The 140,873-nt window shown below is 40.7% G+C and overlaps 15 protein-coding genes and 1 long non-coding RNA gene across 18 annotated transcripts; 8 read left to right on the top strand and 8 right to left on the bottom strand.

The window, feature by feature from the left end:
• Positions 1–3,840: 3,840 nt before the first annotated feature.
• Positions 3,841–6,259, bottom strand: LOC133743739 (beta-hexosaminidase 2). The gene is made up of 2 exons (XM_062171769.1): positions 5,367–6,259; positions 3,841–5,192 (listed from the first exon to the last, which is right to left on the bottom strand). The coding sequence occupies exons 1-2, from the start codon at positions 6,148–6,150 to the stop codon at positions 4,237–4,239; spliced, it is 1,740 nt and encodes a 579-aa protein (XP_062027753.1). The 5' UTR covers positions 6,151–6,259; the 3' UTR covers positions 3,841–4,236.
• Positions 6,260–6,381: 122 nt separating this feature from the next.
• On the top strand, positions 6,382–8,302 carry LOC133743740 (uncharacterized). The gene is made up of 2 exons (XR_009863236.1): positions 6,382–6,613; positions 7,187–8,302. It is a non-coding gene; the product is annotated as an uncharacterized LOC133743740 (long non-coding RNA).
• An 11,510-nt stretch (positions 8,303–19,812) lies between these two features.
• Positions 19,813–20,786, top strand: LOC133743240 (uncharacterized). The gene has a single exon (XM_062171104.1). The coding sequence runs from the start codon at positions 19,978–19,980 to the stop codon at positions 20,560–20,562; it is 585 nt and encodes a 194-aa protein (XP_062027088.1). The 5' UTR covers positions 19,813–19,977; the 3' UTR covers positions 20,563–20,786.
• Positions 20,787–21,107: 321 nt separating this feature from the next.
• On the bottom strand, positions 21,108–27,100 carry LOC133743239 (uncharacterized). Its single transcript, XM_062171103.1, has 22 exons — positions 26,759–27,100; positions 26,490–26,569; positions 26,320–26,406; positions 26,159–26,209; positions 25,955–26,072; positions 25,806–25,862; positions 25,383–25,447; positions 25,129–25,212; positions 24,833–24,883; positions 24,678–24,740; positions 24,528–24,574; positions 24,168–24,234; positions 24,023–24,085; positions 23,466–23,555; positions 23,342–23,380; positions 22,951–23,100; positions 22,793–22,870; positions 22,622–22,707; positions 22,266–22,314; positions 22,091–22,171; positions 21,725–21,818; positions 21,108–21,482 (listed from the first exon to the last, which is right to left on the bottom strand). Exons 1-22 carry the CDS (start codon positions 26,874–26,876, stop codon positions 21,418–21,420), a joined length of 1,683 nt encoding a protein of 560 aa, XP_062027087.1. The 5' UTR covers positions 26,877–27,100; the 3' UTR covers positions 21,108–21,417.
• A 573-nt stretch (positions 27,101–27,673) lies between these two features.
• LOC133745584 (uncharacterized) lies at positions 27,674–29,863 on the top strand. Its single transcript, XM_062173679.1, has 3 exons — positions 27,674–27,986; positions 28,270–28,367; positions 29,006–29,863. Exons 1-3 carry the CDS (start codon positions 27,771–27,773, stop codon positions 29,562–29,564), a joined length of 873 nt encoding a protein of 290 aa, XP_062029663.1. The 5' UTR covers positions 27,674–27,770; the 3' UTR covers positions 29,565–29,863.
• A 215-nt stretch (positions 29,864–30,078) lies between these two features.
• LOC133745582 (uncharacterized) lies at positions 30,079–32,493 on the bottom strand. Of its 2 annotated transcripts, none has more exons than XM_062173678.1 (6): positions 32,367–32,493; positions 32,237–32,276; positions 31,751–31,910; positions 31,514–31,592; positions 30,961–31,213; positions 30,079–30,555 (listed from the first exon to the last, which is right to left on the bottom strand). In XM_062173678.1, the coding sequence occupies exons 1-6, from the start codon at positions 32,479–32,481 to the stop codon at positions 30,300–30,302; spliced, it is 903 nt and encodes a 300-aa protein (XP_062029662.1). In that variant the 5' UTR covers positions 32,482–32,493; the 3' UTR covers positions 30,079–30,299. The 2 variants fall into 2 exon arrangements, with proteins under 2 accessions (XP_062029662.1, XP_062029661.1); XM_062173677.1 differs by having other exon boundaries at positions 30,961–31,222.
• Positions 32,494–48,471: 15,978 nt separating this feature from the next.
• Positions 48,472–48,972, top strand: LOC133742591 (uncharacterized). Its single transcript, XM_062170277.1, has one exon. It carries the CDS (start codon positions 48,472–48,474, stop codon positions 48,970–48,972), a length of 501 nt encoding a protein of 166 aa, XP_062026261.1.
• A 2,260-nt stretch (positions 48,973–51,232) lies between these two features.
• On the bottom strand, positions 51,233–54,653 carry LOC133706886 (transcription factor MYB11-like). The gene is made up of 3 exons (XM_062132433.1): positions 54,158–54,653; positions 53,774–53,903; positions 51,233–52,814 (listed from the first exon to the last, which is right to left on the bottom strand). Exons 1-3 carry the CDS (start codon positions 54,288–54,290, stop codon positions 51,695–51,697), a joined length of 1,383 nt encoding a protein of 460 aa, XP_061988417.1. The 5' UTR covers positions 54,291–54,653; the 3' UTR covers positions 51,233–51,694.
• A 5,806-nt stretch (positions 54,654–60,459) lies between these two features.
• On the top strand, positions 60,460–62,219 carry LOC133706452 (ADP-ribosylation factor-like protein 2). The gene is made up of 5 exons (XM_062131990.1): positions 60,460–60,610; positions 60,706–60,816; positions 60,940–61,102; positions 61,332–61,412; positions 61,744–62,219. The coding sequence occupies exons 1-5, from the start codon at positions 60,546–60,548 to the stop codon at positions 61,879–61,881; spliced, it is 558 nt and encodes a 185-aa protein (XP_061987974.1). The 5' UTR covers positions 60,460–60,545; the 3' UTR covers positions 61,882–62,219.
• A 1,811-nt stretch (positions 62,220–64,030) lies between these two features.
• On the bottom strand, positions 64,031–64,984 carry LOC133745812 (large ribosomal subunit protein uL6m-like). The gene is made up of 2 exons (XM_062173947.1): positions 64,884–64,984; positions 64,031–64,739 (listed from the first exon to the last, which is right to left on the bottom strand). Exon 2 carries the CDS (start codon positions 64,737–64,739, stop codon positions 64,431–64,433), a length of 309 nt encoding a protein of 102 aa, XP_062029931.1. The 5' UTR covers positions 64,884–64,984; the 3' UTR covers positions 64,031–64,430.
• A 225-nt stretch (positions 64,985–65,209) lies between these two features.
• Positions 65,210–68,349, top strand: LOC133746378 (dnaJ protein ERDJ3B). Its single transcript, XM_062174549.1, has 9 exons — positions 65,210–65,695; positions 65,804–65,939; positions 66,197–66,311; positions 66,768–66,884; positions 67,138–67,224; positions 67,480–67,539; positions 67,629–67,706; positions 67,827–67,898; positions 68,000–68,349. The coding sequence occupies exons 1-9, from the start codon at positions 65,470–65,472 to the stop codon at positions 68,156–68,158; spliced, it is 1,050 nt and encodes a 349-aa protein (XP_062030533.1). The 5' UTR covers positions 65,210–65,469; the 3' UTR covers positions 68,159–68,349.
• A 221-nt stretch (positions 68,350–68,570) lies between these two features.
• Positions 68,571–70,492, bottom strand: LOC133745229 (transcription initiation factor TFIID subunit 13-like). 2 transcript variants are annotated; one of them, XM_062173262.1, is made up of 6 exons: positions 70,303–70,492; positions 69,949–70,086; positions 69,787–69,824; positions 69,627–69,686; positions 69,453–69,527; positions 68,571–68,959 (listed from the first exon to the last, which is right to left on the bottom strand). In XM_062173262.1, exons 2-6 carry the CDS (start codon positions 70,055–70,057, stop codon positions 68,816–68,818), a joined length of 426 nt encoding a protein of 141 aa, XP_062029246.1. In that variant the 5' UTR covers positions 70,058–70,086; positions 70,303–70,492; the 3' UTR covers positions 68,571–68,815. The 2 variants fall into 2 exon arrangements, with proteins under 2 accessions (XP_062029246.1, XP_062029245.1); XM_062173261.1 differs by having other exon boundaries at positions 69,949–70,067; positions 70,303–70,491.
• A 13,243-nt stretch (positions 70,493–83,735) lies between these two features.
• LOC133742783 (phospholipase A1 PLIP2, chloroplastic-like) lies at positions 83,736–87,626 on the top strand. Its single transcript, XM_062170462.1, has 5 exons — positions 83,736–84,672; positions 85,297–85,809; positions 86,007–86,066; positions 86,248–86,664; positions 86,788–87,626. The coding sequence occupies exons 1-5, from the start codon at positions 84,076–84,078 to the stop codon at positions 87,364–87,366; spliced, it is 2,166 nt and encodes a 721-aa protein (XP_062026446.1). The 5' UTR covers positions 83,736–84,075; the 3' UTR covers positions 87,367–87,626.
• Positions 87,627–93,776: 6,150 nt separating this feature from the next.
• On the bottom strand, positions 93,777–95,061 carry LOC133743492 (uncharacterized). The gene is made up of 3 exons (XM_062171446.1): positions 94,783–95,061; positions 94,493–94,712; positions 93,777–94,229 (listed from the first exon to the last, which is right to left on the bottom strand). Exons 1-3 carry the CDS (start codon positions 94,986–94,988, stop codon positions 94,014–94,016), a joined length of 642 nt encoding a protein of 213 aa, XP_062027430.1. The 5' UTR covers positions 94,989–95,061; the 3' UTR covers positions 93,777–94,013.
• A 271-nt stretch (positions 95,062–95,332) lies between these two features.
• LOC133745977 (BRCT domain-containing protein At4g02110) lies at positions 95,333–100,934 on the top strand. The gene is made up of 10 exons (XM_062174135.1): positions 95,333–95,513; positions 95,598–95,687; positions 95,773–95,877; positions 96,061–96,162; positions 96,245–96,329; positions 96,537–96,606; positions 96,706–96,750; positions 96,842–99,574; positions 99,697–99,913; positions 100,133–100,934. Exons 1-10 carry the CDS (start codon positions 95,427–95,429, stop codon positions 100,715–100,717), a joined length of 4,119 nt encoding a protein of 1,372 aa, XP_062030119.1. The 5' UTR covers positions 95,333–95,426; the 3' UTR covers positions 100,718–100,934.
• Positions 100,935–110,299: 9,365 nt separating this feature from the next.
• LOC133743675 (uncharacterized) lies at positions 110,300–113,343 on the bottom strand. The gene is made up of 3 exons (XM_062171688.1): positions 113,007–113,343; positions 112,466–112,887; positions 110,300–111,814 (listed from the first exon to the last, which is right to left on the bottom strand). The coding sequence occupies exons 1-3, from the start codon at positions 113,073–113,075 to the stop codon at positions 110,542–110,544; spliced, it is 1,764 nt and encodes a 587-aa protein (XP_062027672.1). The 5' UTR covers positions 113,076–113,343; the 3' UTR covers positions 110,300–110,541.
• Positions 113,344–140,873: the final 27,530 nt, after the last annotated feature.

Here is a 140,873-nt window from a genome sequence, read left to right on the forward strand (position 1 = left end):
CTAAGCCCGTCCGAGGTTCCGGTGGTGTTGCCTATGCCGCACCACTCTCACCTTGGTGGTGACGGCCTGCCAGTCGTTCAGGCGGGGGCCCATGTGGATGGCGGGAAAAAGGGGTCTGCTACCGCCGCACCTCAAAAAGAGAGGGTGCCTGCCAACCGGCGCGGCACACACAAGGAGAAAACAGTGCCGCCAGGGGAGATCGTTACCATTGCAAGGCTGCCGCCGAGGGAAGCGAGGCCCCTGGCTGGGAACACAAGGGTGCTCCAGCGAAGGCGCCGGCAGCCCGACTCCCCCGATGAGGAAGAAGGGGACGACGTGGAGACTACTGGGACCCGCCAGCAAACGGCACGGGCTGTGTGAGGGGAAGTCGGGCTGCGTTACAACGGACTTGGGGTATTGCACGCTCAGCCCCCCAGGTCCTGTCAAGATGACCCCGGCGTATTGCAATTTCAGCCCCCCATGGGGTCAGCCCCCCATGGGGAGCTGGTTCAGCAGTTACCATTTCCGTTCCGGGCTCTGCTTCCATGCCGGGTTCTGGCTGACGCTCGGTGAGTTCAGCAATGAAGTCCGCCACTGCCTGGCCCTTCATGGCGACTCTTGGTTTGTACTCAATGTCGAACTCACTGAGCTCAATGGCCCACTTGCTAAGGCGCCCCGAATGTTCAGGGTTTTGCATTACCTGCCTCAGCGGTTGATTGGTTAACACATGGATTGTGTGGGCCTGAAAGTATTGGCGGAGGCGCCTGGCGGCAACGATGAGCACGAGAGCTAGCTGCTCCAAGGGAGGATATCTTGTTTCTGCTCCGTTCATGCCTCTGTCGGCGTAGAACACTGGGAGCTCATCCTGGCCCTCCCGCCGGACAATGGCGCAGCTTATCGCTGATACCGATACTGCTAGGTATATGAACAATATCTCTCCTTGCACAGGGATAGAGAGGAGTGGGACTGCCGCTAAGTATTCCTTCAGGCCCTGGAACGCCGCCTGACAATCTGGGTTCCAGTTGATGACTTTCTTGTGAGTCGTTTTGAGGAGTTTGAAGAATGGGGCACACCTATCAGTGAGTCTGGAGATGAATCGAGAAAGGGCGGTTAACTTGCCCTGGAGGCACTGGACGTGTACCTTATACTCAGGATCCGCCAGGTCGAGGATGGCTTGTACCTTGTCCGGGTTAGCCTCGATGCCTCGCTCGCTGACGATATAACCTAGAAACTTGCTGGCGGTGACGCCAAAGAAACATTTTTCTGGGTTGAGGCGCATACCATAAGCTAGGAGAATGGTTACTATGATCTTGAGGTTTGCCACATGTCCGCTGACTTTTATGCTCTTGACCAGCATGTCGTCCACGTAGACCTCGATTATCTTTCCGAGATGTTCCGCGAACATGGCGTTCATCAGTCGTTGATAAGTTGCGCCGGCGTTCTTCAGACCGAAAGGCATGACATTGTAGCAGTATAGGCCCTTGTCGGTGGTGAAGGTGGTGCACTCCTGGTCGTCTGGATGCATCTTGATCTGATTATAGCAGGAGAAAGCGTCCATCATACTAAGGAGCTCATGTCCGGCGATTGCATCAACCAGTTGATCAATGCGGGGTAGCGGGAAGCTATCCTTTGGGCATGCCTTGTTGAGATTTTTGAAGTCGACACACATCCACCACTTTCCGCTGGGCTTCTTGACCATAACCAAGTTGGAAATCCACTGGCGGATGAACCCAATGCTCTGGAGCTTGGTAACCTCCTCTCCTATTGCCCGGTACTTTTCTTCATCAAAGGCCCACCGCTTCTGCTTGATGGGATAGAAGGATGGTTTGATGGTCAACTTGTGTGTGATGATTTCAGGGGAGATCCCTGGCATGTCTGCATATGACCATGCAAAGACTGCAGCGTTGTCACGTAGGAATTGAGTGAGTTCCGCCGCTACCTCTGGGTCCAATTGGGCGCCTATGCGGACTGTCCGCTCGGGGTGTTCGTCCGAGATGCAGACAACCTTCAATGACGTTTCTGGGTTGACCGGCTCCTTCTTTACATACTTCTTCTCCTCATCCCTAGGGTCCTCGAAGATATCTGGTGGTGGTGCTTGGTTACCCACCGTCAGGATTTCATGGCGGCGCGTTGACAGCGCTATAGTCGTTGAATAGCACTCTCGTGCCAACTGCTGACTTTCCCTCACACAGCCAGTGCCGTTAGGTGTGGGGAACTCAAAGTCTGGCGGTAGCCAAACCTTCGTTTAACTCGGGTCCGGTGGGCGGACCTCTACTCTGGATTTGGTGATCTTTGCTAGCTGTCAAACGAAAGACAGGGTGTCAGAGGGAGACCGCGTTGGGCGGTCTTCACTTCTCCGATGCCTAAGTCAGTCAATGCATATAGACAGCATAACAATAAATGAGTAGTAAATGCGTAATTAATGAGGAGAGAGGTGAGAACCTTTTATAGGTGAGGAGGAGGCTGATCTTCTCCTTGTTTTCGATGTGGGACTGATGTGCTTCAGTCCCCAGCTTCAAGAGCTTCTGATGCTATCTTGGCACGGCGCGTGGCAGCGCGTTGGCGGTGATCTGGGGGCGATCCGAGGCTCAGGCCGTAGCCCGCCTAGCCGTGTATCTGTATGTTATTCCTTTGGCGGGAATTAGTACCTCTGGCGGTACAATGAGCGTAGCCCATTATAGCTAATTATTCTTGTGAATGTACATGTATGTACATGTATGTACAAGTCCCCCAAGTCCCCAGTCAAGGAGGGCAATCTTGGTTAGGGAGTTGTTCGGCGGTTTGAAGCGTTATCTTCCGCTAGACTTGCAACAGCATAATTAGCGTCAGTGCGTTGTCAACCATGGATTTACTGAGCAAACGCGTATTGCACGAATGTTAATGCTCAAAGTCTGGCGGTAGCCCAAAGTCTGGCGGTAGCCAAACCTTCGTTTAACGCGGGTCCGGTGGGCGGACCTCTACTCTGGATTTGGTGATCTTCGCTAGCTGTCAAACGAAAGACAGGGCATCAGAGGGAGACCGCGTTGGGCGGTCTTCACTTCTCCGATGCCTAAGTCAGTCAATGCATATAGACAGCATAACAATAAATGAGTAGTAAATGCGTAATTAATTAGGAGAGAGGAGAGAACCTTTTATAGGTGGGGAGGAGGCTGATCTTCTCCTTGTTTTCGATGTGGGACTAATGTGCTTCAGTCCCCAGCTTCAGGAACTTCTGATGCTATCTTGGCACGGCGTGTGGCAGCGCGTTGGCGGTGATCTGAGGGCGATCCGAGGCTCAGGCCGTAGCCCGCCTGGCCGTGTATCTGTATGTTATTCCTTTGGCGGGAATTAGTACCTCTGGCGGTACAATGAGCGTAGCCCATTATAGCTAATTATGCTTGTGAATGTACATGTATGTACATTACCCAACCCTAGAAATATATATACTGTTGTCGACATCAGAAAACATCAACGACAAAAAATAAACGGCTGGACTCCTTTGGTTAGTCACCGATGTTTGTCCTCTCTTCTCTGATCTTCTCCTTCTTTCTTTTTTTCTTTCACTAATTTGGCATGATAGTTATTGACCAACTTAGAAGCAAGCTTTTTTTAGAAAGAACGAAGCTAGAATTTTTATAGTTTTCCTTCAAATTTCAAAAGTCGAAAAAGGGTGTACATATTCTTGTCTGGTAATTTGCTTTTCATGATATATGATGTTTTTTCTTTCTCTTTCTGATAGGATGCACTAGATACATTGCGGCGGCGCCGACGAGTTGTCCACCGTCTCATTGTATCAGACTTCCAGGTTGTTGATTTATGGGGTGTGTTTGAAATCATATAGCTGTCTTTTTCCCTTTTCATTTTCTAGGGGTATTTTAGTAATCGAAGTAGTTTAATTCTCATTCCTAAATGTAAGTAAACAACATCAATCGTAATCAGTTTCATTCTTATTCCGATTTCACATGGTAAGTAAACAGCGTAATGGAATTAAATTATTCCCATACCGATTCCTCTCTTCTCCCATTCCAGCTGTCTCCGATTCATGATTTATTCCGATTCCAAGTTAGTAAACGTGCCATAAGAGTATCCCCAATGGGTTATATAGATGACATCTTGGTTTTTTTTTTTTTTTTTTTTTTTCTATCGAAGAATTGTGTTTGCTGAAGGAAGCCTTAAACAGGCTGATTACAATCTGATTGTAGAACGTCCAGAATGCATTCTGGAGCCTTTTCTGTCCAAACTGATGTATAGTGATCATCAAAAGCTATACTAGCTAGCCTATGAGCCCAATGAATTAACAGTGTTGCACATCCCTGGATTCTTAATACACCATAGTGGCTGAATAGGTTCAGCTCTAACACCTCTAGCCACGATTCTACTCCTCCATTCATTGAGGCGATCAGTTGCCTCCGCAAATCTCTTCGTACCCTTATCATCCCGGTTCCCTGACCACAATGACTCTGCCATTGCTGAAGTTCGTGGCCAAATTCGTGCATCCAAAACTGTTGGATCTGCTTGCTCAGACCAAAGCGCCACCTCTCCACCTAAAACCAATTTAGCCTCGTCTTCAGTTAGACCATATGTTATATCATAATTATATATGGTTTGCCATGTTTTGAAAGGCCCGCACCATGACCCTCCATCTTTTGTAGTGACACCTGTTTGTTGATCATATATGCTATCGTTCCCAAGAAAGTCACCGTGACCACAATCTAAGTAGTAAAATTCTGAGGATGACACGATTGTACGATATCCAGAAGACACAATTCGTTTAGTGTTGTTGTGTCCATTGTTCCATGTTTGTAAGATGGTATTCTCTCGGGGAAGAGCTGCTGATTGCACCTTAATGTTATCATCTAGTAACACGTCTTCCCAGTATACAACTGTCTTGTTATGAGATACAATATAAGGGAATGTGGAATTGACAAAAAGCTCAAGTAGCTGACTCAGAGTTCCTCCCCTCGATAAGAATGATTGAATGGTTGGATCCGCTTTCCAACAACCTGGTACGATCTCATCAGCACCCCCGTGGTAAAATGGTTCAGGGAATAATGTCGCCACATCATGGATTACGTTTTTGAGCACTTGATAGGTCTTGGGGTTCAAAGGATTTAGATGACCTGTTCCTGGTTCGGACGCGAGTCGGTCACCCCAATCAACTCCTGCTGGCCACCAGAACATATTTGCACATGATACTATATCGGGATAGGCTGCAGCCCATGATCCTGTATGGCCTGTATGCAAATTTCAAAACAATAATTCAAATTAGTCTCTGCCTATTTGATTTAAATTTTCTCTATGAAAGTGAGAATCCAGTAAGTTTATAGTAACATTTCTTACACGTTCTATTTCATAAAATATTTCACTTTTGAGAACTAATTAACCAGGTGGAAGGATCGAAAACTAACCAGGTGAGTCGATTTCCGGGAGAACCCTGACACCATGCTCCAAACCGAACTCCACAATCTTTGTGACATCAGCGGGAGAGTACTGCATACTGGATCCATAAGACCCCTTGGAGGCCAATTCAGGCTCCGAAGGCACGAGTAGCGGGAAAGAGTGGGAGTCAGTGATGTGCCAATGAAACACATTGAGCTTATTGGCGCTCATGGTCTCGATGGTCCTAAGTAAATCCTCAACTCCGTAGTAGTTCCTAGAGGTGTCGAGCATGAGCCCTCTATGCCCGAACAGTGGGGAGTCCCACACGTACACCCCAACCGCCACGAGCGAGGGATTCCCCCACACCAGCTGCGACAATGTCTCGAGACCCCTCATGGCGCCCCACGCAGTCTGGGCCGTCAGATGGGCGGTTCCCCCGGCGGCGGGGATGGTAAGTGTGTACGACTCGTCCACGCCATGGTGAAGGGGAGCAGTGAGGTCGGCAACCGTGATGGCGAGGGTCAGCAATGGCGGCGCAGAAGTGTTGACGCGGACGGAGGAGGAGGGGTTCACCAGGGGGCGGTGGTGCTCGCTGAGAATAAGATGCAGGTAGCGTTTGGCGGCGGACGACAGGTAGCGATGATCTGGAGATAAGATGTTGAAATTAGGGGAGAGGGGGTTGGCCTGCGGCTCAGGCCACGAGAAGTTTCTCGGCATGGGCCAGACATTGATAGATCCCGATTGGGAAGAACCGGAGATCGGAGAAGCCAATAACAAGCTTAGGATAGAGATGGAGATGATGATGAAGAGCATGTTGTTGACTTGTTGTGTGGCTGTTGGCAGATGGAGACACGGTGAGTTGAGGAAGACGCAAGTGAGGGGTTGGTTAAATAAATACCAAGAGAAACGACTCTGCCGACCGGACACTCCAATCCTTGTTTTGCTAATTTGTTGCCTAATGATTTGGCGTTTTCCTTTTAACTTTGCGCTCCACGGCCGTTCGCTATTGGAAAAATTCGTTACTATTTATTATACCTTGACAGAATTATATTCTATATCCAATGCCGTCGCGGTCAACTTACCGGCCCTATTGTATCCAACAAAATTGTTTGGCGATGAACCAATTTCCACCATTTTGATGCTTCTTCTACCTTGTTTCGAGATAACCAAGAATATGCCTATTGAACTGAACACCTGCTGAAACCCATCGTCCTTGACCACTCTGTTTGTTTGGCATTACTATCGAGTTGAACATCATAGTCACGGATACAAATTGGTAATCCTTCACATGATAGTGGTTGTTTTAATTGCTTGAAATGAATTGATTTGAGAGTAAGAAGCAACTTCTGGATTTTGATTCGCATATATATTGTCATGCAATTTGGATTCTAGTAATGTGACTCCATCTACCTTAGGCACTTGTTTCCAAATCTTTGCAACATGATCAAGTTTCAACATGCTCATTTATAGGTAACATAGCAAGGCTGCCGCAAGTTATAGATTTACTTTTTCAACTGAAATTTCGTTTTACTTCTCCTAATTTATGTAATGTGCAATTTCAGACAGATCTCAGTTTCTTAATTATATAATTTGAGATATTGTTTGTTAGGATTTGGGAATGATTCTGAGCTTTTTTTTCTGATTCTTGGATGACTCTTGAGAAAATGTTATGTCACCTTGGTCTGATAATGAAAGCCGTGGAGTTCTCTTATAAGTTCCAACGAAAAGTAATTCTTATTCTCTTCGAGTTTATTACATTTATGATTCATGTAGTAATATTCCTTGCCTGGCTTTGATATTAGATTGCTTATATTGCTTTGTCTCATCTCATGGTTGATTTGGTTTGTAGTCATCATCAGGAAGGATTTCTTCTGATTTGGAATAGAGCACTTCGGGAACCTGATCCTGGAGATCATGAGGAATTCTATGATTCTGGTTAGTGTTGCTGTCATAAACATATGTATTCATTGCCAATGAAAACAATTTTTTTTTTTCTTTTTTTTTTTTTTGCTGTCATACCCTATTATGCATTATGGAAGAAACTGTTGTGATGTGATTAATGAGTACTTTTCTTTCCCCTGGAGCACACATAACTTGGTTTGAAAATACCATCCATAAAAAAGATGAAAAAAATCATCAAGCACAAAAAAGAAATTCTCTCCCTTTGAGAGAAACCCTACCTCAGCGGCGGCGACCAAAGTGCAAACTTCTCGTCCGGCAGCGGCCTTGGCCTCGCTGATGTCACGTGGTTCTGCTGCCGGACGGGGACTGAATGAGCTATTCCGGTTGTCCTTTGATTGGGTTGCTCAAGTTTTCTGCAGGTGATGGTGGTTTTGAGTTTTCAGGCATGAGATCTATGGGAGGTGGCCGATCTCGTGTTGTTAGAGGCTGGGATTGATGGTGCGATTCGAATTCGTTTGGCGGCGTCGATCGGGGAAGGTGAAATCGAGATGGATTTTGGGATGCAGCTTATGGCGGTGCTGGTTTCGTTGTGTTTCTTGTGGGGGTGTGTTTCGCCGGGTTTTTCAGGCATGGCTAACTGGGGCGATCTCGGGGCGGTGGGAATATGACAGAGCAGGCACTGGGGCAGGGTTGCAGCAGTGGTTTCGTCATACTTCTTGTGGCGGCGTGTGTTGTCGGGTTTTTCTGGCATGGTGAACTGGGGCGGACTCGAGGCGGCGGGAACAGGACGGAGCAGGCAAGGGGACGGGGCTGCGCTGGTGGTTGGGTGGTCTGGCGGTGGTGGCTGGATCTCGGGCCATGACATGCCTGCTGGGCCTTGAGTGAGCCTTCCTCTTGGGCTACTTGGATTGCAGAATTTTGGGCTAAGATTTTTGCCCTTGGCCCATCTTTTAAGTTTTTAGTTAGTCTAATTACAATAATTCCTTGTATTAGGAAGCTAGGCATTTTATGCTCTATGTCTCTCTAGCGTCTCTGGAGTAGTACCGAAAGAGGATATCCGCTATTTCTACGTAGTTGAATGTATAATGAGTGGGACTATATGTATGTACCACCTGTGGGTACTACCACTAGCTTCTTGTCTGTCTATGACAGCGGAAGGGTATGTAACGGCCTATTCTGACTTGTGAGGAATATAAATTTGACTTTCATTCAAAAAAAAAAAAAAAACTTGGTTTGAAAAGGGGCAAAACAATTTATTTTTCATGATGTCTCCTTTAGGCTCTTTTTTTTTTGTTAAATACTGCTTACTCCCTATACTTATAGAGTTTCATCGTTTCAGTCTCTGACCTTCGAATTTCACCTAAAAAGTCCCTGAATTCCCAATTTCCTCCCAATTGGTCCCTGCCGTCAAACATCCGTCAAAAACTCCGTTATCTTCCCCTAAAAAATCTATTATACCCTCATTTACTTAAAATATATATATATATATATATATATATTTCTCTTCCTCTCTTTTTTTTTTTTTTTTCTTTTTACCTCTTCTTCTTCTTCCGGCTCTCTCGCCTCCTTCTGTTCATCTCCTCATCAAGATGGTTCCAATCCACAGACCTTTTAGAGGTGAAATGAAAAAAAGAAATAAAAGAGAGAGAAAAAATAAATTTAAAAAAACAAAGTGAGGGCATAATAGACATTTTCGGCAACTTTAACAGAAAATTTTGACGGTAGGGACCAATTGGGAGGAAATTGAGAGTTCAGGGACTTTTTAGGTGAAATTCGAAGGTCAGAGACTGAAACGATGAAACCCTATAAGTATAGGTAGTAAACAGTATTTAATCCATTTTTTTTTCTTTGGTCCCAATGTCCCATCCTCCCTGTTCTTAGGATTTGGTTCTGAGGAAGTTTGAAACTTCTTCTTGAGAAGTCTTCAATCTACATTCTCAAAATATAATACACGTATGCTTGTGTGGCTGTTTGTATTTATGTTCGCTTTATACTTCTTTTTTATCTTTTTTTTTTAAATATAGGTTCATTGTATTAGATGATCATCCAAATAGTCAGATTCTAACATACACTTAAAGACAGAAAAATGGAGAGGTAATGACCAAACTCCTATCTAAGTAATATAAACTCATTACAAGTCAATTTGAGCCCGCTTTGTAAAGCGAACCTATAAACAAAGAACAACTCCGTGTCTTCTGAGGAAAAATCATCTTCTAGCCTTCCATCCGCCAGGCACGCAATTGTGGTATGAAAAGAAAGCTACTTCCCAGCAAACAAATAGGAGTCAATTCTTCATCCATAAGCCACTTTCTCCAGCCCAACTCGAGATAATTACCAATTCCGTATAACCATGATCCGAATTAAGACTAGCACTTTAGAGACCTTAAAGGCCCAACACCGCCCAAGGAGGTCAAACTCTCGGACCAGGCCCGCAGCAAGCACTAAGTAATAGATGAGGGTGTCAAAGCACCCTCCACCCTAGCCCAATTCAGAAGGGAACCGGGCCTACTCAAATGGGCCCATTGGCGATTGAACCCATCAGACCTAGGCCCAGACCCAGGCAAAATGGCTGGCAGACCGTTCTCGTCCCTGCTGCCAACCTGCAAACACCGCCGTCGTTTTATACTTCTTTGTTTCCTATATAAGTTGCATTAGGGGATTAACCTGCAAACACCGCCGTCGTTTTATACTTCTTTGTTTCCTATATAAGTTGGCATTAGGGGATTATAATCTCTTTTGGCTGATATATTTTCATGAAATAAGTTTTTTCTAATAAATTTCTTTTGTTTCAGGGTTTGTTTTTAGGATTAAATTCTGCTTACTACATTGTACTTTTAAGGGTTCATCAGTTTAGTCTCTACACTTCTAATTTAATCAAAAAAGTCCTTGCACTCTCCAATTTCATCAAATAGATCCAATCAGTCACTATTCCGTCAATTTTCGCTGTTAAAATGTTGACGTGGGACCTTCTCACAGGAAAAATTCCTAAACTACCCATCGCTAGGCAGCCCACCGACGCGTTAGTGTTGTGAATGCAGATGGGTAGTTTGGAAATTTTCCCCAAAAATTGATGGAGTGGTGACGGATTGGATCGATTTGATGAGATTGGAGAGTGCAAGGACTTTTTTTATTAAATTAGAAGTGCATGAACTGAACTGATGAACCATTGAAAGTACATAGTAGTAAGCAGAATTTAGTCCTTGTTTTTAAGATAATTCTTGAAGTCATGCTGAAGATTCCTAATTTAATTAGGATTGTCCACCTTACTATAGTTTTTTATACCTTTTTTTTTTTTTCTTATCAAAAGAGGATCTAAGGATTTTACTCTTACCCTCATGGTGACTCGAACCCATGACCTCGATCTTAGGTAGTGGAGTGAGTGCTCTAACCACTGAGCTAACACCACTTCGTCCTATAGTTATTTTATACTTAAATTTAAGTATAGTTAATTTGATTTTGAGCTCAGAGTTCTTTACTGTTAGGCTTATTACGCTTATTACCAAATATTTACTAGTTACTTGATTCCCAGATATGTAGTCATTAGCGGGAAGGATGTTTTTATGAAGTCCACATACAACTCCATATGTAAAAAAAAAATTATAAAAAAAAAGTGTTCATGTGTGACAGGTGCTGCTTTGGATTTCACCCTGAAATCTGAAGTGGCCCTGCGGGGCCCATCTTAGAAAAAATTCTACCAAAAATTTGGCGGAACTTCCCCTAAAAGTGGACTATCCAAATAAACAAACCTGGAAAAAGAACTTAAATCATCATCACACCGACTACTTTTACATTTCAAGTACATCTCTTAAAAACATAATTAAACAGTTTGATGATCAGAGCAATTCGACGAATATAAAACTGATATATACATGCGTAGGTTAAACAATAAGCTACAACGATGATGAAGCTGGCGGACACTATGTCTCGACGCCTACAAACACTCGACCTCAACTAGTCTGCAGACTGGGCACGAGAAACCGAAAAGCCCAGGGAAAAGTATTTAAAAATCGTTAGAGTGAGTGGAGGAAAATAAGTAATTGTAAATAAAGTAAAACAAATATTTGATGCTTTCCCAAATTTATTCTCTTAAAACTACGCATCCAATAGGATTCGTGGAAATACTTCTAACAAATCTCTGGTATTGAAAACTGAAAATATAATGAATTAATGATATCTCAAAATAAATCGCATAAGGAAATATCTCAAATCATACCGTAAATCTCATCTCAAAATCATTTTACAAATCTCAGAAATCTCAATGATTCAAATCATAAATTAAATCTCATAATAAATAAATGCTCGAAAGTAGTACTGCATGCATAATTTATTTTAAAATCAGATGTCCACTAACTGATTTGCAACTACGACGGTCGTCCAACGATTTCTTCCTCGAACTCGATCTACACGTCGTCCTGAACAAATTGATATTATAAATAACTATTTCTCAAGAATCGAAACTAACTTGACGATAATAATAATCGAAACCCTAAAATGAGAATTCGTCGAAAGCTCGAAATCATATCGGAACGAGCTCAAACTTCATAAGTTACGTCGATTCGATAACTATAACAACCTATCGAAAATTGGGGTCGATTTAACGGTAAGATCTTCCCAAATCGAAACCTGAATTTTTGAAACTCAGAAATTCCGATCATTTTCAAAACGTGGACCAATTGATACAAAGTTCATATCAACATGTCCGTAAAACTACGCTCTACCTAACGAACCAAAACAGAAGGTCTGAAGTGGCCGGACACGCCCCCACGCGCCGCCACCTCTAACCCAAAATTGGGTCACCAAACCTACATCAAAATGTTCCTTACAACATCTTCAACAATTTTCTCAACTACAACATTGATCAATTTCAAGTATACAAGCCGAAATTTACCTCGAAAACCCGAAATCCCTAGTTTTTCTTCCGATCTTTGATTCTCCTTCCTCTGATCGAATTGGAGCTAGTAGCTGGGTGGTTTGAACAATGAAGAAGAGAGTTTCAAGATGTGGGTTGTGGCGCGGCCGGAGGTGGCGGAAAAATCGAGAATTGACTGGAAATTCCAAAACAGGTCGGACAGAATTTTTATTTGCTGCGCCTTCGACCACCAAAATTGTCCTATGCCTCCGCCACAGAGAGGAAGAGGAAGATAAGGCGATTCAGATGAGACTGATTTTACGGCCAAAGGTGGCCGGAATCGGCGCCGGCGAGGCCGAGAAGGTTTGGCACCGATTTGGAGTTTTCTGGGTTCCCTCTCTCTGCGTTTTCATTAAGATGACAAGTTTTGGGTTCTTTATTGTTGTGGTATATTTCGATGACATGAACCTAATTGAAACTCTAACAGAGTTAAGGAAATCGCAGAGTACTGATTACACGCATTTTTATGCATGTAATTCTATCTAAAACACTATAAATAAGTTAATCCTCAAGCTAATTATTATGTAATTAACCTATTTTAATTTATTGTGTAGTGAATAAGCAGAGTTGTGGATTTCGGAAGAAGTTGTGCAAAAAATGGAGCTAATTGGAGTTTCCGAGAAAATGACGAATTATTGACACGGTCAACCATGGTCAATGCAAGCTAGGGAGTGAAACCCGACTAGTCCCTTGACAATATATGTGGATATTCGAAGTTGTGGAAAGTGGGAAAGAAAGAAAAATAGAAAGAAAAAAAAAAAGAACAAGAAAAGAAATGAAGCAGTTAATTAAGTTAGTTAATCAAAATGATTAATTACTTAATTAATCAAAGCAAAGATTGCAGCCTTCTCTTCCAAAACCCACGTGCAGCATAGTGATGGTAATTATACATTTGACCAATTGCACACTTCCATTCATATATTGGCCATTCACATGCTGCCACCTCATCCAATTTTTATCTTCTTTCCCATTCTCTCCTAGCCACCCGAGAAGACCAAGGGCCACAATTAAAACCCTTCATATATTCATCCCAACCCTACGGGAGACAACGCTCTCTTCCTCCTTCTCTAGAACAGTAGCTGCACCACCAAAAAAAAAAGAGCAGCCCAAACTCTCTTTCCTATTCTTCAAATCTCAAAATAAAATAGAAAGAGAAGAGGAAAAATAGGGAGTGAAATCCATTTTTCGTCTTTTCTTTCTATTTTATTTTGAGATTTGAAGGACTACTCACACAAAGCTTCAACGATCCATCAAGGGGCTCAACCTCTATAAGATTTAATATTTGGGTATTTTGTGGGAGTTGTAATTCAATGCTGGTCATGCTAGCTTCCTAGCTATTTGTGACTATCCTTGTCTTCTCCTACACTTCTCTACTCTTTGCTATTTGAATTTTGTAATCTTGATGTCTATGATTATGGGTTGTGAGTAATTTCCTTGTTGGGGGTTAGGGTTGTGTGCCCTAACCCAAATCTTGTGTAAAAGATGTTTAATTTAATGTAATGATGCAATTTTCATATGATGGAGGATGCTTATATCAATTATTGTTGGCTTGAAATGCATGTCTAAGAGCCTAGTCAACTCTAGGGTGTGTATTTTGATCATGTCTAGGACGGAGTTAGAGGCTTGAACCCCACTAATTCCTAAGCTAGAAACCTTCAATTTCGTATTCGAGGGGTTATAAGCATGGTGATTTATACCCGTAGCGTGATTGCATGGGCGGGTCGCTTAGTAGTCTAATTCCTCGATCTCTAGGCCTCTTGATGTGAATTAGAGACCCTTGAACCAGCTCTAATTCATGCCAAGTGAGTTCCTACGACCCTTGAACCAGAGTAGGGATACCATGAAAGGGAATTTTAGTCCTTGAGCCTTGAACCGCCTTGGATACGACTACCGCCAAAGTAGGAAATTTCCATCTACATTAGATTAGCTTCCGACACATGAGATTTGGTGAAGGAGCCTCCCTAGCACGCGACATTCTCATTTTTATTATTTTCATTTCATTTTTATTTTTATTGCTTTACATTTCATTACTTTTGTTTAAGTTAAAACCAACTCCCAAACATTGATCTAATCCATCGACTCATTTGTGTATATCTTGAGGCTACAAGTTAGTGGTTTTGATTAGGCTTTGGTGAAAACTAAAGCCGAGCATTGCTAAGGCTTGATGTCTTAGATTAGCATTTCTATTTATTTTCTTTTTCTTTTTCTTTGTTTGCTAAGTGTCTTTAGTTCCGACTACCCAAGGATTGTGGATTAGCCACTAATCCCAGTGGTACGATAATTTTGGGCTTAATACTTCCCTATCTTGACACGATTCGTACGCTTGCGAGAGTTTATGCATCAAGTCAAGTACTTGAAATCCGAATTCGTGATGAAAGATATTGGGAAAACACGGTTTTACCTCAGAATAGAACTCGAGCACCGTGTCGATGGAATTTTAGTTCATAATTGACCTACACAGAAAAGATGCTCAGGCACTTTAATGAACATAAAACCAAGCCTAGTAACACTCCCATGATTGTTCGAAGTCTTGATCTTGAAAATGATCCATTGCATCCAAAAGAATATGACAAAGATGTGCCAGAGCCCGAAGTGCCCTACCTAAGTGCAATAGGCGCATTATTGTACTTAGCACAATGCACAAAACCGGATATCTCATTCAATGTGAACTTGTTAGTTAGATCTAACTCTGCGCCAACACGTCGCCATTGGAGTGGCATAAAGAACATCTTTCGATGCGTAAGAGGTGCGACAGATATGGGCCTATTTTATCCCTATAGAGAGAAAATAGATTCTGATTGTTACGTTATGGAATCGGAATTCACAAATAGAATCATTGCGGTCGCCGGGCGAAGGACACTTACTGCTAGCAGATTCGTCAGCGCCACTACCAGCAAATATGCCCCCGCCGCTGCTAACATATGTGTCGCCACCACTGCCTCCCTCCATCAAAATCCTAGTGATGTTTTGATAGGTTTTGTTGATGTCGAGTAGCTCTCTGACCCACACAAAGGTCGTTCCCAAACTGGTTATGTATTTACCATATATGGTAAACACCGCAATATCTTGGAGGTCTATTGAACAGACTCTCATCGCTACTTCTTTGAATCATGCATAGATTATTACTCTTCACTAAACAGTTCGTGATGCATATGTCTTAGATCCATAATTACGCATATTCAAAATACATGTGGTTTGAAGTCGACCACAGATGAGCCTATGTGCATATATGAGAATATTGTCGCTTGTATTGAACAAAATGAAGCAATGTTTCATCAAAGGCAACAACACCAAACATATATCACCAAAGTTCTTCTATAATCAGCAACAACAAGTCCTCCTCAATATCGAAGTGAATCAAGTCCGATCTGAGGATAATGTGGCAAATTTATTTACTAAATCATTATCTAAGACCACATTTCGAGAAAAATGTGCATAGTATTAGTCTACGAAAAGTATCCGAGCTCCCTACAATCTAACGAAAATCAGAGGGAGACGTTGCCATCAGGGGGAGATTTGATGCCTATAGGGTATTCTCGAAATGTGAGGCATCTTGTACTCTTTTTCCTCTTCGACCAAGGTTATTTTTGTTGCAAAAGATTTTTGTTACTTAACAAGGTTTGTAACGAGGAAACTTGAAAAACGTCATTGACGAGACATGACATGTCATTGTGGGAATGTTACAGTTAACCTAGTTTTGGGTGTGACTAGTCCAAACAAAAATATGTTTTCTTATGTAATAGGGAGAGTAGATTTAATCATAGATTTCCTATCGCTTTTCAAAATAAAATTACTTGTAATATTATGTAATCTTTATACTCTTACCCCTTTATATAAAGATCTTTATTATCAATGAAGAAACACACAAATCCCTCTCTCAAATACTCTCATTCTACAACAAATATTAGTTTTTGCATCAGAGAGATTAATCATCGGCCTAACTTTTTGGAATGGGCCATTGAAAACCATAAAGCATACACTAAAATTAAGAAACCATTAACAAACTATGAACAAAACGAAGCACCAACCTTTGACACATTCAGGGACTAATTAGATGACTTTAGGCCACAAGGAATTAGCCGTGAGGCACCCAAGGAGACAGGCAATGCAAGTTTTGAGTGAAGAATTAATGCATGGCGTGTTAGTAATATAGATTCACATAATAATTAGAAGGACAATTTTTAGGTTCACCCTTAGGATGAACAAGCATATTCACCCCCGTTGTCGATTAACATATTTTTACTTAATAAATTTATAATCCAACGGTCTATATCCTAAATTATCCTTTAAAAATCATCTCTGTAAAAAATCAATCGAATCGGCGTTTAATTATCTAATTGAATCAAACAAATGGATGGTTCTAACTGTTTGGCTCCAATTTTTCTGCAGCTGGTCAACAGTCTCTTTTCTTGCGCGGGCGTGCCAGCACCGTTCGGGTGCGGTCGTCGGGGGTGTCCCTTGACCTGACTTCTATCAAGCGATTGTAGACGAGGAGAGCACCAACCTCGTCGTGGGATTCTTTCTGCCTCGTGGTGAGGACTTTGCTGAAGTTTCTTCTTGTTAACACAATCGATACTCAATATTGTAGATCGAGCAGAGCGAGCATCACCGAGAAATGTTGAGATCTTGCTAAAGCGTGACTTTAGCTTGGCTGGGTTGCTAGGGCGTTACCCTTGCTTGGCTGGTTCTGTAACCGTTGTGGTCGCGGCACTACCGTCGGCTCCCGAGGAGACTAGGACCGAAGCACGTTGACAGAGGGTTTGGTGGCACTGAAAGTCGGCTTCTGAGAAGACTAGGACTAGGAGTGTGATCACCGGTAAGAGAAAGAGAAGGAGAGGAGTTGCTCTTAGAGAGGTTTGCTCTAGAGAGAACTTAGATCATCTTAGAGATGTTTTGATGTTGTGAATGTGTTTGTTTTTTAGAATGAGAGGAGAAGGTGTTTATATAGGGAAGAAAAAGAAGAGTGAAATGATGAGTGGAAGAAAAATAATGAAAGTGGAGTATGAAAGTGATTTGTAAAATATGGAAAAGATAGAGAAATGATGAAATGAAAGCAAGGCATGAAGGTGCAAAAACATGGAAGTGATGATGATCTATTAAAGAGATTGTTGTAGAAAAATATATCCAAGGAAAAAAAGAAAAGCATCTAGCTTTCTTCATGTGGGTAGGAAACATGAACATGTGAATATTGAGCTGGTTTTAGGTCAGTTTCTGCCCCTTTATTCCTTCAATTATTTCTCCAACAAGCCTTCAGAATGAGCCTTCGACTTCTTCATAAAAAATGTTCCACTATGAGTGTAGATCATCCTGACAAATTTTCAGATTTTTATTCCATGTGGTTGGGCCGAAAATGCTGCTGGACCTCTTACAGGTCCAGTTTTCCAGTTTTGCTTCTGTAGAAAATTGGGCTGATTGTTTGAAGGCCTTCCACTCAAAAAAAGCTCTGGCACTCTTCATAAGAAATGATCATTGGGCTGTCTAGAATGGATCTACAGAGTTTCAGCTCATTTCAAGTTCATTTGGTCAGTCTGCCGCCCCTCCTTCCTTGTTTAGCTCGGTTTCTCCTAGCCGAAGTAGGAAAATGTGCTAAAGTTGACTTTTCATGTTTCCATGCTTCCATGCTTTCATAGTAGGCTTTATTTAGCCTCTAAATATATATTTCGAACTTGTCGACAATATATAGCTTGAGCCACTGACATTGGCTCAATTTCTCCAAGACACGCCTTGTCAGGCCAAAATGCTTATTTTGGGTCCAAACACTAACAACACTTATTACTGCTATAATGACCGTCCATGTATTTCATAGAAATGAATAACTAAAATGTTTTCAATTTGATTGATTTTTTACAGAGCTAATCTTTGTATTACATTATACAACATGAATGGTTGGATTAGAAAATTATAAAGTTATTATGCGTTAATCGCAAGAGATGGTGAACATGCTCATTCACCGTAGGGGTGAACTTAAGAATTGTTCCAATTAGAAATTGATCGATGATTTTTTTTTTTTTCTTACCTTTTTTAATAAGAGGATCAAAATATTTCACTCCTACCCCCATGGTGACTCGAACTCATGATCTCAATCTTAGGTAGTGGGTGCTCTAATCACTGAGCTAACACCACTTCGTCATGTTAGACCTAATGATTAGTAGAGCTGTAAAGGTCCCTGCCAAGACACGTTTAGTTATAAACTTATAATTAGCAGGACTTTCCAGGAAACAACATACTGACCTCTTGATTAATTAACCAGTCTGGCTCACACGACACGTATATGAACAACAGTACTGATCGATCGAGCGAGCTTCGGATTCTCTTCCTTTTGATGTTGAAATTCTACTCGGTAGACGTTTACTTGCGGATAAGATTCTACAAAGTCTTTGGGAAAGGCTGGTAGCTTTATTACTTTTCTGGGAAATAATTGTATGAATTTCTGGTACAGTGAGTGCGGCAACGGGGCTTCCATGCCATGAGCTCAATTTCAGGGAACCTTCCTGGAAGTAGATTTAGCAAGTGCTCTGCATTTGTAATATTTCATATATTGTGTGCCCACGTGGATTGATTGTACATAGTTTATGTTGATGACCATTGACTTGTTCTTTTCAAACTAGCTAGCTTAAACTGGCCTTCATTTCCTTCATTTCATACCTAAAGATATTCAAATAATACAATAAATTAATTTCCAGCTGGTCTCGCTTTTAAGAATAAATAGTTTTCGTTAGTAAATTATTCGGACCTACGTTTGAGTGCTATTCATATGCGAATGCACACCTTAGATCTAGGTAAGTTTAGACGATTATGCGGATTGCAAACCACGAAGATGTTGTATATGGACAGTTCGAACGGCAGTGCTTCATCAATCGAATGGTGCGCCAATTTTGGAAATTAGTCTCCATGCCCACCACCAGGCACCAGGAAATCATCTTAGAGTTGGAACGGACATTTGGATTTATACGTTATTAATTACAAAGTATATAGCTTATACTATAAGTTATCAAATAAAAGTTTATGGAGTTATAGGCTTATAGCAATAGCTCTTAATTTTTCCCGTTCCACCAATCAAGTAAGTTGCGGCAAAGCTAGCAAGCTATTCATTATATATACAACTTAGAGATTTACAGCTAGCCTGCTTCCTTATGGCTTGTGCAAGCAGCTAGCAGGCTACAACTGCAACGACATCACATGGTACTTACCACACTATCTCCATCAGTTTCAATCAATCTCAATTATTTTAAATCAAAATTAATGCTTAATTTGTTTGTTTCTGAGAGTACTGGATTTCAAAGGCTGCAGGCAAAAAGACATTATTCATGTTGCCGCAGCATGTTTTCATACAGAGAGATACACTAGGAATTCTAAACAAAACAAAAACAAGGGGTGTAGATATATGTATTTGGATTTAATTTCAGTAGGGTAATTGGTTGGAAATTAGCAAATGTTTAGTAAGTTCTTTCCAGCCGCGTACAGCCGTGTTCCCAACGAGTAGTACTCACAAGTCACACCATCAGTCACATCATCATTCATCATCGCACCAAACCCTCTCTCTCTCTCTCTCTCGCTCTCTTTCTTTCTTTAATTTCAATGATAAGCAACATCACTTTAACGCGTACAAGTTAGATGATCGACATACTCGATCTCTCTCCAATTAATGTCCATATATAAACAGGCACTTCTGCTGCCTCCTCTCTCCCATCACCACTCGCCACCTGAAAATCTATCTCTCCAAGCTCATACTGAAGCGCATTTGTGTTTCTCTCGATCAGTGAGCTAGCATTCGTCTTATTTATTAACACAAATTCAAACTGAGTTGAAGATCGATCGATTTGGTGAAAATGCTGGCAAAGAAAATTTGTGATGCTGATCGTGTTGGTCAGAGAGCATGGAAGCTGCTGCGTATGGCATTTATATGGGCAAGAAAGGGCGGCGTCTTCAAACACCGCCTCATGATGGAACTGAGGGTCGTCCCCAAGTTCCTTAAGAATCACCTTGGCACAAATGCATCAACAAAGTCAAGACCACAAATCCATTACTTTGAACGCGAGTTCTCCTTCGACAAGACCCCCCTTTTCAATCTCAAAATGCACCGTCCACCCTCCATGCGCTTCAACATTCCTTGCCTTAACCCCCCACTAGTACTGCACGACGATGACGACCATCTCTTTCATTCTGATCATTATGATGAAGGAAGGAAGAGCTTCCTTACAAATTCTGATCATGCTGATGATCTTGATCGTGATGATGATGGTGATGATCTTGACCAGGGGATGACATTGTCAGAAGACTATGGTACAGCTGCTTATTCATGTGCTAATTATGAGGACGAAGCAGTTGACAGAAAGGCAGATGAGTTCATCGCCAAATTCTATCGGCAAATGAAGCTGCAAAGACAAATTTCACACACACAGTACAATGACTGAATGACATGTAAATAGAGGCGCAAACTAAACAACTTTTCGTGCAATATTTTCACTCCATTTTCATCTCTATCGCCCTTCTAGTTTTATTTCTTTAGTACTATGTAGGCATATATCGGCTTTTACGTTTCATTGTATGTTGTAAGAGACACTGCGGCACTTTGTGGATACCGGAGTTCAGAAAACTAGTACCCTTCCAATAAACAGATTCATTGGTCCCCCTTCTATGACTAAGCTTTCACAATGTATTTGTTAATGACACATTATGCAATTTTGGAGCAATTTTCTGTCTTATAGGATTAGGAACATGGGACCAAAATGAATGCCAATACTTTGATCCCATCCATGAGAGGCTAAATTATGTAGGGCTCATGATGGCTTGACTGTTAGCTGTTGTTAAAGAAGAAATCCGCTTGGCTTCATTTGACAACTTGTATATTCCTAGTATATTCATTTGAGTTGTCAAAAGCCTCGAAAAGAAACCTGACAACACATAATCCAGAAACTCAAGCAGAGGAGATTACAGCGTAAAGCGAGAGAAACAACGGTTAAGATCATGCGATTGAAAACAATTATATTAATCCTTCTTGGTAATATTATACTTCGATATACCAACACTATCTCAAGTGAGACAGAGACCGTTCAATACGATAACAGAACTTAATAGCTAACCCTCAAAATGGCACTTTTCAGCAAATTATGTATTTTATGCCAACAGTTCTTGTGAACATCCCTAACTATTCTGAAAGAGGCACAACACAGAAACAGCTCAACCGGAAGGCCAACTGCTCTTCTTGTTCCATGTGGGGCTTCTCACATTCAATATACCTTGAACAGATGCACTGAGACTCAATTCTGTCAACTATTGCTTTGATTCCCACTAAGATACGTTTCCAACTGCCCTGTTGCTGCCAAGATAAGACCTACAATTGCAATGCCAAAGATGTCAACTCAAGTGCAGAGATCCAATGAATTAAGAGAAATTTTCTATTACAAGGAAATTTCTAAGAGATAACGGCATTGTGTATTCCCCATGATGCAAACTCCTCTATATCTTGATTATAGTTCAAATATTAGAGATACAGCTGATGTACATTGTAATTCCCTGATGAATCATTTTTGTTAATAGTGGTAAATGTGAGCATATGACATCTAAGATTGATACCTAGAAAAAGAGCTGAGGGCCTCCTAGGCCTTGATTTAAATTCTGGATGAAATTGCACTCCTATATAGAATGGATGACTTGGAAGCTCTAAAATCTGCAAAGGAGAAAAGTCCAGAACTTCAATATTTAAAACCATTTCAAAGAAAATCAGTAAACTTACCGGTGCACATACTTCTTTTTTCTTTTCTTTTTTTTATAAGAACCAGTGCAGTAAACATCAACCACGTAAATTGCAAGTCTTCAAAGAAAACACTTTCCAGTATATAAAAGAATAAGAATTTGTGCAACTATAAAGAACTAAATTCTGACAAATGCTCAAGTTAAACTAAGCGATGCAGCCAAACATCAGACCAGATTAAAACCCACCTCCATTCTTCTTCCGCTGTCATCCTTCCCTACAAATTTTAGGCCAGCTTCTTCAAGAATTCCAATGACATCTGGGTTTACCTGCATTAGAGTATCAGACCATGTCGACTACATACAATATGCTTGTGACCTTGTGTAACATCATGTTTCCACTCGAACTGAACTTACAACTAACCTCATATCTATGCCGATGCCGTTCATCAACATACTTTGAGTTATGGTAACTAGCAATTGAGAGCAATAAAAAATATTAAGCATGTAAAAGAGTGGATCCTAAGCAGAATACTCTTCAATATACAGAATTCTTAAGAGGTGATCTAGTAAAGGCTGAATGTCATTAAAGACTTCCACAAAAACCAACCAAGAAAGTATCAGACTTCAATAGCATGTGCCATGTGTGCTTCTGGACTGCAAGAGTTGGGAACACATGGCACATGCATTGTTTTGTATAAATGCAACAGGTAATCGAATTTGCAATAACTGTTAGTTTATGTTTTTTCTAAAATTGAACTTAAAGGACCATGAACATACAGTTTTGAAGTAATGCAATCAGGAGTTTGGAAAAGTGTTCTTCTCGATCCTAATCTCATTGTGCTTCCCATATGTGTTCTTGAACCCTACGGACAGATATAAGACAACCGTTACAGTAGTAGCCATATGTATTTCATAAATGAAGAGGACAATATCACCCTAAGTTTGTACCTCAGGCATGAAAATTACAACAGGATTGGGTGTTTGTGCATCAAACTCGGTGCTGTCTGCCCTTTCCAGACCCAAAACCTAAAAGAAGTAGTTAAAGTAGAGCTGATATATGATCTTACGATTAGAAGAAAACATGTTAGAGAAAGAATGTTACTTACAGCTCTAGCAAACTCAATCACAGATATCTGCATCCCCAAACATATCCCCAGATAAGGAACATTGTTTTCTCTGGCATATTTTGCAGCCAAGATCATACCTCGTACACCACGATCTCCAAATCCGCCAGGAACCAAGACACAAGCTGCATTCTGCAAATGAAGAGTAGAGATTCAATGCTAAAACGTCCCATAAAAACCAAAAACCAAAATCTTCTTTGGTAAACTACAACAAATTTGGCAGTTTTTGAGTCCCAGCATCAAAAAAGAAGGGTGGTGGGGTGGGGAGGAATCTCATAACAATTCCTTATTGGTCAACCTTATGTATCATGACATAATAACCCAGACCCTGAACGGGACAGGATAGAGGACCATAATTTAGCATGAAGCATACCCTTAAAGTGTCCCACGCAGCAGCATGTGCTTCTGGTGTCTGTATGAGAAGGGAAAATCTTAAGAAAAGACCAGTTTAAGACAGTGAGCCAAATTCTGCATAAAAGCTGAAGGCAGATCTGTACCAGTTTAGCACTATCATCTTCAAGATCCGAAGCAGCAATCCAGTCAATTTCTGGCTTTAGAGAACATGCAATGCAAGCATGCAAAAGGGCCTGAGAGGAAAATTAGAGTGATAATTGACTAATTGTATTTCAGCACTAGAGGGTCATATTTTTTACAAATTTCAAATCAGCAAGCAAGAAATAAGCTTTCAAAAGGATAGGCAGCTATGAGTCGTTCCGTAACCAATCTGAAAACATTTTTTGTGTTTTGAGATAAAGGGGTCTCTTACTATCTAGCTAAATTGATCATTTTCTAAAACAGCAAATTGCTCTCAGATAGGATACGCAAACAACCCCACATTTTGACATACAAGAATCAATCCAATCACTGGTCCAGCTACTAGCATGTACATGATGATTCATAAAAGAAAATGTAATGTAACAAGCATCTAAAGAGCTGAGCCACAGTGAATCACAACATCACCTAATTCATAAAGTAAGTAAATTGATATATTGATAATTAATAATAAATCCCAGAGTTAAAACCCATCTCCAATGGAAAGGAAAAGAAATCACACCTTCACTACAGACAGATATGAATCTGTGAGGCCAACATACTTTCCCACCATGGCAATCCTCACCTACGAATATCAGAAGATCCTCATGAATCAGGGGGGAAAAATGATAAAATGATCCAGCGAGCATCGCTAATCTAATACTAACAGAATTGGAGAGATTATCATAAGTCTCTGCCATCTTGGTCCAATCTCTCAAATCAGGTGTAGCAATGCTGAAACAGCAAATTGAACACAGTAAGTTAAATCAATCAAGCTTCCTGTGGTCTATATGACAATAAAGTACCAACATCATAAACAGAACCCATCATCATCATCATCAGAGAGAGAGAGAGAGAGCAGTGAACATATGTATCAACCTCAAGAATCCAAGTCAAGCAGAATTCTACATATAAAAATTGCCTTGGTCTCATGACAGTGGACCATTTTCCACAAGCTGATGCTGGCTAGCCCTCCATTATCAAAATTTAAGACTTAGATGTAAATGAATTAAACAATAAATGCTTACCTTGGTAAATTAAGTTGTTGAAGAATCGACCGATGAGCATTTTGGTTCTGACAGCAGTGTGTCATAGAATCTTTAGAATAAATAATTTTAGGTAAAAGCATAAAAGAAGTATTTAGTCCTCGAAGGAGACAGAGTTATTATTGCACTCACCCTAAGTAAGAGAGGGATGTGCCAGATGTTTGGAACATCATGAATATTAAGAATATTACCAGCCTGTAAGAGACCAAAAAAGAAACTAAGACTGAGTGTGGTTCAAAATTTCAGAAATAGAAAATCACAATATAATAACTTGAGCAACAACTTACTGCAACATGACAAAATTGTGAAAGTTTCTGCTTCGTATTTTCCAATAAAGGCTGCAATACAGTCACCAGGAAAACAACGATTCATTTCCACATTTTTTTTTTTTTTTGTGTAGTGGGGGAAGGGGGGATGGAATATAAAAAAGAGGTTGCCACATTATATTTTACAGAGAGAGAGTCGGGTACATCATTATGAGGTTTCCAAGATAACCTCAAATGGGAACTAACGAAAACATTCTCAGGCCTAATACTGATCTCACTTGGTGTGAATGTAGAAATGAGAATGGGGGAATAGGTACCTGCGCGGAGCGACATGCTAATAGATGAGGGGTCAAGCCTAATGCTCTTAGCTCCCGCACACTATGTTGTGTAGGCTTTGTTTTCTGCATGCATACACAAACACACACCCGGAGAAAGAGTCATATTCAACTAAAAACAGGATGAAGCAAATTCTTCTTTAAATATAATTAACTTTGATCTCTAGAACTACAAGCTAATATGGGGAGCTAATGAATGACACATAAGATCCAATAATCAAAGGGAAAAATCTTACTTGCTCTCCTACAACACCCAGTACCGGTATTAGGCTCACATGGATAAGACAGAAGTTTTCTTGCCCTGAAGAAAGAGTAAATGGTCGGAAATAACTGTCGTTTCAGAAATTGACAGTTCATATCAACTCTATACGGAGAATAATAAGTTACTTTCAAGTAGGACATTTTCATCACAGAATAACATCCGTGGACCAGGAAACTGTAACTATACATAATGCTCATTACATATCAGGCCATAATCAAAATTTTTCCTAATCAGATCTTACTGCATTTTAAGTAGAGCAACAATTGGATGATCAATATTTAATCACACAGCACACAAACATAGTGAGCCAAGGGAGGCAAGCATGTACGTGGATGTAGAGATGATCTCATAAACAGAATCAACAAAAACCCTCAAAGAACAGCTTATAAAACCTTACCGACCGAAAAAGACAACTGCCGAAGAGCCTCAATGAATGGCATTGATTCAATGTCCCCTAAGAAGAAAAAGAAAGAAACTTTATCTGCTGCAGATAAAGAGTAAGAATAATGAGTCACCAAATGTATTTATGTTTTCGCTATTGCTTACCCACAGTTCCGCCCAACTCTATAACACAAACATCTGCAGGGCCCTCTTTTCCATCCACAGGAATGAGAGAAACAGATTCAATCCAATTTTTGATGGCATCGGTGATGTGTGGAACTACCTACATCCACTCAAAGACCACAGGAAGCCAGTCATCAGTACTTTTAAGCGTTGAGGATAACAAAAAATATGATTGTCCTTCATCACCTGCACAGTCTTTCCAAGATAATCTCCTCTCCGCTCCTTGTCAAGGACCGACTGATAAGACAAAAAAGAAGAAGAGGAAATTGCAGTTTAGTTTTTTATGACATTTAATAAAACCAACAACAAAAGTAGACATGTGAGGATTCAAAAGATATAGGAGGCACCTGATATATCTTGCCCGTCGTAATGTTGTTGTCCCTAGTAAGAGTCACATCTACGAAGCGTTCGTAGTTACCCAGGTCTAAATCAACCTATGAAGAATAGAGTTTAAGGTCAATTAGTAATGTGTGGACAAATAATAAGAGTATTGCAAAGAGGAATAAGAGTAAAATACCTCTCCACCATCATCAAGAACAAAAACCTCGCCGTGTTCAAAGGGAGACATGGTACCGGCATCCGTATTCAAGTAGGGATCTGCAGATTAATTGTTTTGTTGGCAAATAAAGTAAGGAATAAACTGAAAGCAACAATCTTGAAACCACCCCATTACGAATATGCAGGTGCAAAGCAAGAGTGTTGTTGTTGGATGTCATACAAAATTAACAAACTTTTAATTGAAGAAAAATGGAGATTTTTATGAGTTATGAGAGATGGAAAGAGAACCAATTTTGATGCAGGTGACGCGAAGGCCACAGGCTCTGAGAACGACGCCTATGCTGCTGGCAGTGACGCCTTTGCCGAGGCCACTGACCACACCTCCGGTCACCAAAACGTACTTCATTCTCTTCTCCTCTCCTCTGGAGGCTGGAGCTCTTCTCGTTCGTGTTTTTGTGTTAAGGTGTGAGGGCGGGAACAACAACAAGGACTGGGTGCCCCGGCTGCCTCTGCTCTCAGCTTTTATATGACGGACAGTCACCGTCACGTTCAGAGTCACAGTCGGGTCGCTTTCCTCGCCTTTTCTCGTAAACTCAAACTCTTTGGCGTTTGCTCTACAATTTCATTTTAGTCATTTTTTAAACCAATCAGAGTCATGTGTTGCCATCTGTTACATTTTGTGGGGGGAGGGGGAAGAGGGAGGAGATTACTTAAGTGGATAAGGATAACGACGGTCCAAATAAATAAGATTAATCACCTAAAACTCTACCAAGAATGCATTGATGAATATGAAACTGGTAAGTGTAGGCATGTCCCCAAGCCACCAAGGACAAGGAGGCTCCTCCCTTGATTCATTCCCAGCTACACACTTTTTCAGTTTTAATTGTTTTTTGTGCTGCTTCCATATGCTGCTTTTTTGCAAAGTAGCATGAGTGATTCTTGCGTGGGGCAGCCGCACCGCCACGTGGTGCGGCAGGCCAATCATTCCCCTAGCAGGGGGGTATTTTTGGTATTTCACATTTAAAAATCAGGGACAATTTCGGAACAAAGACAAAAATTCCTGAGCTTTGATTGGGCAGCCGCACCGTACACGTGGTGCGGCTACCCGCACCTAAGAATTGGCCAAGTAGCATACTTTCCGTGAGGACAAAGTTGGGATTTACATGTAAAGCAAAGAGACTTTCTCTTCTTTTGATTTGGCCGAATAGAATGAAAAAAATAATAAAAAAGGTAATTGGGCGAGGGAAACGATGTCGTTCGATTTCTGATAAAGGGAGTCGAGTGCGTTTGATTTGATGAAATGAATGAATCTGGTAGAGCAGGGGAAAGAGTAGTAATGCGTCCAGAACCGAGCTCAGTAGCAGAAGCGAACATTTCAGAATGTTCATCTTCATCATCACCGTCACCATCGACCCCCGCATCTGCATCTGCATCTGCATCCGGAAAGAGAAGCAGAGATCCTGAAGATGAGGTTTACCTCGACAATTTCCACTCTCACAAGCGTTATCTCAGCGAGGTCTTCTCTTCTAATCATTCTTTAATTTAGGGTTTTTTCATTATTACTTTGAGATTGCTTCAAACAATCTTCCTTTCTTCTTCTCTCTCCTCCGTCTTCTGGAATTTGACTGAATCGAACAATCCTATGTCAATTTTCTTTTATAACTAACTCTTGCCTTATTCTCAATTAAACATATCATCTTTAGCTGAGGCATTGCAAACAATCAATGACATTATAGTCTCCACTCCAGTCAGTCACTCTATAGCTGTTTCAATCCCTCACTCAATTGTTTCCTGTGCAGATCATGGCATCTAGTTTGAATGGACTTACTGTTGGAGATCCACTCCCTGACAATCTCATGGAATCTCCTGCAAGGTCTGAAACCATGTTTTATGCAAGGTAGCCTTCTGCATTTTTCCTCCTCACTTCATATCCTAATGATGCCGCTCAGCTTAATTACTTTGACTGTATTAGTTTAAGTTTGCAAGAATGTGATAATATTTCTTAGTATAATGAACTCAATCTTGGCCCTTTGTTCATGTCATCATGTGGTAAACCAGCAGGATAATTTCAGTTTGGGTCATAGTCTCATAGATACGTAGTGCTACACAACTCTTGAGAGACGTCGAGTTCAATTTATAGCTGTCCCTGATGTTGCTTTAAATTAAATCTGCCTACTTTGAAGTTTTCTGGAAATGCAGATAACATAGTAGTAGGCTAGTAGCATGCACGGTCTAGTCCGCACGTTTAGTTTCTTTTTCTCTTCTCAAAATTACTCTATTTGCTTACTAGTATGGATTTGTTGTTGTTGAATTTTTCTAGATAAGTAGACAGCTTGAATCATAGTCAGATAGAAGACATTAGCATCAATGATCTGAGCATCCCTTCAGCTTGTTTTCTTCCTTAAATATTAGATCTGCTAATAGGTGATGGCACTGCTTTTTCCGTTTTGATCTTTTCTAGTAAAGAGAAAACTGTGTTTCCTTTCCTTTATTATGCTCACTTTATTTTTATTTTGCTTAACTTTATGTTTCCAGGGATGATATGCCCTTAGAATACTCACCAATGTCAGAGGACTCAGATGACTCTCGCTTCTGTGAGAACCCCATAAACACGTTCTCCTCACAACATGAGAGCACCCCTTCTAGTCCAGTCTCTCCGTATAGGTACCAAAGACCACTTACTGGGTTTCCTTCAACTTGTTCGACTAGTTCGCATCCTTCACATAGCTGCGCTCTCACTAATTTCAACTGCTCACAGTCCCGTCAACGAGGCTCTGATTCAGAGGGGCGATTCCCATCATCACCTAGTGACATTTGCCACTCAGCTGACTTAAGGAGGGCTGCACTCTTACGGTCAGTGCAGATGAGAACACAACCTGTTGGTCCCCCATCTTTTGAGTTGACATTTGGTTCAGGGCATAGTATTGAAGGCGAGGAGAGGCCATGCTCCTATATGAAATCTTTAGTTGATGAAAGGGATTACCAGATTGGTGAGTGTTCTTCTATGGGTATCTCAGAGCCTGACTTCAAGGCAGAAAAATCATGCAGGATGATGAATATGGATGTCAAGGGGAATCATTCTGCTGCAGATTAAATGCTTCAGTTATTGTTAGGTGAGGTCTTGCGCAACTTGCAGATTCTGGAGTGCCATACAAGCTTTAGGCTTTCTCTTTATTTGCAGATGGTGCTGCTAACTGTGGGGGTGGAAAAGGTAACCATATTTCAGTAAATATGTACCCTTCATTCTGGGGAGTGGGGATAACTCATCCAACTTTTATACTATTATTGTAAATCAGTCATGTAAATTGTTATTTACCAAGTCCTAGAGGTTCCAAATTTGATTTCCTCTCATGTAAATTATTTGATATTGTTAACAGCTTATCTCTCTTCTACCATGCTCTTGAATTTAAATCAATTTTAGTGTATGTCTCCATCGGGAAAGAATCTCATCTTTTTGAGCTAGCTAAATAATTTGCTGGGACATTCAGCAAAATAAACGGTAGAAGAGTGTCAGGATTTGGAAATGTGTTTCAACAATGTGGTTTGCCCTGAGTGCCGCCTCTGTAGATCTCTTTAAAGCAAACAAAAACAAAAAACAAAAAAAGAAGGAAAGAACAAGGTACTTTATCAGACTGTTGAGACATTATGGCTCAGATATCTACAAAATCTAAACTCCATTGAACCTCTTACTACTACAAAACCTCAAGACCCTGCATGTCAATTTGAACAAATCAGAAATCAAAAATCGGCATCCAAAATTTTTTGGTTAACTTTCACAATTCTCGTAGTATCACTATGTGAAACATTAGCAATTGCATGGTTTCCAAGCTCAGTCATCCTTGGAAATACTAGTCCTGCTGCAAGAATGAGCTTCAAGGTGCACCAAGGCATTATGCAGATACTCCAAATCTTCTATGCACACGGTCTTCATGGTAACTTGCCTTCTCACTTCAGCCAACTGACGGCTTACATGTAATCCCACATTAAAGTTACCATTACTTTCCTTGCTCATCACAGCAGGAGTGGAGTCTCTATGATGTAATTTAGCTGACCACTTATGGTCATTCATGACTGTATCATTCAACCTGGCAGCCATACGCATAACAGAAATGAGAACAAAACTTAGAAACTTATTCATGCATTACTTGATAAAAAAATAAATAAAAATGAGAAACAGAAGAATATGATCGACACCAATATCATCTCCACCTCACACTTAACCAGGACTTGATTCAGTGTCAGATCAACAAATTCTTAGGTAAAGTTCTTGCTGCTCTAGGTATCCAATCTAGAATGTCAAACAGAAGTAGTACTTGAAAAAATTGTACAAACCCTCTTCCACCTAAAGTGAATATAATCAGGGTGAAATGAGTTTGGCCACCCACAGTGATTGTCCTACTTTTAGATTAAAGTACCGCATTTAATAGTTATGCAGTGAGAGACAATGCAACAGCAACCATGGAATCAAAAGAATATAAGTAGTTTCATACTTTGCAACTATGCTGTCTATGTCAGCATTGTCCTCAACGCTAAAGAAGGCATCCACTGCATCCTCTTTTGTTCGCACAAGCCCCTCCAAGCAACCATAGGACGTACACATAGAATGTATCGCAGAATCAGTGGTCTCTGAGTTGATGTTGGCAATCCTAATGCTAACTGCCTCTTTGTCAACTAGTGGACTAATTGTAGGACCGAAGCAATTTACAGAAACCTCATCAGACAAAAAAGGTCTCTTGCTTGCTTCTACACTCTCTAAACATGCACATTGAATACTTATTAGACAACAATGGAAAAGGAGGATGGGGAAGTTAAAAGTAGATTGAAATAAACCTCCACTCAAGTATCAATATCACATGGATCTAGCTGCTTTGGTTTGACCCCAAAGAAGCATGTGAGATTTAAGTAAGAACAGAAAGAGCTTCTTTAACCGGGGAAGGTTGATTGCATAATGCATATGTTTATCATTAACAGAGCTGGACTATGTAAAGCGATGAAACATTGCTGCAGTTTTCAAGCCTGGAATGGCGGTTAGATTAGAGTTACCCAGTTTTGAGGAATCATTTTTCAAGCTGGTGCTGCTTTCTAACGGCACTCGAGACGGTTTTCTCCTACGGTTAGCTTTCTGATTGAAATTGAAATTTGTAAGTACGCATGACATGTTAATAATCATGGAAATTCAAGCATACACAGTAACTTCATTGGATGTGTAAAGTTTTAACAAAGCTCGAGCCAAATAAACAAACATCACAGAGTATCCCCGTTGGGACATGTTGAGGATACCTTATTATAAGGCTCAGGTTTCTCCGTCATCAACTTCGGAAGACTAGTTGCAGCTTTAGGCACAGGGGATCCCAATTCTGAGAAGTCATCATCTCCAGAAGACGAAGACAATGCCCTTGTAATGAATGTGTTGATAGAATTATCTATCCAAGCACTACATCTGCCATCCAAAAGAGCAAATTGATTTGTTTCTAAAGCTGATTTAAGAAATTGCCATAGTGAGCAAAAAAATGTGGTGGGATTTGAATTAAGCAATTGTAGACAACACTAGCTAGCTTCATTGTTGACAGCACACATAAACTAAACAGAAGCTTCAGAAATGATTACTGCAAGGTTTCCTTCTAAATAATTAAATACGGAATTTTAACAAAAAGAGAGGACAAGTGTACAAAGCAAAATCCTGAGACAAAGTTGCATATCGCCTACTAGAAACTGGAAAGCACATAAAACTCTGATGGGAGAGTGAGGGTGTAAGAAAGTAAGTACCGAAGCTTTGCCGCTGCCAGTGAAATGAAGCCATGTTTACCTGAAAAGAATCAAAAGCGTTATGCTCAGAGTCTGTTGAATTTTGTAAGGGGCAAAGTAAGTAAGAAAGGTAGAGAGCGAAGATTGTTACCGGTGAAGGCTCGGAGCCGGAGCCTATTAGGGTTCAACATCCCCAAACCGCGCCAAAGTGTCAACGAGGAAATGGGACGCCGTCGATCGATTATAGCAAAATAGTAACGGGCCATGTCATTTGTAAACCAACGGGTCTGCCTAGTACAAACAAACGCGGGCCAGAAAATGTTATTAGCCCATGAAAATATTATTATCTCAAAGGCGTAACAGTACTACTATTTACCAAGTTTAATTCTCTAGCATAGAATAATATAGATATATATGCAGTGTATCCTTACTTCGATAGCAATCCGTTCTCCTATTTATTTGTAATATCTCATTCAATCAATAGACACATCTATTCATTGATACCAAATCTAAGACATTGATAACGTATCACGACTCTTAACATGCAACCCTCATCAACACTAGCCGCCAAAATAAACCCTAGCAACAAACACTTACCTCACCATGGGAGAAGGAAGCATGCCCCCGGACAACGATCAGAAACATACCAAAGGAAATGATGCTTAGGACGGCAGTGATACCACCAATCCCTATTTCATTCATCATTTAGATCTCTCCTAGACATGGTTTTGATACCAGAACCATTATTTGGAGATAATTATGGCACATAGCGCCACTCCATGAGCCTAGCCTTATGCGCAAAAAACAAAACATGATTCATTGATGGCACAATTAAGAAGCCATCAGCCCATCACCAATTACACATCCTAATGAGTATCAACAGTGGAAGAGGTGCAATGATATGATCCTATCATGGATCCTAAACTTACTCAAGCCTGACCTTGCCAACAGTGTCATCTATGCTAAAATCGCACATGATCGAGGTATGAACTGATCTCAACGAACATTTTCCTCAATGTAATGCCCCTCGAATTTTTCAGATCAAGAATGATGTAGCCTTACACACACAAGATCAGTTGCCTTTATCGCTTACTACACAAAATTGAAAGGATTATGAGCTGAATTAGCCTCCTACCACACCATTAAAGAAGCATGCATCTGCTTAGCAAAGAAGTCCTTGGGTGAGAAAGAAGAACGAGAAAACTTGATGCAATTTTTAATGGGCCTAAACGACTCATATGCAGCCACAAGAGAACAAATCCTCATGAATCCTCCCCCAACTGTTAAGAAGGCATAGTCCCTTGTTTTATAAGAAGAAAAACAGCGAGAACTCACCATCACTCAGGGTACTACAGAGAACGTGCCCCATATTAGCTATCAACAACTACAGAGATAGTTCTACTTCAGGCCAAGCCTCACAAAGACCACCCAACAAATTCTCTTAAGGAAATAATCAAAGGGGTTGCAACTACTGTAATTATGAAATTATACAGTTGATAAATGCTACTTTCTCAACGGTTTTCCTCCAAGACTCCAAGTCATAATTAGCATAAAGACAACTAGAGTTTAGATTCCAAGCCCAAACTTGACAGAGCAGAATTGAAGCAATCAATGCAATCCTCAACAGTATCCAAACCACAATTCTTAGGGGGAGGATTGAAACCCCAATATCAATCCTGGAAGCATCAACAACCATCAAACAGAGCCAAACATGCTGCCCACAACGTGCAAAGTCACCATGGCTTATCCAACGAACAAATTCAACCTGTTGCCCCAAGTTTAACATTGGACCAATACACAAAGATCATGGAGACAATTCAGAATGGCGGTACCGCTTAATATCAATCCCGAGCAAATTTTGCAGGTCTGTCTTTTCTGTTTTATTATTATTCTCAATATACATCTGATTTGTCAAAAGCTTGGGTAATCGATAGCGGCGACACAGATCATATAATCAGTTCACAATCTTTCTTATCTCATACCATATGTGCAATTGCCAAATGGTACACGAGTCCACATTGATTCTATTGGTTTCGTTTCCTTTGACAAGAATATTACACTTAAAGACATACTTTGTGTACCCTTTTTTAATATTAATTTGGCATATGTTGCTAAACTAACCAGATCCTTAAATTGTCGTATCCTGTTTTTCCCTGATTTTTGCCTTTTACAAAAGTTGGATTCCGAGAGGATGATTGGATTGGGTGCACGGAATGGTGACCTCTATTATCTTTCCCTAAACATGATCAAATCTCCTCTCCCATTGTCTCTCAATGTCTTCTCTACCCAATATGATCTCTGGCACAAACAGGTTGGCCATCCCTCAGTTGCCCGTCTTCAAGTATTATCTGAATTAGTTCCAAATATTTGTTTTGGTTCTAATAAGCAATGTAAATTTTTCCCTTTGACTAAATAAACAAGGTTGCCATTTCATTTGAGTTGTACCTTTAGTACCGAACTTTTAGAATTAATTCATTATGATATTTGGGGACCTTATAGAATTGCCTCACTCTGGAGCACATTAATTTTTGACAATTGTGGATGATTATACTCATTGCACTTGGGTTCTTTTGATGTGTCACATAAGCTTCTCAAATCATTATTTTCCTTTGTTGCTAATCAATTTAAACCACACTTCAAAACTATTCGTGTTTAGGGCTGTCAATTCCGACACGACCCGATAACACAACTCGAAACCCGCACGAAATAAAGCGGGTTGAACCCGCACGATTAAAAAGCGGGTCGGTCGTGGGTCAACCTGCCATGACCCATTTAATAAATGGGTCGGTCATGGGTCAACCTGCCAACACGAAGTGAACCCGTATAACCCGATTATGCTATATTTCTTCTTGAAATTTTGGACGTTGGGAGTATTTGATCATAGAATTAGACAATTTGAAATATTTTTCTTTATAATTACTGGATTTAATTATTTATGAATATATATAATTATTTATATTCTTCGTCTTGTGGAGTTTCTAGTGAATTTAACCATTTTATACATTTTTTTAGTTAAATGGGTCGCATTGTTAACCATTAAATTGGTCATTTTGTCTAACATGACACGACGTATTTGTTAAATGGGTTAAGCCGTTGGAAACGGGTAACCCGTTTAATAAATAGGTTGGGTTTAGGTTTAAATTTTTGACACGATTATTAAATGGGTTGGGTTTGGGTTTGTATCTTGCGACACGATAAATACATTGACCCGACACGACCCATTGACAGCCCTATTCGTGTTGATAATGGTAGCGAGTTTGCCTTTATGAAAAGTTATTTGGCATAATAAGGTATCATTTATCCGGTAACATTTATCAGCACACTTATGTCTACACCCGCCAAAAAAATGGGGTAGTGGAACGTAATCAAATACATCTTCTTGAAATCACACGTGCACTCCGATTTCATGCTCATCTACCTCTTGATTTTTGGGGAAGTATGTCTTCACTACAGATTACTTAATCAATCGTCTGCCCACACAAGTTTTGTCTGATAAATCCCCTTATGAGTTACTTTTCCACCGTCCTCCCACTAATAATCACTTGTGTGTTTTTGTGAGATCCTGAATTTTAAAGTTGGTCAAATTTTATTTTTGAGCTTGGAAATGGAAATCAGAGGTTGCCACGAGCTCGCAGCATTTTTCGGGTTCCTGAGCTATTTTTAAGGAATTTTTGAAGTTTAATTGGAAGAAAATAGCATGCTGACCTGGCGTGTTCCGATTGGTGGGGCTAATAAGTGGCGTAAGGGGAGAGATCAGCTGATGATGATGTCAGCCATTTTGGCTAGTCACCTGACACATGTCAAGGGGTGAAGGAGGTTTTGTCTTTGAGTGACAAGTGGCACATGGTTTGGTGCTTGTTGACACGTGGCACCAAGTGGACTAATCGTTGGTCGACACGTGTCAATATTTGGCTATAAATAGATGGGACCAGCTGCTTCTTCTTTCTTTCCATACCATTTTCCATCCCCAAGAGTTAGAGACCATCTCTCTCTCCCTCCTCATTTTCTCTCTCTAGTTTTCTCTCTCTAAAACTTCGATGGATCATAACTTTTGACTGTAATTCTGATTCAGGATCCGCGAAAGGCTACGGATTCGTCTTGATTCCCTCTTTCCATCCATGGAGGTTTGAGTTAGATCTAATTGTATTTTCTAGAAGGCTCGGTTTACGATCGGTGTTCTGTGAGGCGATTCGTATTGTCGAGGTGAATGGGTTATGTAATATGTTTCAAATATTCTTAGGCCCCGTTTGGTTGGCCGGAATGTCGAAACAGGAAAAGGATTTATTTACCTTTCCAAACTGATATGGAATGGAATAGGTTTTGGAATTTCCATGTGGGTGTTTGGAACATATTGGAAATTAAATTCTGGAATTAATTTTTCCATTCCTATCGTAGTGTTTGGTAAGTCATAAGAATGAAATAGAAAATTGTAATTTCCAATAACACCCTTTTACTAATTTAAAGTACAAATATAACATCAAAACAAAAAAACCACAGAAATTGCTTACGTCTATCATATTGTATATAGGGGCTTGACCCAATTGTAGATGATTCATGTTATATAAACATAATAGTGTTTCTAATCTTGTAATCAAATGAACGTCAAACTCAAATGATAAAGAACAAAAAAAAATAGGTACAATTATTCCAGATGAACAGATAAAATAGAGAGAAGATCGACCTTTGAACTCACTTTTCACCAGACACAACAACCAATAAGAACTCCTATTCACTGAAACAGGTATTCTATCATTCGTAATCCAATAACAATCCCACAAAATTGATCGAAACATACATAAAACAATAGATAATCATAAATGAAAAACTTGTATCTTGTTTGCTCAGATCTGAAGAAGAAGATAATCATATTCTTGATGTATCATCTTCGTCCTTCAGGAGCAGAAGAAAGGAATTCGAAGAGAATATATTAAAAAATAAAAAAATAACAAAAATAATTCTGTAGAAGATTACCTTTGTTAGTAGAAGACTTCGACAAATTGCTTAAAGAAGACGACGGCAGTTGTAGGAAGAAGAAGGGTTATGCGATATCTTATATGTTGATCCAATAGCGGGAACTATGATCCCGAAAAGAATAATGGCGGGGGAATTTAATTTTTTTAGAGGGGCAATTTATGTAATTTTGCCTTTGACAGGGAGAAATGGAATTAGAATACCACCCCTAACTAGGTAATTCAATTCAGGCTTTATGAGGGAGTCAATTTCCAGACAAATCTCATTTTTTATTTCCTTTCCAATCTCTATTTACAACCAAACAACACATCTTAATGGAAAATGAAATTAATTCTCATTCCATACCATGATTTCCTGCCATCCAAACAGGGCCTTATTTGCTACAAAAATGGTGGAAAAGCATGATTTTATCTATTTGCAAAATATCTCTCTATTTTTCAAGTGAATCATGTCTATTTGCAAAATATGTGGGGTTTATATATAATATGTGTTGGATCCATTGTTTGACTGGTCATGGAAGATGAGAGCTTCTTGATTTATTATACCGAGGTAAGGATGTGTCACATGGTGGTATAGGTCTAGGGAAAGGCATTAGGGTTCCCGTGGGGTACACTAGATTGAAGGATAATCAATAAGAAGGGATGATGCGATGTGATGATTTGGTATGAATTAATGACTATAAGATATACTACTTTCTAGCGTGTGTAAAATGACATGACTTTACTGGCACATTACATGATCTACTCACTGAGTGCGTGGTTTTGCTCACCCACCCATCTCTAATATCTTTTGCAGAGAAGTACTAAGAGTTTATCGAGCCAGAAATGGGTTGGACAAGCCTAAAATGAAGAGCCGAGGAGGAAGAACTTATTTACATTCTGCTTTATAACACTCATACATTGAATTCGGCGTTAGGTGCTTAAACCCCACTGACACCGGGTCCGGGGCGTGCCAGTTTTTGCCTACCTATATTTTGCTAATAATCTCACTCCTTCACATAAATTTGGTCAAAGAGCACATAAATGCATTTTTGTTGGTTAATCTTTTGGGCAGAAACTTATCGTCTGTATAATTTAACCACTCAACAAACATTTTCTAGTCAAGATGCAGTATTTCATGAAGACACATTTCCCTTTCAGCAACAAAATTTTATTCCTTTAAAAGAAAAGGTTCTGCACTACCAGTACAAGATACACCATAACTAGCTTTCCCCACTCAATCTTCAGCCATCACTGTCATCACCAAAGAGGGTTGACAATACCCCTGCAATCATACCCGCAACCCCTCCTGCTATTGTCTCTAGCCCTCAGCAATCCACTGGGATTAAAACTGCCCATTCAACTCCACCGACGGGCTCCACTTCATTTCTAAATTCCCCATCACCACCATGCACCCACTCATCGTTCTGAAATAAAACACCATAGATATATATATATATATATATATGTTCTTAAGGATTTTCATTGCTATCATGCCACCTTTGATTCATCACCTTCTTCAGACACCTCTTCCACACAAGGTAAAGGCACACGTTATTCCCTCCCTAATTTTCTTACTTATCATAAATTGTCTTCTGCTCACCACTATTTTGTAGCCCGTAAATCTCAAAATGAAGAACCTACTTCCTTTTCTTGAGCTGAGACAGATCCTAGATGGCAAGAGGCAATGAACACGAAAATACAAACTCTTGAGCAAAATAATACTTGGACACTAACCCCTTTGCCTGCAAGAAAGAAGAATATTGGCTGCAAATGGGTCTACAAAATCAAATATAGTTCAGATGGTTCCATTAAGCGCTACAAGACACGACTTGTCACTAAAGGATATACACAAAAGGAGGGCTTCGATTATCATGAAACCTTTTTTCTTACAAACAAGTTAGTCACCTTTCAGTGCTTGCTTGCCATTGCAAGTATGCGTCATTGGCCTCTCCACCAACTTGATGTTCAGGATGCCTTTTCATATGGTGATTTGGATGAAGAAACATGCTCCCACTTCTTGGATTTAGTTGACAATGGGAGAATTTGGTGTGATGCCTAAACAAATCATTATATGGCTTAAACCAAGCTTCTAGGAATTGGTTCGAGGGGTTCACCGGCCACTACTCTTCAAGATACCAGTTTTATGCAATCTATGGCAAACTATTCACCAAGTCCACTAATTCTTCCTTTACTGTTATCTTAATCTATATGGATGACATTTTGATATTACAGAAAATGATCCCACAACTGTCCAGTCTCTTAAAGATTTCCTACATCAACGATTTCACATCAAAGATCTTCGCAATCTCAAGTTTTTTTTTTTGGCATAGAAGTGGCAAGTTCCAAGAAATTCAAAGAAAGTATGCCTTAGAGATAATTGATGACTCATGAATTCTTGGAACACATCCAGATGCGGTTCCTATGGAGCTATACTTGAAATTATCTCCCACTAATGGGGAATTGCTATCTTCACATTACAGAAGGTTAGTAGGCGCCTTATTTATTTTACATTGACATGGCCTGATATTGTGTTTCCAGTTCATGTATTGAGTGGTTGCATGCATCAACCACGAAAACCACACATGGAAGCTGCATTTCGTGTCCTACGCTATTTGAAAGGAACTGCTGGACAAAAACTTTTATTTCCGGTAAAAGGCGCTCTTGAGCTAAAAGCATATTGTGATTCAAATTGGCTGGTACAAGAAGGTCAGTCATTGGTTATTGTACATTCCTTAGAAATTTTTTAATCTCTTGAAAAACCAAAAAGCAAGACATAGTTACACTAACAACTACAAAAGTTGCGTATCGATCCATGGCAGAGGCCAGTTATGACTTAGTTTGGCTACAAATTTTTTTGAAAGATCTTGGTATTACCAACTCAAAACCATCAAAGTTGCATTGTGATAATTAATCAGCCTTCTACATTGCAGCAAATCCAGTATTCCATGAGAGAACTAAACATATTGATTTGGATTGCCATGTGGTGCGACAATACATAAAGTCAGGAAAGATTGAAACAGCCTACACAACAGATTGCAGACATTTCTACAAAACCATTAGGTAAGACATCCTTTGAATTTCTTGTTAACAAGTTGGGAGTTTACAATATCCACTCTTCAACTAGAAAGGGAGTATTGAGGCATAAAAGAAAAGGACTCATGCAGTAGTATTTACCAAGTTTAATTCTCTAGCATAGAATAATCTCAAATGGAGATGGGTCAAAGTTCAGGGATTTTCTTGAACTACACAAAAAGAAAGGCTTTGGGACTTGCCAATAATTCTAAAATGTTTACTACTTAGGGTAATGACTTTCCTTGCATTTATTAGCACAAACGGATACAGACATAAACAATAGATTAGAAGCATATATAACAATCTCTGTTTTGAAAACCTAGAGGGTCATGACACGCGCTACATGTGCTTCTCTCCCAAACCCTAGAGCCCTTCTAGGGTACGTTCACTCTAGATTTCATGCTACCGGAGAGGGTTGGTGGTGGCCACCATGGCCAGGCCCCTGCACCACCACACAGATCACCTCTCAAACCCATCTTCAAACATATGGCCTCTTCTTCCTAAAACCATACCTAGTTCCAATGCTTCTGACCCAAAAGATTTACAATCAACCAAAACCAACTTGCTCTGCTATCGCCAAAACTACTCTGAACCTATTGATAGTTGTCTACTCTATGAGCAATCTCTGCATCCTGATATGTCGTGATATGGATCAACACAAAAGGAAGCTTTGCTCTGAGAAGCTGTTTGATGATTTCCAGCTGCGTGCTATACCCAACATGACCCTCACCAACCAGGTACGCTTCTATCATTTCCAATGCAATTTCACTTACTTTAATGTTTGTCTTGGGTGGTTTGGCCTATCTTATTTCCGATTATCAAGTATAACTACAAATCGATTCCTATTCTTATTACTTGTTAGCATTAATTGCCTTAGATGGACAATGATTACTATGCCTCGTTTTGATGGGAAATGTTTGTTTCTCCGATGGCACGCTTGGTTCCTCTTTGGAACTTACCAATTTCCTAAGAGCCTCTTTCCGATTACCCACGCACAAGGAAGTATAAATATTGACCTTCATCACATCCTTCTCATGTCACCTATCCACCCTAAACAATCCTTCCTTTCTCAATATGTTCTTCACCATGCAATGGCTTTTAGTCCAAACGCCTTAGCTCAAGCAAGTCCCTCCAGCCCCAGGAGCCCTGTTGTTTTCAACCCTTTCCCCAGTCCTAACCAAAATGAACCTCCTTTTGTCACTCATATTGGTGGCATAAGGATTGTTGTTGACAGCAATGAAACCACTGTCTTTATTCCCCGACATGTTGTAGCTAGTAAAGAGTACCTTAGCAACTATGTCCTCATTGCCAAAATATTTGGTAAAAGGGTTTCCCCTAGGAAGATAGTTAGGAAGTGTAACCAACACTGGGCCAACCTTCAAGGGACTGTCAAAATGTGCCAACTTATCAATGGTTGGTATTCTCTCGAGTTCCAACATCTCTAAGATGTTGAGTTTGTCCTGGACAACTGTCCATGTTTGTGAAGGGACGCATTTTCCATTTATGGGACTGGTTTCCGGGTTTCAATGCCTGCACCACTACCATCGAAACCCTTATCTTGTGGGTCAAACTTCCAAATCTGCCTCTTCAGTACTGGAGTAAGCAGGCTATTCAACCAATTGTGAAGGTTCTAGGACGCTTCATCAAGCTGGATGAGAAGACTGAACAGAGTGAAAACTTCATCTTTGCTCGTGTGTGCATAAAGATTGATCTTCGTACCCCGCTGAAGAGAGTGTTAGTGGTGCGAGAGGAGGATAAGGGAGATCTTCCCTTTGACCTTGGAAGTTAACCTGCTAAACTCTACTTGTCCTATGAAGCCATTTTTGAGGTGTGTTTTGAGTGTGGTAGCTATAAGCACAAGAATATGAGCTGCCCATTTAGGAAGAAGGATAAGCACTTTGTCCTGGTGGATAAGGAGGATGGTGATGAGGATATAGTTCCAGAGGATATAGAGGTTGACCCAGACATTAGGCAACTCGCTTCGGAGAAAGTGATTATTTACTTTCCCCAGCCGGCAAAGTCAAATTTTGTCATAGATATTCAAGACACCTCTAAGATTGACCCAAACCCTCCCTCTCCGGGCTGGACTAGGGTTCAGAGGAGAAGGCAGACCACCCCACAAGCTACCATGGGGGATTCAACTGAGACTTATAATAGGAAAAGGAAAGTTGTTCAAGTCACTAAACAAGCCCTGGTCAAGCCTGGTATATCTTTTAAGGACATGGCTGTTGGTCAGGGAGTTATCATTGGTAACCTTGTTGGTCAAGGTTCAGGACAACCTGCTAAGAGTGCTTCTTCCAATGAGGAGGAAGTGGTGAGAATTTCCTCTCATGACTCTACCTCTGTTTTATCTTTTTCTTATTTTTCTAAGATTGCAAAACTTCCCACTAACCCTGGTTTTGAGGTTTACTCCCCTAATGACGCTGTGAACTTCTTTTTATCTAATTTTTATTTGCCCACCATGCAGTTTGAAAACTTTAGTGATGCTAAGGCTTCTGATTTTGTCAAAGATGATAGCGAGGATATGAATGAGTTGGTCAAGGTTGTTAATGGAAAGGGCTGTTATGCTGGTTGATAGTGACTAGGTAATGAGTTCAGGATCCAAGAAGCGCACTAGGGACATGACTGAGGACCATAGCATGGCTGATGCTATTGCTGAGGAGGACAGTGCCTCTTCTCCTAAGGCCCCTAAACCATGAAGTTAATGTGTTGGAACTGTAAAGGCAACGCCTGGGCTCGTTTTGTGGCGCAGTGCATTTTTTATACTTCCTTTTATGATCTTGATGTTCTGTGTCTTTTATATACTAGGGCTTCAAGTACTATTCTAAATAAATTAAGGAAGTTATCTTTTGATGATTATATCTTGATCCCTGCTCAAGGCCAATGTGGTGGTATTTTGCTACTTTGGAAAACTAAAATTGTTAAAATAGATTTGTTAACTCTGCATGATCGATTTATACATTGCGATATAATTGATGCTTATCCACAAAAAGATAAATAAACAAATTTTTGGATTGAGCTTAGTAATCTGAAACCAGATACAAATGACCCTTGGTTATTAATGGGTGATTTCAATAATATTGAATCTCTTGAGGAAAAACTTGGTGGAAACCAGTCCATAACTACTTATATGATGAACTTTATTAATTTTCTTAACACCTCAAGAATAACCTCAGTTAATGCTTCTGGAATTCCTTATACTTGGACTATCTGCCATAAGGATGACACTATAATCTAAGAAAGATTGGACAGAGCTTGTGTCAATGTTGCCTTCCTAAATCAATATCCTGATTTATACTTGGAAAATCTTTCGATAATAGGATCAGATCATGGTCCAATTTGTTTAACTCTTAAGGACAGGACAATGAGAAAGCGCAAATCCTTTAAATTTGAGGCTATGTGGTTATCCCATAAGGACTTTAAGCCCTTAGTACACAAAGTTTGGAATCAACAAAAGGAGGCTAATCCTCTATTGAATTTTCTCACTATATGCAATCAGTTCTATTACCAAGTTAAATCTTGGAACAAAAATGTTTTTGGAAACATCTTTAGGAAAAGGGGAGAATTTTTCAAACAGTACCTGAACTAAAGGTCACTGTGAATTAACGTGCCTCACTTTACACTAACTACACTTTAGTATCTGGACTATAAATCCCGACCCACTTTTGGTACATGCCGTTAATAACCCCTTAGGAAAATGGAAATCCTTAATGAACAAAGCAATGATCTCCAACTTCAATTAATGATGTCTCCTTTTTCTTTATCTTTGCAAGAACAACACATCCAGGTTAAGGAGGAACTACTTCAATGCTTTAAAAATGAGGAACTTTTTTGGGCACAGAGGCCAAGAGAAAATTGGCTAAACCTTGGAGACAGAAATACAAAAAAATTTCAAGCTCAGGCCAATGTTAGGAAGTGGTGTGATACCATCTCTCAACTAAAGGACCCTTGTGGACTCTGGATCACTTCAGAACAAGAAATATCTCAATTAATAATACGTGATTTTAAGAATAGATTTCACCGGGATACTACCCCCAGCTCCAACTCCATGAATGATTTTACTAATATTATTGAACCTTGCATTAGCTAGCCAAACTGACAATGACACTCTTTTGCAGTCCACCACAGAAGAGGAAATCTGGGAGGCAGTCAAAACAATTGGACCCTATAAGGCACCTGGCCCTAATAGCTTGCATGCCAGCTTCTACCAAAATTGCTGGGAAGAGGTAAAAAGTATAGTCATTCCCATGATCACTGATTTCTTTCAAAACAACAGGCCCTTGAATCTAATCAATCACACTAATATTCCCCTAATTCCTAAGGTTGACAAACCGGCTATGGTCTCTGATTTTAGACCTATTAGCTTGTGTAATGTTTGTTATAAAATCATTACTAAAATAATAGTCAGGATGTTAAGACCTCTTTTAAACAAGTGTATTTCTCAAAATCGAAAAGCTCTTGGTCGAGCCATTCAGGATAACATCCTAATTGCACATGAACTTTTTTCTGATTTTCAAAAACGAAAAGGTAAGACAGGTACAATGGCTATTAAACTGGATTTGGAAAAAGCTTATGATTTTATCAATTGGAATTATATTGTATGTTGTCTTAAATGTTTTGGTTTTATGGATATTTGGATTAACCAAATTATGAACTGTATCACCACTGTTTCCTTTTCTGTTATTATTAATAGCCATCCTGAAGGTAATTTCACACCAACCAGGGGGATTAGGCAAGGTGATCCCTTGTCCCCTTACATCTTTATCCTTGCTATGGAACCACTTATCAGGCATCTCAACAGATTAGCTAGCAACAGTAAGTTCCAGGTTGGTATTTTGTCCTCCCCTATGGGATTTAGAGTCTCTAACCTCATGTTTGCTGACGACTCTTATTTTTGGCAAAGGAACTACTAAAGTTGCTAGATCTATATTGACAGTCTTGAATAATTTCTCCCAAGCTTCTGGACAGAAAATAAACTTTCACAAATCTTCTGTCTACTTTTCTCCCAATGTTTCTACTTCCCTGAAACATGACATTGTCAATATCCTTGGTATACAACAAAAAGCCACTATTGGCAAATACCTAGACATACACAATGTCATCTTTTGGAAAGACCCTCTTAATGGAAAGGAGCTTTTACTTAAAGTTTCAAATAAACTTGTTGGCTGGAAAAAAGGCACACTTTCAAGGGCTGGAAGATTAACCTTGATCAAGTCCAATCTGGCTGGTATGTCAAACCATGTAATTTCTTGCTTCAAATGCTCCAAAATACTCTTGACAATAAGGCTAGGGATTTTTTCTGGGGCTCCGACACTAAGTCTCCCCCTGTTGCTTGGAATAAAGTTTGCACTCCCAAGAACTTGGGGGGACTTGGTGTAAGCCCAAGTGCCTTATTTAACAATGCAGCAATAGCTAAGCTTGCTTGGAAGATTTTAACACAGGAACAGAATTGGTGGGTACAACTCGTTAGGAAAAAGTACCTTAAAAGTATTTCTGTTCTCCAGGTCAAGAAGAAACAATCAAGTTCTTTTGCTTGTAAAGGAATCCTAGATGCAAGACAACTTATACTTAAAGAAATGTGATTGATAGTTGGCAATTGTAAAGCTATTAATTTCTGGTTTTTTAATTGGGCTTTGGATCACCCTTTGATTGAGCTTATTCCTCCTAATATGCATCATACTATCAACACAAATGAAACAGTTGCAGATTACATTCTTTGATGGCACTTGGAATAGAGGTAAATTACTCACTTCCCTTACTTCTGTGGATGTAAGTTTGGTTAACCAAATTATGGGAATACTAATTCCCGTCACGGAACAGGAAGATGAATTTGTTTGGGGGCCTTCCTCCAATGGTAGCTTCACTATCAAATCTGCCACTTGGCTGCAACTTGAAAATTTGGAAAAACATAGGAGCACAGCCTTACTGAATAAACATACCACCAAAGGCCAAAATCTTTGGTTGGTTGATGCTAAGGGGAAGACTAAAAATTAGAGATTGATTATCACAACTTGGCTATATATATTGATGATAATTATTGCCCACTTTGTGATAGTGATTAGTGACAATGAAACTGCTGACCATTTATTTGGCTATTGTGAATTCTCTTTTGCAGTGTGGAGACTTGCTCAGATTTCCCCTCCACTCGATTGGACTGAAGGTTACCTAAAGGTATTCCAGAAAATGTTCCTTTTCCAACCATATGACAGTTCAGTTTTTGCAAAAGTTATTGTAACTTGCTGGCAGATTTGGATATCAAGGAATGACACTATCTTTAGAGGAAAAGTTTCTTTCCCTAATGCTGTTGTGGCAGCTTCTGCTGCCACTCTAAGGGACATGAACATCAGCTTGCAAAATTCTGGGGTGATGGGTATTCCCAAACCACAAAATACCATTGCGTGGAATCCCCCTCCCCCAAATTTTGTTAAATTAAATTTTGATGAATCTGAAATACAAAACTAAATCTGAAATACAAAACTCCACAGCTGGTGGTTTTGTTATTAGAGATTCAACTGGAAGGTCGTTGGTTGCTGCTACTAAGGGCTTTGGTTGGACCACAATTCCGGTAGCTGAGGCTATGGCCTTAAGGGATGGCTTGGTTGCAGCAAAGCAGCATGGATTCACACACGTACAAGCTGAAGGAGACTCAAAGTTAAATATTGATGCTGTGAACGGACATATTCAACCACCCTGGAGAATTGCTAAACTAATTCAAGACATAAGACAAATTACCACTGGCTTTTCAACTATCAACTTCAACCATGCATGTTTTTAGGGAAGCAAATTTTATAGCAGATGCTATAGCTCATCTAGGTCATGGCTCTCAAAATGTAATCGCGTGGACAAATGGTCTACCAAGAAATGCCTCACATGCGCTTCTATTTGACGTTGTAAACTCTGGTTACCCCAAAGGCTTTTTTTATTTAATAATAGTTTTTTTGCATAAAAATAAATAAATAAAAATAAACAATAGATTCCACATCAAAATCAAAAATGATTTAACCACGTGGTGTGATGTGTTGGTCTAACGGCCTAGTCTGGAACTCCCAGGTCTAGCGTTCGAATCCCAGCTCCATCCCGTGGCCAACATATTTGAGGGATCCTTTGGATTCGTGCGTCTGCGGTGCAGTGAATTAGTCTGGCTTTCGCCGCAATGTCGGTGCAGGTGTCCTAGCGCTGGGATACCACTGCATGGGTGTGTGAGTTACTAACAGCTAACTTCGTGCGTCTGCGGTGCAGTGAATTAGTCTGGCTTTCGCCGCAATGTCGGTGCAGGTGTCCTAGCGCTGGGATACCACTACATGGGTGTGTGAGTTACTAACAGCTAATTAAGGCCTTCTCCAACCCGTTGGGCTAAAGGGGCAAAGGGCTTTATTTTAGCCTTTTTGGTCTCCAACCCAAACAAGTGGGGGCTAAAGGGGTAAAATTTAGGGCCAAAAGGCCAAACAAAGGGGCAAATATAGCCTTTAGGATAGCACTTTAGCCCTTAGGGCCAAATGGATCAAAAATGGGCGGCCCACCCGTGTAGTGCTGCGTGACATATGCATGACGTCAGCAACGGCTAGTTGTTGACGTCAGCTAGCCGTTGGTTTTAATTTTTTTATTTATTTTTTTTTTGTAGCCGTTGGCTTTAAATTTTTTTTTTTTTTTTTTTTTTAACTTTTACACTATAAATACATATGACTTCAACATTCTTTTTCACATCTTCCTTCTACTTCCTCATATATATCTCTCATATAAGTGTCTCTACTCACCTTCTTCAGATTCATACCTTTTTACTTTTTTGTTTGAACCCTTTGACAATGAGTTCTAATTGGTTCAATAAGTGGCAAGAAAGGTTACGTGCAGAAGAGGAAGAGGATGAAGAAGACGATGAAGAAGATGAAGAGATGGAAATGCATGCAACACAAGTTATGACGACGGCAGCTACTTGGTTGGCAAATAACCAACTTCGTCCACAACCGCAATGGGGTGGGTCGGTTCCCGGGCGTAAATACATCCCTCGATTTCACTCCCGTGCGAACGATGATCTTATGCAAAAGTACTTTGTAGAAAATCCGGTGTACCCACCAGAAATATTCAGACGCCGCTACTAAATGAGGCGTGAAGTTTTCCTTCGCCTACTAGCTAGACGATGTCCAGTCAGCTAACCCCTACTTCAGGCAAAAACGTGACAACAAAGGGCAACTCAGCTTTTCGCCTCATGTGAAATTGACTTGCGCACTCTGAATGATGGCTTACGGACAAGTGGCCGACTCTCTTGATGAAAACTTCATGATGGCTGAATCTACTGCTATAGAAAACTTCGGTGAATTTTGTCGTACGATCGTCATCATCTACCAGCAACGATATCTTCGAGCACCAAACAGAGAGGATCTGGAACGGCTCTTACAACGAGCCGAACGACAAGGCTTTCCTGGAATGATAGGTTCGCTCGACTGCATGCATTGGCTATGGAAGAACTGTCCAACTGGATGGCAAGGAAGCTTTAGTGGAAAATCAAGAAAACCAACCATCGTTCTCGAAGCCGTGGCGGATTTTGATACATGGATCTGGCATGCCTTTTTTGGAATTCCTGGTACCCAAAATGACATTACAGTCCTCGGGCGTTCACCACTGTTTGATGCGCTCACTGAAGGTCAGTCACCACAATTAGACTACCACATCAATAATCATCGTTATAGCATGGGTTACTATCTCGCTGATGGCATCTACCCTAAGTGTTGTCACTGACAAGTGTTTGCATTTTCTGATTTTAATAATTGTCAGGGTTGTCACTGACAAGTGTTTGCATTTTCTTACTTTGTTGTGTAACTTTTAAATGCTTATGTTATGAATAAAATAAATATTAAAAATTCTATTCCAGTTTTATTTCATTTCAAAATTAGCTAAAGATATTTTTAATTATCTTTAAAAAAAAAATACAACCGAAAAAATATTTTTTATCATATAATTTATTTCAATTACTATAAGTCAATTGACTTTAAAAAATAAGCACATATATATATATATAACCAATCCAAAATGTTAAAATATATTTTAGGGCTATAATTTAGCCTTGACGGGTTGGAGACGGTTGATGTCAGATCAATGAATAGTACAGAATTTAGGGCTAAAATTTAGCCCCAGGGCCATTTTTAGCCCTTTGGGTTGGAGATGGCCTAACTACCTGATAAAAAAAAAAATCAAAAATGATTTCTAAATAACCCGGAATTAATGAATCTTCCTTACTTACGTTCTTGTTGGTCGACCAACATTCTAAAGTTAAACCATGGTGACCACAAAAAAAAAACCATGGTGACCAAACTCTAGACATTATACACTTTTCAATAAAACTATATGAGCCTGTTGATGACGGCTCTCCTCTACGATCTTCTGATTCTTGTCGATCCCTTCGTTTATAACTTGATTGATTATCTTTAAATTTTTGCTTAGCACGTACCTGAGGCCATTGTTACATAACCAGTGACTCTATCTCATTTGTATTGATGCTTGGTTATCTTGTTATTGGTACAATGGAACGTATTAAGCACCCGACATTATCAACAATATTATCTCACCATGCAGTAACTACTAATCAATCATCACGATCTCCATTCATGTTTTGCAACTTCTTTACGGCATCAACCTTGAACATGAACACTAAATAACTTTTCTTCCTTCCATATTGAACACAAAGAATCACACTTACTTTTCATTTTTAACTTGGACAACGACAATGTGCACAGCTGTGTGCTTCTTCTTGCTTATACTTCTGGGTAGTGTAAGTTCAACAAAAGAAGATAATACATTCTACACTGCACACCATTGACTTCACATATACGTACATGGAGGTAATGAATGCATGGTAGAAGATCTGGGAATGTATATATATACATATATGAGCTCAAAATAATTAATTACTGGCTTCTAATTGCGCTGCATGGATGGATCGTTGTTGACCGAACGATCAATGTAAACCGTCCGGTAAATTTGGCTCCTGAGGACAGCACCAGAGGAAGTGTCCAAGTTCTTCAAAAGTGCCGATATGAAATGTTATATTAAGTAAGAGAAAGAGGGTACGTAGTGAAGAGTTATTGGTCCACCGCTGCCTCGGCCGGCCATTCTTGAATGGTCCTGATTGATAGATGCGTCCCGCCACTAGCTTTAGCTAGTTATACATGACATTGACAGCATATCTGCAAAGTCTGCAGTCGCAGTCAATTAGGTTTCTCTGGAATTAACCGTCGCGGAGGTGGAACGTCTTTTAGTCGACGTTGAAGTACTTTTAATGAACTTACATGTGCATGTTCTACGTTCGTACCTCGACGCTCAAATAGATGTCTTCTACTTCACGGTTCACTCTTTGTTAATTTGGGTCGAATCATACCGGTCGACGGTGGTGTGTGTATAAGTACCATAAGACTGTAATAATTCACCTATTCTTCTTTCTAATTTCGTAATCAACAATCATAACGATGATTTTCAAATTTCTATATGTGATATGACAGTATGGTGTGTACGTGTAACATATGATTGTAATAGTTCACGCTTTTTCATTTTAATTTCGTAATCAACAATCATAATGACAATTTGTAGACTTCTGTAAGTGATATGATTTGTAACATAGGATTGTAACAGTTCACGTCTTTTTCGTTCTGTGATCATAAAGACAATCTCAATACTTATGTATATGATATGACTGTATGGTGTATGTAATATAGGATTGTAATAATTCACGTTTTTTTTTCTTTCTAATTTCGTAATCAGCAATCACAATTACAATCTTCATACTTTTGCATTTGATATCATGACTGTTTTGTTTTGATATTGTACCAATATATAACAAAATAATGTTTGTACTAGAGATTACAAATTTGATTTCTTTCTGCCATTTATGAGAAGTTTTTTTTGTTTTTGAAAGGTTTAAGGTTTTATATCTTCACAAATATGATCAAAATATATATCTTGTGTGTGTGGTAATTTCCTTTTTATAGCTTACGTTTCTCTCGTCTAGAAAACAAAACGATGTGGACTTTTTTTTCAATCCATTAAAGCTGAAAGGTATACATAGCATGCATATAAATTAAACATTCATGACTTGTGATGTCCTTACACAGTTGCGCACCGGAAGGGAAAAGCCGTCCCTTAGTTTACATAAAGCTAGAGCTAGTACAGAATAATACTGAAAGTTTGAAGCAGCAAACCTAATCAATTGATTTATGGTACAACTTTTTATGAGCCTAGTTTACGAACTGTCTTGCTAGCAAGTTTTGTCTTGCTTGATCTTTCTGATGATTTCCGCAACCTAAAGAAAAAATAAAGAAAACTAGCTAGCTAGCTACCTTATAAGCTTATGCTGTTTTATATGATAACTAGGAAGCAAGAACTTATTAAAAAAACTAGGAAGCAAGAAAACTAAAGAAACAAAGATCGATGGATCCAAAGGGTAGGTAGAAAATTAACTGAACGTAACTCATGATAGAAGCCAAGCAAGAATAGCATTATGCTTGTCAGCTGGGACATGTTCATCGTCGAGAGTGGCCTCTGATCTCGATTTATTGTTATGGTCATCATGATGATCCTCTGCAGCCTGATGCTCCCATAACCAAGAGAGTATATTCTCATCGTCTTTCTGATCAATATTCCATAAGTAGTCGTGCATATGGATATCACTCTCCCAATTCCATCTCATTTCATCATCCAATGTTCCATTCATTCCATCAAGCTGCTGCTTCTGCTGATCAAAATTACAAGTAGCAGCTGCTGAACCTGCTGAGTAATTAGAGCATGAATTATACCAGTCCTCCCCATCAAATGCAGCTGCTTCTGCTTCTCCATAACTTGATTTTGAATTTGAGTGTGATGATGAACTCAAATTAGTAGCACTAATCTGATCGAGCTGATGCTCCTTCTCATGACTTGCCGCTGCAGTACAAGTAGTCATCACTTTATTTGGACCACATAAAAGTTTGCCGGTATCCTCATCCCTAATAACACCCATGATATCATTATCATCGCTTTGTCTTTCACCACTTAAAGTCCGAGCCCCAGCTGGATCCAATATTGTTTCGTTGACGGCGTCCATCATGAAGTCATTGAAAGCGACCTCCCCACCGCCATCAATTTTGCCTTCTGAGCAATCAGATGGTCCTCCTCCGCCTAAATTTTGTGTTTCTTTTTGTCCAATGCCAGCTGCAACTGCTGCTGCTGAAGGAGGTGGAGGGGGACACATATTAATTGATGACGAGCTTGTCACCGTTGCCGATCCATCATCTTTATGAGTACAATCCAACTGGTGGTTAATGGCAGTAGAAGCGTACGAAATTTTGTTCTTCTTCATGGCCCAGCGACTGGTTCTACCGCCTCTTCCTCTTCGCTTGGATGTTGGAGGCCCTAATTTCATCCCCATGTTCATTTGAACATCTGCTGCGGTGCTGCTGCCACTACTGCTACTAGCTGCTGCTGCTGTAGCCATATGCATCATATTAAGAGGTCTCCTGAAAGTTTCGATTTTTCGACTCAAGTGCGAGTTCCAGTAGTTCTTTATCTCATTGTCTGTTCTTCCTGGTAATTGACTAGCTATCAAAGACCACCTGCAAGTACGTAATTGACAGTAAAAAGTTAATGATGCATATAATTACATAAGCTATACACTAATAGTCTGATCGACGCAAAAAGTATTTCTGGTGAACTAGGGGGCGAACTAGGATGTTACTCGCATGTATGTACGTTTAGTCTTAACGTCTTTGTCATAGCAATAACTAATCAGTAGGAGTACGACAAAGCAAGAATGATTCAGTAGGTAAGGTAAGTAAAAGAATCCATCATACATAGCTTTTCACCGAATAGATGAATAACCACCTTAAATTGATTGAAGTCGGTCTATTCCTAAGAATATGTAACAACTAACAGACAAAAGCAAATTTATTTGTTTAATTATTTGCCGATATTGACATAAAAACGTACAAACCCGCACTATCTTCTACAATAATTGATTATTAGAGCTGTTTCTAGTATACTAAATTACGAGACAAACTATGGTATTGTGATGTTTATTATACACTTATTTTATATATATTTAAACAAAAATTATAATTATTTGAATTAAAATTACAATATTGAGAACAAAGTTATCATATGATTCATTTACACTATTTACATATAATTAAACAAAAATTATAATATTGACAACATATTTTTTTCAAGAACTTGTAACAAGGTTGTATATGGTGTAATTACCATTATTAGAACTAAGATTACACAAAATATGACTCAACATTACTACTTTGACAACAAATTTGTTGTCTTATTTATAAATGTATGTATGAGATACGGGTATGTATCATAGAATTTTTCCTAAATTACTATTGATGGACAAATATTGATGCATATAAATATAAAATCTTGCAAGCAAGGCAAGGGAAAGGTTAAAAACACAGCAGGCCCGGCCGATCGAGAAGGTAATAGCGAGCCAGTGAGAACAGTATGTACGTACTAGCAGCTAGTAGTACAAGAAATGCACGTACACACCCACACATGTATATGTACATACCTATTTCCCAGAGAAGCATGCAATTTGATGATGATATCTTCCTCTTGAGGAGTAATATTTCCCCTCTTTAAGTCAGTTCTCAGATAGTTTATCCATCTCAGTCTGCAACTCTTCCCACACCGCAGTAACCCTTCAGTATATATACAACACATTCACTTTATTAGCTGTACGTTAATTAACAGGAGATATTTATATGATGATCAGGTAGCTGCTGCTGGAAAACTACCTCGATCTATAATAATTTAAAAAATTATTAATATTTAAGCCAATGTAAGCGAGCCTTAATTTAAACTGAACAGCTGATTGATCAGACATTTAACACTAAATAATGAGCTTAGTTACAAATATATACTGTGAGTATATGTAGGTGATTAAGGTACCTACCTGCATTCTTGGGCAATGATCTCCAGGAGCCTTCCCCATTAGCATGGATGTAGTTGATTAAGGTTTGATCCTCCTCTGCCGTCCATCTCCCCTTCTTCAGCCCAACTTTCTCGCAGCACGGAGCCCTCCCCATTTCTGTCTCTACAGATCACTACTATTATATATTACAGCAGATCAAACTAGTCATGCACTTTCTATATAATACAAGACTGATTATATATAGAGCCCAGCAATGCCAGTAAATGCTAAGCAAGGAATCGAGGAGAGCTATAGGCCGGGAAGCTTTCCTGCTTGATCAAATTTTATGATATAATTTATAACATAGAAGCGCGCATGCTGCGGCAGCAATTAAGTTAGAAGAGCTAGGCAGGCTAGGCTAGGCCAGCTAGCTGGTACATGACCACTGAGCTAGAGCAGCTATAGATATACTCACTAAGATGAGCAGTACGTATATGTATACTTTTAGAGTGAGGACAGGCTACCTAAATAGGTGCATAAAAGTACGTGATTTACAAAGAAAAGAAAGAAAGACATGATCGATCGAGAAGGACACAGATGACATAAATACGAGTGGGGCTAGAGATAGTGTTGAGGTGTGGTGTGAGATTGTGCCACGACTGCGTAGAAGTGAATACCAGAGTCGTGGCCTCTCCGTTGTCGAGAGGCTCGTGAAGGGGCTTTGCATCTCCCACGTTGACCCATGATCCATCCATAAATCTACGTAATGCGCCTCCCTAGCTTCCTTCTCGCTCTTCCTCGATCGCCACCTCCACCTCCACCTCCACCTCCACCTCCAGGTCAATGCATCAGCTCTCGGTTCCCGCCAAAATCTCATTAATTAGTTCACCAATCTATTTTTGACTTTATTATCTCACCCCTAGACACGTAAGTACCCTAGCGGCCTATAGACTGTAGTACTACGTACTTAATTACTTTTATGTGCTAAACAATTAATAATTAGCTAGCTAGAACACGAATTAATTAACTTTGTAGAAATTGAAACTTTTCAAATCTACAAGTGATCTAGCTATATCGCCTATTCGTGACCGCTGATGCCCATGCAGTTGCCAAATGTAACGCAAACTCTGCGCCTTAGCTAGGCAGCTCCATTTTTTTTTTCTTTGCTCAAAAAGAGGGCTAAGAGAGGCAAAAAACCTCCTTACCATCCCATTTTATTAAAAAAAAAAGAAAAAAGATGCATGCAATAAGAGGGGGACAAAGCCAGACCCTTCATAATAGAATACATTATATATTAAAGAAAACTATCTAATGAAAACGAAATTGAGGAAAATATAAACGGTCACTATTGCAAGCCGAAACAATGAACGGAGGAATCAAATCCCATCAAACTATGCTTATTAATGTGGTACCATGATTTGCTAAGATGTCAGCAACTTTGTTACCTTCCCGAAAGATATGTGAGGATCGAAAATGCATCTGAGAAATGCAGTGCAAACAATCCATCCACTCAATTCTAAGCTGCCATGACACTAAATTAGGAGAGCGAAGAAAATTAAGAACAACGGAGGATTTCAATGGATGTTTAGATTTGAAGAAAAAACACTAATTAAGAAAATTCTCTCTATGGTCACGAAAAATAGCCCCATAACCACCAAGGTTGGAGTCACTTTTTCAAGCACCATATGAATTAATCTTAACCCAACCAAAAATAGGAATAAGTTAATTTAATTACCTCAATTATTGTAAGAGCACGAAGTAGATTACATTGAGCACCGAAACGAAGGTCATGTACAAGCCTTCCTAATACGACATATGGATTTTTCTTTCATACAAATCTGTGTTTTAATATGTTTGAATTTATATTTAGGTCATCGGGAATGAATCCGAAAAATCGGGAGAAACTTTACATGAACAAAGGCTGGAGAAACTGCCATGCATGCATCTATGTCTCGTATGAACGTACTATGAATACAATCCGACCATGCTCTTCATATTTATATGATATGGAAAGTAAGAGTGGTACATTCGATCTCCAAGTCATTAGTAACAGAGATTGATCTAGAAAACTTTGATCAGCCAACTTTAAATTTAGATTAAAGGTACAAAAGGAAAAATTGCTTCAAGTCTGAATTCTCGATCAAATTGTAATATATATATTGACAAAAGTTTTTCAAATTTTCCGAGCAGTGATTGAGGAAGACTCTACTGTCTAGCCTCTAGAAACTACATAGAGTCTCTAGCTACGTACAATACTCCAATAGATGCATATTTGTTGGATACCATAAATTTTGACCAGCTTCATTGCGCATTTACAAAAGTACAACACAGTTAGGCCTAGTCCAAATAATTTTTAAGATTATAAAGCAAGCTGCCTAGCTAGCTACTAATCTGTACGTACGTAGTATGTATGCATTTACACACACATGCATATTGTACTTAGCAAGTAACGAACTTAGTTAACTATGTAGGATTTGGGGTTTTAGCAGTTCGGGATTTGACAGCGACGCAACACGTTTACTATAGCTAACGGCCGGCCTTTGTTAATTTTCTTATATAAAACAAAAAAAGGCGAACATGCTTAAGAACAATTAAAGTAATTAGTTCGATCTAATTACCAATTGACTTGTAGTTAATTAATTAGTTGGTTTGTTGCTTTCATCCGACCCTGCAGGCTCAGCATGCATGCAACAACATATACGTGTTGTCAATATCCATCGCTAATGACACGACCGAGCGTACGCGCATCTTAGATTCTTAGATTGTCATGTAAGCAGAAACAAGAGGACCCGATGCAGCTCAATAATTAATACTAGGATGTCGTGTTTCTTTCTAGTTCATAATAAAATTGAATAAGAGAAATTATAAACTAATCGAATCTAATATCCCCATTTACTATAATCTGTCACACATGCTCTAACAAATATCGCAAAATCTTCAGTTGGGAGATTAAGGAATCGACATGAGTGTCAGTATACGCAGCTCCTTATCAGGAGGCTATAAACGAGTGGAGCTAAATCTTTTTTCTTTTTTTGGATAAAAACGAGTCGAGCTAAACTTAGGTATCAGATGTTTGGAGTTGGCTTGACTTTTGTCGAGATAATGAGTGGCACGTGTTTGAGCTCGGTTTGCAAACTTTTATCAAAACTTGAGCTTGGTTTTGTCTTATTGACGAGTTTAAGCTTAACCTTGGTTGGATTTACTTATAAGTTATAACCACCTGCAATCTTATTATCTTAGAGTTTCCGACGTTTCTTTGTAATTTCTAGGTTTTTAAACTTTGCCTGATCGTATATATGTGTCTTAATAATTCATGCGACAACTTTTTGTTTACAAGATTTCTACTCGAATAAATTTTACAATACCTTATCTCATTAATTTTTGCAACAGTAAAATAAATAAATATTTGATTAATGATAATTATAAAAAGAGAAGATTAAAATTTGGCTATTTCATAAAAGCTTGAGCAAACAAGCCAATTTTCGACGAGCTTAGCCGAACTCAAGCTTAGTTCGAGCTATCTCGTGATTTCATGCGAGAAATAACTCATAAGCTTTATAAACCAAATATATTAGAGCTTAAATTTGGTTTGTTTCATTTAATAGTTCAAACTCGCTAAAAACAACTCAAACTCAAAATGAACTCAAGTTGTCACGTCAATTTAGAGTCCTAGTACGTTTTAGATGAATTTTTCAGTATGGAATCAATTGTTGTTGAGTACTTTATTTATATTGAATGGTTAATTTTCGAAGAACGCTAGGAGATTGTACAAAGTTGAAATTAGACAATATATTCTCTTGCTTTAATACGATTTTTTTTTTATAAAAAAATTTCCTTTGTCCTTTATGATTTTTTTTTTCCTTTTTGAAATAAGGGTTGGTGCTGGTGCGGTTGCCCTTAAGTCTTAACTGATGAAACTGTTGAATACAATGGGGATGACATAGTACCTAAACCCCAGTTTACAATAAACCTCAAGATGACATCCCGAATAATAATATGAGTCTCTACTATTACGATGAATTCAAATATGCCCAAACTAGCAAAAAGTGTCAATGTCTTAGGTTAAGAAAAGAAGAATTGTTAGGAGACATGAATCCCTTTAGAGACAGTGAGACCCCAACCTATTTATTGGGTAAGCAGTGGCGGGCCAACTGTATGTTTGGATGTTCTAGCCCAAAGCTCGAAATATCTGCTGGCACAGTCAGTAAAAACCGAAGGGCTAAATACTAGTTAGTACCCTGTGGTTTAGGTCCAAAATCAATTCAGTCCCTGGACTTCTAATTTCATCAAAAACACCCCTGCACTTTCAATTTTGATCTAATAGGTCCAATTCATTAATATTCTGTTATGGGTTCAAGTTATAGTTGGATTATTTGTTGAAAAACTATTTATTTTTAATAGTAGGACTCACTCCTAAATTGACTATGCAGACCACCTCGACACCACATCATAAAACATAGGCCATATATGAGCCACATTAACAAGTTAAATAACTCAATTGTCGGAAAACTAACAAATTGGACCTATTAGATCAAAATTGAAAGTGCAGGGTGTTTTTGATGAAATTAGAAGTTCAGGGACTGAATTGATTTTGGACCTAAACCACAGGGTAGTAATTTGTATTTAGCCCAAAACCGAATCACTGAATCACATGGCGTGCACGTGAGATGATATTGAGATCGAGGAGAAGTTCGAGTTTGTAACTTTGTATGAAGCGATATTTGGTCGGCCGTATCGGGGAGAGCTCAGGTTCAGGGGCGGATCCAAGTACACCCTTGGGAGACTCAAGCCCACCCGAAATTTTTGGGCTTAAAAAAAAAAAACTATATGTATACTCCTTTTTTTTCTTCTGTAATACCCAGTGTCAAGCCCACCCGAAGTCCCAGACAACAAAAACCCCGAGTCCCCGACGAAGACTCTCACACTCCCTCTCAGTCTCTCACGTACTATACTGCTCTAAGAGATCAAACCTTAGATGTTAGATCCATAGTTTTGTCTTCTACTCTTCTTCTTCAATTTGGGGCAATCAATCAATTCAATGTAAGTATGATTTCAATTTTGTTCAATTTAATCAATTCAATTTGGGGCAAATTTTAGGGTTAAGGATTGATGTCGAATTCAATTTCGTGGGTTTTGATTTAGCAGGGATTGAGGATTGTTCTGTGTGCATGTCGATGAGAGAGGAATGATGACGGTAGAGTTATTTGCGGTGGAACTTGCTTACGAAAATGGTATGGATTGTTTGACGAATCTAGGTTATTTGTTTGTGATTCCTTAGTTTAATGAATCTGGGTTGTTTAGGGAATGTTGGATTGGTTTGTTAGTTACTTAGTTTAGAACTTTAGTTGGACTAGTTGCCTGACTTGCCGCCGTAATTGGAATGATCTGGATGTACATGTAGGATTGGATACGTGTCTTGATGATTACTCTTTTCTGTAGCAATTTTCTTTATTGCATAGAAATAGAGGAAACATGATGCTTAACCTCCAAGATTATTAGCGTGGAAAATAGCACTCAGAGTGATTGATATATCTCCTAATACAAATTATACAATCAAAATGATGTGTATGGTTTTGGAGTTGTTATGCTCGAATTCATGTTTGGAAAACCAATTCTCAGCAAGTATTAACTTGTTTCGATCATGCTATACTTATGGAGTTCCAGCCAATTTGAGAAGAATACATTATTCAAACAAAACTTATTGTACCTGGCTTTATATACCGCTGCACATTTTTCCCCCTTTTCTTTTTCTTTGTTTTCTGCCACAATATAATCAAGATCCTAACATATTTTTCAACACTGTAATAAGTCATAGACATACCTCAGAAACTGTGGGCTTGAGAGACTTGAGCCTAGCTTAATAAGACATTTCATTCTTCATGGCATGTCTCTGCTTACCCAGTTTTACAATTATTTCGCAGATACAAGTCAAACGTATGATTAGCCAAGGAGTTATAGAGCAAAGTTCATTGACATCTGCCGTAATACGAGTCAGACATCTACTGCTGATTTTGTTCTTTGGTTTTGTATAGATATGCGTTTGAGGGTAAGGCTCACTATGCCCCTTGACTAGGTGTATTATTTTTTTTTCAAATAATAAAATTCTCTCGCGCCGTTGAAATTATATATATATTGTGTTTTTTTTTTAAGAAACCCAAACCCACCCAAGGTTTCAATCCTGGATCCACCACTGCTCAGGTTGTTGAAATCGAAACCATATTCGTTAAAAAAAAGCATTGGGGAGAGCTCAGGTTTTTTTGTTCCCTTGAACTTTGGTTTTCAAAAGTCAAAACAAACGTTAACGCCAAAGAGTGACTAAGGCCAACATCTGCGCCCCACTGAAACGAAAGGCTGACAGTGTATAGTGTAGATTGTAGAGTCTTGGGCAAAGTTGGAATTGGTAGATATCCAGAAGCTCGATCGATCTGAAATGGGTCTTCTCAGCATTATTCGAAAAATTAAAAGGAAGGAGAAAGAAATACGTATACTCATGGTGTAAGTCTTACCTTACCTTGTTTTTTAGAGCAATACGAGAATTCAAATTCAATGCCTGATTTATTTGATTTTTGTTGATGTTGATGATGATGCAGCGGGCTTGACAATTCTGGAAAAACTACGATTGTGCTGAGGATTAATGGGGAGGACACCAGCGTCGTCAGTCCCACCCTCGGCTTCAACATCAAGACCCTCACTTACCAAAAGTAACCTTTCCTTCGTCTTCTTCTTCTTCTTCTTCTTCTTCTTCTTTCTATCTGTTGTTCAAATGCAGTATTCCGTTACCATGGTATGGTCGATTGAAATGTTGTTTGTTTTTATTTTGACAGGTATACACTTAACATATGGGATGTGGGGGGTCAAAAAACAATACGATCTTATTGGAGAAACTATTTTGAACAAACTGATGGTCTCGTATGGGTAGTTGACAGTTCTGATCTTAGAAGATTAGATGACTGCAAAATGGAGCTTGATAATCTTTTGAAGGAAGAGGTAAATGCAATCTGGATTTTCGCTCGGTACTTAACTAAACACCATAATGTTTCTCAGCTGCTTTACCTAGTCTCATATTTCGATCCTTTCTTATTCTTATCCTTCTACTAATGTTTCTTATAAGTTCATCAATGTCTCATATTTGTGCATGTTGTGAGGGAGTTTCTATGAAATTGTTTATTCATCGTGAATTGTTCTACGATGCTGACTTGTTTTGCTCATATGACAGAGGCTATCAGGATCGTCCTTACTGATACTAGCAAATAAGCAGGACATAAAAGGTGCCCTTACTCCACAAGAAATTGCCAAGGTAAGGCTCTAGGCTAGCTTGTATTGATTGGTGAATGTAGTTGTTTGTTAGAATGTTTCTTGGCTTTTGTATGCCTTGATTATCAGTCACCCAGAAACAGCTTCATTCTTTTCTGCCTCTGTTCTTTAGATTGTTGTATTCACTGTTAATGAAAATAACATGCAATAGGGTTACTCATCATTTCTATGGGAGTTTATATGCAGCACTATTGTTTGAAACCTTTCGAGATTATTTTCCATCTGGTTGAAACCAATTTATATGCAGATATCAATGTGAATGTTTCTTCTTTCAATCATGAGTATCTAATATAGTTTATATTTTACTTGTCTAGGTTTTGAACTTGGAGGCTATGGATAAAACTCGACACTGGAATATTGTTGGCTGCAGTGCATACACGGGTGAGGGGCTGCTTCAGGGATTTGATTGGTTGGTCCAAGACATTGCCTCTCGGATCTATGTGCTTGACTAATGCCTGTTTTCAGTAATTCTACATTTGTTAGTGTGTTGAGTGACTTGAGTCATTTTCTCAGTGAACACTAGACAATCATCCAAGTATATATGCAGTAAACTGGAGTTTCCAGTTTGTGTTGAAGTAATTGGGTGTTTATGTATGTGTGTCTGTCTTTACACATAATGAGTCATCGTTTCAGGAATGGCTCAAATGTGAGACTCGTATCATTTTGAAGTTCAAAATCTGAAAACTAATCAACATGTATTTTTTTCTCAGCGTTCTACCTCATTCACATAGCATTAGATGGGCTGAGGTAACATTGTGTTAAATAAAATTGTGTGCGCTATTTTTGGCAACTAGAGAACTTGTCCTAAATGAACACTATGCAGTCTTGAAAATAGAAAAGTTTCGGTTTGAACCTTCTACTGTAAGGATGCTTGAAATCATGGTAACAACTTCCAGCATAGCACTCCACAAAACTTCAGGCTCGTTTATTTCTGTGCTTATGGATTGGGTCTTATGTTGTTTTAGTAGTTTTATTGGATTTATTTGCTAAGAATATTGATTTTATGGCTTAGAAGGCTATTATAGTGTGCTGGAAGGTTTTATACTTTGCTCTATCTGTTTCAATTCAGTCGGAAACTCCTCAAAATTTATGCTACTGAATTTTCTTACCCCTCAAAATACAGAAGGAAACCTGGGACTGATGTATTATGAGTGTAGAACAAAATTTAGATTCAAGTGGTTGCTACTGTGCCGTTTGTTTCAGCCAAAATGGAAACATTTCTGGATTCTCTTAATTGGCAATGGAACCCTCAACATAAACTTCCGGCTGCCTTAATTTTAATCTCATATAATTGTTTGTGGTTTTCTATATCTTAATGCTTTCAGTGTGGTCCTAATATGTATTTGAAGTGGGTACCAATCTTTGTATGGTTTGCTAATGATTCCACACCCTTACTGGCATGGGATATGAATGTGCAGGTAAATTGAATAAGTTTTTATTCGTAAGTACAGGTCAATGAATTCATATTTATTATTGCTGGTAATCTGCAAAGGGTTGAAGAAACAAATGATATCCATTCTTTATTAAGCTTTCGAACATCTTTGGAAAGGATAGAGCTTATGGAAAAGCAGCCGGAGGTCCGTACTGATATGGCGGTTGAGCAAAGAGATAATCAAGTTACTGGAGTATTAGACTTTAGAATCATGCAAGCCCCATGTCAATAGACAAAAACAACGATCTGAGAGTAGTCGCAAAAAGAGGAAAAGATGGAATGAAGATAAGATGGTTCTTGCATTGGAAAACTATATGCAGAATTCGAAAAAGAAAAAAAAAATGCAATCGGTAACTGATGTCATGGTGAAAGGTAATGACAATGGATCTCGTATTGCTAAAGAACCTAAGAAAATGAAACTTTCTGTTCTGGACCATTGAGGCCTTGGGGCATCTTTCGCTAGGAAAATGAGTAGTTTGTTATGACAGTTCTCTCATTTTCATCTTGTGTTTAATCGATTTGTAGATGACTAAAAATCCATTCAGTCTCATTTTGAATGTGGTAGCTTATTGATGAATGGACTTGTGGCTGATCTTTCTTATTTTGTGAACCTTCTTTTCTGATAAGCTCATATTGCGAACTCTGATGTTGGATGATTATTACCGGATCCTTGATGCTCAATTACTTTGCAAACAATCTCCTTGGCTTGTTAATCTAAAGTGCAGAAATAGTGCCAATTTTTTGTTTTGTTTTGAACTGGTGTAGTATTGGGCAAAAAAGAAGCTGGTGAAGTATCAAACATGGCATGGAGAACTGATGGGATTAGAACACTCATTGTTTGAAGTGGCAGGCATGCCCAAAAGAAAGATATTTTCTTCTTCTTTCCTTTATCAAAATGGATCTGTCAGCAAAACTAGATCGCTTCAGTAACTTGATAAGTTCAACTGTTCAACTTATACATGTCATTTGTATCTGACACAACTTGTGATTTTGTGAACTGCAGCATTACAAGTACCAAGGATTGAAGACACACATCACACCAGCAAAGGAAGAAAAAAATGGGCATCCACTAAGCACAATCATAAGTGTTAAATTTTTCAGGCCTCGATCTCTAATTTGAACATCCTTTCAACTATAGTGTCAGAATTATAATTGCATTAAACCTGTGACACATGTAATGGAATGGATTCATAGATTGTGGCTGAGCTGGTAAGGGATATAGGGTAGGGATATAATACAGAACAATCTCGTTATTAATGACTTGGGCCTATTCAATGGCAACATGATAAAAGTTCAAGACTCAAGACAAGCAAAAACTTTCTCAATGCTTGTTTTTTCGATTACATAAACAAACACTAGAAGCTAAATCCCCTAGAACAACCTCCTCCCAGTTCATCCATATGAAACGCAGCTGAAGCAGAAGGGGGAGAGTGATGCTTGTTCGATGCTTATTTAGTAGCAAGTAAGAAAGAAAGAAAGAAACCAACCAAATCCCAAGCACCGGAGGAATGTCTGATTGAACTCAGAAGCAAAGATAGTTGGGGATTGAGTTTGAGATAGACTGAATGATCACTTGGACTTCTTTCCTTGTTTCTTCTTGATGACTTCATCAATGTACATAATGCCCTTGCCTTTGTAAACTTCAGGTGGCTTACAACTGCGAACGGCAGCAGCAAACTGGTGCACCCTGTTCTTATCAATTCCGGTGCAGCAAACCACATTGTTCTTGAAGCAGAATACACGAACCGCAGGAGGGACTGTGAGTTCAACCTCATGACTGTAGCCTAATTTCAGATACAGCAGCCTCCCCTGAGCTTCTGCTCTTGCTTTGTACCCCACTCCCACGATCTTTAGAAACCGAAAAAATTGAGCTTCCATCTATTGACCACGACAGCAATGAAATTAACCTTTCTTGTATTTGATCTGAATAGTTTTCAGAAAGTAGGAAATTCGAGGAATGAACTAACAAACACTATGATCCTAGCAATTGATATTTCTCCAAGACTTTCTAGACATACATACCTGCAAATCTGCAGTGACCGTTGTCGTCGTTCCCGGCGTCGGGAGGCTAGGGTTTAGCTGGGTTCGTTCAGTACACTTAAAAAAGAGTGTTGGGCATTGGAGCCTATAAGGGCAAGGACTTTGCATTCATAGGATAGGCCTGCGTGATTGAGTTTATGGGCTAGTGGAGCTCAGCCCACAAGACCCGGCCCAATATTGACCCGTAGTCAAGTCTCCGGTTGGAGGTAAACGCATAAAGAAAAGAAAAGAGAGAAAGACGTGGCAGAGAACCATTGGAGGGAACAGCCATAGGCTTTACGGTGATTGGCCAATTTGGAGGAAAACACGTTTCGAAGTGCAGATGGGGGGATTCCTGGGGACCTTGACAAAGTGAGAGAGTCAGTCCTGAATTCCATAACGAACTCAACTCCTCCTCCTCCTCCTCCTCCAGGCCCAGTTGAGCCAGCCAGCCAGAGAGAGTTTCCAACCAATTGGATCCAAACTTGTTTTGAGTGGGGGAGATCGAAGCAAGCTTGAGCCCCCTCCCTCCCCTGATTTGCATTTGGATTTGGATTTGGATTTGGATCAATCAAATCCTGGTCCTGCAATGGCGAAGCAAATACGGAAGGTGTTGCTGCTGCTTCTGTTGTGCGCTCTGTGCCACGCTCTCACGGCCATTGCAGGGAAGAGCTATTACGAGATACTGCAGGTGCCAAAGGGAGCCTCCGACGAGCAGATCAAGAGGGCCTACAGAAAGCTCGCCTTGAAGTACCACCCCGATAAGAACCAGGGCAATGAGGAGGCCAATCAACGATTCGCAGACATTAACAATGGTAATATGCTCCCCTCTGCCTCTGCCTCTGCCTCTGCCTTTATCGACAATATATGTTGATTGATTCTGTATCATTATTCATCGTCTTCTTTCCTCTTCTCATTCATAGCCTACGAGGTGCTTTCCGATAGTGAGAAGAGGAGCATTTACGATAGGTATGGAGAAGACGGTCTCAAACAGCACGCCGCCGGTGGAGGAAGAGGTGGTGGAGGCATGGGAATGAACATCAATGACATCTTCGCCGAGTATGTTTCCTCTTCTCTAATGCAATTGAACCACTTTTTTGCTTACTATTACTTTGCTTTTCTCTTCTGTTCTGTTTATTAATTGCTCATATGTAAGGGTTAGCAGCAACCGGAACTGAAAATAGTAAATTTTTATATTGTTTATTTGTGTCTTTAATTAAACACTTAAAAAAAAGTGAGGTTGCTGCTCGCTGTAATCTAGCTTACAAATTATGTGGTTTTGAGGGCCATATCTAAACCTTCAAGGTTTATTCTAGTTTCTTTGGTGGTGGACGCTCTGCTGAAGAGGAAGATAAAATCGTCAAGGGCGATGATGTAGTCATCGAATTGGATGCATCATTGGAAGACCTCTATATGGGAGGTTCATTGCAGGTAACTGTCTTCTCTGGCTCTGTACCGTATGGCTTTCTGAATTCCAGACTAAGCATTGTAATACAATTTGACATGAAATCATTCACCTACAATTTGGAAATATGTTTATTTGCTACATTTGAAGTATCCAAATCATGGGCCATAAGCTAATTCTAGCTAAAAAAGAGCCAAGCCTGTAAGCCTCTGAGTGACAATGTGTGTAAGAGCCAAGTCTGTAAGCCTCTGAATCAAATGTGTAAAAGCCTTGTCTGAACACGTCATGCTTAGAATTACTGAAGCTGTACACAGTATTGGTTGCTTCTTTTAACATGGAATCTGTGTATGTGTGTGTGCGTAGGGTGGGGGATCTGGTTACTGTTTATCTATGTCTTTTCTTATAATGTGAAAGGAGAAACTAAGTTTGCTGATGGTCTGATCTTTTTATTTATGCATGACTTCTTATGTGGGCTTTGTCAGGTTTGGAGGGAGAAGAACGTTATAAAGCCAGCACCAGGAAAGAGACGTTGTAACTGTAGAAATGAGGTCTATCACAGGCAAATCGGTCCGGGAATGTTCCAACAGATGACGGAACAGGTATATGCTCGAACAAACATTTCTTCCTTCACTATATGATTTTAAAAAAAAAAAAACATAATTTTTTTTTTTTTGGAGAGAATGACCATATATTTAGCTGAATAAAGAAGTCGTTCTTCCATTCTTGGTAAAGAGTTTTCACAAGCATGCCCCCTCTTTTGCATGGAACAGTTTATTTATTTTGTCTGTGACTTACTTTTACCGATTATGCTACTATATTAACCTTAATGAATACTCTATTATGCTCTTTCAGGTCTGCGAACAATGTAACAATTTTAAATATGAAAGGGAGGGATATTTCATCACTGTTGATATTGAGAAAGGGATGCAAGATGGACAAGTAAGCTTTCATTCTTCATATTTTCTTCCAAGATTTGGAACTTGGTTATATCAGTTAACAAGGGATACTTCTTCCTTGTACATTTACAGAGAAAATCAAATCCTATGTTTCCATTTATTTAGTTCTGTTTCATGTGCATGTTGGTGATTTGATTCTGCCGATGCCTAATTTAAGACTTAAAAGTATCATTCCATATTTACTGAAATATATGCTTTTTTTTAGGTAGTAACTTTATTTGCTTAATCTTTGTTGCAGGAGGTGGTTTTCTATGAGGATGGTGAACCCATAATTGATGGAGAACCTGGTGATTTAAAAGTAAGTGCTTTGAACTTACCACCTTGGTTTAGTAAGTTGTACTATCCATGAACCACATTTTGACAATAAGTACTACATTGTTTCTACAGTTTCGTATCCGCACGGCACCTCATGACCAGTTCAGAAGGGAAGGCAATGACTTGCATACAACCATCACTATCACACTGGTATGATATAAGTGCCACTAAATTTTGCTTGTTAAGTTAATGTTCTCATTTCTGTTTTGTTATTGTTATCTTCAATCAAATAAGTTCCATTAACACAAGGACCTTGATCTTTGTTTATAGGTTCAAGCTCTGGTTGGCTTTGAGAAGACCATTAAACACCTTGATGATCATTTGGTGGACATCAGCTCAAAGGTTTTATACTTCCTATATGTTCAATATATCATGGCAATTTTTTTTTTTTGGTTTATATATGACTGAAGGCTATAATTAACATTACATTCGTAACAACGCAGAAAATTACAAAGCCCAAGGAAGTCAGAAAATTCAAAGGGGAAGGGATGCCTTTGCACTTCCACTCAAAGAAAGGAGACTTATACGTCACATTTGAGGTTCTATTCCCCACTTCACTAACAGAAGAGCAGAAGACAAAGATCAAAGCTGTTCTTGGTTAGATGAGGGACATTTTTGTTGGTTCAAATTTGTAACATGATGAGGCCAGTACAGAAAAGTGAAAAAGAAATTAAGAAGCCCTCCGCAGCTTCTTTTTTTAGATAGCAAGTAGTACATTTTATAAAGATCTTTTTGTTGTAGTCCTAGTATTCTATGATGTATGCCTTTGGTGATTAAACCCTTCTTTCGTATACTTACTCTTTGTTTCTTATTGACAATCCTAAAGAAGTGAAATTATTTGCTCCACCAACAAATCCGTTCTCTGTTTGGCATTTATAAGAACATAATGAATTATATGTTTAGTGTGTTTTTTTTTTTTTTTTTGGGAGAAGAATTATATGTTTAGTGTTCGCATGCATTTTGTGTCTCCTCATAAAAGAGGCCAACACTCCTGAAGCATCATATTCAGTCTAATTCAATAAGGGGAACTTTGGCCATTTTCCTTGGACATGAAAATGTCCAACATATAAAGTAAAGGACCAAGTTTTGGACAAAGTTTCAGCAACACAGTAGGGATCAAACCAACTGTGTGCAAGTAGGGAATTAAGTTTAGGCATCATAGTCAGATTTGTTTAACCAAACATACGATGTACAGCAAAATCATCAGCCTAAAGAAGATACTAATCTGTAGGAAAGTTAAACAGAACACCCAGTAGATATTATTCTGTTGATCCCAGTTTATCATCATCCGCCTCAAAAGCTTTCCGCAGGTTCTCTTCATCTGTCTCGAAAGCCTTCCTTGCTTGCTTTAGCTCTTCATTCATAGACAGCAATTCTTTACAGCGGTTAAGTTTTGGAGAATCCTGAAGGAAGTAGTTGTGTTAGTCTTTTTCTTCTATCCGGGAAGAAGATAACCAGTAAGATTGATACTAGACTTAAATCAGGTAACATGTTATAGAAAAGTGTAACTGCTAAAGAGTATCCTAAGCCAAAGATTATGTTTAGGTCAATGATCATTACATAGGAGAGAATTCAAGCACTTGAATCAAGATATCAAAAAGAAACTGACTCTAAACTCTAAAGTCTTTGGACAATCCAACATTTGATATTAGAGACATACTATTAGCCTGTACTATTTTAACCATTACATTTAGGGGAGAATAAATCCCTTATTTTCATCCTGTTCAGAGCATGGTATATTCCAATTAAAGTACTTTCTTCTTAAAAGGTGTTCCAAGCCGACGATTGTATATGTCCTACTGAACTAGTTGACATAAAAAATAAATAATTTCTAAATCCAGATTGTAAAATAGAAGTTGGATGCAAACTTCTCATGGTTTAGGATATATAAGATACCTTGCGGATTAGGTAGAGAAAATCCTCCACTGATAGCTTTCCCCTATTTGATCCAGTATCTTGGGCTTTATGTACCTGCAGAAAGTTTCATAGTTGGGTTTACTTGTTTAAAACAACAATACCTACCTTACCATATTTAGCCTAATATATATCAACTAGCTCAAGTGTGGTTACCATATCTGTAATGTATTCAACCACAATGTCCTCCATGAGAGCCACACTCTCTGGAAGAGGCTGCCAGCAACAGAGAAGTACTCAATCAGTGTATTGAAGAAGTAAAATGACAAGCTGAGAACAGACTAAAATTTCAGTGTTTTACATAGAAGCTACATACATTGGGATCATCTCCGAAACCATACATCATGTGCTGCACTGTAAGATGCACAAAAGATTTAACCAAAATCCATAAGAAAATTACAGGCAAATATGTAATTCAACCGAATACAAAAGGCTGAAGTGGTTGTAACAGGAGGGCAGCATAAAGGGGAAAACTAACATTCTTTTTGGAAGACTCCACGCTTGCGCTTAAATGAAGTTTCCGCCGGCTGTGAGGTTCCAGCTTTCGCTTTTGAGGATGTACCTTCCCCTGCAGAAGACTTGCTCATCCTCTTTCACCTGTGAACAATAATAGAATCTGTGCCTCACATTATCTAATTATTTCAATAACAGATTAACAACCAAAGTTTCTTTTATTTTATTCGGAAGATAGTTCAATAAAATTATCAAAGAAAATACAAATTAAAGGCTGAAAATGAGCAGACATATTCAAGATCAAGAGAACACAGATTGCTCCTTACCGAGAGCTAAAGTAGTGAGCTCTATTCATAAAGAGGAAATTAGGAGCGCTTACCGACTTAATTAGGGTTTGGTTTGACAGATGCCATGCAGGAGAATAAGGAGACTTGCATCGACGATGACGACGGCAAGTAAGCAGCGACGACGAAAGGAAAGTTTTATGCCCAGTTTATCCGACACTGTCTTTTGCTCTTCTCTGCTTTTATGCTATTCATCACCCTCTTCGCTACATGGGCCTATAAAATGAAACACTTCGTCCCATTTTTAAATCAACCCATTCCTTTCCTATAGGCCAGAACCTTTACCCTTGGGTAGTAATTTTTTGTATTATAAGCGAATAAAATACATACTTACGTTTTTTAAAAAAATACTTCCGTACTTCGTATTTTATAAAGGGACTAGTTAAATTTTCCGTACTTTTGAAGCCAAAAGTATTATACACGTACTATACACGATTTTTACATTTTTTTCCGTATTTTACACATATTATTGAACAAAAATGAATATAAATTAATATTTTTAATTAAAAATTTTAAATTGAGAATTCATTGAGGATTCATTGAGGATTTTCAAATCAACGCCTCAACGGTTAGATGAGTGGTTCCAATTTTAGTTGAAATATTTACTATACAACTCACATGTCATCTAACCGTTGATTTAAAAGTGCTCATGAAGATCTAGAACGCTAGCATATCTTAATTTGGAATCAATCATGCAATTCGAATCCTAAGCTGGCCATCAAAGAACACGAAAATATGAAAGGTGGGATTGAAGAACAAAATCAACAAACATCCAAGAACACATAAAGAAATCGCAAATTACAATATGAAAAATCCTAAAACGTTTTCATGCGTCAAGGTTATAGAAAACTAAACATCAAAACATACTCTTTATTCTAACAAAATTTTGAAACATACTCTTCTGTCATTTCCACAAGTTTGACTTCTAGTTGACCCAGGATTCCTACTAGATTACAATATATGGATTGAAACACATGATCATCCCTATTCACTTTTCCAAGCCAAGCAAAGAAGCCATTCACAAAAACCCCAGCGTTTCTTGATATTGAAGGTAAGGACCAACCAAATTTTTGAGAGTCATTGTTCAAGTGGCTCCATTGATTGGTTTACAGATTCAGAGTCCTCAACCTCTGAATATGAGGGAATGGGCAGTCAACCACCACTAATACATGAGAACGAACTGAGTCTTTGACCTGCCATCCCAATCCATACGCTCTGAATATGAGCTCATCCCTAATCACAGTTCTATAGTTCAGGTTTCTTTGGTTGATCACAAAAAGACTCTGGGTTGCATCAATCAAACAAATTAGGCCATCACACGAACCGATAATGCCAACGATTGGGAATTTAATGAGAGGGAACCTTCTAGGAGTATAGATTGGCACATAACTGATTTCCAATAAAGAACAAACAGGAATAACAAGGATAGCATTGTCGCATACCAGAAAAATCGCATCTTTATCAAGAATCATTTTGCTGAATTCTAGAGATGATATAAGACGTCGCCATTGTTGATTGACCAATTGAAGCTCTGCCAACTCCTTCGGTGGCTGGATAAGGAGAACTCTCTCCAACATTTCTTCTAGACCATCTTGTTCAAAGTATTCACTCGCCCTTGTTCTGGGTACAAAGTCACTGATCCTTCTTGTGCAAGAAAGAAAGAAAGAACCTTTCTTTAAGATGATAATGATGGTATTGGTAATTAGAAATAAAGGGATGATGGGTAGGGAGAAAGAAAAATTATGAGGAGAAAGGGTTTTAGGTATTCGTATCAAGAACGCAAAATTTACAGACAGATGAAATGTACAGAGAGAGCATTTCTAGAGAGATGATGAAAATTTTAAGAGGCAAAAAAATAAGTTCAAATCCACCTTTAAGTAGCTGTGAGAGGATGACGTGGCTGTGGGTGCTGTTGTGGCTAATTGGTGGACCCACCCGCCACACAGGATTGGAAAATGCATATGATAAACTCAGGTCTAGGGTGACCCGAGAGGTCCAGCTTTTCTAGCATTTTCTTCTCCGAAAAAGAACTCTGATTCCGATTCTGAATTTTGACTCTGTCAGTCGGGGACTCACCAATTTATGCAAATCACAGATAAAAGATCCGTGGATTTTGGAATTACGGTACTGGTGTGCTGGTGCGCTCAGAATGAGTGTCCCAAATTAACCCTGTAGAAGATTGTAGTATTACTGTATTAGTAAGTAGGGTATCGTTCAAGCCGGGAATTGAGGGTACTCCTTAAATCAACGTCAAACAAATGAGTATTGTAAACAAAGTATACGAAATTAAATCAAAGAATGCAACAAAATATAAATTTATGTACACAAGTATTTACGAAAATAATATATGGGGGTTCAAGGTATTTCAATTAAAATCTAATCTAGTTGATCAATCAAACCAAGAATCAAGATAGAAATAGGTGAATGGAGATAGTAGATTTTTAATTAACAACCATTAACACGTTAAACAAGCTATCAAACAGAAATCATGAATCAAAATTTGTCATAGGAAGAAATCAATCAAGAACAGAGATGAACGCATACAAAGTTCTTATTACTTCCCTTAATTACTTAGCAAGATGAACGCACCATTACTAAGCCTATTAAACATGCATTACTAGTCATAGAACGCTACTCACTAACAATAACATATATAAACGCATTAAGCAATTGTGGAAGCGTGATTGATTTAAGCAAAACACACAAGTTGGAACGCCATACAAGCATGCAAAACTCATCATTGATTTACTTAAGTTCAAAAGTTTTCTACTTGTGAATTAAGACCTAGAACGATAGCATCTTAATCTAGAAACAATTACATGCTTTTAATTCTAAGGTTGCAACCAAAGAACATAAAACACATGAAGGATAAATTGAAGCACAAAACCAACAATCATTCATAGGCATACCTTGAAATCGCAATTTGTAATCTAAAACGTTATCACATGCTTCATGGTTCGAAAATTAAAATCAACTACATAAGCTTTAATCTTACAAAGTTTCGAATCCAACAAAACAAAACAAGAAGATGTTCTGAATTACAAACATAGGAAACCGAAAACAAAATAAAGATGGACATGGATACACTTTTGAAGAACTTTAACAACGCAAGATGAACTTCAAGAGGATGGAGGTGTTGGATCATAATTCATATATATATTTGTGCCCTAAAACATGGAAATTACTTGTTCTAAAGTCCAATTTAATGTTGACTAATCTAATTTCATTATTCCCCTAATCTTGTACTTTTACTTAACCTTTGTGTTTATTTATATATATTTATTATCTTTTCCTTATCATGCTAGGAAATGATGGAGAAGCATGTAAATGCACTAAAAAGTCAACCTTAGCACATTTTTCTACTCCGGCTAGAAGAAAGTAAGCTAGACAAGGAATAAGGGGCGGAAGCCTGACCAAACGAACTCCAAATGAGTTGAAACTTTCCAGATCCATTCTAGACATCCTAAGGATTATTTCTTATGCAGAGTTAAAGAGCTAGTTCGGAGTGAAAAGCCTTCAAAAGATTGGTCCAATTTTCTGACTAAAAGACAAAAACTGCAAAACCGGACATGTATGGATTCCGGCAGAATTTTCGGCCAAACCACGATGAACTAAGCTCTGAAATTTTACCAATATGATCTACACTTATCAAGGAATATTTAGTATGAAAAAGTCAAAGGCCAATTCCGAATTCTTAGTGGAGATTCAATTAAAGGAAAAAAGGAGAAGAAAGTCCACCATCATCACCCAAAAATCTTCCATGTTTTACGGTGTAATCATCATGTTCTCTCCATATTACCCAAACCCACTCCAACACTCTTCATTTTCATGCTTCCCTTGCATAATAAAGAGCTAGATGCTCCTCTCTTCTCCTTTAGCCATATTTTTCTACTCTACACTCTAATAGCTCATCATTACTTCCCTATTTTTACTCCATCTCTTCCATACTTTTTTCTCTTATTTTTAGGATCTATTATTACTCTCATACTCCACCTCCATACTTCTTACAATGCTTGAGCTACTCCCTTTTGCTTCCATTCATCATTTTACTCCTCTCTCTCTTCTCTATATAACCATCTCTTCTCACAAGGAAGAGACATCACCCATTTCACCCCATTACATCTTCTTTCTCTCTTCATCTCCTTCATAAAACCTCCATATCCACCTCCCAAAATCCAAATTCATACTATCCATACTACTCTATCTCCTCCATCACCACCACCATTTCTTATCCTCTACCTCCATTAACACCACCACTACTACATCATTTCTCCACTCTCTTTTCTATCATCATTGTCTCCATCTACTCCACATATTCACACAATACATAATACAAGCTTCACTAATTTTTATCATCAACTCTTCAAGAGCAAGAAGGAGAGGGAATCACCACCACCACCATCACCACCAAGACGTGAGCTTGGGGACCATCTGACACACCACTAAGCCAACTCTATCCCTTTTACTCTAGATTATATTTTGGTGTTTAATTTGATTATGAAGTTAGTATATGTAATTATGAGTGAGTAGTATTTTGTTGGGGCTAGGGTTTTGTATGAATTGATGTTTTAATTTACATTTGAAGTTATTTGTGATTTTCATCTTCATATGCTAATTCAAGAAGTGAATGCATTCATTCAAACTTAACTACTTTGAATGTGTTGTGTTTGTCATCTCATGAAAACATGTTTAAGGAGTAGTTAACCTTGAGCATTGATAGCATGATAGCATCCTCTATGTGCATCTGAAGGTTGTGAGTTAAAATCACCTAGATCTAGGATTGGTTTGCTTGCATGATTATCTAAACTCAAAGTTTTATGCATCTAGGAACAATGAATTGAGACTTAACCGGTAATATGATTTGTTCTTAGGTAGTTAATTCTAGACTTATCCGGTTGGAATTGATAACATTAAAAGAGTTTAAGCCTTTGTAGTCTTATCCGGATGCAAAAGGGTAATTGGGAAATTAGAATAGCATCACTTGTATTTGAATTTCAATACTTGCAAGGGAGGTTAGTGGTAGACAATCCAACCCCTAACTTCATCCATTATATTACTAGTTTAGTTTAGAGTAGTTTAGTTTACATTTGAGCATTTATTTTAATTTGGTTCACCACTCTATCCAACAAACAATTTCACTATCACCATAATGCACATACTCACCATGAACCTAGATTTCCTTGTGTTTAGGTTTGTGATTGTACATCTGCATATTCTAACTCTTCTTAGATTCACACCCTAGCTAGTGAAATGAATCTACTCCTCGTGGGTTCGACAACCTTTCATAAATCCCTATACTATTATTTGTACCCCTTATACTTGAGGGTGGCTATTTGGCTAACAGGAGGCTACGGCAAGGATGTGATAGAGATGATGGAGCTTTCTTCACGGCTTCAAAGGAAGGAGGTCGAAACTTTGAGAGAAAAGGGAGAGAGTTGCGAAATTGATTCAGGGTCTGAAAGATAATTTTTGATGTCTAACTCTCCCCTATTTATATTGCTCAGCATAGCCTTGATGTATTGATATTTCTCTACTTATAGAAAACTTAGCAAAAACTGAAAAATAAAATCTCAGCCTCCTCAAGATAATTACCAATAATAGCATCATTGTCACAACCTTAAGATTTGTAAATCAAATCATCAAACTCTGTAATTTGGGTATGCAAGAGATTGGCAGACCAATCAAGGCTAAATTTGTCCCAGCTTAAAACACACTGCCCACCAAGAGTCGCAATTGTAGTACTCACAATGTGTTTGTATTAAGACTCTTCATAGAGTGTAGGGAAGATCAATTTACCCAAAAATAATCGCAGCACACCTAAAATAGTAAAAGTAGCAAAGCTTAAACAAAAATTAGGCAACAGATCTCGTTTGGGACCCAGATTCCTGAAGAAATCCAGCGCAACAACTGGGCTCGGATTTGGGCCCAAAGACGGCCCACCACACTGATCTGGACACCCATACACAAAATTCGGTCACCATCATCTTCGGCGTCCTCTGCAAATCTGGCAATTATAGAAGGCTCAACCAACACTGATCTGGACACCCAAGACCCGGGCACTGTGGGGGTGGTCAATAAATTTGACCCTGCAATCAAGGCAATTAAAGAGAAGTAATGACAACAGTAAATGCAACGGTTAATGTAGCTGTAAATGCGACGATAAATGCGACATTCAGTATGACAATCATGGCCGCCAATAAGTGACGGTTATTGCAGGAGTAAATACGGCCTTAATGGTGGCGTGCCGCTCAAGTCACTACGGCTTGCTGTGCAAGTTTACTTGCAGCCCACGCCAAGGTACACCTATAAATAGGCTGCTCGACGTCAAGGTAATGCATCGAATTCCAATTCACTCTACTCCACTACTAAGAAACGTACTGACTTAGGCATCGGAGAGTTTTCTGCATGTACCCCCCCTCCTCCTCGAGCCGACGGTCAAACTTCGAGTCAACGCTCGAGGGAAGCTTCTCGATTGTTCCCGGTCAGCTCCCGCTCCAGTCCGCATTCATTGGTGAGTCAAACTCCTCTACGGAATTTTTCTGCACCAACAAGTGGCGCCGTCTGTGGGAAACACTTTTCCCTAAAAAGTGATGCGGGAGCTGCCCCCGACGGGATTCCATTTCTGTCACTGAGGACTGGTAGTGATGAAATTCCTCCCCACCAGCCGCCGAATGAGTCCATCCCGAGCCCCATTGGCGACCTGAACTTGCCTCCAACTAACGAGACGCAGAGGCTGAGGCAGGAACTCGAGCAATTTCGGAAGGAAAAGCGAGACCGCGAGGCCCGTCGTCGAAGAAAATTTGAAAGGTTCCTACAACTTGACAGTGATTCGTCAGACGACGACGCCATCGGCGATCTCCACCAAACCAACAACGTAGCAGTGAACGCAGGCGCCAGCGGCGTTATCGGGGGAATCTCTGCTGGACCCCTCGTCGAGGGGGTGGGGGGCACGTCTAATGGGGGGCAAAATGGCGGAGCCGGATTATGACAATCCAAAAGGGCGCGTAACGAATCGTGGCGTGAGAAGATGGAAAAAATGATTGATGCATGCAAGCGTGCCGGCCCACGAGAGCTAGCGGCGGAAATCGCAAGGGACGTCGGTAAATCTTCGTTTACCGACGACATTCTTAATGCGGCAAAACCCCGCCGGTTTACCACGCCGGTATTCCAAAAATACGACGGAACGACCGACCCGGTGGACCATATCAAGGGGTACAAACAACAGATGTCCATCGAGACAACCGACGAGAAATTAATATGCAAGATCTTCCCTTCCAGTCTCACGGGGCCGGCGTCGACATGGTTTCAGGATCTCAAGCCGCATTCTATACTGATTTCGACACACTGAGCCGCGCTTTCATTTCACAATACTTCTGCAATAGCAAGCAAAAGAAGGACATGGCGACTCTGTTCAGTACCAAGCAGAAGCCGGGGGAAAAGGTAGGGAAATTTTTTGAAAGGTTTAAAGCTGAAATGCACCATGTTAATTGTGATCCCCAATTCGCCGCGATCTCCTTCAGAGAAGGATTGCTTTTGGGGACGCCATTATGCGAAAGTTTGCTGCGTGATCCGCCAAAGGACATGGACGACATCATTACAAGGGTTCAGGGGGAGATCAGAATTGAAAAAGCCAAAGAAGCACGCGAAGCCCAACTCACTGCCGTTGTCACCTCGAGAGAAGTTGAATGGAATAACACAAAGAATGACATTCATAGTGATAAAGGAGGGAAGCCTCAAGATTATCCCCTTGAAGAATGGTTTACGATTCACCCTGTGACCATATACAAAAGACACGGTCATGAAGGAATATTTGAGAAGCCGCCCCCCCCAACCGGAGGCTAGTGACGAGGTTGAGAGAAGTCGATATTGCTCGCTCCACGAGACAAGGGGGCACAGAATATATAAGTGTCAGGGAGTGCGACCAGCAATCGTTACAGCAATGAAGGCTGGTAAACTCCTTCAGTATAAAATGATATAAATTAAGGCAATCAAAGGGTTCATGGAAAAGTCCACGCGCCGAAATTTATCTCGAGTAATGGAGAAGGTACGATAATATGGTGACTTCGTTTTGATAAAAGATGGCACAACTCGTAAAACTCAGGTAAGAAAAATAAAAGAGTTTAAGTGATTTTTGCGCGTGTTGATATCTCATTCGAGAGACTATTGAAATTATGTATTTTGTATTTCTCGCGTGAATAATATCACTGGGACTGGTTCCTAGAGTAGGACAGTCCTATTAATATGTATGACTGGTTCCTCGAGTAGGACAGTTGCATTCAATTTGTAGAAACTGGTTCCTCGAGTAGGACAGTTACGTTTGATTCGTAGGAGCTGGTTCCTCGAGTAGGACAGTTGCCTTAATGGTTCGAAACTGGTTCCTCGAGTAGGACAGTTGCCTTAATGGTTCGACACTGGTTCCTCGAGTAGGACAGTAACAGTTGATTTATAGGAGCTGGTTCCTTGAGTAGGACAGTTACCTTAATGCTTCGGGTAGGATGACGTGCCTCATCCTCGCTGCAGGCGGGAGTGGGATGAAGGACCACACCCTCGCTGCAGGCGGGGGTGGGATGGCGTGCCTCGCCCCTCGCCGAGGGCGGGGGTGGGATGGCGTGCCTCGCCCCTCGCCGAGGGCGGGGGTGGGATGATGGACCACACCCTCGCTGCAGGCGGGGGTGGGATGGCGTGACGAATTTTAATCATGCAGGATATAGGGTGTGTAACCATTGCATGGCGGATAGACTCGCCATCACGGTTTGGTTTCCCTTCTTCTATTGTTTTGCACAGCTCCATGCCTCGAATATTTTACTCTCGTTTTGTTTTTCTTTCTGAGCGTTTGCGAGCACATAGGAGAGCCGACGACGTGGCACCCTCGTCGAGGCACCCTTGTCGAAATGGATGCCTACGCCGATGACGTGGCACCCTCGTCGAAATCTGACTGCCGACGACGTGGCACCCTTGTCGAAATGGATGCCTACGCAGACGACGTGGCACCCTCGTCGAAATCCGATTGTCGATGACGTGGCACCTTTGTCACAATGGATGCTACGCCGACGACGTGGCACCCTCGTCGAAATCCTATTGCCGACGACGTGGCACCCTCGTCAAGGCACCCTTGTCGAAATGGATGCCTACGCCGACGACGTGGCACCCTCGTCGAGGCACCCTTGTCGAAATAGACTTCGATTTCAGAAATCCTATTGCCGACGATGTGGCACCCTCGTCAAGGCACCCTTGTCGAAATGGATGCCTACGCCGTCGACGTGGCACCCTCGTCGAGGCACCCTCGTCGAAATAGACTTCGATTTCGAGGCACCCTCGGCGAAATAGACTTCGATTTCGAGACACCCTCGTCGAAATAGACTTCGATTTCGAGACACCCTCGTCGAAATAGACTTCGATTTCGAGACACCCTCGTCGAAATAGAGTCGATTTCGAGACACCCTCGTCGAAATAGACGCCGACGTCGAGGCACCCTCGTCGAAATGGACGCTGACGTTGAGGCACCCTCGTCGAAATGGACGCTGACGTCGTGGCACCCTCGTCGAAATAGAGTCGATTTCGAGACACCCTCGTCGAAATAGACGCCGACGTCGAGGCACCCTCGTCGAAATGGACGCTGACGTCGAGGCACCCTCGTCGAAATGGACGCTGACGTCGTGGCACCCTCGTCGAAATAGACGCCGATGTCGAAATGGACGTCGACGTCGAGGCGCCCTTGTCGAGAGGGACGCCGACGCCGACGACGAAACGCCGACATCGAGGCGCCCTCGTCAAAATGGACGACGACGTCGACGCACCCTTGTCGAAGCCGACGTCGAGGCGCCCTCGTCGAAATGGACACCGATGTCGAAGCACCCTTGTCGAAGTGGACACCTACGCCGACGTCGAGACGCCCTTGCCTTCATTAAAATAGACACTTACGCCGATGTCAAGGTTGACGCCAAGGGTCGACAACGAGACGCCAACATCGAGGTCGACACTAAGGTTATTGCGAAACACGTCGCCGACGTCGAGGTTGGGGTCAACGTCGAGGTTAGCGCCGACGTCGAGGTCGACGCCAAGGATATTGAAAAAGACGTCACCGACGTCGAGGTTGACACCGACGTCGAGGTTAGCACCGAGGTTATTGCGAAAGAAGTCATCGACATCGAGGTTGGCGCCGACGTCGAGGTTGATACCGAGGCCGAGGTTAGCACCGAGGTTATTGCGAAAGAAGTCATCGACGTCGAGGTTGGCGCCGACGTCGAGGTTGACACTGAGATTATTGAGAAAAACGTCACCGACGTTGAGGTTGGCGCCGACGTCAAGGTTGATACCGACGTGGAGGTTAGCGCCGAGGTTATTGAGAGCGACATCATCGACGTCGAGGCTGGCATAGTAGTTATTGAGAAGGATGTCACTGACGTCGAGGTTGGTGTCGAGATTATTGAGGAAAAATCACCACCGTTGAGGTTGACGCCGCAGACATTAAAGAAGACGTCATCGACGCCTACGCCGATGTCGACGTCATGGTCATTGTGAAGGAGACGTCATGACGTCGAGGCCGACGTCGCAGAATGTTAGGTGACTAAGAAAGGAAAAGAGGAAGAGTTTCGCAGTAGGGTACCTCAGGCTCGGAGTCTAGTTTGAGCTGCGCTGGGGGCACGACTTAGGAACAAGGTAGCTCAGCGGGGGCACCGAGCGCAGGTGAGACTAGAAACTAGGCTTCGGCGTTGTGGGCGAGGCACCGTAGACGCCACAAGCAGACGAGTCCGCGACGCGAAAACCCGATACTAGAATGGCTGCAAGACAAAGGCAGATTTGAGTCCTGATTTAGGCACGTCGGCATCGGCGTCGTTGACGAGATGAGATGCCGACTCTAAACAAGGAACGAGGATCTTCTTATACGGGCATCTACATTTTCAACACGAGGAAGGCCTAGATGAAATTCAAAGAGGGGTGCCCAAAGAGAAGTATAAAGATGTGGAGCCCATAGAGAAATTTGAGCTTTGGAAATTTTCTCTTGGGATGAATTCCCAAGGAGAAAATTTGGGGGCATTGTGGGGGTGGTCAATAAATTTGACCCTGCAATCAAGGCAATTAAAGAGAAGTAATGACAACAGTAAATGTAACGGTTAATGTAGCTGTAAATGCGACGATAACTGCGACATTCAGTATGACAATCATGGCCGCCAATAAGTGACGGTTATTGCAGGAGTAAATACGGCCTTAATGGTGGCGTGCCGCTCAAGTCACTACGGCTTGCTGTGCAAGTTTACTTGCAGCCCACGCCGAGGTACACCTATAAATAGGCTGCTCGACGTCATGGTAATGCATCGAATTCCAATTCACTCTACTCCACTACTAAGAAACGTACTGACTTAGGCATCGGAGAGTTTTCTGCAGGTACCCCCCCTCCTCCTCGAGTCGACGGTCAAACTTCGAGTCAACGCTCGAGGGAAGCTTCTCGATTGTTCCCGGTCAGCTCCCGCTCCAGTCCGCATTCATTGGTGAGTCAAACTCCTCTACGAAATTTTTCTGCACCAACAGGCACCCAGACGCAGCGCCGAACCACCATCATCTCCGACGTCCTCTGCAAATTCGGCAACCCTAGCAAGCCTGGCTAAGACTGGAGCCAGCCTGACAACATCGCCGATGTACACCAACGATAGCGCATCGACCGCAAAGTCGCCACCGCTTGACATCCCCGCCAACAGTCAAGAATAGATCAATCTCAACACAGCCATCGAATGTCAGCTAAGCCCGACCCATCCTGATATGAACATGGATGTGGAGGCAACGGGGACCTTCCTAGAAACAACCCAAAGAAGGCGGCGCTAGGGTTTAAAGAGAAATTCACTCTCGATTGGCTTAATTTTTTTACATTCATATTCTAATAGCTGGATATTAACTTTCTTTGGATAAGTTCCACACATGTAAAATACTATAGAGGAAGTAAACATTTTTGTTAGGATACAGGAGTCACTTGGTTAAAATCAATGCAGTTGAATCTAATCAAAATTGAGCTGAAGTAACACTGAAATGCCAAATTTCGAAAGTTTTAACTGGTTCTGATATTAAAAAATAGAGCATTGATATCATGGGTTCATTTAGCAGTTAATTAATGACAAAAGAACCTGAGCGATAGAACCGACTTTCAAAGTTAAGAATCCATATATACAGTAGACTGTAGAGGGTTCAAAACTTCAAATCACAGAACGAGACCGAGCTGGAGTTCCCTGTTAAGAGGCTTCATTTTTGGTTTCTGTTAATTTCACGTCAATTAACTTGCATGCATGTTGATTACTCAATTAGATTTGCAGCAGCATCACCGTTGAGATCGAGCACCCAGAAACCATTACCCGCCTAATAATTGCAAGCCATCACCCCACCCCACCCAACTCGATCGATCAAGAACAACAAATATTTAAGTATTTAATTTCTAGATTCTATTCAACACTTTGGTCCAACTTCCACCTGCCCTTAGCTAGGCACCCCTCCTCCACATTTAGATTGATCGATCGAGGAATTTCCTACCTATATATAAGGCTATAAAGACAGCAGTTTAATTGCCAAAGACAAATCACCCCCAACCCCTAACTGCTAGTTTTCAAGTTTACAACCAAATTAACCTATTTAGTCCTTCCAATTATTCCCAACCTCCCCACCGGTCCTACCTCTTGCTGAGGGCCGACGTCCGAGAAGCTAAGTAATTACATATCCACGGTAAAATAATATTCAGGACGATATCCAGAAAAGCACAATTCACGGCCAATGTTTTAGCAAATTTTGATACATTCTCATTTAAACGAAAGATTTATTTTAAAATCTACTCCTTCAACCCTTTTTTTAATTATTATTATTGCATGGAATCTCAAGTTGAGCATCAAGGAAATAAGAGGACAGATGAGAGACGTGTTAGATTAGAGAAGCGAGTATGTAGCGCGAGTATGGTAGGCATGTATTCCTACGTACAAGACACGTACATAAAGAAGAGCTTTAGGGACACGTCACCACCGATGGATATAGTTTGGCTAGGTCGCTGGATCAGCTGACTCCCGATGCCCATCCAATGACGTGGCGCGTGAAGCAAAACTTTGAGAGACAGCGAGAGAGAGAGTTCTGGGCCCCACCACGCGCTTCCGTATAATTTTGGGTAAATTCGGTACCCGACACCCATGTGATTTGGGACACTTCATCATCGTGCAAAATACACAGATCCCACACACTTGATACATAGGCACGTACGCGATGCAAACGACGCCGTTCTGGACTTCTGGGGCTCTGAAGAAGAAGAAGAAGAAGACGTGTGTTTTTTCTTTGTTGAAGTAAAGGGGTAAAATGAGATATTTTCATTTTTGTTTCAAAAAATACGAAAAAGAAGGTTAAAAAGAGTGTGATTTCTTGAAGTTGGTGAGCAGTTTTGGGGGGGCGGGGACAAAGTCGCAGACAAGAAAAAGGCGTAGAGAGCATGTGGCACCCCACCCCACCTTCTTCCTCCTTCTTCTTGAATTCTTCTTCAGTTCTCCTCTCTCTATATAAGTTTAAACACAACACGGTCTCTCTTTCCCAGTAACTTCTTCTTCTCCGTCAACTTCTTGTACCTGCACCAGAGTGACCAGACCACCAGAATAGAAAGTTAGAAACAGAGACTGGCATTCTTGTATTTGTAGGTTAACATAACAACGCCTTTACATATTTTTATGGTCTAGTAGCTAGGCTGTTTACTTATTTTGTACTCCCTAAACCAAAATCCCCCCTCCCCCCTTCCTACTCCTCCTATTCCTATATTAAGAAGAAGCACAGAATCCAACGCAATTCCAAGGAAGATGGATAATTTTTGTTTGAAAACCACAACGGGGATACCCGGAATTACAGCTGCCCTGCCGATCGACGTGCGTACGAACCCGTCTCAGGTGAGCGCGCTGGGGAGGTCCACCGTGGACAACAATCACAAGAGGTTCTCCTTCAAGTACCCTTTGAAATCTCTCTGGCCCGGCGCCGGAAGAGGAGCCGCTCCTGCGCACAATGGGTTGCCTCTCGACGACGCCGTTCCCTTGGCCCAGGAGGAGGAGGAGGAGGACGACTGCCTTACCCAAACCCAAAGTGGCAACTGGGTTTTAAAGATTTTGCACGTCAGGTCTCTCTGGGGAGGAGGAGCAGATCAACAGGGTAAGGCGGAGCTGCGTGGGGAAGATGAAGCCGCGCCCAACGATAACAGAAATGGTGATGATGACGAAAATGACGACGATTGTGATGGTTGTAGAATTGAACAACAAGACGATCATCAACAAGAGCAGCAGCAGGTTGAGTTTGATAGAGATTCGTTTTCCAGATTGCTTCGGAAGGTTTCCTTGGCGGAAACCAGGTTATATGCTCAGATGTCGTATTTGGGGAGCTTGGCTTACTCCATTCCCAAAATCCAGGTACGCACAACTCATTTCATTTCGATCCCCAATTTGCATGATTACTTTACTGCTTTCATTTCATTTGTTATAATGTGGATGTTCTTTGGTGAGGAAACCCGTAGGGATATCAAAGTGTTGTGCTTTTCTGTGATCAAAGCCGTTTGGGATTTGATTTCCCGACCAATTGGTCAAATACCTCTTTCTTTCTTTGTTCCAGCTTGCTGTTTTCATCTTTGTAAAGTTCTGTTCTTGGATTCAGTATCTCTAACAACTTTTCAATCTTGCTCTTCTTTTTGGGAAATCAGATTCGTTTTTCATAAAGTTTCAGTCTGATCTCTGGAATGTTTTTGAGGTGGTAAATTATGAATTTGATCATGAATATGTATTGTTTAATAGACATGAGTTGTATATAGCTGCTAGGGATTGTTTAGTCTTCTGTTGATTTTCAGTTTGGTATGGTTTCATTCCTTCCTGACTTGATGGTATTAGTTATTCTGTATTGCATTGGTGTCATCCTATGATATAATATTATTTTTTGAATATCATCTGGCTTTATGTTGTAAACTATCTCCTATATCCAGTTTATCATTTGATTTTCAAGTTACATATACAAAAACTAAACTGGATTTACTTTACATTCAGCCACAAAATCTCTTGAGAGGTCATGCTCTGCGGTTTGTTACTTCTTCAATGGAAAAGAAGGAACTTGCTGCTAAAATTGAGAAACATCAAGAGTCGGCTGCAGTTGAAGAAACTGAAAGCACCCTAAAGGAAGACATGGAAGAAGACGAGGAAGGGAAGGAGCAGAAGAACAATGGATACAGAATAAGTCCCTCTGCTGCTTATCATATTGCTGCCTCTGCAGCTTCCTATTTGCATTCCCATACAAGGAGCATACTTCCATTCAAATCCTCAAAGGATGAGACTGATCAAGATTCAACAGAAGAAAGCAGAGGAAGAGGCAGCCCTGTTAATATGATGAACTCAGACATGGCTTCTTTGATGGCAACCACGGACTCAGTAACTTCTGTGGTTGCTGCAAAGGAAGAAGTAAAGCAGGCTGTTGCAGATGATTTAAACTCAACACATTCATCCCCGTGTGACTGGTTCATATGTGATGATGATCAAAGTGCCACCAGATTCTTGGTCATTCAGGTAATAAGACTTGTTCTCTTTATACAAATATTTATAATTAATCCCTCAAAGGTCGAGCGTTTTCTTTCTATTCACACTCAAAATAATGTGGAAACAGAGTGGTTTAATTTCAGATAGCTTGTCTTTGCATTTAGCCAATGATCAGTGAAAAAACTATCTGTGCATATTATATTCAACCTACGCATTTTCATTTTCAGGGGTCTGAATCTCTGGCATCCTGGCAAGCAAATCTACTTTTCGAGCCCATTCAATTCGAGGTACATTATACAATATCTCTCGCAATTCTCTGTTCATAATTTCTTCCATTTTTTCTAGTGTTGTATACTTGTATTGATTCAGATTGTTAGACATGATTGATAGGTGTTGGCACGTAGTAGTTAATAGATGGATGAATGCTATTTAGCGAGTACTAAATGTTATGCATTTGTTATTTTCTAGGGACTGGATGTGCTTGTGCATAGAGGCATATATGAGGCTGCAAAAGGGATTTATGGACAGGTGTTGCCTGAAGTTCATGCACACCTCAAATCTCATGGTGATAAAGCAACCTTCCGTTTTACTGGGCACTCATTAGGGGGAAGCTTAGCACTACTAATAAACCTCATGCTGCTTATACGGGGTGAAGTGCCAGTTTCTTCATTACTTCCTGTTATAACTTTTGGTTCACCATCCATCATGTGTGGAGGTGATCAACTGCTTCGCAAACTTGGATTACCACAGAGTCATATCCAGGCAATTACATTGCACAGAGACATTGTACCCCGGGCATTCTCTTGCAATTATCCTAATCATGTGGCAGAGCTTCTCAAAGCTTTAAGTGGGAACTTCCGGAATCATCCCTGCCTTAATAACCAGGTAAACCTTTTAGCTTTTGAGAAAAAGCATCAGTCTGAGATTATGAAACACTGAATTATATTCTATATCATTTGTTCCCTTAGTTTTAGTTTATCTTAACCAAATTTTATCTTTCTGTAACAGAAGCTACTGTATTGTCCAATGGGGGAGCTGTTGATTCTTCAACCAGATGAGAAATTCTCCCCAAACCATCATCTTCTGCCTTCAGGCAGCGGTTTATATATTCTAAGTGGTGCTCTACCAGATGTCAATGATGCAGAGAAGCAGCTGCGTGCAGCAAAGTTGGTATTCTTAAACTCTCCACATCCACTTGAAATCTTAAGTGATCGGTCTGCATATGGTTCAGAAGGATGCATTCAAAGAGATCATGACATGAGCTCTTACTTAAAATGTGTTCGTGGGGTGATTCGACAAGAGCTTAACCATATTAGGAAGGCCAGAAGACAGCAGAGGCGCAAGGTTTGGTGGCCCCTCGTGTCATCCCGGGGTGTGGATGTTGGAATCATTGTGGGAAGGCCTTTTGCGACAATGAAGCAGGGCCAGTACCAGGTCAATTTTTCTGGCGTGTTACAAAGTGGGAAAGAGTCCTTGAAACGGTTCAGTAGACTGGTTGCATCACAGCACATGCATTTGTTTGTGGTGCTTTTGGTACCAGCACGACTCATACTCTTGGGGGCATATAGTGTGATTGGTTTCCGCTGATCAGTACAAGGTTGGTGCATAAATGAACCATGTTTCTGTTTGTTTTTGGTACATGGTTGGACCGGTGGTGGCACATTGCTGGCAGGACAATTAGACCATTCTTTATTCATTCCTTTTTTTTTTCTTTTTTTTTTTCCTAAAGAAGGAAAAGGTTAGTATCAAAAGGATTCAGGGTTTCATTCCTAAGATTTGATAAATGTAGAAATGATATGTAAAGGGCCCCAATACAAGTATCAAAGGAAAATATTACTTGCACTCAAGATCACCTGAGTTCAGCGAACTTGTTTTAATCACCTGTTTTTCCTTGTTTTGGCATGAAATATGAGTACCGAGTTGTAGTGAATTTGGTCCCTGTGTTGGGTTATCAAAATTTGGAAGAATCATCAAGATGGAAAAAGATTTGAAAGTGAAGCGTTGCGTGCCCACCATTACCATGACTAGCAAGTTGTGCGGGCAATATCATATCGCACGCATCAGTATCGCCCGCATCAATCGGTGTTTCAATAATCAAGTCATGCATAAAATGCAAGTCGTGCATAAAAAGCATCCAGCCACAGACAAAAACATCATTCTAGCAAATGAGTTATTCGTGTTATCCTGTATAAGCTAAATTTCAATGACATGTTTTAATTTTCTTTCTAAACATTTACCGAAGCATAAATCATAGGCAGGACTTTAAAAATAAATAAATAAATAAATAAATTCATAAGCAGGGTTGATGAATCGAGCACGTGGTGTTTCAGATGTCCAAATTGAGGGCGAGAAAACAAATCAAGGCAGATTCCAGAAAGAAGGGAAAGGAGACAAAATAGGTGTCGCCGGTCCAAAAATGGCTGGGCGGAGCTTGTTGGTTTGTTCTACTTGTAATGCCGGAAAATGCCAAAAGCCTAATGCCTATCCATCCAACACGGAACCGGGCAGACTCGATCCTCCTAAAGTTCAGTTTAGCTGAGCTTCGTATAGAGAGCATGGACAAACAAAATATCACTGTCATTTCATGTCTGGCTTGGAACAAGTTGTATTTGATACTCTTACGTTTTAAGTTTAGATCTGTGGCATGACGATGAACAAAAGATTAGGCAATCAAAAAGCTAATTGTCTCATGACTCATGAAAGATATGAAAGAATAGTTTCATGGATCGTTAACTTTAACTAAAACTGTTCATTTATTTGATACAATCAAATGGATAAATAGTTTGTGTTTATGTCTATAAATTTTTTTAATGATTAATCGAAGTTGTGAACAGTTAAATTATAAATTTAAACTGCTAAATGATTACAGATGAACACACAAGTCCATACTGATATGAGAGTATAGACCCAAGTACTTTCTTTATTTATGAGGGGCTTTGGCTTTCGGGACAAATATTTTCTATTCTCCAATAAATCATTCGTTGATTTATTCAAAAAATAAAATAAATAAATCATTCGTTGATATCGGTGTGCCATTTTTATTTAATTTTTCATACCTAATTAAGATTAGACTAGCTGGCAACTGCAAACCACATAATTTTTATTGGGTTATATTTACCCCTTAATTCCCTTTTAATAACTGTTGATATCATATGTTTCTTTTTATGAGGAATTGTCAACTAAATTAAAGTTCAGTGAAATTACACATAACGATCCGGTCATAAAAACTATCAGATAGAGATGCTACTTAAGCAATTCAACCTTTTTAAATTAGGAAATAAAGCACATCCAGAAAATACCCTACACCACCTAAGAGAGAATAAAATAGCGAAGGCACTGTGGGGATCCTTAGAGACATTCCTCAACTCTGGGAGCCTACCAATTCCTTCCCAAAAGAGAGAATTTTAACAAAAGTAAAATAAAAATATATAACTAAAATTGTACCCCAATCCCACACCAATGAGCCCAGGCCCAAATTTATCAAGCCCTGGCCGATAAGTTAGAAAGGAGCCCTAGCCATAGCTCATGAAATTTTCACCAAAGGCAACAAAGATCATATCCACATGTTCGTAACGTAAAGCTCTACCTAACGAGGTAACATAGAAGACCAGAGGAGGCCCCACGCGCCGCTCCTTCACGACCCCAAATTGGGGGTCAATATCTATACCAAAATGTTCGTTATAACAAACACAACAACATCTATAACTGCAACAAAGTTCAATTATGAACAAAAGAGGCAGGATTTACCTCGAAAGCTTGGGCAGCCTGAAGCTTCAACCGGTCGATTTTTCCCTCCTTAAGTTGATTCGATGAGTAAGAGTTTTAGGGTTGGAAAGAAAACAATGAGAGCTTCAAAATCCATATGTTAGCGCCGCCTGAAACAGCTAGAAAATGGAGATCTAACTGGGTTGTCTACGACGGCAACGCGAGCATAAAATGCCCACATTAGTCCTTCCTCAAAGCCAATCGACATAAACCTCAGCCACAGACCTCAAGAGGGAAAGAAGGCAGTTCGAATGACACTGGTGGCACGGCGTCAGGTAGGGGTCATCATTTGGCCTGCAGATCAATTAGTCGATGGAGGCCCGCCCAGCTTGCATCTATGCCCGCAAAGCCCAACCCATTGGTGTTGAGGGCCGGACTTGGTTTAGGGGTTTGAAGCCCGGCCCGTAAGCCCGCAAATTATATAATATACTCTATGTGTAGTTAATTACACACACACGCATGTTATGATTAAGAACAATTTCAATATGGAGGTTTGGAAAATCAAAAATGAAACTGCAATACATGCATGCTATGATTCTCGAAAGCACTATAATTATTAAATGAATCAGATGCATGTTTCTGGAAAATTGTTCGGAAAGCACCATAATTAACTACACATAATTAGCTACATGATGTCTACTATATATATAATAAATGCATGCATACTGGTCTGTCGTCCTTTTATATATGCGCATGTTCTTCCCCGAAATGAAATACTGCAAGCATGCTTCAAGAACCCTAATTAACTTAGGTAAAAAGTTAGATGTATGCAGCTGCTGCAAGCTACTGAAATGAAGAAAATTTAGGAAATCTGAATGCAGATTAAATTATTTGGAACTAGAGAACATAAACCGGCCTAGCCAGCAAATGCCAGTTTATATGGACGGGTTTGGATCTTGAAATTTACAATGAAGCTCGGCCCGTCATTATGTAGAAATGTTATAAGGCCCGACTCGTTGTTGACCCCTAGCGTTAGGTGGTCAGACGATAGCAATCTCATGGGGTCACTAGTCACTACACGGGTTCGGTCAACTCGGATCCCTTTATCCATGTGTGTACGGTCTAAGAGTAGGGGATGCCCCAAAATGCTAGGGTTTGCCTATATTATATCCATGATAGGAAAATATAAATATTGCCCATATAGAAGTCTCTGAAAAACTCCGACAAAATAACTAAACTTTTGTAGACCATATTTACTCATACAAATTCTGATTTTAGCATGCGGTATGTCCACAGACTCGGTTTAACGTGCTCTACATCTTTTCTGAATCAAGTTTCCTCGAAAAATTAACCTATGAAAAAATTAACTTAGAGTTCCCCCTAAATGTTCATAATGAAAGTAAAAGTAAAGATTTCGATCGTTTACTATCCAAATGACCTGTAAATCGGTAAGTCTGGCATAACAAAACTGCACCATGCATAACCCAACCCTCGACCCCACTCCCAACTCGATCTCTGCCGTCAACGTCCGCCATCGATCCCCGACCACCATCACCAGCACCATGGACATCTGTCGCCACCCACTTTAGATTGGAGACATCCTGATCCAAAGCATCTCTGCTACAATCACCACCATTAGCAGAGAAGCTCTCCCTGCCACAATCACCACCAACATCATTTCCACTTACACAATTAGGAGAGAGAGACACCCTCGCCCCACCCGTACTTACGGGCCTGATCAGAGATGAGGAGAACCCCACATCGCCACCGACCCAAACCTCTCAAGCGAGAGTAGAAGAAAAAAGAAAAGGAAAGAAAAAGTCATCATGCTATATCATCATATGTTGAGTCTCCATAAACCACAATGAGCTTTGTTGATTTATGGGCTTATCCCTTCCCCTTTCAATAATTACTTCCTTAATTTATTGATATCGATTATATGTCAACCATAAAAATTGAGGCTCACGATTTTGAAGTTCTAATGTCCAAGATAGAATGTCTGCAGAAACTCATCAGAATACACAAGAGTGTGATAATAGTGTGAATAACAATTTTAGAGAAAAAGGAACTGTCAATGATAGAAATCGATGCTTAGGATTCCAGAGTTTCCTAGTGTTCAAGATAAAATATCTGGAAAAAACCTTAATTATTTAGTCTTCTTTTCTCTCTAGAGTCTAGCCACACTAGTTTTTTCCTAAACCCTAGGCGCACTCCGACGTTCGTCCAGTGGTGGCCCGAGCCAACTTTGATCTTGGTGGCGCTGATGTGGTGGTGCTGTTGTCAGACAAGTGGTGGTTATAGGGCTTGCTTTCTGTTCTTAAGGCGGCTTTTCTTGGAGGCAAGACAATGGTGGTTGTCGGTGTCGGGTTTGGTCTCGCTACAGCGCTAAGGCAATTGACGTTGTGGGCATTGGTTCAAGAACTATAGTCATGCGACGTGGGTTGTGTTGCCAACGGTGGCGGCTACACAACAGTATCATGGAGAACAGTGGTGGATTGGGGCACTGGGGTTCTGGTCCATAAGTTTGTCAAGGTCGTTAGAGGTGGAGCCACGGTGGGTGGTGTTGTTCCTCATTTTGTGGCGGCGACGGCGGCTGTTGTGGTGTCTTAAACGAAGCTACACAGTGAGGCAAGGACTAAGAGCAAGTTCACCGGGCTCTCTCATGCCCGGGCACCACGTCAAAAGCAGACCTGGGGGAAGATATTTTCACTATTCATGCTTCCACCGGTGTTGGGGCAAGACCACAGTGGGAGGCCCAGGACACCATCTCGGGCACCATGGTGACTGAGGCCGTGACCCAGGATGCCACGCTGGCCCAAAAAGAAGAGGTGAGGGGAGACGCGCCAGGACCCAAAAGTGCATGGCAGTCGCTTTTCCTCTAGCGGAAACAAGGCTACAACGTGTGGGAGTGGGGATTTTGTCAGGTTGTGGCATGTGGGTGGGTGACGTGGCCTGTAGCCATTGGAAGCCTTGAAAATGTGAAGCCAACGGTCCACAAATCTGGACCATTGGTTTTAATTATGAATGGGATCTAATGGTGAATGACTAAGGAGTTAGATAAGGTTTATATATATATATATAGTAATTAGTAACTGTTAGATTACAACGGTAACAAAAAAAAATATAACCAAAATTTCCTATAAATAAATTGTCGGTGGTGTACATGTGATAAAAGTGTCGGTGGAGTTATAAAAAAAAAAAAATTCGTCGGAAATTGAGTCATCGGTGGATATATCATTTTTCTACCCATAAAATTTTCTTTGGTTGGATTTCCAAAATATTCATCAATAGTATTTATTTACATCATACATTTTTTATTTACACTAAAAAATAATAATAAAAGATTTGATAAACAGTAACTGACTGGTGACCCTGACCCAACGGGTGGAAGCAAAGATCCAGTGGCAGTGAATAGTTTCCTGCCCTGATGATCTGGTGACCCAACGACTGAACTTGCTCTAAACCAACTTTTGGGTTGGCTTTCCTTTAGGCCTTGGGCGGCTTCCTCTTTTAGTTTTCCAATTTATTTCAATATGTCTAGTGGGCTTTGTCCTGTTCTATGCACTATACGCCCTAGTGTGTCTAGTTTTTCGTTTAATGTGCAGCCTGAAAAATTGAGTTTCAACTTTCTAAATATTAGGTTGTTTTTCTAATTGTAGGCTCGTTTTGAATAAACAAGCTTAGTAGTTAGTAGTATGAATAAGCGGTGTTAGGTTTTTTGTTTTGCTTGGTCTAGAGACATGATTCAAGCCGTGAACCTGATGTATTTTCGCCGTTTCTGGCAGCTATAATGATAGTTATCTCAAAAAAGCAAAAGATAGAATATCTGCAGAAACCCATTAGAAGCTTTAATATTATTAAAAGTTGGAGCTGCTTCGACCTGGAAGAGGCCCTTTCTTTCGTTCAAATGCCAGCCAAGTTATGACAATGTATAACAACCCATCTCTCGGTTGTATTGCTGGTCTCCTGAGGTGCAATGATATTTTGTAACAGTACAGTCAGACTCAAGACAACATTACTACGGGGTTTTTCAGGCCAGATACCACCTTAAAATTTAAGAGGACAAAAGTGACCGAGTAAGCAAGTGCAATCAAACCTTCGGCAACATCCAGTACTAGACTAAACTAGCAAGCAACGGAAAGAACAACACTTTTCCCATCCTTCAATCCATTACTGAAATCGAGTAGTCAAATAGAACAACACAAAGTGACCTCTCAAATCTTAACATTATACATTCACATTGCACAAACAACCAATGCCTACTAGAACAAGAGAAATTTTAGAATGAAATATGCAAGAGAAGAAAAACGGAAGTAAATCATCTTCATTAGAACTCATACTTCCGATGATCAAGTCTTATGAAATTATGATTCCTAGACAAGCATGAGATAATTGTATTCGTGTACATGTAACATTCAAGCAGAGAATAAGACATTAGGTCATGGATCAAATCCGTAGCTCAACTAGAGCACAGAACATTTCCCTTCCTCCAATCCCCAAATAAAGGGGAACTTGGGTTTATTCACGAACTACAGATTAAGTTTACCTGCCAAGTACCATGAGTGCATGGCAAGGCTGCCAAAGGCCATAATATTGGCAAGGGATGATAACCCGTGAATCATCCCAAACTTCTTATTCATGGCTGCTAGTTTCGGGTTCACCTTTGCAACTTGCACATTTTTGGACCATCCAACTTCTTCCCCAATGTTCTCTTCCCTCTCTACCTTATGCCTCTGCTTCATCATCTGCAAGACCACCATGGCATACATTAACACAGATAGAAAATAAGTGAATGCAAAGAAAGATATGCACAAAACGAGAGCAGTGGTCTAGTTTCAGTATTGAACCAAAACAATGGCATCGGTATAAATCAAACAATTCAACATAGTCACAGATTGTGTTGCTCAGAAAGTAAGAATGAAGAACTCGGTAGCTACTATAAAACTGTAATTTCATGAAGACTAAGAGTAAATGAAGTTTAGAACAAAGCACAGGTGAGTTAGGTTACCTCAATAGTCATGGGCGTGAAGACGAACAAATTGGTGAGATTGAAGGCCAAGGAAGAAAGCAAAAAGCCGAGCTGGTACTTGTCTGCTACAGTGGAAGAGTTCCACGGGTGCAAATACCCAAACGAAGCAACCGATATGGCACAGCAAATCCCCACCAGGCTGAAATAAGCTGGAAACATCTTGCTCTGCAGATTACCGAACTGATGCCTCGGAAGGTTCCTGATTTTCAATACAATTTTCAAATCCGATTCTGAATTTCATCAAAAAATTGGAAGAGAACAAAACATACTTGAACATGATGATGCCGCCGATGAAAGTGACCCAGAGAGCGGCGCCGAACGCGGTGGAGAAGCTGAGCAGATGAGCCAGCTTCAGGTAGGTGGAGAGTGTCGGCGACTTCGGACCGTCCGATTTGGATCCGAAGGTCTCCGGCGAGAAAATCACTCCGATGGCTAAGAATGCCACGGCCGCTAGAAATCGAGTCAGCCAACCCATACCTCAGAATTTGTCTCTCTGCAGATTCCAATTCCCAAAAATTTTAGAGAGATTTTAAGCAGTGGGATCGATCAACTTCACCTACTCACAACTCTTCACATTTAGTCTCCGATGGTGGGCCCGTTCTCGTCCATTGGATTTACCAACTGATCCAACGGTAGGTGATTGCTCGGGTCTATGGGCCGGGTAAGCGACACACCTGTCCACTAACATGATCCACGTGTTGCAATCCCGATCTCCCGCCACTGCACCAAAATCAAAAAACGAAAAAAATTAATTTCCCTCCCTCTTTCAGTAAAACCCTAATTATTAAAAAAGAAAGAAATTCTCAATATTCCGAATCAGTCAGTCAGTCTTCCACAGCAAGTTTGAGGCTTTAAGGCGATACACGCACACACACACTCTCAGACTCAAACTCAAAACCCTCGTCGTCCTCCGATGATGGACAGCCGTGCTCCGCCGCCCAAAACGTTTCTGGGCGTCCGTTTCGTTCTCTTGGGTTTCGACCCCATGAACGAACGCCAGGTAATCAATCCTCTTCCTGATTTCTATCTATGAGAAGCATCAAATTTTCTGTGGATTTACTTTTGTGTTAATTGAATGGCGTAGGTTCGATCTAAGCTGCTAGATTGCGGTGGGTCTGATGTTGGTCTCTATTCCCCAAATTGCACTCACCTCATTGTGGATAGGATTACCTATGTGAGACTTCTTCCACTTTCCCATTATGAAATTGCGTGTCTCAAGCTTAAATTGTAATCACTCAACTCTACACCATTGTGTATAGGATCATCCTGTATGTGTTGCTGCTCGAAACGACGGCAAAACGGTTGTCACGGCTTTGTGGGTTCATCATAGTTTTGATGTTGGAATGCCCCTTGATGCCGCCGCTGTGAGTTTCCCATCCCATCTTTTCGCATCTTGTTTCCCTATAATTTTGTGGTTAGAAACTAAGCAATGTTTCTTCTTATTGCACAGTTATAAACAAGTTTCATGTTATATTCATATGTGCAAAAAAATTTCAAAACCTCAGGAGCCTACATTGAGGATTTGCGTACTCTTGTGTTTTGTGCAGATTATATACAGGCCTCTCAAGCATTTGAATGGTATTCCTGGTGCCAAGAATTTACTGATGTGCTTGACTGGATATCATGGACAAGATAGAGATGACATTATGGTATGCTTCTGGTTTTATCCCTTTTGGATAGTTGCAACATAAATGCAGCCAGTTTACGTTTTGATTCTGTTTTTTTTGTCAGACAATGGTTGGTTTAATGGGTGCTCAGTTTTCTAAACCATTGGTGGCGAGCAAAGTCACTCATCTCATTTGCTATAAATTTGAAGGTATGGTTTCTTCCCTGTGGTTCTTATTAATAATTACATGAAATTGAGTACTGATAATATAAGGATAAGTACGGTCTGTAGTGATCAAGTAGATGGCATTCTGTGACTGTTTGTTTCTCTTTTTCTTTTCCGACTCTATGCTTCATATTATTCTTTTAATTACAGTTTCTTCAAATGTAAAAAACTGAAACTTGTTTACATCTTTAGGGGACAAGTATAAACTTGCCAAACAACTCCCTCAGATTAAGATTGTCAATCATCGCTGGTTGGAAGATTGGTAAGTTCATGTCTTGGTAATTCTCTAATGTTTTGAATTCTAAGAATGTTTCAATAAGAAGAAAAATTGCCATATAATCTCCTTGTTGCATTTTTGCAGCTTAAGGGATTGGGTTCTTCTTCAGGAAGATAAATATAACCAGAGGTGAGATGGCTGTGCATGGAATCTTAGTAAGTAAAATTGTTATCTGTAACCATGAAAATGTATGTCCTGAGCTTTTATTCTCTATCAACAGTGGCTATGAGTTGGAGATAATGGAGGCTGAGGCTAGGGATTCTGAAGATGAGGCTGAAGACACCTTTATAAAGCAATCTGTTGGGAGAAGCATGAATAAGAGTTGCCACAATATACAGGCTGGTTCTCCAGTTCCTTTTCGAATTCCGAAGTCAGAAGGAGAGGTGCCTATGGTTCCCCAAAATTCTGTTGAGAAATCTATTTCTCGGAATGAAGATGAATTTGATCAAGCTTCAATATTTTTTGACGTTCACGTTTCCAAGGTACCTAGCCCTCAGGATGCATGTAAATTTAAAGATGCCACACTTGGTGAGCATAATGACGTCCATCACACAACTCCAGATTCTAAGAAGAAAGATGACATGGCATCTACATTTGGATCTGCTGAAAGGTCACCCCCTCATTCTGATAGGAAACTAAGCTACTCCAGGCAATCACCATGGAAATCCACACTTCCATTATACTTGGGAGATAAATCAAGCTATGGAAGTAGGTCTTCTAAAGCGCCTATTCGCAAGTTAAGTGTCAATGATGATTTTGCTTCTTCTTCCTTCAAGGCGGAAGAAAATGAAAAAATTGACTCTAATTGTGTGGAAGCTCTCTTGAAAGGAAATCATGTACACAATGAAAAAGAGTCAACTGGTATATTGCCACAAAAAAGGACAGTAGATCATTCTTATGCGAGCCCCAAATTACAGAAGACAAGTTACGATGCAAGGTCAAGCTTTGTGAGAAGTCCATCATGTGATACATCTCCTAAAGAAATACCAGCATCTTTGATTGATCGTTCATATAAGACTACTAGTCATTGTATTAACAGAAATGATGAAAAATCTCTGGATAAGACTATGACGTGTTTGAATGCTGCAGAAACCTCAGGTGCTGTTGTGTCACCAACAAAATCATCTACTTTAACCAAGAAGTCATTGACATGTGACGTGCCTTCCTCCACAACTCTGATCTCAGAGATCGGCCAAGATGGCAATGTCAACAAGAGAACACCTCTATCCACATTTCAGAGGTTAAGAAAGTCCCCCTTATCCAGCAAGCCTGGCATTGGAGAATTGGTAATGGAAGAATCTACAACTACAGTGAGCGAAACATTGGAACCACAAAATCAGCAACAAGATGTTCAGGGTTCATCTCCAAGAAACGAACCGTCGGTGATTAATAATTCCAACGACCTTGCTAACTTGGACCTGCATAAAGGTGGAACTGATGACTCGACAAAATCAGATAGGAAGAAGATGCTCTCCAAGAAGACTCTAGGTTCTAGGCCGAAGTTAACTTCAGCAAACCACAAGTTTTCTGTTTACTTGGATGAAGATGCCTCCTTAAATGTTGCCACTGTTGATACAAATGCAGCAAACCAGGAGAAACCCCCCACTGCCTTAAAGCCTGATCTACTTTCTCCAGATGTTAGTGTAAAAGCACTGAAGATGGCAGAGGTTAAAGATGTTACTACATCTGGAAATGTTTCTGAGAGTAAAATCGACTCTCTGGATGATGAAACTGAGGCTCCTGCGGAAGAAGATCAACATGAATTGGAGAGTATACTTGAAGCAAAAACGACAGAGAAATCAGAAGGGGTGCAGCATATATCAAATTACTCCAATCCCCGTGTTCATGGTGATGCAATGGCCTCAGGGGAAAATATGCAAGAAAATGAACCAGCAGAGACAGTTTCTGTGCTGGTTGAATCAACCTCAAAAGGAGTTGGTGATAAAGGGAAGAACAGTGGGAGAAAGCGTCCTTTGGGTAAAACTAAGTTGAAGACTGTTCCTGCCATCACTGATAAAATGAACTCACGGAAAGGTGTCTCTGAGGATTTATTAAATCACTCCGATCCCTGTGCCCATGGTGATGCAATGGCCTCGATGGGAAATATGCAAGAAAATGAACAAGGAGAATCAATTTCTGTGCTGGTTGAATCAACCTCAAAAGGAGTTGGTGTTATAGTAAAGAAGAACAGTGGGAAAAAGGGTCCTTTGGGTAAAACTAAGTTGAAGACTGTTCCTGCCGTCACTGATAAAATGAACTCGGAGAAAGGTGTCTCTGAGGATGTATTAAATCACTCCGAGCCCTGTGTCCATGGTGATTCAATGGCCTCAGTGGAAAAGATAAAAGGAAATGAACAAGGAGAGTCAGTTTCTATGCTGGTTGAATCAACCTCGAAAGGAGATGGTGCTAAAGGAAAGAAGAACAATGGGAAAAAGCGTCCTTTGGGTAGAACCAAGTTGAAGACTTCTCCTGCCGCCACTGAGACTGAGAACACTGAGGAGACAGAGATGGAAGAGGAAGGACTTGCATGTCCAGTAGGCAAATCTAAGTGCTGCAGTGAACCCAAAAGTAAGCCAGAGGACTCGTCTGAACTGAAGGAAAACAGGCCAATTGCTTGTGGAGATCAAAATATAAGCAAGGCGAAAGAGCAGGCAGAAAAATCACATGTTAAATGTTATTTTACTCCAATGGAGATCAATCAAAAGTTGGCAAAGATCAGTCGGAATTCTTCAATACAAGAGGTGAAGGCTTCAGACAGAGTTAAAACTCAACCTGAATGGTTTATTTTGAGTGGACATCAGTTTGAAAGAAAGGAGTTTCAGCAAATTATCAAGCGCTTGAAGGGAAGGTGCTGCCGTGATTCACATAACTGGTCTTACCAGGCAACACATTTCATCATTCCAGAACCAATTCGCAGGATAGAAAAGTTTTTTGCTGCTGCAGCATCTGGAAGGTTTGTTACCGCAATACTGAAGGCTTATTTTGAGAAGTGTGGTGTCACTTAATTGAATTTCTGTAGCTTTATTTAAACTGCTTCATCAAATAGATGCTTCATATATTATACCTTTGGTGCAGGTGGATTCTTAAGAGTGATTATTTGGCAGCTAGTAATCAGGCAGGAAAATTTGTGGCTGAGGAACCTTATGAATGGTACAAGAGTGGCCTAAGTGAAGATGGTACAATCAATTTAGAGGCTCCAAGAAAGTGGCGGCTCTTGAGAGAGAGAACAGGTCATGGTGCCTTTCATGGAATGCGCATTATTATATATGGCGACTGCATTGCACCACGTCTGGTGGGTTCTCAAATTTCATGTCTGCATTTTTCTGCATCAAATTTATAAACAGAATAGATATTATCATCAAAATTTCTTTTTCATTTGGTTGGGAGCATTGTTGTTTGCAGTTTATCAAAGCTACTGTAAATTAGGTTTTCTTCTGGTTATTCATGATATGCCATTGTTATCTGGAGCATGCATTTGTCATCTGAGATCATCTTCTTGGAACACAAACAGGATACTCTGAAGCGCGTGGTGAAGGCTGGTGATGGGACAATATTAGCAACTTGTCCTCCTTACACCCGCTTCCTTAACTCAGGAGTTGACTTTGCCATTGTTAGCCCAGGCATGCCGCGTGTGGATATGTGGGTACAGGAGTTTTTAAAACATGAGATACCCTGTGTTGTAGCTGATTACTTGGTTGAGTATGTGTGCAAACCTGGATACCCCCTTGAGAGACATGTGCTATACAATACTCATGCTTGGGCCGAAAAGTCATTTGGCCGTCTGCAAAACAAGGCAGAAGAGGTTTTGGTTGTGGTGGAGGAAGAGGAGGAGAACCATACATATACACCTATGGATGATTCTGGTAACAGTGATATACCCTGCGTGGGTTGTGGGTCTTGTGACAGAGGAGAGGTGATGCTGATATGTGGCAACGAAAGTGGCTCTGTTGGCTGTGGGATTGGCACTCATATTGACTGCTGCAGTCCGCCACTTGAAGATGTTCCAGAGGGTGACTGGTTCTGTCCAAAGTGTAGTAGCCAAAGCAAAAATGCCAGTAATCCCTCTAAGAAAAGGAAAAAGGGTAAGAGCAAGTGATTGTCCCCAAGGTGTAATTTATTGTATGTTGAGTTTATATGTTTGTACAGAATTGCATTATGCGTCATGTAGGAACATGGGAAGGGCAAGTATCCTTGACTCCTTTGTACTGCATTCACTATAAGTGGCTTTATTTTCCATCTTTTTCCTTCATTAATATTGTATTAGCGTCATTGCAGTTCTATTGATAGGAATTGTATTTATGTCATTACTCACATATTTGCCCAGAGTTTGGGTCTTTTTTGTGCACTAATGAGCTCTTAGTACATGAACTTCAAATACTGCTCCTACTTTGTTTTTCAGGTTGGCTATCATTTTCACCGAATTAGAACTCAAAATGGTTGTTCCTTTAGCTAGGTTAAATTCTCGTTATTTATTGTAGGAGTGTTTTGATGAGATGGATTTCATTACATTAGGACTTTTGGAATTGTTAATTTTGCATGCTATGGTGTATATATAGCAACTCACCTAGAGTATGTATTTTTATTTTTTCGGAGATTGATGAAACGACTTGGGTAGTATATTGGACGGGGCAGCTCGTGGTTCAGGTTTCATTCCAGAGGGCCAGAGGCCATAACTAGTAGTAGTGTATGTGTTTTGCTAAAGCCGTCTAGATCGATCACTTGTAGCTTTGTTTAGTCATTTTATGCAGCATAAGGTTTACATACTGCCCTTGCCAAGATGGCAATCAACAAGGAATAGCTTTTTCACTCTGAAAAGATGGCACGGCTTTCCCTCCCAGTCATCATCATGCCACCACTTCTGCACATATTCGGGAATCGATTTTTTTCTTTCTATAGTTGCTACTTGCTAGTGGGGGTGGAACATTTTTTTTTTTGGTAAATGAATGAATATGTAACCAGGCTTCAAACAAAGCCAGGCAAACAACTAGAAACAGTAGCTAACAAAGTAACAACCTCAGCAAAGAGGGAACAAAAAAAGAAAAACTAGAACAGACGTTACAGCTCACATCCCAGAGATAACACCATTAAGAATGGAGTGGTAGTCCCGTTGATTTGGCTATACTTTCACGTGATTTTAGGCCTTTCTTAAAGTATAGCTTAAGAAATGCTACTGTCACATGATTTATAAAATGTGCTGGCTTAAAGATTGACATATTTACCAAATTCTAACTTCAAACACATCTTGTTATGTTTGGTCTTTTATATCTAGCTTTATCTTGGGCTGTTTTTGTTTGGGTTCTGCATTAGGCCTCACTGGAGTGAAAAGTTGCTGTAAACCATTCGTCCTTTGTCAAATGTGGGTATATGACTGATGGAACCCTTTGGTTTTGAACATACACATCAAGAGGCATTGGGGTTAGAGAAATAATTGCTTTAATCCGCTAAAAAGTTATTTCTAAGCTCTTATTTGGGAGAACTTTAATTATGTCAAAAATTGCTTAACAAATAAGTTAAAACATGGATAGATGTTTTATCTTAAAATTTTAGTTACTCAACAGCAACTTAATCTATAAACTAAAAGTTATCACTGCTTATTGTTAGCACAACTATACAAAATTAGGCCAACTTGTTATAATTAACTTTGATGGTTCAGTAAACAGGAACTCAGCTGGCTTCGTTATTCCAGACTGTGATGGAAAACCTCTCTATGATGTTGCAAGAAATTCTGGAAACACAACAATTCCAATGGCAGAAGCTATTGCACTCAGAGACAGTCCTACTAGTGCTTGAGAAAGAGGCTACAACATGATTGAGGTCGAAGGTGACTCAAAATTAGTAATCGATAATGGAACCATGAAACCACCATGGAGACTACTCAAGACTATTCAGGATATCAAAACTCTTGCTGCATCTTTCTCAGCCATTACTTTTAGACTTTTTTTTTTTTTTTTCAAGGGACTTTTAGACATATTTTTAGGGTGGCAAATTTTGTAGCTGACGCCATAGCTAATCTAGGACATGATCTTAGTGCTAGTGCTTTTTGGACCAATCTGGTTCCAAGAGAGGCCTCAAATGCCTTGTTGTTTGACAAATAAATTGTGGTTGCTCCAAAGGCTTCCAACTCAATTAATAGTTTTTCCGCAAAAAAGTTTTAAAAAAAAAAAATAAATAAATAAATAAGGGCCAAGACTTGCCTTTGAGCCTACTTAGTACTAGTCTATTTCATCTGAAACGTTTGTACTCTTGTTTTGTGCTTTCACACCGGAATAATAATTAGACGGGGTGATGTGAACAATCTGAGCAAGCAGCACCACAACAAGGCATGAATGGTTGAGATGAAGCTGAAATTAGCATGTAGTGAAGTAGAGATGGAAAAAAAGAAAGAGAGGTAGGACTTAGGAGGCACATATATGATGGATGATAATTAAGAAGCACATGGTAGCGCGCCAGCCACTGACATGACATCATCTCATAATTCTCATTATATCTGGCCACGACGGAGTAATCTGATCATCGTCCAGTCACCCACCCTCTTTTCAACATATGTATGTCCCCAACATTCAAACATATATCACGTCTTTATTCTCACACCACCACCCTCGTCTTTATATTACTAATTCTTGTCATTCCATTAATTTCTTCTATTTAATTTTCATATCAGTTCAGGCGCAAGTCTTGTTCTATAGGGGCCTAAGGATCAAGTTCCTTTCCTGCTGTGGTGCACTGATTGGTGGAACGATTATAATTGATGAAATTGGTGAAGATGCTTGCTTAAAGTCTCTGGCAGGGAAAGGATACCGGGGAAGGGAAAATAGGAAATAGAAAAAAAAGTGATAAAAAGAGAACCGTTTTTAAGTTTTTTAGTGCATGCCTTCCTGAGAAGCAATGCAACCCCAGCCGCCTTTTCTTTCGCCGCAAGTAACTAAGTATAAACTTTAAAATTAGGGAATAAAGGTTCCACTTAATGTTAATTGGAATTGAAAACAATAATAATGCATTGTTTCTTCTCAGGCTAGCTAGGTAGCTAGCTAGCTGCTAACATGAACTAATTAATTTGCAAGGTCAGACTTGACAAGTAAATTATAATCTGACCTCGATCATATCAGCGAGATAGATAGAGATAGGTCATGCATAGATATGCGATCGAGCTCGAGGCATGTTTTAATCCCACTTCCCCCACACCAATGGCAATAGCCGATGTATACACATTTATCTATTTAATTAGTCTCTGCTTAGTTATATCATACTGTTTTTCATTATCATTTTCCCTTATAGAATATAGAAGTAAACAATGAGTAGCTGTACGTCAATAGTCACGCACTAATACCCTAATATATATGTTACAATACAATACAATTCCAGCTCTGACCAAGCACGGAGCACCTACTAAATTTCAGATCAAACTCAAACAGAATAAATAATGAATTGTATATATACATCCCTGCATACATATCAACCAAAATAAGTGGACTTTGAGACAGCCACAGAGCAAAGCATTAAGCAGCACTGCATTACAAGCAGAAGCATGCAACTGTGCAAGTGCGTTGTCATAATTACAACATGGGTTGTTCATCAATTCACCTTTCCTATATATGGCAAGTATAAAGTTCTGTGTTTTAGTTTTACCAACCAATTTTTAATTGGGAAAATCTCACAAACAGTACCCGACATATCGGCCACTAATAACTTTCGTACCTCAAGTTCAAAAAATATCAGATTGGTACCTGAACTTCTGACCCCGACCCAATATCAGTACCTGAGAACAGTAAAATCGTTAACAGGGTTAATTTTTGAAGGGTAAATCTGTCATTTCACTATTCATCATCTCCAAAACTCTCCCCTCTCTCTGCAATATCAGATTTCTTCTTCTTCTTCTTCTTCTTCATACCTCATCACCACTATCAACCAACCTTTCACTTCTTCAATAGCCACCGTCCCATCCACCACCAACTCCTCTCACCTCTCACCTCTCCTTTGGTCGATTTGGGTTTGTGTGTGTGAGGTATGAAGAAGATAATGAAAAATCTGGGTTTGCAGAGAGAGAGGGGAGAGTTTTGGAGATGATGAACAGTGAAATGACATATTTACCTTTCAAAAATTAACTCCATTAACGATTTTACTGTTCCCAGATACTGATATTAGGTCGGGGGTCAGAAGTTCAGGTACCAATCTGATATTTTTTGAACTTGAGGTACGAAAGTTATTAGTGGCTTGAAGTTCAGGTACTGTTTGTGAGTTTTTCACTTTTTAATTATGTGCAAAAAGTTAACCACCTATTTACCTTGACTATACTTTGTTAGGGAATATGGGAGACAAAAAGCATGCAAGATTAAGATCGATCAAAGTAATTAAGACCGCAATTACAGCGCCAAAGAATATTCATAATAGATAATCAATTCATTAGCAACTCCAAGTGGTCCTCCTCGATCTGGCCGGAGATGATGTCCTAGCTACTACTTTTGTAAAACCAACAACCAGTGGCAATTATCGAAATGTCATAAGATAAACTTGTTTTATCCGAGTGAAATATGATTATTCATGATGGATGCAGTTTGCATTATCGATGTATAATTGGATAACTCACATGAATGTGAATATGATATAATAAGTTTTTAGGATCGATCATCATCAAGTTAGTTTGATGTTTCTTCAAGCGACCAACTTAAAAGCAAACCTCGTTATAAAACGATCGATTAAAAAAAATTCAAAGAATAACAGGCTCTTCTGAAACTGAATTTTATGGATTTGTTTCTTTCAGGCCAACTCGCAAAAATTAGCTAAGACTACAATACTATTTGCTCAATTAACTTGTAAAATTAACACACTGTTACATCCATAAAACTGAAACAGTAATTATAGCAACCAATTGTCTAAACCTTTAAATTGTTGCCATTTTTGTTTTCAGTTAGAGCAACTCCAATAGCTTCTCCATATTTTGATTTTTCTCTATTTTAGGGAACAATCAACCTCTTTTGCTCCAACAGATTCCTCATAACTATCTCTATTTTAGGGAAACTGAGGAAAGAAAAAACCAAATTCCCTATGTTTACAGCAATCTCTAAAATTTTAAGGAAGAATATGGAGATTTTAGAGATTGCTGTAAAATAGGGAATCTATTGGAGTTGGAGAAGAAAAATATGCTAAATCTTTGACTTTTGCTTCCCTATTATACAGAAATTATAGGGAAGCTGTTGGAGTTGCTCTTATAACTAATCCTAAATAAATAGTTAAATACGATCAATATATAGATACATGCTATAAAAAATGTGGAAATTATTCTATTCACCGATGGTGTAAATGACCCAACACTTATAAGATGATCTCAACCCTTGATATTTATAATTAATATTTTTATTAATAACCTAAGAGTGTATTTAATATAATCTAACCATTCATTTGTATCGGTGCACTGAATCCCCCTCCCGTTGACCAAAAAAGACAATATCAATTCATTGGGATAGAGGGTTCATCTCAATATCATATCAACATTAATTCATGACTTGCAAGGAAAGTAAAGGACCATTTAACTCCTACTTAAAATGGTATTGGACAGCGCCCCTTTAATTATAGAAGTGAATCAAATTAATGATTTGGTTAAAGTGTTAAAGCAACCAGATCAATTAATTTACACACAAGTACAAGTATATAACTCACTCCAGTTAATATTGCAATGTTGAATAATGTTTTCTCCATGTAAAAAGGATTTATTAATTAGCTCATTATATATAAATAATCATCGATTATCTGGTCCGTATATATTTATTAGTGGGGAGGGGACTCTAAAGATGACCTTTAAAATGAGGATTACATGACTACATGGGAACTTTTTAATCAACATTTGTGAGATTTACGTGTCTATTACATTTCAGTAATTAACCATTAGGTATGTATAAGAAGTAGATCACTTAGGAAAATTTTCTTCTAAATTACTAATCGTTATGATATCAAACTAGAATCCACATATCTAGAGCGTTTCAGGGAACGCGCTTGCACGCATCTGAGAAAAAAAAAAAAAAAAAAACTTCTATTCCTATCCAACGGCTATTCCTTACTGCGCTATTGCTAAACGGGTCTCTTTCGACTTAGTCTAGATTTGATGTGACGCCAAAGCCCCTGATATGCTGGCGATAAGTCTGATCGGGGGATTGCGGTAATAATGTATGATTTGAAGGAGAATGAGATTGCAGCTGTCGTCTGGCCTTGGTTCTTTCCTCGCTGGCTTGATTGGCGGACTGGCTAGCTGTCACATGAACGGAGTCTGCCTGGTGGTAACGAGCTCATGGCAGCGTGGCTTGGATTTGATCGGATTGATATGGTCTGGGTTGGGTGGCATGAGTCTGATCTGAGGTAGGGATTGGATGGAAAGGGTAGTGCTACTCCAAGGCCCGACGGGCATGGTGGTCGATGATGTCGGCGGTCCGGCGAAGGTGGTTGTGAGGCATCGCGGGTGGTGGGGTTAGGCCAAGCTTTGCTGGCGATCTGCAATCTTCTTGCTTCTTGGATTGTTGCTTAGGTTTGTGCACTCTTTTTGGCCCAAGCCTTGGGCTGTTCTTTTTATGTTTGATATCAGTTTTATTTGATTTAGTGTAATAAGTCCCTACATGCCTTGTAGGGTTAGTCAGGATAAATGCATGTGTGTGCACTCTAAGTGCTTGTCTGGCCTAGTAAGGCGACGATTCATGGTTAAATGGTTGCAACCTCTTACTGGCAAGATGAAACTAAGTGTCATAGGATATGTTCTCCGTCTGTAACATAGTAAGAAAGCTGTAATACTGGTAATTATATATGCTTCGTGATAATTGAGTTATCTTTCTGTTATATCACCGTTATATTAAAGTAAATAGAGTAGCCACTAGAGCACTCTTTGTTAATTAGTGCTTGTTAGAATACATGTATTTTGTAGAGACTTCTGATATCATTTTGGAATGTTCTTTAGATGCTTATTTTAATCAGGGTTTTAGGCTCAATGTCCCCCCTTGTATTTTTCATTAATCAAAGTTTGATAACAGCCGCATCATTTCTTCTTTTAAAAAAAATTCTTTTTTAAAAAAAAAAAAAATACCAAACTATATCAATGAACGAACCAAATTTGTCTAATCTGAATATTTCATGTTCATAAATGATAAATCACAATTATAAATAACTTTATAATTTTTAATTTGGTTGAAAATTTACAGAAATGAACTACTCATGAATATCTAAATATCTAATAGTTGTGTAGGGATAGTCGAGCTTTTTGCCTGCGGGTGCACTCAAAGTGCCTTGTTTGCTCTAGGTAGGCGGCGAGTTCCTTGCGTTGTCAAATGGTCGCTGCCTCTTAGTGGCAGGGTGAGACTTCGTGCCACTGGATATAGATTCTAGCGACAACATGATAGGAAAGCTGGGAGAAGTGACATTATGATTGCTGTATTAGAGTTACAGATCAAGTGATTTTTCCGTTGTGTCACCGCTGGGAAGCAAATAGAACCGTCTGGAGCGCGTTCTTTGCTAGTTGGTGTGGATTGGAATACAATTGTTTAGTAGAGTCGTCTAATGATTTCTTTTTTGGATGTACTCTTGGTGCAAATTGTAATATGGGGTTTAGGCTCAACGACCCCCCTTGTATTCGTCAGTTTCATTTATGAAGGCCTGAGGGCAGCCACACCGGCCCTTATTTCAAATATATATATATATATATATAATAGTTGATTTGCTGTAATCGAAAAGTGGGTCTCACAACTGTTGATTATAAAGTACTCATAAAGTCCTCATTTTAATTGTCATCATTAAAAGCCCAGCCTTAATTAGTATTTATATGTGCATTGCATTCCCCTGGTAACAGACAGGGAATACCAAGTACGTATAATATACATATGTCTTGTACGTCTTACGTTGCCAAGCACAATAAGAATTGAATTGAGAGAGTTGGCGGATACTTGGTAGATTCCATGAATTAATAATCGTTAAATACCCTTTCGGGCTTCCTTGTAACCAAAAAAAAAAAAACCAAACGGCAAGGAGTAGTAAGCCTAGGATGCCTAGCTTATATTTAATTAAGTAGAAGGATGATGAGCCTAGGATGCCTAGCTTATATTTATGTATGTTGTTAATATTACTTGTTCTGGCAAAGAAAAAAACGACTGGGAATAGATAGATCAAAGAAGCCATAATAATGTAATCTTTTTATTGTGGCAGAGAAGGCCGGCAAGTCGTTAGAGCCAGGCAGGTCCTTACAGGGAAATGGAATTCAATTCAAGCTTCCAACTCCAACTAGGGTTTTGTTGTTGTAATTAATCGATCAATGGCGAGGCAGTTGGATTTTGGCTTGGGTTGTTGTTCAAACTCATTCATTTCCAACCACCCACTTAAAGGTTCTTGATGTACACAAGACATGATCGTCGACATAAGGAATGAGTTCAATACTTCAATTGAATGGAAATTTTAGTTTTATTTTATTTTTGAAGCTTCATTTTTTCCCGCTCATTGATTTATCAGAAATTTTGCGGGATTGTAAAAATGTGCACAAAATATGAGTCACATGGGAGGAGCGAGGTTTGGGTTTGGGTTTGGGTGCAACAAAAGAAAGAAGGTGAAGCAAGAAACAAAAGAGGACCAGGGTCATAGTACCCGTACGGAATCTTATTACGAGACACAGAGACCCAGAATACTGTTGAGTTGGAGGAGGAGGAGTAATGATGGGTGGCAAAGTGAATTGACATCTCAAAGTGTCTGAATGATAAGCCCTTTGTTTTTATTGTTTTGTGTGATGAAATGTTGCACCTCATTGATTAGATTAGACTTTACCCTCTCCTTACTGGCCCGACTGCCTCACCCATTTTAATCATCGGCCAAGATAAATAATACACAAAAAAGTGGAAGACTGACAAAACCTTTTTCCGATGCGATGAGATGAGCTTTGTCCTCGTTTCCAGTTCCGGCCACGTTTTCTTTCTACCTGGCTCACCATTGAATACGCTACTTCTCCTGTATTATTATTTGAAGGTGAACTAGTAAACAAATTCTTCAATCTTAATTAGTGGGAATGTCAGGGACCAGTCCACACAGCTCCATCCATGGAAATATCAGCAACAAGCCAAGAGCAAACCAGTGAAAAACTATAAATGCCACTGCCTAGGCACCACATAATAAGACATGGCATCATCTTGTATTTATCTCACTTCTTCCCATCACTCTCTACAATGTCACTGTTATAATTAAACATGCCGCTGCTGTTGCTATAAGCCTATAACAGTGACATTACATTTGTGGCTTAGTGCCCACCCACCACCATTTCCATTAGAGAAAATTTCATCAAACGTATCCAAAATAAGACTCACTCTAAATTTCAGTACATCAAGTTTCAAAACATAAATTTTAGTACATAAATAACAGAAAAAACGAAGGTAAAAAAATAACAGAAAAAACGAAGGAAAAAAAATATAGCAGAAAAAAAAAAATTATTAAAAAAAAAAAGAACTGAGAGCATAATGGACATTTTGGTGTCAAAAATTGACGTCGTGTACTGATAGTGGGTCGAGTTTCAGATTTCGTGTACCGAAATGTTTGGTTTGAAACTTTATGTATAAGAATTATTAGTGGCATTTACTTGGTGTACTGTTTGCGAAATTTTCCCTTATTATTACTTCAAATTAAATCTGTAGGACTGAAGATAATAAGATATAAAGGAAAACACAAGGCATCGAGTGAATTTTAAGCTAGAGCCATAATCCCGAAAGTAGAAAATTATGTACAGTAGTAAAATAGTAGATTTAACACTAGTAGTAGTAATAGTAGATAAGCAAATGGGAAAGAGTGACAAAATTTCCCGGCAACGTCTTCAAATTTTCTTTTTTCTTTGTACAAAATGAAGCATAGATAAGACTCATTGCCCCGCCGGTGAAGCTCCAACGTTTCTAATTTTGGAAGCTGATCTGCTGATGATCAGCAGCTCAATGCCTCATACTTGACCGTAATTGGGCGGTTAAACCCTACTTGCGACAGCAAATTCCCAACCACCGCAATGTCTCTGCAAAACACCCCTTGGAACGCTTTCGCTTCCGATGAATGAACCATCCTATTACTATTCGAATTCGAATTTGAGGAAGCAGATTCGAATTCAATCATGGCTTCTTGGGTCTGTTGGATTTGAATTGCCGCCGCTGCTGCAGCCTGTGCGGCCTGAGCATGAGCCTGTGCTTGAGCTTGAGCTGCTTGAAGTGCAGCTGCAGCCTTCTTTCTCTGTTTCTCAGAAGCCTCTTCGTCCATAATGGTGGTGCTCAAACTAGAATAACCTTTCTGGAGCAATCTGTACAGCAACAATGCAGATAGCTTTGCTCTATCTCTAACCGAATCAATATCGCGATCATCAGCTAACTCACACCGATCAATGAAAACAGTGGCCTTATCAGGCTTGTGCCTCAAACACAGCAACAAATAAGCTTTGTCTAACTCGGACCTCGAACACCCTCTTCTTAAACCGATCAAAGCATAGTAATCCACATTTCCTGTCTCTCCAGAAGCCACCCTCTGTTTCAGTTCTTGTATCTTCGTGGTCAGAACACATAATTTCCCCGGAATTTCTCTGTACCTGACATTGTTGTGTCTTTTCCATGCCGGACCGGGAAGCTTTCGGTCCCTCAAAATTGAATTGTACAAAAGCTTCAAGTGCTCTAGATCATGCAAGCAATCCGGCAAACACCTGATTGTTTCGAGAAGTGCAGCTCTTGTGTCTAATGCTTGTATACAACTGGGGTCAAGAGCCAAAGTCCGATTGCAGTCCGCAATGGACTCCGCTATCCGACCAGTAGCCCGGTACGCTGAGGCACGCTGCATGTAGCACTCGGCCAGGAATCCCTGGGGTGCACCTCGCCGGCCGTCGAGGATTTTGCTGAAGTGGCGGATGGACTCGGAGTATGCACCAACTTCAAGGGCAGCGAGGGCTGCAGTTCTGCGGCGGAGGAGCTGCTTGATGTGGCTGAGGAGGTGGGTCACGGTTTCAGTCTCGGTTAAGGTCCGCGGGGGCGTTGAGGGTGCATTGTTGGTGGAGGACGAGGATGTGTTGTTGAAAAAATTGGGGAAGGAGAAACTGTCGTCGGATAAGCACGTGCTCTCGCGGCGGAATGCGGCAGCAGCGAGGCGTTTGCCGGTTTGGAGGAGGGCCATGGCATCCTCCATTAGTCCCAAATGGCAGCAAGCCTGCCCCAGAACCAAGTACCTGTGTCAATTTGCAATATCGATCACCATTAATACTTGTGTTTAATTTGTTGGAATTAAAATTAGTAAGCGAAAATAGGGCAAGCTAGTAGTGTACAGTGCAAGCAAATCAGGGTGAAGGAAGACCTAGCCTTCTGGAAAATACAGTGTGAACAGGTTTTTATAACATTAATTTGAACGCCTATATCATATTCAAATTTTTTAGCTGGCTATGACAATTTGGTAGTCAAAGTTGGTATAAAAACAAATGGGATCCAATGTTTTCCGAGTCGAATTAATAATTTCTCTCCGAAAGAAAAAAAAAAAAAAAAACAGTGAAGCAAAACAGTGAGGCAAATTCAGCAGTAAAAAGCATCTAACATAATTGTTGAAAGAAAAGTGATGTGATTACAGAAAACAAGCAATCTTTTTGTTTGGCTGTGAGAAAAGTAAAAATTAAGTTTGGAAAGAATATAGGTGGCAGTGCATTTACTCAAAGGCACAGGGTGAAGAACACCAACCTATCCCCATTAACTTACTTACCTGTGGCGTCTGATCTCAGACATTAATAATAGTCATAAAAAGTTGAACCCAGAAAATTATTATGTTTAAAAAAAGAAACACGCAAAGCAAATTTGCAAAAACCAATACCAATGGAACAGAGGAATTTTACCTCCATTGCCCTTCCTTGTCGCAATTTTTGCAGAGGCCTGCCATGACTTTCTTCTTCAAGTCGGAGATAGAGAAGCACTTGAAGGAGGGATCCTGACATGGCGAGTCGGAGGAGGAGTTGGTGCTGTTGGCCGAGAGAAGCTTGACTCGCTCCCTCGACAGATTCTGAGACGACGAAGAGTCGGATGAGCCGGAGGAGTCTTCGATTCCGATTTTGAGGCTGGGAATGTAGTCCTGGAGCATATCGGCCACGTCTTTGAATCGGCCGAGAAAGAGCAGAGACCTGGCTTTGAGTTCGAGGGCTTGTTCGAGCCGCGGTGAGATTGCGAGGGCCGCGTCTAGTAGTCCCACAGCGGAGGCGATCTCGCTGTGTTCATGACTGGCAATCAGGCTTCTGGCGTCTCTGATATACTTGTCCACAATCTGCGCAATAGATTTGAATATATTAGAATGAACGTAACGTAGGAAGAGATTAATGGATAATGTAGAAAGAGATTGATTGTTTGTTTGGGAATATTGTAAGATGGCAATTAATTAGTTACCTTTCTAGTGCTAAGCCACCAGTGCTTCTTGTCATTAGAAGAGACGCAAGGAGAAGTAGCAGCAGCCATTGCTGTTGTTGTTGGGGTATTCTAGTTGAAAAGGAGGAGGAGGAGGAGGAGTTAACCATTCACAATCAAGAACCTCCTCTTTCTGTCTGTGGATGGATCCTTTCCTCCCTTTCAAAGCATACACATAATTCCTGTGCTCTTTCCCTTCTCACTCTGAAACAATGGGATAATAAGGAATGAGAAGAAATGTATATATATGGGAGGAAGAAAAAAGAGGGATGGGGGGAGGGAATAGAGAGAGAGAGAGAGAGAGAGAGGAATTAATGGAGAATTGTAATTAAAATGGGGTTTTGATTTGAAGAGTGAATGAGGTGGTGGAGGAGAACAAAGCTCCAAAAACAAATATAAAAACAAAAACAAAAAGAAAAGGGCAGAAATTGCCAGCTTTGACCTTGGATTAATTAGAAAAGAAGGTAAGCTTTGATCCTTGAACAAAATATATAGCTGGCACCACCACACACACTCATCACACTCTCTCTCTCTCTCTCTCTCTCTCTCTCTCACTAGAAGTAAGAACTAGATTTTTCAAGGAGGAGGATAGCGGATAGATTCTCTCTCAAGACATTCAGGCACTCTCTCTGTCTGATAGGCACCTAGGCCATGCTGCCCTATCACTCTAGGGCTCCATCACCAAGGCACTCCACAGCCTCTACCCGGTCACCTTATCATTCTCACTGCATATACCCGGTCAACCTTCACGGGTCCTTGGGTTCAACTACCGGCACTCCCCATACTAAATCTACTGAAAACCAACAAAATTTAACACCCCAACTCCGGTAAATAATAATAATAATTCTATTTTTATTCACGAAAATTCTTCTATACAAAAGTTCACTTGTTTCATCTCTTAATATCTATAGTCAACTTTTTTATTAATAACTAAAACGTATATTTACTGTTATCCAGCATTTCATTTTTGTTAGTGTTAGTGTTAGTGTAAGTGTATTTCGATGCTCTAAATCCTAATTATCAAAATATTTGATTTAATCGATCATTCAACGTATCTCAACATTTCTCTCACAAGTTTTCAGTAAATTTACCTAGGTATTTATCATGATCATGAATTTTTATTCAATTATTAAAATATGATGATAGATGTTTCATTTATATATATATATATATATGATTGACTTTGGTATTCAGATTTAGTGGCTCAAAATACGGCCTATTCAAATAATTTTACTATGTGTATGAATCAGGTTTGTTAAATGTCATTTTCTAATTCCCTATTGATATTCTTTCTTGAATGTCACATAAATTAATGATTGTCTGTTTCATTGCTAATACTATGGTTTTATAAACCAATTCTATAGATGGATCGTAGACTTGGATTAAATGTAACGTAATGCTAGCTGTCTAGAGCTACATGAGCTGTTAATCTAATATATTATCTGCTCCATCCTATAGAAAAAAAATATGACTTGTAACCCAAATTTCTTTTCTTTATTTCCTAATAGCTACCCTAATGGCCATTGGTTACATAAGGATAGAGATGTTAAGTAAGTTTATATGTTAATTTAATACGTTTATTCCTCATGCTTAATAACTGCTTAAATTATTCAACAAATGATAAAAAATATACTAGAGGTGTATTAAGCATGAGGAATAAACGTATTAAATTAACATATAAACTTACTTAACATCTCTATGAAATGAAAAAAAAGGAAAAAAAATGAAAAAAAAAATTTTAAAAGGGAAAAAGAAAAAAAGGAAAAAAGAAATTAAAAAGGAAAAAGAAAAAATGAAAAAAAGAAATTAAAAAGAAATTAAAAAGAAAAAAGGAAAAAGAAATAACATAGGGGTATATTGGACATTTCACCCAAGGCCAATTCCTAATTTTCTGCGGAAAGGACCTATTGGAGAGAAATTGAGATGTTAGAAAGTTTTTAGATTAAATTAGAATTCATGTCAGGGACTGAAACGATGAGAGAGACAAAGTACAGGGACTAAACAGAATTTATCCCAAAAATAATGATACGGATTTTGCTTTGCAAGTTGCTATAAGTAGAAAGCTAAACAACAATGAGTTATAGCTTAGGCCATTTATTATCATTACGAGATGTACTTTTATTCAGTAGCATCTGTTTGAATCCAAAATTAATTTTAGTTGGAGACTTAAGAGTATTCAGTTCACTTAGCCAATATCTGCGGTCTAAAATAATTTTATTATTATTATTAGGGGTTGGGCTTCGCATAAGCCTAAGTTGGTAAGAAAAACGAGTCCTTATTTAACTACGAACAAGAAGAGGAATATGTTTAATAATCCTTCACTCACAAGGAACAGCCAGAGACTGTATAAATAGGAGGTTATGTGGCGAATCAACACACAAATTTAGCATCTATTTAGATATCAAAGTCTATCCGGAACAAATGCCAACTACGATTGAACCTAGAGAAGATAATGACCGCTTTAGCAAACCCTATGTTTCTCTACTTCTCGGTGATTGCTCTATCTAACGTACAACGTTAGGTATCGATACTCGCGACGCTAGAGATCACGCTGAAAATCTTTATTCCGTAAAACTGTAAAAGCAATAAAAGAACCTTGTGATAAGGTCGGTGCTCTCCTCGTCCACAAGCTTGGTTACAGAAGTCAAGTAAGGGACACCCCAACAACTCGCATCTCACGATGTTGGCAACTACAAAAGAGACTGTTTGCATCACCTTCTTAGGAGAGCTGAACAGCATTTGGTGCAGACATGCAACAATTTACTTAACTTTATTAATTATAATAAATTTATAAAAAAAAAATGGGCACCAATAGCATTTGATATATGTACGTTGAAGAATAAATTCCTTTTTCCCTGATTTGGATGGGAAATGATTGAGGCAGAGTCCAGGAAATGATATTAGGTAGTAAATAAAGAGAATGAGGAAGGAGAAATTAGTAATATTGGATTTGGGATGGTGATAAGCAGCTAGCTGAGAGAATCTGTATAGACAGGGAGGAAGAAAGTGACTCTTCCCTTGTAAGCCACAAGAATCATGCTGGCTTTCCTCTCTTTTCTTTCTTTTCCTCTTTTCTTTTCTTTTTTGGGTTTGGAATTGGAATTTGGATGGGAAGCCTTTGCTTTTCTTCGCTTTTTAATTATAATGTTGGTTCACCCCAAAACCCATTTGACAAATCAATATTCCACCACATTATACACTGAGTCGTCGTATATTGACAATTGAAAATATTGAAATGAGGCAATGAATGAACGCACATGAATATGGATAGATTGCCAGATGGGTTTGTCTTAAAAGTCTCTCCATCTTTCCCTTTCCGCTGCCCCTCTCTTTCTCTCTCTCACTCATTCATTTATTTTGTTTTCATTTTTTTTTTTAACGAATCAATTCCTTTTGCAGTTTTGCTGCCACGTTATTGCCATATGCCGAGGCTGCCCAACTGAAGACGTTCTGATTCGAGAAGGAATTCAGTATGGCCGACTACTAACTAATACGTTGATTAAATCGCACAATAGTATCTCACCACGTGTGCAATTCAACGAGAGTAGAAGTATTTTTCATATTTTCATACACAAAAAATATGGAGTGTTATAAATTTCATAACTCCGAATTCTAATTTGTGTGACGGCTCTGTCACGTGACAAGATTATTATACTTAAAATTATTTTGAACCACAGACCTACCTCCACATATTACCTTGAGAGTCTACACTTAACAAGGACTAATCTCCAATATCCAAGATCAGCGAGTACTCCTGCTGAGCTGGATGGTAAACAATGCCTTGGAGTACTCCTGGATCCCCAATTATATGGGATACCCTAGCTAGGAATGGTTGGCTTGCTTAAGCCTTGGTTATATATTTTGGAAACATTAATGTAATTGTATTTATGCGACTGTGTCTAGTCATTGTACTATATGTTGTGTTGTGTCGTGCTTTGCAGGATCAATGATTTAATTGTTGCACATGTTTCGTTCCCCCTCCCAAACTTGCATCATATATAAACAACCAAGTTGTTTTGAATTTATGAAAGCTAATTAGATTTCATATAATAATTCATCCTGCTGCTCCCAGCTTTCTGCAGCCAAAAAGTCTCTTAAATTGATGCAATCATCAATGCATATAACTACCCCGTTATTACGTTAGAACATAAGTATAATCAGTGCCCTAAAATTAGGGTTCCATCTAATTATTAGCAAAATTTTATATTAAAGTGAGAGAAATATCGGAGATGGATGGAAGAATGGAACAGTATGGGGTGAAATACCAACTAATTTGTTCATTTGTTGTACGTGATCGATGGATATGCAGATAGAGGAGAGGGTGGAAATGTGGAATTGAGGAAGGCCCTACGTACAATAATATTGAGGTTATAAATATAAGTTTGTTATTGTTGTTCTTGTTCTTGTTCCCATGGGTTTGGGACCGCTTGGACTCATGCAGCTAGCTAGCTATATATCATGCATGCAATTAGTGTCTGCATGTTTTTCTATATATCCATCTCTTCCACATATACAAATAATAGCAGCCGCAGCCTGCAACAACATACTCCAGCTAAGAGTTCCAGGTTGTAATGAACAAGACTTTTGGGAGGGACCCTTATTATTTGAATTTTTGATCGATCATCCATCCCCGACGTCCCAATTTCTAGTTAGATATAATTATAATCACGACCAATAATTAATATTCAATCGAGCTAGCTAGCTAGATGGCAATGGCAGCAATGATATGTTATGAGCTGACAACGTTGTGTACATAATTTTTGTATTAATTGTAAGGTTAGTTATTTCGAATGGTTAACATATATACTGAAAGAAAGCAGCAATTTTGATTTGTCAAACAAACAAATAAACTTTTTTTTTTTTTTTTAAACCCCACCCCATTCCCACCCTTGATGGGGCTCGAACTCCTGACCTCTTATATATGAGACCAAAGCCTTACCACCCCACCAAACACACACACCCAAACAAATAAACTTTTAACTTCTAGGTTATAGTATACGAGTCAAGTAAAACCTGAAAGAGAATAATTGGCGCTCCACCTTGTGGGATCATTCGACTCCTCTTTCACTCTCGCCATATATTTCAATTTCAGTTATTAGAAGATATCCCTAGATTAAAAATTAATAGAAAGCTCTAAATTAAAAACATGTTAATTAATTATGCATTTCTTAGGTGGCTCCTCCATGTCGGATTCATGAACGAACCTTTTGTGCTACATACATGCCCACATCTTTGGCTCACAATAGATTTCAATTCAATTATTAGTACTTGTCTCTCTCTCGCTCTACAGCCTTGGGAGGAAACAGAAGAGAGAGATACATAAGACTTATGTAACCTATAGCTAGTTAGCTTAGCTTCTATGTATGTAAGGATTAAAGGATGTGTGGCTCCATGTGATAGGGCAGGGTGTACTCTGAAGCGTCGAATATATGCTTCTTTCTTTGCATGAAAGTTGTTGAGCAAATTAACTGAGTACATTAATTTATCAAATGGAAGAAAAAAAACAGGGCATGTAGATTGTAGGGTACGTATATACGTATCCGGCCATTTCTAAACGCGTGCAATTGATGGAGCTGTCTCTCTATATAAACAGCTAGGACCGGACAGGGGAGTCATCATGCATGTTTACGGGAGCTAGCTAGCCTGCGTTGCATGTATAGACAATAACGTACTGCTCATGATAAGAAGTACGTACAATTTACATAACCCTAGCTAGGTGCTAATGATTTGTTGGCATAGTTTGATATATACCCCTTTGTTGTATCGCATGTCTGTATATACGTATGTAGGTCACTATTTGCATGCACGTATAATTAGGGGGGATAGATGCATTATGAACCACAAGAGCTAGAGTAGCTAATTAGCTATTTAGTAAGCATCTCCAATAGGGAAACGGTAGAAGTTATTTTTAAATTAAATTTAGTTAAAATTGTGAAATATAGCTACTCGTTTTACAATGTTGCTCCAGTAATTGTAGTTACTTATAAATAATACATTATATTTTATCGAATCGTAAACTGATATCAGTGATATGTGGATAAAAGAGGAGAGAGAAATATAACTTTTGTTTTAGCTATGCATTATTCACTAGGTAAATATAGCTAAAGTTAATTTTTTTTTTTTTTTAGAATGATAGCTAAAGTTAAATTTAACTTAGCTAGCCTATTGGAGTTGAATTTTGTTTCAAAAATAAAAAATAGTTATATATAGCTAAAAATCGAATTTATCTATTATATTGGAGATATCATTGTTCCCTAGTAGTGTGTGTATATTTTTATATATACGGAGCGGTTATATATATATACGGAGCGGTTCCAAAGAGGACGTCCGCACTGTTGTTAAAGTGCGGACGTCGACGCTGCAGTTCGGCTAGGGGCGCGACTGAGCGGCGGAGCTTGCCGGACTGACGCCAGGGGTCGGACGGACGGGTCTGCAGTCGGTGGAGTCGCCGGCGACGTGGTTGCAGCCTTGCCCAGAAACCTGCAGTTGCAGGTGAGCTCGCTGCCCAGAAACCTGCAACTCCGACCTCCTCCGACCTCGAACGCTGCCCAGAACCGTCCGCCAAGCCTCCGGCCTCCGTCCGCCAAGCCCCGACCGCCGTCGCCGCCTGGAACACCGCCGCTGCGTCGCCGTCCGCACTTTAGCAAAGTGCGGACGTCCGCTTCAGAACCCGCCTGTATATATATATATATATTATATACACATATATATATGACCATTCCACTAAGGGATTCATTTTTTTTTTTGTCAATTTAAGAAATCCTTTGTAGGACCACTTTTCGATTATATATCGGCATCTCGTCCGTTTACTTCTTTGAACTTCATAAATAGATTACTTAAGCAAATTTTCAGCCAAATTGGTGACCGTTAAGGTTTCGAACTAAATTAAATAAATAGACGAACCAAATTTTGTCAAACCTGAACCGTTCATATTTATAATTGTAAATCACAGTTTTGAATGTCTTAACGATTAGCAATTTAGCTGAAAATTTGTAGAATTGATATATTTATATAGACCTAACAACTGAATGGTAAAGATATTGATAAGTGATTGAAAATTTGGTCAAATAATCAATCCCTTAAAATAGCAAAAAAAGTGAATCCTCACTAGAAGAGCCCTATGTATATATGTATGCATGCGAATAATTTGAACATCACTATGTAAGATTTCAAATGGTGAAAACAATAGGTTATACTACTGTCACACATAAACAACATGTTTTTTTCTTCCCTGTTTTAATTTAGTGAACAATTTTGAGAACACTATTATTTGAGAAATATAAATATTTTCACAAAATAATGCAGCCAATTATCGTTTTCTTTTCTTTTTTTCTTATCAGAATGTGCATATTCATTAATCAGATTAAAAGTTGAGGACTAGCCATTATTTATTTGTTGGGTATGTTGGGTATTAGACTAAGATCGAATTCCATTTTCATGTTATTTAACTCAACAGAACAGAAATAAAAAAATCGAACTCGAAATCCAAATAACAGGGTGAAATTGATCATATGAAGGATTCTCATTCATTTTTTTAGTGGGCATAAGTGTCAGGTGTGTCTAGAATATAATTAACAAGCTGGAACTTTATTTAAAAATTAAAAAAAAAAAGGGAGAAGAGAATCAGTATCAGCCTATGTCATGAAACTAACTATACATGCATCATGCAAGGGAGAGGGGTTGATGATCATCTCGATCTCTTTTGATTAATCTTAGAATTGAAAAGGTGAATGTTAATTAAAAAAATGTAGTTAATTAAACATTAGCTAGCTCGATCCTCCTCCCCATTTTCAAAGACATGTTTGTGTCCAAGGGGGCAATATGTGACGTGAAGTCCTAAATATTCTCTGAATTATCTATCTTAATTATTCTTATCAAAAAGCTAGCTAGCTCTCCATCTCCATTCTCCACTCCTCGACTTTGGTCTTTAATTAGATAAGGTATTGGGTTTGGCTAGCTCTGATCTCTCTTATCAATAATATATGCATTTTGATGTTTGCACTTTGCTCAATTTGACGGCATTAAGAATTAAGTAATGGCTAGCTGCTATTAATTTATAATCTGGGTTTGATTCATTCATATTCATAGGCCAATGCGATGCGAGTCTTCTTCCCCAAGCTGCAAGTGTTTGTGGCTTTGTGCAGAGTCTGCAGAAAGCTAGCTCAGCTCAGAGGGGCGCACGTGTCGATCAAATTCCATGTGCTCCGGCCATGTGCAAAGACGTGCATCCAATTCAATTGAATTGATCCATCTGCTGGAATTCAATTACTTAATATGGCCTGGTTCTTTTTAATCGATGAAATGGCCAACAACGCCAGCCTATTTGGGGTGGTTTTGAATCTTGACGTTGCTTTATACATTTTGATGAAAGAAAAAGTGGGAAAATAATTGTCATCTTAATCCTGTAAAGTGTAAACCCACGTTCAAAACCCTAATTAAACCCCATAATAACAACCCACATTTGAATTGTCACAAGCTTATACACACTTGAAACAACAGCTAGTAGTTGACAAGTCTCGTATTGACAGAAGTATTTTAATCAAGCACAAGTATAGACACGTTAATTATCAAAACTTCATTCATGAATTAAACCGTTCAACTGTCTGGATAGATCCCTCAACAATGTGATGTGCCTGCCAAAAATATAAATACTTAATTACTCAAATTCAAATTTAGCTTGCAAGTAGGACAATACTTTATAATACAAATAATATATTTGCTTTCAAACGACTATAAGCACAAATAATATATCTGCTTTCAAATGACTATAAGCACTGATTGTTTGCACACTTGTTAGTTGATTTTTGTTTTACAATTAAACCAGATTTAGTTTGTTTAGAATGTGAAAACACTGCTTATTAATTTGTCAAACGGCCTAAGTGCAAGTAACCCAAACACAATGCCAGTCAACTAAACTATTAATTCCATATTTCCAATAGAAACATATGGTTAATTGTACTTGTTCCTTTGGAATAACATATACATACATTCATACTTATTTGTAGTTTGCTATTTTGCTAACGAGGCCTTAACCCGTGTCATGTAGTAAATCTGGTAATTAAGAAAAGGAAAATATAATTTCAACCAAATTCATTATTTAGCTTCACGCGCGTGTTGTTTTCTTTGAATTTAGCTTGTTAACCTTAAATATCAACACATTCACATATTCAAATTTAAATTTAGGAGCTTGTTTTTATATTATTGCGTAATCATGCTCAACATTTTGAGAGCCATAAACGTTTTTATTAATCTTGATTAAGTTAATTAGCTAGTTATTTAAATAAAGCATGAGAAATTGAGAAGTGAGAGGTTACCTTTTCATTTTCAATTAAGTGACGGCAAAATGATACCTAACGATCCAACTCAAGTGTATAGTCAGGTAGCCAAAGTCATACACTTTGACAATTAATCCATGTCCAACTGACATTTCATCCATCTTAGTTTGACACCATGGAATGACTTGGAAGAAAAGTCAACTCGTGATAACGTACCAAATGGCAAAGTAATGAGCATGTTTTTGTTAATTTATATCTTCTTCGGGGTCGATCGCGGAGCAAGCAAAAGACCAACAAAATTTAAGTTCAAGTTACATCTTTATTTGAATCTGATCCAAAATAAAGATGAAAGCTTAAAGCTAGCTAGCTAAGCTTACTCCAATTGGCAGGCCGGGAATAAACATGCATGTGCAAAAGCAGAACACTAGTTACTGGGTATATATGATCGAAGTGGAATATATGCAGCTTTATTTCTTGAGTCTCTTCTCATATATCATATATGTCCAGTATATATATATGAATTGCAATAAAACTTAGCTCGCTAGCTCCATGAGATCGATCACTACGTTCTCTTTGGAATTTCTTTTGTTGAACCCATGCTTTCTTCTTTGACCATGCAGTCAATCTTCTGATAGCATTGGAGTTGCTCAGGCTTTGATGATGGGTTTTGATGAAAGATTTGTTGTATTCCCAAAGGGCTTATATAGTAGTAGCAGTAGAGGTAGCAAAGAGGAATCAAGGCTTGTAAATGCAATTGATGGAAAGAGGGATCAAGGCTTGTAAACACAGCAGGCCTTGTAATTATTGGATTTTGATGAGAGGAATCAAAGGGTAGAGAGATCTGATACCATGCTATCAAACCCAGAAGAAACACAATTGATGGTATACCAGTTCACTCAAGTGACTTAACACCCTTAACAAATACTCTCAAGTGGGTTTCGATGAATTTTAATGGGAGCTCTTGATTTTTCTGAAAATTTCAATGGATTTTAGAGAAGAGGCAGTGGTGATTGTGTTTGAGATTCCATTTTGAAATTGTGGTAATTGACTTCGTTGAGATGGCATGTAATATTCATACTCAAACATAAACCCAGGTCCTCTACTTAAGAGTGCACGGAGGGGATAAAAGCAATACATGAGATTTTGGGTCTGGTGTTTAGGGAAAGAAGAATAGAGAGAAGAAAGAAGAACGAAAGTGAGAAAGAGTAGTATAGAGAGAAGAAATAAGTTTAGCTAAAGACAAAATAAAACTAAAAAATATGAGAAAAAAATCATGCGTTTGTTGCATGCCGTTGGATCTCGTTATAGCCACGTGGCGTTACCTCTTTCAAAGCTTAGGTAGCTTAGGTAGATTATTGGGTTAGGAGAGGATCCGGATCCATATATATATGCACCCCGCGGCCTTTACAAAAGTCAGTTCTCTAAACATTGATAAAATTAAAAAAATAGCAGAAATGCTTTCCAGATCGATAAACTCGATCCTTCTTGTCCTCTAAACTAGCACGTGATGCAGGGTGATCAATTATACAAATTAATATGACATTCTTGTAAGAAACGTTGATGCACACATTTTATTTTATTTTATTTTTTTATTTTTTTAAAAAAAGATCAAAGGATTTCACTCCTACCCTCATAGTGACTCGAACCCAGGACCTGGATCCTAGGTAGTGGGCGCTCTAAACACACAAAGTGTCATTCTTGTAAGTGGTCACCTACTAGTCTCGTTTCAAAAAATTCTCCCACTGTGCGGACATGGATGATTTACTCGTAATCTTAGTTTCCGATGAGTTGTATTTCAGCTCTGTTTCTCCATGATCAATTATTGCTCAAGTTTAGCGGTTTGTCATTTATTGTTTTTGCACTATGTTTTTTTTTTTTTTTGGCTGAAACTAGGAGCTAAGAGAGGCAGGAAGCCCCTTAACCACTAAAATTTATTGAAAGAAAAGAAAATAATACAAGAGGAGGGGGATAGTAACCAAACCTCCCGAAACCAAAACCAAATCTAGCTACCGCAAACGAAATTGCGGCAGACCTAAACAGTCCCTATTACAATGAGCATGAATAAAGGAGGGAGGCATATCCCACCACACTAAGTTAGTAGAAGTTGAACCATAATTTGCCAGAGCATCCGCTGTTTGACTCCAAAACCAGTCGGCTTGCAAACTGTCTCTTTTGAGCGAGTGATTGCGCAGGCGTGCCAGCACCGCGGGGTGCAGTCGTTGGGGTAGTCCCTTGACCTGACTTCTTCTTCAAGCGCTGTGGACGAGGAGAGCACCAACCTCGTCACAGGGTTCTTCTCTAGCCTTTCGGAAAAGGACTTTTGCCTTACGGATAAGGACTTTGGTTGTGATCTCTTTGCGTCACCGAATCGATACTTAGTATTGTAGACTAAGCAGAGCAATCATTGGGAAGTTTGGAGAAAGCACGGGTTGCGCTAAAGCGTGACTTTAGCTTCGCTGGGTTGTGAGGGCGTTACCCTTGCTTCGCTGGTAGTAACGGTGGCGGTTGCGCTCGCAGTCGGCTCCTGGGGAGACTGGGACTGGAAGTACGGTCGCCGGTTGGTTTGGTGATGCTGACAGTCGGCTCTTGGAGAGACTAGGACTGGCGCACGGTCACCGGGTTTCAACAAGGTTGAAGGTTTGCTCCGGGGAGGCTTTGTAATCGCTAGGATTGATTGATATCAGAGAGGTCTTTAATTCGTCCTTGAAACCTGGTATATATACCTAGGATTTCGACTGCTCCTTGTTGTAGAAGGATTATTGATTGAAGTTTCCTAATCAATCTCTGCTACCTGACTCCGATAAGGTTTCGTTCTCCTCATGGATTCCAGAATGGGCGAAGCTATAACCCAAACCCCAGTAGGCTTATTTTTGGGTCGCAGGTATCGGCCCGCTGTGCTAGATCCACTAAAGGATATTGCCAAAATTACTTTTGGGCTCAAACATTGCCCCCCAGGCCTCGAAATCAGGCCCATGAAAATGTAACTGATTGAAGGGGACTAAAACGACGCGTTCAATGCTTGAAACGATGTCATTAATGAGGGTTGCGTCCTTTCGCTCGCGAAAACACCTTTCTGTCGTATCGTTTCCCTCACAAAATCTCTTATTTAAATCCGCAGCCACTTCAGACCTGTCACATCAGAAACTCTTTTAGTCTCCTAAACCCAGAAACCCTCTTTTGCACACACCTTCCTCTTTGAAACCCAGAAATGGCTCCCCTGAAAAAGATAGTTATCGATCAAGAAGAAGAACTGAATGAACATGCCGCCCACTCTTGGGGAACCAACATCGGTGCCAGCCTGGTCCTCCAGACCATTATCCAGAGACCCCTGCTCCTCAGACTCTCGAACAACCATGCCGGACTGGGTCCAACGCCGCGAGATTCTTTCCCGGCCGACGCCATCGCCTTCTATGGCTTACCTGTTCGCCGCCCCATCCCAGTCCTCCGAAGGACTCCTGGGGATTTTACCAGTTGGAGTGCCCCTAATCATCGATCAAAAATAGGGCATTGGCCATCTTTTATCAGTGCGGCGGAGCTTTCCTGGTATCGTGAAGCGCGAGCTCGAGATCTGGCTCGCTGGAACGCAGCAGGTATCACCCATACTATCGATCTTTGTTTTTGTCTTCCGCGCGGTGGCAATCGTTCGCCACTCGCTGCCTTTCTCTGTTTTTGGAACACCGCCACCAACACCTTCGATTTTCGATTTGGCCAAATGAGCATCACTTTATTGGACATTCTCACCATCACTGGCCTACCCATCGACGGCGAGCCTTATCTGCATGGCCAATTCGACTCTGATACTTTTACCTCCACCATGGCCCAACATGGTCGCAGCGCTCATAGCGGCTCCTATCCGCGGTGGTTGGCCTATTACCGCCAGGAGCACAATGCGACTGGCGGGATTGCTTTCTTGGAGTACAGGCTCTGTAAGTTTATCTTCTGCACTTCCTCCTGTAAGCCCACTGGTGCCTGGACCTTTCTGGCAACGGCCCTCTACAACGGTCGCCGCGTGGGGTTAGGACAACCAGTGCTGGGTGCCCTCTATCGCACTTTGTACCAAGCCACCATGCATCCCTTCGAGACTAGCATTTCTGGCCCTTTTTGGATTCTTGACTTCTGGATTCAAATTTACTTCCCATATTTTCGTCGCGACGACATCCCATTGCTTCCACCTACTGATCAACTCCTGGGACGATGGCTCAGTCGCGATGAAAGGTACACATCCCCTCCTTATTCTGAGTGCTTCACATACTTGTACCTTCTGCACGAGATGCCATACTGCGACTTAGTGCTGAGTAGAAGATTCTCGGCTCCGCTTGAACACGGATTTCTCCCTGGCGCCTCTCGCTACAGTGATCGCGCCCGCTTGGCTTTTCGTCGCGCAATTTTCTGTTCAGACATCAGGATTGCCGTTGACGAACTCAGTTATGAGCTCTACGCTCCCAACCACTTCGCTCGCCAACTCGGCTTTGTTCAATTAGTGCCATTCCCTATGTATGATGCTTGGAACTACAACACCTCTTGGCGCAGACTTGGGCCTCTTTCTGGGCCTCCGCCAGCACAAAGCACACTCGCACTGGTTGATTTCCCTGACTGGGCTAAAGAGATTGACTATGTGGATGGGGCTGAGGAAGGATACAAGGCATGGTGGGCAGAAGTTTCTGTTAACTGCTGGAGGCAACAACATGATGAGCTATTCGCTGCCATTTTCGGGGAACTGCGATACCCCTATACTGCCGACGTCGATCTACTTGCTCGCGTCCCTGAAGACGCTGCACAAGCTCCTCCTCCTGCTGCTGAGCCGGCTCCGTGACCCGCGCGAGCCCCACGTCAGGCCCAGGCTGGTATCGTAATCCGCGAACCCCCTCAAGAGGTAAATATCCTGACTCATGTTTTGTCCTTTGTTCATTTGCTCTTCCCTTTTAATTCAAATTTTGCTATTCCAGGGAAATGCGCCATTTTCTGGCAGTCGCGCAGCCAACACTTTCCAAGCCACTGGCCAGTCTGGGAAACAAAAGGCAGTAATGACAGAGCCTGAAGACAAAGAATCCTCCTCTGATGATGATGACTCGCAGACGGTAAGAACTTTCTGTTTGAGTAAATCATACTTCCTCCACGAATCAAACCTAATCTTTTGACCCCAACAGATCGTCGCCCTCTCGGCTCGGAAACGTAGTCGCTCTGATCCTCGAACTGACCTATGGGCAGAAGATGAACCAATCGCTGACCGACTGGTAAGATACAAGCACACTCAGTACTTGTTAGCAATTTCTTTTCATTCTATGCGACCATATAACAATCCTCATTCGCAGGTTCGCCACAGGTCCTCGAGACACACTGAAGAAGGATCTTCAGCTGCTGGTGAAGGCACATCTGCTTCCCAAGCCCAAGCGCCAACTATTGTGAACAACTCTCCACCTCCTGCGGGCGCTGCCAGTAATGCACAGTTGGCCTTGATCCCAGTGCAGATCATAGATGATAGCTCGCCTGAGGCCGAAGATAGAGTACCGTTACCGGATGCGCCTCGCGAGGAACCAAGCGATATACCTGTCCTGGAACAGATAGCGCCTGACTCAATTCCTATTCCCAGCGAAGCTAACCCAGAGGCAATGCCAGCGGTCGTTGTGCGTGAGCCCCCAGCCGAGGAGGTATTTCCCTTAACCAACTAATTCATTATTACTTCCTGGCTTAAATACTCTGACAATACCTTCTTTCAGAATCCAAATGCCTTCAACACTGAGGATGCTGTAGCTGAAGCTGTAGAGGCAGAGGCTGCTGAGCCCGCTCTTAATATGGTTGGTCAGGAACTTCCTCCCCCTGCCCCCCAAGTCGCTGAAGCCGGAGAATTAGAAGACCTTCCTGAACCAGTGCCAGAGGCAGCACCTGTCGCTGAGCCTCCTGAGGCCCCTGTCGCTGAGCAACCAACTCCCTCCACTCTGGAAAGGTTAGCTCGCGTACTCGAAGTGAACCCTCCTGGGGTCGTAGATGAAGCTAGAGAAGGCCTTCGTCGCTTCCTGGGTCCTGATATCTTGATTCCTGGTGCGCCCGTGAGAGTCATAGAATATTTGAGGGTACTTCTTCGCGAGGGAGCCATCACTGAAGATCAATTCTAAGAGGTCGATCAACTGCTGCAAAATCTTCCCCGAGGGCTCAATGAGCGGGCAGTCGCGAACGAGCAGGCTAGGCAGACCGAGACGCACTATCAGAACCTCACTCAGCACACAGAGACCGCGCGCGATTTCTTGGGTGACCAAGCTAACCTCATCAGGGAACTGACGCTCGAAAGGAACCACTTGAGGTCCCAGATTCAGGCTTTTCAAGCCCGGTTAACTGACGTTACTACCAAGCTTACTCATGCGGAGCCTCAGTTAGAACAACCCCTCGCTGCCTTCGAGACGCTATCCCAGGAACTGGCTCAGGCTCGTGTGGCAGCCCAACAAGCCGCACAAGCTGCTGCGGATGCTAGTTTTCGTTTAGATGAACTTTTCCTTCGCCTGACCCATGCAGGCCGCAGACTTTTGGGCCTCTAGAATTAAGCCCATGTTTCGTATGAACAATAATATTATTATTAACTTAATATTTAGCCCACATTGCTTGGCCCAAATACATATCAACTTAACCTCTCAAACTGTTCAGCGCTTTAATTTGTTTTAATGCTTTTAAAACTGTTTGAAAAGATTGAAAAGATAGTCTCGAAATGGAGCGGTTACCTCCTTGGAGACTGCCCCGCTTCCCACGCGCTTTCAATTATCTTCATTTCCGAGATCTTAGCATTTAACACCAATTGATACGCTCATTGATGGCAGTGAGAATATCACAACCGCCCATCGTACGGTCGAGGCCACTGAGACTGGCACTATAAATATCTGCACTTTGGAGAGATGATATACACAAATGAATATGGGTTTCCCAGAAATAGTATCACAATCTCTGCTTCTCTTCCTCCAATTTCTACAAACTTCTCCTCACGATATCAGCCTTAGCCTCAAATTCCTAGGCCTTATGGCTTAACCTCAATACCTGGGTAGGTCTTATGGCCTAACCTCAGGTCCAACCACATGTCTTTGGTCTCTGGAAGTCGCGGTGAAATCCACCGGTTTCATTTAGCCTGAAGAACATGTGGTGCTCCCGATGCGGCGGGACTCGATTCTGAGGGGTCCCCTCTCTCAGATTGCCCGCGTGGAGCAGGAGGAAGAAAGGCGGAAGACCAATATGGGTCGCCTGTTCTTGCTCCGTAGCCTACCTCCAGGGTCTGACTGCGTGACTTATGTTTTTCCCCTGGAGGTAGATGTGGTTGTGAGTCGCACTCTCCGTGAAGACCATCTCCATCCCGGAGGATAATCCAACCAGAAGGGTTGCGATGGGTTATTTTCTTCCTTTTTCGTCCGGTACAGACGGTAGCGGCTGCGACTCAGATCAGAGGAGGCATGTGGGTGAAGAGAGGAAGAGTATGAATGCCCGAGCACCACTCCCTCGCTGCCACAAGATCCAGAAACTCTCAGTAGATCTGTAACTTTATGGTTTTTATTCTAAGCCACTTCTGGCCTTGTAAACCGCAAATGTAATTATTTTGATTTGCACTTTGTACTGCTCTTGGCCGCAAAGCCACTTTATGAATGAAAGTTTTTAACACTTTTGCAAATCAGAGTATAAAATAAGGCCTCAGGTATAGGCCATTACATGCATTCTTAACACCATAATGTCAAAGAAAAGAAAAATTGACAATAATAACAAGAAATTTGAAATTGTTGACCAAAAATAAAGCCTCAAATAAGGCCTGAATGTACAGAGTGTTGCCCCTAGTCTTCGTAGGTGAAGCAAGTACAGGAGACTAAGGCCACAGAAAAGGCCTGAATATGGATGAAGCGAACCTGGGGAGACTAAGGTTGCCCCCCTGTCTGAGAAGAAGGTTGATCCGGTGGATCTTCAAACTCCCAAACACTAGGGTAGTATTTCTTCAGGAAACGCCCGTTAATGGGATTGCGGTGGAGGTCGCCATCCAAATCTTTGAGGCAAACAACCCCGCGCTCCAGAATGCGATGAACAACGAAGAGTCCTTCCCATCGCGGAGACCATTTACCGCGACCGGTCAACTTCTCGCCAAAAGGCAAAACAGCCTTCCAAACCAAGTCACCCTCTTTGTAACTACGGCCACGCGTCCTCTTGTCATAGGCGCGAGCAATCCGTTGCTTTTCCAAGACCAAGTTGTCCAAAGCTGCTAAACGTTGCTCGCTGAGATCTTCGTGTTCTTGCCACATCGCCTGAACATAATCTTCCCCGATCAAGTGATGCTGATCTTGGACGCGCAAAGACTGGACGTTGATTTCCAAAGGTAAGATTGCATCATGACCGAACATTAGTGCATAGGGGGTCGTAGCAGTGGGATTCCTCTTGGAGGTACGATAAGCCCATAAGGTCTCATACAACGTATCGTGCCACTGTCTAGGGTTTTCAACAAGCATCTTCTTGAGCAAGGTGATAATAATCTTGTTACTGGCCTCTGCTTGACCATTGGATTGGGCATAATATGGTGTGCTGTGGACGAACTGGATGCCCAAGTCCCTGACAAGTTTCTCTACCTCACCGCCCATAAATGCTGCCCCCCTGTCTGAGACCAACACCTCTGGAATGCCAAACCTGCAAATAATATTCTGAAAGATAAACTGGCGAATGGTAGCGCCGGAAGCTTCCTTCAAAGGTTCAGCCTCAACCCATTTTGTGAAGAAATCAGTGGCTACAATGATGAACTTATGCTGGAGCGAAGAGTGAGGGTGAATCATCCCAATCAAATCCAAAGCCCAGCCTCGGGCAGGCCAAGGTTTAATAATGGGTTGCATGGGAATATTAGGAATGTGCTGCACTGGACCATGCGCCTGACAGTCTTGGCAGCCTTTCGCGAACGCGATACAGTTCTTCAAAATGCTGGGCCAATAATACCCATGTCTTCTGATAAGCCAACGCATCTTGGGGCCTGCTTGATGGGCTCCACATACTCCCGTGTGCGCTTCGCGCATCAACCTCTTGGCTTCGCGGCCATAGACACAGCGAAAGTCTACGCCATCTTCCCCACGTCGTCGCAGCTCGTCACCTCTGAGGAAATAATTCAAGGCAAGAAAACGAGTCTTCCTATCTGCTGTAGGATCTGGCTGCTTGAGGTAGTCAATCAGCGGAATGCGCCAATCGACGTCAATAGGCTCGAGAACCGCGACGACTGGATCATCTGGTGGGTCAGGCCGCGCGAGCCACGAAGGCAGTGTGCGGCGCTCGACTTTCAGAATGCGCTCGCGAACGCCATATTTCAATGTAATGCCTGTAGCCAATTGAGCGAGCTCATTGGCCGCAAAGTTGCGCTCACGAGGTATGTGCTCCAAATCCGCATCATCGAATTGATCCAAAAGTTCAATGGCGCGATGCAAATAGGGTATAAGCAAAAAGCTTTCACACTTGTACTTTCCTTGGAGCTGGTTGATTATAAGCAAAGAGTCGCCGTGTACCTGAATGTCCCTTACTCCCAACTCTAGCAGAACCTCTAGGCCAATGATAAGGGCCTCATACTCTGCTTGATTGTTTGTACATTTAAACTCCAACTGGAAAGAATAAGAAAAACGATCGCCCGCTGGATTCTCCAGAACAATCCCTGCCCCTGCTAACGTTTCCGTTCTTGAACCATCAAAGTATAGTATCCAGGGCTGCAAGGAGACCGTGGCTTGATACCGAATAGCGTATTCCGGGATGCGCGCTAAATCTGGCCGAGTTATGGTCACAGCTGCGATCTCCAACTCCTTCACTATGGGGATGTCCAAGGTAGGGTGGTGTGCTAGGAAGTCCGCGATAGCCTGTCCCTTTACTGCCTTTTGTGGCACGTATTGTAGCGAGAATTCAGATAAAGCCAATACCCATTTGCCAATGCGGCCTCGCAGAATAGGCCGCGACAGCATGTACTTGACCAAGTCAGTCTGAGCGATGATGCAAGTGGTAAAGGATAACATGTAGTGGCGCAGCTTGCATGCTGAGAAGTACAATGTGAGACACAGCTTTTCCATCGGAGTGTATCTTGTCTCGCAGTCTGTGAGTGTCCTACTAAGATAGAATATGGCATGTTCGACACCGTCCTCATCGTCTTGGGCGAGCAGGCTGCCAATGGAGGCCTCAGCTGCTGAAATATATAGTTTTAATGGGAATCCAGCCCTAGGAGGAACGAGCACTGGTGGGCTCGCCAGGTAGGCCTTGATTTTATCAAAAGCCTCTTGGTGTTTATACTCCCAGACGAACTCGCTCTGGCCCTGTAGCTTCAGCAGAGGAGAGAAAGGCTGGATCTTACCTGCAGAGTTAGAGATAAAGCGTCTTAAAAAGTTGATTTTACCGAGCAAACGCTGCAGCTCTTTCTTCGTGCGTGGCGGAGATGCGTTGATGACTGCGCTCGCTTTGTCTTCTGGGACCTCAATTCCCCTCTGATGGACAATGAACCCCAGAAAGTCTCCTGCTCGAACCCCAAAAACGCACTTAGCGGGATTCATTTTAAGCTTGTGCTGTCGCATGCGCTCGAATACTTTCCTGAGATCTGTGATGTGATCCCCTCTTTTCTGAGATTTGACAACCACGTCATCAATGTAAACCTCCAAAATCTTTCCAAGGATGTCATGGAAGATTAGGTTCATGGCTCTCTGATAAGTCGCTCCAGCGTTCTTCAGTCCAAAAGGCATCACCACATATTCAAAGACGCCCGCGAACCCAGGGCAACGGAACGCGGTTTTGTGTCTGTCCTCTTCTGCGACCGGAATCTGGTGATAGCCTGCAGTGCCGTCCATGAAGGACAATAATTCATGTTGCGCAACGGCGTCCACCAACATATCCGCGACCGGCATGGGGTAGACATCCTTAGGTGTAGCAGTATTAAGGTCTCTATAGTCTACGCAGACCCTCATCTTGCCATTCTTCTTGCGGACAGGCACTATGTTAGATAACCACTGATTGTATTTGGCCACCCTGATAATGCCTGATTTATGCATTTTTTCAACCTCCTCTTTGACGAGGATTTGAGTTTCTGAATTCATTCTTCGCGGTTCTTGTTTCACAGGCCTCTTGTCAGGGAGTGTTGGTAGCTGGTGGCAAACCAAGTCCGGTGACAGGCCGGGCATATCCTCGTACTTTCCCGCAAAGCAGCCTTTGAATTCTAGTAATAAGTCGATAAGCCTCTGTTTTTCGCTAGGCTCTAGGTAAGCGCTGATAGCCACTTCCATAGGCTCATCTGCTGTCCCGAGATTGACTTTCTCGGTAGGGTCTCTGACTTTGGGAGGCGTGTCGTCCAACGCTGCCGGAGCGAGCTGAATTTCCACCTCATCCGCTTGTTCCTGATCAGAGAGTTCTTCTTCAACGATTTCCAAAATCGCGATTCGCTCATAGGCCTCTTTTTCCACTAGATATGATGATAATCTTTCGTACAGCGAGTGGAAGGCCTCTATCCCTTCCTCTGGAAGGTCGTAATCCATTAATCGTTTAAGGGTTTAGGCACAGCGTGGCCAGGCCTTTCCAAGCCTTCTTTTGCGAGCGTAAGCCCCCACTGTGCCAGTTCAGAGGCCGTCACCCCTGTAAGGCGGCCTTTGTTATCGATGCCACTGACTTGCAATGGAGCGATAGGCTCCAAATAGTACCTGGCATCTACATAGTTTGCGGATACTGGGAAAGGACGAGGATCCGCTTTGATCACCTCAGCTTTATCTGTCTCCCTGTTCCACATAATAAGTTCCTGATGGAGGGTTAACGGAACACAGGAGCTCCGGTGAATCCAGTCCCTTCCCAGGATAGCGCTGTAGGCCGCATAGCAATCTGTCACAAAGAAAGCATAAACTCCCTCTGCTGGACCTACCTTGATACGCAAGAAAAGTAACCCCAAGGTCTTTGTTACGGTCCCCGCGAAGTTCTTGAGAGTGAGAGACGTTGACTGGATCTTCTCCTTCTTGATTCCAAGCAAGTGCATGGTCCTAGTAGTAATGACATTAACAGCAGCTCCAGTATCAACCATGATCTTGCTAACTTTGGTACCGCCAACTTCTGCCGTGATGTATAAAGGTCTCATGTGCTGGACCATAGCAGGCGTTGGCCTAGTGAAGCTCATGAAGAATTCTTTACTGTTGGCGTCCTCTGTTTCCAGAAAAACAGTCTCTTCTACCGGTGTTGTGACCGCTGACGTGATCTGCAGGGGCTGTGTATTACATTCCTCGGCTTCTACACATTCCTGAGCAGCGACCGGTATTGCATACCGCGCTGGGAGCACATAAACCATATTGCAGGACGTATCTAATTCACCTATGTCGTCCTCCAGGTTGAGCTTGGGTTCGTTGACAGGGATAGCCGTGTTGAACTGTTTAGCCAACCTGTCTACTAAGGATTCCTCAGTGAGGCCTTTTACCTCACACTGCTCATGCTCCTGAACCACGGGAGCTTGTTCAGGGGAAACTGACTCTGGTTCCCTAGCAACGTCCTCCTCTAGGGGAACAACTACTACATTCTGGACTTTCTTAGGTCTCCACTGTAAAGTGTCGGTAGTCCTATCCCTGCCCCCCAGTCTCTCGAAAACTGAGGATTTGGCTTCTGGTTCCTCGCGAAACAACCGGCGCCTGACGTGCGGTCGCCTGGACGGCGAGCTCTCCTTTCTGGCTGGCGGAAGTGTTATTTCCTTGGTAATTCTGCAAAAAACACTGGGCTCAGATGTCCCTGTTGCTGAGCTCGCCTGCTTTCGCAAACTGCGAGGGGCCACTAATGGCTTGGCAGCAAGTGCTTCCATCTCCTTCTGATACTGCTCAGGCGATTTGACCAATTGTGAAGGTTTGATCAGGCCCTGGTCTAAAGCCTCGAGCGCGCGCTTGGCTTCCCCAAACCTGCGCTGAAGTTTTCGCTTCTTGGAAGGACTTATCTCCACTGCCTTCCCCTTCTCCCTGGTGTACCACTTCCCTTCCTTGATGGTAGCGGTTGAAGCAGGTGGTATGTAGGGTTTGGTCAGAATGTCTTTATGCTTGTTTGCAGCTTTCTCCTCTGTCTGCTGATCAACCGTAGCTGCCCTCAGTTTCTTGAACAGATTGGAGTCTTTTGGTGATGTAGGTGACCCCATTTCCTCCCTTTCTCTTGGGCTGGAAGGTTGATAGTTTCGCGATGGCGAGGCCCACTTGATGGGCGGGAGAGAGCCAAAACGAAATGTTTGCTCGACCTCTTCGTGCGACACTTGGATGCCACACTCTTCTTTGCATCGCGAGCATAATACTACGGGTGAGGCTTGACCAAATGGTTTAGCCTTCTTCTGGGCAGGGGCCTCGTTAGGTTTTTCTTCTCGCCCCTGTGTGTTCAAATCCAGGGTTGGTTTCCTCTGTTTCTGCTTGGTCCAGTTCACATCGACCATGTTGATCCCAGTATCAGGAAAAGGGTTTAGGTCAACAAGCGCGGCTGCAGTTACTGGAGCTTCTACTTGAAGACTACCGTTATTGAGCCATACCTGAATCTGGTCCTTGAGCTTCACACAGTCAGCTGTATTATGGTTCCACAAGTTATGGAATTTACAATACTTCTTTCCTTTCAGCTGATCTGGTCGAGGGAAAGGTCCAAAGTCGGTCTTTACCATCTTCGCGGCGATCATCTCATCTAGAATCTCGTGTGCTTTGTTGGCATTATATGTATACGCCGCGAACTCAGGTTTAGTGAAGGCCATCGATTTGAGCTTGACAGGTTCCTTGGAGATTTTCAGTTCCTTCAAGGCTGGGTTCTTTCTCCCTGTCAGTTCATAAGCGGCGATGTCGCTCTCATCTTCCTCATCGTCCTCCTGAACCAAATCCTCACTGTGATAGTGATAGTAAGGATCATACGTAGCCGGCTGGTAGCTCAGGGCCGCTATGGTGCGATTTTTCCCTGGTACATATGTCCCTCTGGACGCATTCTTCCTGGCATCAGTTTCTCTGAGGAGATGTTCGAAGCTTCCCACCTCTGTGATGAGCTCTCCCATTGACTGAATCATGCTTCCATGCTTCTTCTTTCGCTGGCGCGGCTCTAAGCCTTTGATCGCCAACTTGATCAACTCTTTCTCCGGCAGGATCACATTCAGTTTGGCCTTCTGAATCTGGAAGCGCTGAAGGTAAGCCACAGCGGACTCTGTGGGCTGTTGGGCCATCTGGGTGAGAGAAGCCAAGTCTACCTCAGGTTCTGTGGCTCCAAAAGTCTCTCGGAAGAGCTTTTCCATTGCAGGCCAATCTGCCACGGTTCCTGGTCGCAGTTTGGAGAACCACCTAAAGGCAGCCCCTGATAGAGAAGTGTCAAAGATCCTGCACTTGAGGATGTCATCATTCTGGTACTGGCCGCATTGTACCCTGAACCTGGCCACATGAGTTGCCGCATTCTCGGTATCCTCCCCTGAAAAAGTAGCAAATATGATGTTTTTATAACCCCTGGGGAAGGGCGCGAGCATTATGTGCGGTGGGAAAGGTCCCTCATAGACCCCATCCATCTGGGCCCTAGGATCGGCCAGCCGGATCATCTCCTCCACCTCATCACGTCTCACGTACTCAGGACCAGGAGGAGGAGGTATCGCCACATTCTGGCGAACAGCAGCCTGCAATGGTATGGCTTGGATGGTATTTGTTGTTGCTCTTTCTCCTACCTGTACAACGCGAGTTGTAACCGGCTGCTGTAGAGTCACGGCCGGCATGGGCATCTCCTTTGCCAGAGCTGTTATCCTAACCGGGTTGCCAGCCTGGTCAATCCCGTAGTAGCCTCCTGGCAACTCTTGATATACGTTCTCTGCCCCGTCGCTGTCGTATTGAACGAACGTAGAATCGGACGAGGTTCCAGCGCCCTTTGAGGCCTGGTGCTTCTGCCTGGTAGTCTGCCCACCTGAGGCAGTACCCTTGTCTTTGCTACCGCCGATAACAAGCGCTTGTTCTTTGTTCTTCAACGGCGTGGCTGCAGCAGTTGCGGAAGGTATAGCTGTATTGCTGCTAACCTTCTCCCGCTGATTCGGTGGGACGTATTTGCCCGAACCGGATGGTTGGCCAAGAGAACCAAGGATAGCATTGGGATCGCCCAAAATCTGATGCAATACCTCCTTAGCTTGGTTCAACTCGGCCCTTTGCATGGCAACCTCGGTTGCGAGGCTCTCTCCATCTTTACGGAGACCAGCCATGTCAGCCATTGTCTGCTTCGTATGGTTCGCAATAGCCTCCATTATTCCTTTCTGGCGCTGGTTTTGCTCTTCTGTGATACCTGAAGCATGAGCCATCAAAGCATTCTCAGTCTGTGAGATTCGCTGCTTAGTCTCCTCCGCTTGTTGGGAAATACGCTGGTTTATTTCGCGTGTGACTTGGTCGGCCCTTGCGTTATCCTTTGCAAGATCAGCAGCTATTTTCTTGCTATGGTTTTCAATGTTTTCCAGGATAATCGCGAATACGACCTCGGAGGAGGCTCCCTCTGGGATAGGCTTCGGAACGAAAGCCTCTCTTTCTCTACTTGTCGCTGTGTTGGAGACAGCGGAAGTGTCAAACGGCTCGTTGGCCTGGTTGTTGGTGACAGTTTGACCCTCAGCAGTGGTCGGGCGATTCTCTCCTTGTTCAGTCGACATGTCGGCTAAATGGGAATGAAGAGCGAATCTTTGAGTCACTTGTTGTTCTGAAAGACCACGACAATCCGCGCGAGGATGAGGTTTGTAACTGGAGGTCTTATGCTTTGGGCAGTTGGCGTAAACCTTTTGGTAAGGGTTTTCGCTTGACTTTCCAATGGCTAATGTTCACGAAGAGACACTAAATACGTCCCACTGGGCGTGCCAAAATGTTTGACTCCAAAACCAGTCGGCTTGCAAACTGTCTCTTTTGAGCGAGTGATTGCGCAGGCGTGCCAGCACCGCGGGGTGCAGTCGTTGGGGTAGTCCCTTGACCTGACTTCTTCTTCAAGCGCTGTGGACGAGGAGAGCACTAACCTCGTCACAGGGTTCTTCTCTAGCCTTTCGGAAAAGGACTTTTGCCTTACGGATAAGGACTTTGGTTGTGATCTCTTTGCGTCACCGAATCGATACTTAGTATTGTAGACTAAGCAGAGCAATCATTGGGAAGTTTGGAGAAAACACGGGTTGCGCTAAAGCGTGACTTTAGCTTCGCTGGGTTGCGAGGGCGTTACCCTTGCTTCGCTGGTAGTAACTGTGGCACTTGCGCTCGCAGTCGGCTCCTGGGGAGACTGGGACTGGAAGTACGGTCGCCGGTTGGTTTGGTGATGCTGACAGTCGGCTCTTGGAGAGACTAGGACTGGCGCACGGTCACCGGGTTTCAACAAGGTTGAAGGTTTGCTCCGGGGAGGCTTTGTAATCGCTAGGATTAATTGATATCAGAGAGGTCTTTAATTCGTCCTTGAAACCTGGTATATATACCTAGGGTTTCGACTGCTCCTTGTTGTAGAAGGATTATTGATTGAAGTTTCCTAATCAATCTCTGCTACCTGACTCCGATAAGATTTCGTTCTCCTCATGGATTCCAGAATGGGCGAAGCTGTAACCCAAACCCCAGTAGGCTTATTTTTGGGCCGCAGGTATCGGCCCGCTGTGCTAGATCCACTAAAGGATATTGCCAAAATTACTTTTGGGCTCAAACATCCGCTAACTGGTTACCTTCTCGAAAAATATGCAAAGAACAGAATTGCATTTGAGAAATACGATGTAAATTTGTTTGTCGAGTATTTTGTATAGAAATTTTAGTCTTTTGTCTATCTACATACGCCACAATAAATTTGTATACATGGAGAAACTAATCACACCTAATTTCTTGTTTATTTTGAAACTTATTAATTTTTCTCTCATTACTACATTAAAGAGTTTTTTTTTTTTTAATAAACTAAAGATCGTGTAGTCAGATACATAAAATCCAACTCTTTTATATATAGAAAATAAAAAAACATAGCGACCAAAATTATTTTACTCCCCAATTTATAAGCATTGAAGAAAGACTAAAGAAAACAAAAATGATTGGGAAGCCCCAAATAACCTGTACAACAAAACGAGCGAGGCAGCTAGGGACAATAGCACACTGATGTATAATAGCTCAAGACAAATGAAGTTGTATGTATTTGTATCCATGTTCCGGTGTTGTTGTCAATTGTCATACTTAGCTAGCTTTGTGGATAACATAGATGCTCGATCTGGTTCTTGAAATTAATGATGCTATAAAGGCCACTTGATAAATGTGTTGAGGACATAGAAATATGAAAGTGAGAGCCATACCCAATACCATGCTGCATTACAGCCATTACTGCATGCAGCTATCATTTCTCTGTGTCTCTATGTCTGTATTTGTGATGCACATCATGAAAATGGATCAGTGGGCACATCGATCATGATGTAGCTTTGGCATTTCTTAGTTGGGTCACAATTGCCCAGTTCGGATACATAGATATCACCAAAATATAGAGAACAAAACATGCCTTAATCATTGAATCTATCTCCTTATCGATCAGTGTTTCTCCTGCGTCAACCCTTGATCATATCCCATACAGCTCATATATATCGACCATATAAGGATCGAGAACAAAACGTGATAACTGACAAGCAAGGGACAAACGTTTAGGTATAGCAAGGTATCCGGAGCTAGCTAATTAACCCATCTATGCATGTTAATGTTCTAAGTTTATCTCGATCTGTAACATTAGATCGATGATGAATTACCCCATCATCGATCAAAACTTCCTTATATGGCTCCTGTCTAATGCTAATGCTAGGGTTGTTGCATCGTCCGGATAGGACGATAAAGGAGAAGGTGATGTCGTTTGTGAGCAAGTTGCACGTTGAACTGTGAGTTTGTAGTGATAGAGAAAAACCTTGAAGATGTTAGTGACAAAGGTGAGGATTGAAACACTTGATGCATGACTTGTCTAACTGAGCTTTCGAGTAGATTCAGTTTCCAGTTACCTACAAGATAAAAGGACCCAGTGTCGCATATTCATGTTTGTCCATGCATGGGCTCCTGTCTCGTCTGGAACTCAAAAGACACAGTCAATACCTTTCTATATAGACATAAAATAACTCGTGATATAGGTTTGGAGCCGCCAATTACTCGAGAAATTTAGGCAAAATATTTAGAATGTTGTAGGAGAATAGAATTGTGTTTATTATTGATAATAGGAGTCCTTTAAATAGGGAGTTACAATGTACCAAAAAGGTAATAGAATCCGATTACAATTGAATACCTAGAACACATTCCTATTACAACTCTAAACCCTAGTTTGTAGAGGCACACATTATGTCGACATCCTTCAACACTCCCCCTTGTGCCGCTCAAACTTGGTGATGACGCTTTGATTGTTGCCTCATTAAAAACCTTGCCAGGTAACAAAAACCCAGTGGGACAAAAATAACCCTGGTCGAAGGACAAAAAGAGCACAACACGTCATTCACTCTTCGAGATCGAACATGTAGACATCATGCCTCCCCCTGATGTCAATATCTCCCCCTGATTGCTACAATCATGGGAGTTCGGATAACTTTCTTAATCCGATGCTTTTCACATGTTTCTCGAAGGTGGATTTTGGTAACGACTTAGTAAAAAAGTCCGCTACA

Source organism: Rosa rugosa, chromosome 4, assembly GCF_958449725.1.
Source record: "Rosa rugosa chromosome 4, drRosRugo1.1, whole genome shotgun sequence".
Taxonomy (NCBI): domain Eukaryota; kingdom Viridiplantae; phylum Streptophyta; class Magnoliopsida; order Rosales; family Rosaceae; genus Rosa; species Rosa rugosa.

Coding starts and splice junctions, on each gene's coding strand:
- LOC133743492 (XM_062171446.1), bottom strand. CDS start 94,988: ATGGGTTGGCTGACTCGATTTCTAGCGGCCGTGGCATTCTTAGCCATC. Junction 94,713..94,782: donor GGCGGCATCATCATGTTCAA/GTATGTTTTGTT, acceptor ATTGAAAATCAG/GAACCTTCCGAGGCATCAGT. Junction 94,230..94,492: donor TCACGCCCATGACTATTGAG/GTAACCTAACTC, acceptor GTGGTCTTGCAG/ATGATGAAGCAGAGGCATAA.
- LOC133742783 (XM_062170462.1), top strand. CDS start 84,076: ATGGATAATTTTTGTTTGAAAACCACAACGGGGATACCCGGAATTACA. Junction 84,673..85,296: donor ACTCCATTCCCAAAATCCAG/GTACGCACAACT, acceptor CTTTACATTCAG/CCACAAAATCTCTTGAGAGG. Junction 86,665..86,787: donor ATCCCTGCCTTAATAACCAG/GTAAACCTTTTA, acceptor TTTCTGTAACAG/AAGCTACTGTATTGTCCAAT.
- LOC133745584 (XM_062173679.1), top strand. CDS start 27,771: ATGAATGAATCTGGTAGAGCAGGGGAAAGAGTAGTAATGCGTCCAGAA. Junction 27,987..28,269: donor ACAAGCGTTATCTCAGCGAG/GTCTTCTCTTCT, acceptor TTTCCTGTGCAG/ATCATGGCATCTAGTTTGAA. Junction 28,368..29,005: donor GAAACCATGTTTTATGCAAG/GTAGCCTTCTGC, acceptor TTATGTTTCCAG/GGATGATATGCCCTTAGAAT.
- LOC133742591 (XM_062170277.1), top strand. CDS start 48,472: ATGGCTTACGGACAAGTGGCCGACTCTCTTGATGAAAACTTCATGATG.
- LOC133743675 (XM_062171688.1), bottom strand. CDS start 113,075: ATGGCTGCTGCTACTTCTCCTTGCGTCTCTTCTAATGACAAGAAGCAC. Junction 112,888..113,006: donor GGTGGCTTAGCACTAGAAAG/GTAACTAATTAA, acceptor TCTATTGCGCAG/ATTGTGGACAAGTATATCAG. Junction 111,815..112,465: donor GACAAGGAAGGGCAATGGAG/GTAAAATTCCTC, acceptor AAATTGACACAG/GTACTTGGTTCTGGGGCAGG.
- LOC133706452 (XM_062131990.1), top strand. CDS start 60,546: ATGGGTCTTCTCAGCATTATTCGAAAAATTAAAAGGAAGGAGAAAGAA. Junction 61,103..61,331: donor ATAATCTTTTGAAGGAAGAG/GTAAATGCAATC, acceptor CTCATATGACAG/AGGCTATCAGGATCGTCCTT. Junction 61,413..61,743: donor CTCCACAAGAAATTGCCAAG/GTAAGGCTCTAG, acceptor TTACTTGTCTAG/GTTTTGAACTTGGAGGCTAT.
- LOC133706886 (XM_062132433.1), bottom strand. CDS start 54,290: ATGGGGAGGGCTCCGTGCTGCGAGAAAGTTGGGCTGAAGAAGGGGAGA. Junction 53,904..54,157: donor ATCATTGCCCAAGAATGCAG/GTAGGTACCTTA, acceptor TATATACTGAAG/GGTTACTGCGGTGTGGGAAG. Junction 52,815..53,773: donor CATGCTTCTCTGGGAAATAG/GTATGTACATAT, acceptor ACGTACTTGCAG/GTGGTCTTTGATAGCTAGTC.
- LOC133743239 (XM_062171103.1), bottom strand. CDS start 26,876: ATGAAGTACGTTTTGGTGACCGGAGGTGTGGTCAGTGGCCTCGGCAAA. Junction 26,570..26,758: donor CGTCACCTGCATCAAAATTG/GTTCTCTTTCCA, acceptor ATTAATCTGCAG/ATCCCTACTTGAATACGGAT. Junction 25,863..25,954: donor AGAGTTGGGCGGAACTGTGG/GTAAGCAATAGC, acceptor TTTTCTTCTTAG/GGGACATTGAATCAATGCCA.
- LOC133745977 (XM_062174135.1), top strand. CDS start 95,427: ATGATGGACAGCCGTGCTCCGCCGCCCAAAACGTTTCTGGGCGTCCGT. Junction 96,751..96,841: donor GAAGATAAATATAACCAGAG/GTGAGATGGCTG, acceptor CTCTATCAACAG/TGGCTATGAGTTGGAGATAA. Junction 99,914..100,132: donor ACTGCATTGCACCACGTCTG/GTGGGTTCTCAA, acceptor GAACACAAACAG/GATACTCTGAAGCGCGTGGT.
- LOC133743240 (XM_062171104.1), top strand. CDS start 19,978: ATGCTGGCAAAGAAAATTTGTGATGCTGATCGTGTTGGTCAGAGAGCA.
- LOC133746378 (XM_062174549.1), top strand. CDS start 65,470: ATGGCGAAGCAAATACGGAAGGTGTTGCTGCTGCTTCTGTTGTGCGCT. Junction 65,940..66,196: donor ATCAATGACATCTTCGCCGA/GTATGTTTCCTC, acceptor GGTTTATTCTAG/TTTCTTTGGTGGTGGACGCT. Junction 67,899..67,999: donor TGGTGGACATCAGCTCAAAG/GTTTTATACTTC, acceptor GTAACAACGCAG/AAAATTACAAAGCCCAAGGA.
- LOC133743739 (XM_062171769.1), bottom strand. CDS start 6,150: ATGCTCTTCATCATCATCTCCATCTCTATCCTAAGCTTGTTATTGGCT. Junction 5,193..5,366: donor CCCGGAAATCGACTCACCTG/GTTAGTTTTCGA, acceptor ATTTGCATACAG/GCCATACAGGATCATGGGCT.
- LOC133745582 (XM_062173677.1), bottom strand. CDS start 32,481: ATGGCCCGTTACTATTTTGCTATAATCGATCGACGGCGTCCCATTTCC. Junction 31,911..32,236: donor CTGGCAGCGGCAAAGCTTCG/GTACTTACTTTC, acceptor TTTGGATGGCAG/ATGTAGTGCTTGGATAGATA. Junction 31,593..31,750: donor AACCTGAGCCTTATAATAAG/GTATCCTCAACA, acceptor AATTTCAATCAG/AAAGCTAACCGTAGGAGAAA.
- LOC133745229 (XM_062173262.1), bottom strand. CDS start 70,057: ATGAGCAAGTCTTCTGCAGGGGAAGGTACATCCTCAAAAGCGAAAGCT. Junction 69,825..69,948: donor TGGAGTCTTCCAAAAAGAAT/GTTAGTTTTCCC, acceptor TGCATCTTACAG/TGCAGCACATGATGTATGGT. Junction 69,528..69,626: donor TTGAATACATTACAGATATG/GTAACCACACTT, acceptor AACTTTCTGCAG/GTACATAAAGCCCAAGATAC.
- LOC133745812 (XM_062173947.1), bottom strand. CDS start 64,739: ATGGAAGCTCAATTTTTTCGGTTTCTAAAGATCGTGGGAGTGGGGTAC.